The 137906-nt window shown below is 51.9% G+C and overlaps 8 protein-coding genes, 1 long non-coding RNA gene and 1 pseudogene across 21 annotated transcripts in view; 2 read left to right on the forward strand and 8 right to left on the reverse strand.

The window, feature by feature from the left end:
- The first annotated feature begins 976 nt into the window (after nt 1-976).
- LOC141560037 (large ribosomal subunit protein eL6-like) lies at nt 977-5061 on the forward strand (annotated as a pseudogene).
- Nucleotides 5062-22015: 16954 nt separating this feature from the next.
- Nucleotides 22016-42083, reverse strand: LOC141564585 (NACHT, LRR and PYD domains-containing protein 14-like). Its single transcript, XM_074307223.1, has 12 exons — nt 41585-42083; nt 40843-40980; nt 40024-40095; nt 31082-32765; nt 30722-30892; nt 29443-29610; nt 26878-27048; nt 24923-25093; nt 24100-24270; nt 23704-23874; nt 22742-22912; nt 22016-22351 (listed from the first exon to the last, which is right to left on the reverse strand). Exons 2-12 carry the CDS (start codon nt 40862-40864, stop codon nt 22210-22212), a joined length of 3114 nt encoding a protein of 1037 aa, XP_074163324.1. The 5' UTR covers nt 40865-40980; nt 41585-42083; the 3' UTR covers nt 22016-22209.
- Nucleotides 42084-58356: 16273 nt separating this feature from the next.
- On the reverse strand, nt 58357-64655 carry EPN1 (epsin 1). 4 transcript variants are annotated; one of them, XM_074307224.1, is made up of 12 exons: nt 64517-64655; nt 64246-64402; nt 63393-63713; nt 61552-61801; nt 60734-60858; nt 60542-60616; nt 60262-60345; nt 59882-60176; nt 59612-59731; nt 59442-59528; nt 59093-59350; nt 58357-58944 (listed from the first exon to the last, which is right to left on the reverse strand). In XM_074307224.1, exons 3-12 carry the CDS (start codon nt 63618-63620, stop codon nt 58730-58732), a joined length of 1737 nt encoding a protein of 578 aa, XP_074163325.1. In that variant the 5' UTR covers nt 63621-63713; nt 64246-64402; nt 64517-64655; the 3' UTR covers nt 58357-58729. The 4 variants fall into 4 exon arrangements, with proteins under 4 accessions (XP_074163325.1, XP_074163328.1, XP_074163329.1 ...); XM_074307227.1 differs by lacking the exon at nt 60542-60616; XM_074307228.1 differs by lacking the exon at nt 59612-59731.
- Nucleotides 64656-65009: 354 nt separating this feature from the next.
- U2AF2 (U2 small nuclear RNA auxiliary factor 2) lies at nt 65010-74495 on the reverse strand. 2 transcript variants are annotated; one of them, XM_074307230.1, is made up of 12 exons: nt 74310-74495; nt 71722-71857; nt 70054-70098; nt 69701-69804; nt 69439-69590; nt 68304-68420; nt 68028-68166; nt 66810-66889; nt 66577-66699; nt 66288-66374; nt 65753-66001; nt 65010-65648 (listed from the first exon to the last, which is right to left on the reverse strand). In XM_074307230.1, the coding sequence occupies exons 1-12, from the start codon at nt 74356-74358 to the stop codon at nt 65514-65516; spliced, it is 1416 nt and encodes a 471-aa protein (XP_074163331.1). In that variant the 5' UTR covers nt 74359-74495; the 3' UTR covers nt 65010-65513. The 2 variants fall into 2 exon arrangements, with proteins under 2 accessions (XP_074163331.1, XP_074163330.1); XM_074307229.1 differs by having other exon boundaries at nt 66276-66374.
- A 921-nt stretch (nt 74496-75416) lies between these two features.
- On the reverse strand, nt 75417-79240 carry CCDC106 (coiled-coil domain containing 106). Its single transcript, XM_074307231.1, has 6 exons — nt 79067-79240; nt 78531-78609; nt 78268-78378; nt 78009-78185; nt 77696-77905; nt 75417-76752 (listed from the first exon to the last, which is right to left on the reverse strand). The coding sequence occupies exons 2-6, from the start codon at nt 78559-78561 to the stop codon at nt 76436-76438; spliced, it is 846 nt and encodes a 281-aa protein (XP_074163332.1). The 5' UTR covers nt 78562-78609; nt 79067-79240; the 3' UTR covers nt 75417-76435.
- A 1221-nt stretch (nt 79241-80461) lies between these two features.
- Nucleotides 80462-81574, reverse strand: ZNF581 (zinc finger protein 581). Its single transcript, XM_074307232.1, has one exon. It carries the CDS (start codon nt 81572-81574, stop codon nt 81035-81037), a length of 540 nt encoding a protein of 179 aa, XP_074163333.1. The 3' UTR covers nt 80462-81034.
- A 14722-nt stretch (nt 81575-96296) lies between these two features.
- On the forward strand, nt 96297-106116 carry LOC141564592 (uncharacterized). 3 transcript variants are annotated; one of them, XR_012488660.1, is made up of 4 exons: nt 96297-97413; nt 97770-97851; nt 98791-99012; nt 104284-106116. It is a non-coding gene; the product is annotated as an uncharacterized LOC141564592 (long non-coding RNA). The 3 variants fall into 3 exon arrangements; XR_012488662.1 differs by having other exon boundaries at nt 96297-97241; XR_012488661.1 differs by lacking the exon at nt 97770-97851 and having other exon boundaries at nt 96303-97241.
- On the reverse strand, nt 98899-102753 carry LOC141564590 (zinc finger protein 580-like). 5 transcript variants are annotated; one of them, XM_074307234.1, is made up of 2 exons: nt 102057-102753; nt 98899-99763 (listed from the first exon to the last, which is right to left on the reverse strand). In XM_074307234.1, exon 2 carries the CDS (start codon nt 99710-99712, stop codon nt 99242-99244), a length of 471 nt encoding a protein of 156 aa, XP_074163335.1. In that variant the 5' UTR covers nt 99713-99763; nt 102057-102753; the 3' UTR covers nt 98899-99241. The 5 variants fall into 5 exon arrangements, with proteins under 5 accessions (XP_074163335.1, XP_074163337.1, XP_074163338.1 ...); XM_074307236.1 differs by having other exon boundaries at nt 102045-102753; XM_074307237.1 differs by lacking the exon at nt 102057-102753 and adding an exon at nt 101045-101143.
- Nucleotides 106117-119298: 13182 nt separating the features above from the next.
- ZNF865 (zinc finger protein 865) lies at nt 119299-126007 on the reverse strand. Its single transcript, XM_074307239.1, is given in 7 exon segments — nt 119299-122261; nt 122264-122409; nt 122412-122507; nt 122510-122560; nt 122563-122878; nt 123023-123132; nt 125501-126007. Coding segments are annotated over 6 exon segments (3177 nt in total). The 5' UTR covers nt 123104-123132; nt 125501-126007; the 3' UTR covers nt 119299-119774.
- An 8006-nt stretch (nt 126008-134013) lies between these two features.
- LOC141564596 (uncharacterized) overlaps nt 134014-137906 on the reverse strand; it is a 4677-nt gene continuing 784 nt past the window's right edge. Inside the window, exons 1-2 of one of the 3 annotated variants that reach the window (XM_074307242.1) lie at nt 137864-137906; nt 134014-135365 (exon numbers count right to left, since the gene is read on the reverse strand). The exon at nt 137864-137906 is cut by the window's right edge and continues 784 nt beyond it. In XM_074307242.1, the coding sequence (XP_074163343.1) occupies nt 134421-135365; nt 137864-137906 (988 nt within the window). In that variant the 3' untranslated portion in view covers nt 134014-134420. Of the gene's footprint in view, nt 135366-136395; nt 137657-137863 lie in introns of those variants that run through there. The other 2 variants (XM_074307244.1, XM_074307243.1) reach the window with 2 other exon arrangements.

Below are 137906 nucleotides of genomic sequence, written 5' to 3' on the forward strand. Positions count from 1 at the left end.
ATTTCTCTCTCCAAAATCACCAATGATCTGAATACCAAATATAACAGCCCATTTTACCTCCTTTTACACCCATGAAGTTTTTGGCATGACTGTCTCTTCTCTCCTTCTGAATAATATCTTCTTTTTCTTGGTACTTATTCTGTCTTTAATTCTTCCTTCTTTGTCTCCTTTGTTGGCTACCTGAGTTTTCCCAAATCCTTGAGGTATCAGATGTTTCCCAGAGTTCAAACCATGGCTAAATTTTCTTTTGGTATTTTTCTTTTCTTATAAAGTGTGCAATGGAAACCAATATTAAAAAAAAAAAAAAAAGCTTTGGAAGAGAATGGTAGAAACCACAAGAATATTACCAACAGCAACAATAACAGCTATTTATATACCACTTTTTGTTATAGGCCAGAACTCTGAACTTGAAACAAGGATTATTACAAGGTGCTAAATCAGTGGAATTGATAAAGAAAATAGTTGTCTAGTTTAGCATGGTGCTTAATAATTCTCTAACTTCAATACAATTGATTTAATGTTACAACAAATAATAGTTTCCTAGTGATATAATGATTGGTTTATACTCAGTGTAGAGCATATAAACAGGGAGCCTCAGCCAGATTCAGATTTAGGGAAGACAAGCGGATTGGAGGCTGAAGTACAGGCTTTGGATTCAGATTCAGTCATTCCATCTTCATCAGCATTTGTGGTGGCTGGTTTGGCCTCCTGCACTTCTCTACTGAAACCAAGATTCCAAAAGGCCTGTAAGAAAGCTAGCCTCGCCCCAAGCAAGGAGGCAATAAAGAATTTAGACTTTGGTCTTTAACTTCTGGCTATTCTTGTGGTGATTAATCTGCTGAAAGAAAGGGTGCCCAGAGACCTCCAGAAAACCAAATGAGAACATTACAACTTTTAGGCTTACAAAATGTGTTCCAAACTAGCTCACACCATGCTTGTAAAGTTAAATGACTTGGCTCTTTCCCTTCCTCTCAAGATGGCTGACAAAAAACCCCAAAAGGTACCAAAGGAAAAGAAAAGAAAAAAGGAAAAAAAGGAAAAGGAAAACAAAAAGGAAGATGCAGCTGAAAAGGTCGTGAAAAAGCCTCAAAAGCATTGCAATAGGAAACTAGTTCTGGCCCAAGGAATCGGTAAATACTCCAGGTCTGCCATGTATTCCCAGCGAGCTATGTACAAGTGAAAATACGCTGCGCCAAAAACCCTGAATGAAAGGAAAAAGAGAAAGAGGGTGCCGGCCACTATCTCCAAACCAGTTGTCTGCAATAAGAATGGAGGAACCCAGGTGTTAAAGATTTGCAAAATGCCTAGGTATTACCCTACTGAGGATGTGCCCAGAAAGCTGCTAAGTCATGGCAAAAAACCCTTCAGTTCTGGCCAAGATGGCGGCGTGGAGGCAGACAGCTGCTTGAGCTCCTCGTTTTCTCTCAGAACTTACTTCATGACAAGCCTCTGACAATTTTCAGATGATGAAATTAAAACTATTTCCACTCATATGAAAGAGTGTTCCAAATCACTATTGATCAGAGAAATGCAAATTAAGACAACTCTGAGGTATCATTACACACCTGTCAGATTGGCTAAGATGACAGGAACAAATAACGATGAATGTTGGAGGGGCTGTGGGAAAACTGGGACACTGATGCATTGTTGGTGGAGTTGTGAAAGAATCCAACCATTCTGGAGAGCAATCTGGAATTATGCCCAAAAAGTTATCAAAATGTGCATACCCTTTGACCCAGCCATACTACTACTGGGCTTATACCCCAAGGAACTACTAGAGAAGGGAAAGGGTCCTGTATGTGCCAAAATGTTTGTGGCAGCCCTTTTCATAGTGGCTAGAAGCTGGAAGATGATACTGTATGAGGATGTATGCTGATGGAAGTGGATTTCTTCAACATAGAGAAGAGCTAATCCAATTCCAATTGATTAATGATGGACAGAACCAGCTACATCCAGAAAAGGAACACTGGGAAATGAATGTAAACTGTTATTTTTACCTTCTGAATCCAATTCTTCCTGTGCAACAAAAAATTCGGTTCTACACACATATATTGTATCTAGAATATACTGTAATATATTTAACATATATAAGACTGCTTGCCATCTGGGGGAGGGGGTTGGGGGAGGAAGGGAAAAAAATCTGAACAGAAGTAAGTGCAAGGGATAATGTTGTAAAAAATTACCCATGCATATGTAATGTCAAAATATGTTATAATTATAAAATAAAATAAAAAATTAAAAAAAAATAATAATAATAAGGAGCATATATTTAAAACCTTCAGTAAACATCATATGTAATGGTGATAAACTAGAACCTTTCCCTGTAAGATCAGGAGTGAAACAAGGTTGCCCACTATCACCATTACTATTCAATATAGTACTAGAAACTCTAGCCTTGGCAATAAGAGCCGAGAAAGAGATCCAAGGAATTAGAGTAGGAAATGAAGAAATCAAATTGTCACTTTTCGCAGATGACATGATGGTATACTTAGAGAACCCCAAAGACTCTGCTAAAAAGCTATTAGAAATAATTCAGAATTTTAGCAAAGTCGCAGGATACAAAATAAATCCACATAAATCCTCAGGATTTTTATACATTACCAACACAATCCAACAGCAAGAGATACAAAGAGAAATTCCATTCAAAATAACAGTCGATAGTATCAAATATTTGGGAATATATCTACCAAAGGAGAGTCAGGAATTATATGAGCAAAATTACAAAACACTTGCCACAAAAATAAAGCCAGATTTAAATAATTGGAAAGACATTCAATGTTCTTGGATAGGCCGAGCGAATATAATAAAGATGACAATACTCCCCAAACTAATCTATTTATTTAGTGCTATACCAATCAGACTCCCAAGAAACTATTTTAATGACCTAGAAAAAATAACAACAAAATTCATATGGAAGAATAAAAGGTCGAGAATTGCAAGGGAACTAATGAAAAAAAAGTCAGAGGAAGGTGGTCTAAGTGTACCTGATTTAAAGCTATATTATAAAGCAACAGTCACCAAAACCATTTGGTATTGGCTAAGAAATAGACTAGTTGATCAGTGGCATAGGTTAGGTTCACAGGACAAGATAGTGAATAAAAATAGCAATCTAATCTTTGACAAACCCAAAGATCCCAAATATTGGGATAAGAATTCATTATTTGACAAAAACTGCTGGGAAAACTGGAAATTAGTATGGCAGAAACTAGGCATGGACCCACATTTAACACCACATACTAAGATTAGATCAAAATGGGTCCAAGATTTAGGCATAAAGAACGAAATCATAAATAAATTGGAGGAACATGGGATGGTTTACCTCTCAGACTTGTGGAGGAGGAAGGAGTTTGTGTCCAAGGGAGAACTAGAGACCATTATTGATCACAAAATAGAACATTTTGATTACACCAAATTAAAAAGTTTCTGCACAAACAAAACTAATGCAAACAAGATTAGAAGGGAAGTAACAAATTGGGAAAAAAATTTTACAGTTAAAGGTTCTGATAAAGGCCTCATCTCCAAAATATACAGAGAATTGACTTTAATTTATAAGAAATCAAGCCATTCTCCAATTGATAAATGGTCAAAGGATATGAACAGACAATTTTCAGATGATGAAATTAAAACTATTTCCACTCATATGAAAGAGTGTTCCAAATCACTATTGATCACAGAAATGCAAATTAAGACAACTCTGAGGTATCATTACACACCTGTCAGATTGGCTAAGATGACAGGAACAAATAACGATGAATGTTGGAGGGGCTGTGGGAAAACTGGGACACTGATGCATTGTTGGTGGAGTTGTGAAAGAATCCAACCATTCTGGAGAGCAATCTGGAATTATGCCCAAAAAGTTATCAAAATGTGCATACCCTTTGACTCAGCCATACTACTACTGGGCTTATACCTCAAGGAACTACTAGAGAAGGGAAAGGGTCCTGTATGTGCCAAAATGTTTGTGGCAGCCCTTTTCATAGTGGCTAGAAGCTGGAAGATGAATGGATGTCCATCAATTGGAGAATGGTTGGGTAAACTATGGTATATGAATGTTATGGAATATTATTGTTCTATAAGAAATGACCAACAGGAGAAATACAGAGAGGCTTGGAGAGACTTACATCAACTGATGCTGAGTGAAACGAGCAGAACCAGAAGATCTTTATACACTTCAACAATGATACTGTACGAGGATGTATGCTGATGGAAGTGGATTTCTTCAACATAGAGAAGAACTAATCCAATTCCAATTGATTAATGATGGACAGAACCAGCTACATCCAGAAAAGGAACACTGGGAATTGAATGTAAACTGTTATTTTTACCTTCTGAATCCAATTCTTCCTGTGCCACAAAAATTTCGGTTCTACACACATATATTGTATCTAGACTATATTGTAATATATTTAACATATATAAGACTGCTTGCCATCTGGGGGAGGGGGTTGGGGGAGGAAGGGAAAAAATCTGAATAGAAGTAAGTGCAAGGGATAATGTTGTAAAAAATTACCCATGCATATGTACTGTCAAAAAATGTTATAATTATAAAATAAAATAAAAAATTAAAAAAAAAAAAACAAAAAAAAAAACCTTCAGCCAGCACGTGAGGAGACTTCACTCTAGCATCACCCCAGGCACCGTCTGATCATGCTCACTGGCTGCCACAGGGGCAAGCGAGGGGTTTTCCTGAAGCAGTTGGCTAGTGGCTTGCTACTCATGACTGGATCTCTGACCATCAACTATGTTCCTTTGCAAAGGACCCATCAGAAATTTGTCATTGCCACCTCCACCAGGGTTAAGCTTTCTGGTGTGAAGATTTCAAATCATCTTACTGATGCCTACATCAAGAAGAAGAGGCTGTGCAAACCTTGACACCAAGAAGGAGAGATTTTTGACACAGAAAAAGAGAAATACGAGATTACAGAGCAGCGCAAGGCTGAGCAGAAAGCAGGAGACTCTCAGATCCTGCCCCAAATCAAGAAAATTCCTCAGCTCCATGGCTACCTGCGATCTGTATTTTCACTCTCCAAAGGAGTTTATCCTCACAAACTGGTGTTTTAAATGCCTTGCAGAGAACTCTTATTAAAATATTTGGAATAACTAAAAAAAAAAAAAAAAAAGAAAAAAAAAGTTAAATGACTTGTTCAGAATCCTACAGCTAACACATTTCTGATGGGAGATATAAACACAGATCTATTTGTTTACAAGTCCAGCTTTCTCGTCACTAAATACTGCCTTCGGGATCTGGAAGAAGTTGTGGAGAGAAATGAGCAGCAGCTGGGTAACTCTCTGTAATTTTAACGAAAACCTTCATAGCTCCATATCTTTTTTATTTTATTGATGAATTAAGTCATTTTTTGACATAATCTATCATGCCACACAACCTCCCTTTGTAATAGGGATGAATAATTTTTAAAGGACAAAACAATCACCTTTGAGGTACTGAACATTCTGTACTTCTAGTTTTCCACTTCTCTATGGAATGGAAGGAGTGTTTTATTATCTGTTTTATAGGACAAGGATTGGTCATTCTTCAGTTTTGTCTTTAGGTATACTTGTTTGTTTTACATATGTCTTATCACAAGAAATACAGGAGAAGATAGGGTGGGAAACCTTACAGTGATGGTTCTCATCTATTTCATCTGAAATCATCAGAAGACCATAAGAATACTAAATGAACAGAGAGAAAAATCAGGATAATCAGAAGGTGATCGAGAGTACATAGATGGATATAGATGTAAACATTCCTTTCTAGGAATTTGACTATAAAATGAAGAAGAGTTTAAGGGAATATCAGGATTAAGTGAAGAGAAAGGTATAGAGGGAAAGAGAGGGAGGAAGAGAGAGATGGATGGAGGAAGATAGAGGGATGAAGGGAGAGGAAGAGACAGAGGGAAAGAGAAAGAGAGTTCTGTGTGAAGACCGAGTTAGTAACCTGGATACCTTAGAATCAGCCAGAGTCAGGATAAGCAAAAGTCCTTGGTCTTTATTCTTTGTCTTAGAGGTAGAAGTGAATTGGATTGATGCAGGAGCTGCACCACTTCTCTCTTTTTTTCTACCACCCAAGGTGATTCTGTCTTGTCTTACTCCACCCCCTAATCCTCCCCACAATTCTCTGTATACACCAAAAGATTGAACCAGCACAAAATAGTGGGAAAGACCATTTTCCAAGCATATATTGTCCAATCAGTAATTAGCCTTAAGTGCTCGGTTGTCCGACCTCAGTGCATCAACTCAGAGTTTCAGCCCTTTACATCTCCCACTTTCTTTTGTTTTAGAACACAGGTGATCATGTCCCTCCTGACATCTCAGGAAGGGAGATGAAAAGAACAAAAGGAAGTGGGGATTGCTAGTGGGTTTCTGGGCTGAAGGGTCTTATTAGAAACAGGTATGTACAAACCCATCAGCATGGGAGGTATTACACAAACACATAGCAATAATGCATAGGCTATTAGTGCTAACTTTCCCCACAATCAGTGCAGGCTCGATGTGGTGTAACAAACATGAATTGTACATGCAAGTAGTGACATAACAAACAATATAAATCAATATGATGTTGTAAAGGATTTCCAGAAGTCCTAGAAGGAGGGTATGCAAACATCCATCACACAATCACCTTCTTCAGCAGCCAAGAGATAGTCCAAAACCAATCTATTGTCCATTGCTTCACGTGTCAGGGAATCCAATGAACCCGCAAGTTTTTGAAGTCCTGCAACAGTCTTATCACGTCTCAGAGAATCCAATGATTTCTGAGGGTTTTGAAGTCCAACAATTTTTGATGTCCATGTGTCAAACACCATAACTGCCATGCTCTTTCAGTGGTGGGCACAGTCAGTGACAGAACCACCTGATGTTTCTTGGGTCTTCTCCTTCATTTCAAGGGTCTGCTCCATCTCTCTCAAATGGACAAGGCGAATATGGCTCATTGGCACCCATCTAATTCCTTCTCCATCTATAGAAATACAAGCAAACCCTCTCCCCCAAGTAGTTAACCTATCTGGTCCTTTCCATTCACCACTTTCTGGATCTCTCCACATCACCTGATGATTATCTAAAGATAGTGGAGCTGCTCCCACTGGACATTGCCCTTCTAGTGGGTTATAAAACCTGTCTGGGGGAGCCAGTGCATCTTTCTCAAAAATCATGAAGTTAATAGTATAAAGGGATAGATTTAGAAGTTCTGTAGGGTTATCTGTGGCTTCCCCTTTCTTTTGTTTTTGGAGCAGTGTCTTAATGTCTCTGTTTCTCTTCTCTATTATTGCCTATCCTTGAGGATTAAAGGGTATGCCAGTAGTGTTTAAAATCTTATACTGTGCAGTCTGAATATGCTTCCTGTAGACTCCTTTGGGGTGGGGTTGGGGATGGGGGAGAATCTTTTCCTAATATCTGCCCCATTTCAGCTAGAAAAGGTTTAGCTCTTTAAAAAGTAAGTTCCCTGTTTGTCTATTAAAATACTCATCCAATTTTCTGGTCACCGGGGAACTTCTTCAGTGAAAGTAGGGTCCTTGGTACACACATTGGGCACCAAATTTAAAGCCCAAGTTAACACCCTGGATAACTTATAATCAGCCACAAAAGTTCTTGGTCTTTATTCTTGGTCTTAGGGGTAGAAGGGAATTGGATCGATGCAGGAGCTGCATGACCTCTCCTCTCTTTTTTCTACTGCCCAAGGTTCTTATACCTCTGTAGACTATTCTAACCTGGTAGCTCCCCTTTGAGCTACTCTTAATGCCCATCCATTGACAGCACAGCTAGGCCACACTTACCTGTCTTTGGGCACCGACCCGGATCCCACAGAGACAGACCACCAGGAGGTAGGGGTGAAGTGAGAGAGAACTTTATTCTTAGATACCACATATTTATACCCCTCTGAGGATCTGGGGGAAGGTGGAGATCTTCTAGGAACCTGGCATAATGGGATTGACCTGATAAGAGGGAGGGAGGCATGCTACTTTGAGAGCACTAAGGAGGGAGACATGGTACCTGGGGTCAGACACTCCACATAGGACTCGCCTGCGCCTCAGAACCTCTCATCCCTCAGGTCCTCCCCACATTCTTTGAACTGCATGCCTTGCTTCTAGAGGCTTTTTATCCCTTACATCTCCTCCCTCTTTTATTAAAAAGACTGAATGTTTTTAAGTTGACAAATGAGAAGCTCTTCCATAAGCACTTCTAAAGAATTTTTTTAAGAATATGTATATGCATCCTAGCAAAATAGGCAAAAGCAAAAAAAAAAAAAAAAAAAAAAGCAACAATATAACAATAAAAAAATGGCTATATAGAGCCCATGGGATACAATAGAAGGGGTTGGGAAAGGGAAAGTATGTTGGATCCAATCACTAAGGCGGTCTGGCAAGGGTAGTCATCTCTCTGCTATGGCACTGTTTTGAGCATCTCCTGGGTCATCTCCTTCTCTTCTTTTTCACCCCCTGTTTTAATAGGGGGAACTTTCTTTGTCTTTCTTTCTGGAATCCAGCAGCCTTTCCCATTAGGATCTGCAAGACATAAATATCCCAGCCCTCTCCAAAGTACTAAGGATGGACTTTGCCAATGTCCTTCCTTGTCCTTCCAAAGGACCTTTTGAATGTTCTCTGGTGCTTGAAGCGCTGTTTTTATAGAGCTTAGTTTTCTTTTCTGTCTATAAGATTGTGCCAAATATGTCATTCCTGGATAGAGGCTGGTATCCCTATCCAGGCACAAAATATTGTAATTATATAAGGTCTTATCCACATCCACCTGTATGGGCCATTGGGGGTTCTGTCTACTTCTTCCCCCTTTCTGTTTAACAAGGGTGACCTTCAGAGTATGATAGGCCCATTCCACTAGGGCCTGACCCTGTGGATTATAGGGAATCCCTGTAACGAATTTAATGGTGAATGTGGCAAAGAAGATGGCCATCTGCTTAGAGGTATAAGCTAGCCCATTATTGGTCTTTATGGTATTAGGAACTCTGTGAGAGGAGAAGCAAATATACAAATGTTTAATGACCGAAGAAGTGTTCTCATGGGAGTGGCCCACAAGAATCTAGAAAAGGTGTCAATACAGATGTGGATGGCCACATGGCCCACATGTGTCATGTCCATTTGCCACAAATAATTGGAGATTAAACCCTGGGGATTGACTCCTTTACTAGGGGAGAAACTGAGCACCCTGCTTCCCTATCTGTTGGGCTTGTTCCCAGGTGAGGCCATAAAGGCAATGTAGAGAATTAGCAAGTAAGTGGAGAAAATAATGGGCACATTCAAGGGGTGTGGGGATCGTGAGAAGGGAGCATTGTAAAGCACGGTCCACCACCTCATTGCCAGCAAATATGTCTCCTGCACAGCATTGGTGAGAGTATCCATGCAGGATGTAAATGGGATGTTTCCTAGTCTGTAAAATCAGCTGCAATTCAGCAAGGAGGTTAGCAATTAAAGAATTCTGAGGCTGTAGGACAGCATCCTCGATGCCTCTAAGCACTTGGACAGCATATAAGTTGTTCTGCTATGATGTTAATGAGTTCTTATATCCTTTCAAGATGTCATATAAAGGCTGCATCAAAGAAATAGGAATAGGGGGACAAGCCCTTAACTATTGAATTTGTCAAACTAGTTTCTGAAATATGTTTAGAGTATTCACCTTGTCTAATTGTAAGTTAGGTATCTGATTAGTAACTGTAGAAGTCCCCCTGCTGAGTCCCAGGTAAATGATGGAATACTTATGTTGGATCTTTTCTGGGGCTACCACCAGTCCATGTAGATCAAGAATGCTCATGGTCTCTTTAAGCAGGGCAGAGAGATCTTTCCTGCTGCTCATTGATAACAGTATATCATCCATATAAGGCAGTATCATGGCATGAAGCCACACCTTCTTAATTGGTTCTAGCACTTATGCTATGTACACCTTCTGGGAGTGAGTTGAGACAGCGGACTGGAAGGATAACCCAGAGACAACAGGACCTTTACAATTTGGCGCCCAACGTGGGGCAAGGACTTTTGCTTATCCTGACAAGGACTTATTCTGAGCTCTTCAGAAGAGCTAGCCCGGACCTTGACATTTTGGCGCCAGAACAGGGACAAACAAGATCCTGATTCCAGTGGAAAAGCCTCTGATCCAGATCTCAGTGGAAAAGTCTCTCTGACCCAGAAGCCTGAGTAACAAGGAAACTTTGTTAAAGAGCTAAAGTAGAATTTCAGTGAAATGGGGCAAGTGCCTTCTGTTCAAGGAAAATGTTTAGAGAGCATTATCAAGGTTATGAAAAGCCAAAGATTGATTATAATTTTGTAGGAGATTACTGAACTTTTAAAAACTGTGCAGGTCATATGTCCTTGTTTTTCTCTGGAAAAAAGAATTGGATCCAGATGAGTGGAAATTAGAGAGCAATTAGGTGAACACTACAATTCCAAAGATACACTTCATACCTACAATTTAATCCAAGTGGCTTTAAAAATTGTTATTCTAAAGGAAAAGAAGAAAGAGCAAAATGGGGAGGTGTCAACTAAACTAGGTGAAAAGGATGAATCAGATAACAATGAAGTTAAGTACAATTCTGAGCAACAGGAGCATTTCCCATCTCCTCCCTTGTTAGGTTCTTACTAAGTGCTAATGAGATAATGAGATATTAGGTTCTTACTAAGTGCTAAGTCGGTACTTGACAATTCTCTAGTTCTGGCCATGACTGGGAGTTTTACTTGTGAATTTCTGGGGAAGAGTTTGCATGCTTAGGAGGAGCAAGTTCATTGGTTGAAGTAATTTTTCCTAGAAGCCCTTGCATTATCCCATGCCCATTCTCTGGGAGGATAAAAGAGGGAAGTCACTACTCTGGACCAGAGTTAACGGCAACTGTCTCGAGACAACAATTCTCTACAGAAAGAAGAATCTGTCCGAGAGATTTGAGTTGACACAGCAGATCTCCTCCCAGAGAGCAATTGGCAGCTTCTAGAGACAACAGCACGTTACACTCCCTCAATTAACCCTTCAGGGGTGGAGCAAGGAGGAGGAGGGGAAGAGGCAGAAATACAAACAGAATCACCTGTTAAGCAGCCTATGACAAGATTAGAAAAAGCATTGGTTAAAGTTAAGAGAGAAGGACAGAATATAAGTGATTTTATACATGCATATCCTGTGATTGAAGAGATTGACTCTGTAGGTCAAAAAAGGAGAAGATATACACCTTTAAATTTGAATAATATTAAAGATTTGAAAAAAGCTTGTACCCTTTATGGGGCTACATCAATTTATGTTAAAATGTTACTAGATGGTTTGTCTTATGAAGTCCTAACCCTGAATGATTGGAAATCCATAGCAAAGACATATTTAGAACCTGGACAAAATCTGTTGTGGCTTGCAGAGTTTCATGAATTATGTAAGGACCAAGTCAGATGTAATTTGGAAACAGGAGTTAACACACAATTCCACTTTTGAGCAATTAGCTGGTGAAGGTCGGTATGGAGAGAATTCAGAACAGATTAATTATACCATGACAGTGTATGTATTTCTAAGGCTCCAATAAAAGCTTGGGGTTCCCTCCCCGGACAGAAAGATCGGGGGGAGGCTTTCACTAAAATAGAGCAAGGTCCCAATGAACCTTTTGTGGATTTTGTGGGACGTTTGCAAACTGCTGACAGAAGAACTATTGGAGAAAATGCAGCTACAGAAATAATGATCGGTCATCTGGCTAAGGAAAATGAGATTTGCAATAGAAATATATGGGGATTAGACAAAAGATGCTCCTTTAGAGGAGATCATAAGACGCTGTGCTACAGTGGGAATAAATACTTTTTACACCCAGACTATGATAAACATGGAAAGACAGGGTCCCTCTTGGCAAAGGACTTCTAGAGAAATTCATTGATGTTTCCAATGTGGAAAAATTGGACATCTAAAAGCTCAATGTAGATATGGAGATAGAATGAGAAGACAGGATGAGGGAAGACCTAAAACCCCATGTCCAAAATGTCACAAGGGCTTCCACTGGACCTCCGAATGTAGATTGTTCCAGGGAAATGAGAGGCGAAGCCCAGCTCCAATCAAAAGATAGGTGGGGCATGATGGCAGCTGAAGTTACATCCAAAGAGCCTTTAGAAGGTCAGGACTCTGATTTGATCAACCAGCAGAAAAGCAATCACATGGCAGAAAGGGATTACCTGATAAGTCAGCCAAAAAAGTAATCAGATAGCAGAAATGGATTACACTTGGAAAGAATACAGGCCTTTTAAACCAACAGGGCAGTGTCCAGTGCAAACAGCTCTAATGTAATTGCCAGAAGACTGTTAAAGAACTTTAAAACCAGCAAGAATTCATTGGATTTCCTAACACAAGATGAGACTAATGGACAATGGACTTATGGACATTTATAAATTCTCAATTTATGATTATTTGATCATGTTATTTTTTACATACTTCTAGCATGTGTTATGTTACTATGTTACTATGTGTTTATGTAAATTTATGTAATTATGTGTAATACCTCCCATACTGATGGATTTATGTTTCAAGGTCATGACCACCCTATGTTCTAAATCAAAAGAAAGGGGGAGATGTTAGGATTACAAGGTGAGAACTCATGTTGTCTGGACAGTTCTCTGGCTCAGAATTCACACCTTTGGTTCGGGCCTTTAAAGGGAGTTTACACGTTTGGAATTCTGAGGGAGCAAGTTCATTGGTTGAAGTGTTTCTCACAAGCCCCGTTAAGTTCTCACTACAATCTCTGTGAGGATAAAAGAAGACAACATTGGGCCTATGGAAGTAGTCTACTCTGGGACAGAGTTGGGGAGAAAGTTAGTCGAGTCTGAGATTGAGTTGAGACGGCAGCCCCCAAGGATAACTTAGAGACGACTGGACCTTTACAATTCAGGACCTTTACAGATGACTATTTTAAAAAATATAGTTTGCCTAGATTAACAGAGGAAGAAGTAAATTGGTTGAACTGTTCCATTTTAGAAAAAGAAATAGAACAAGCTATTAATAAACTCCCTAAGAAAAAATTCCCAGGACCAGATGGATTTACATGTGAATTCTACCAAACATTTAAAGAACAATTAATTCCAATGCTATTATAAACTATTTGAAAAAAATAGAGATTGAAGAAGTCCTACCAAATTTCTTTTATAACATAGATATGGTACTGATACTTAAACCAGGTAGGATGAAAACAGAGAAAGAAACATAGACCAATCTCCCTAATGAACATTTATGCAAAAATATTAAATAAAATTCTAGAAAAAATATTAAAGAAAATTATCCCCAGAATAATACACCATGACCAGGTAGGATTTATACCAGGAATATGCAGGACTGGTTCAACATTAGGAAAACTATTAACATAATTGACTGTAAAGGGCTAGAACTGAGCAATGCACTTGGATAATGAAGCACGTGAGACTAATTGCCAATTGGACGGTTCCCTATTAACTTATTTGAAGGTTGACCCTCCCCAGCTCTTCTGTGCTGACTCGATTGGTGGGACAAAGAGGGGGAAGTGACTTGTGTGGGAGGAGTAAGAGAAACTTGGGTGGTGGAACTCACGATCACTCGCACTCGTGACCTGGCGTTGGAAGCGATGGTAAAGATCTAGAATAAAGACATTTAGTGATCCTGACTGTAACGTGCTCTCCTGGCAGTTACAATTACTAGTCTGTCCTAGACCCACCAGAGCACCTTTGACCACTGTCCTTTGCAGTGTGAGCTCTACCCGGCTCGCCTCCTCTGAGGCCTTCAAAGGTCTCTGGCCACAATCTCTTGAATCTATAGCTTAATAACCGGTAGCACACTCAAGAACAACCACGTGTAATCTTAAAAGCCTTTATTATACCTACTCACATAATGCCCTAACTGATGCCCTGACTTGTTGGTTCCCGAGTGAACACCTGGTCAGAAGACCCATGTGTTCACTACCAAAACCCTTACCTCTTTCGGCTACCCATCTTGGCTTGGCCACCCAGGCTGGGGAGCCAGGGTGAACAGCACGAGGTTAAAGAGGGCGGTTGCTGCCTGCAGTGGGCTTACATAGGGCCTGTGAGGTCACACACACAGCCAATCAGCGAGAGAGTCACCCATTACAAAACTATCTCAATATGGCCAGGATCCCGCCCAAGGGCAGTCCTAATATCCACAGAAATTACTTCCAGGCCTCAATCTCCTGATGCACTGTGTCCGCCCATTTAAAGGGCCCTTACACCTGACTCCTGCTGATTTCTGGGAAGATAGAGTTCCAGCATTTGGCGTCCAACGTGTGGCTGGCACCCTACTTCCACCGAAGTCCCCCTGTGACCCGGAGATTAGATGAGTATTCTAATAGAAATAAGGAACTTACCTTGTTAAGGACTAAATCAGCAATCTCTAGTAACTGAGATGGGGCAGATGTTAGGTAAATCCTGGGCCTCAGCTGACCCTGCTCCAACCCCAGCCCCTGCCTCATCTAGCAATGCTATAGAGGATATAATTAAGATAATTGATGAGAAAAGTTTACTTATTACCATCCTACAAATGAATAATCTCTTACACTCATTGAGTCCCACGTCCCCTTGGTTCTTAAATGAAGAAAAACTACGTATAGATAAATGGAAGCTAGTGGGACTTGAAATGAAAGAATTTTACTCAAAAAATGGGCTTTGTCCAATTTTCCCAGAGGTATTTTATCTATACAACGTGATTCTATTAAACTTAAGCTATCGAGCAGAGTTTTAGGAGAAGGAAGAGTTCTAAAAAGGCACAGAGAAGGAAGTGTGAGGAACAAAAGATAGAAGATAAGCAAACTCAGGACATTGCCAGAGGGCAAGGGGATTTGAATGAGGAATCTGAGTGTGTTGACTCTGATTGTTGGGAAGAAATTTCAACCTCACCTAGAGAGCAGATTATTGATCAGCCCACATCAACTCCACCTTCAGGGACGGAGGGAGGAGGAGTAGTGGGAGGGGCGGTGACATCATCAGCACCCCCCCCAACAACTGCCTACTCCTGTAACTAGATTAGAAAGAGGGCTTATTGAAGCAATTGAAAATGGAAAAGTAGATAATGATTTCAAACTTCAAATTTTTCCCATGATTCAACAGTATAATTCTGCAGGTCAAGAGAGTAGAAGATATGCTACTTTTAATATGGATGTCCTTAAAAACCTGAAAAAATCTTGCACTGTCTTTGGGGCTACATCAAATTATGTTAAGATGTTAATACACAATTTGGCTTATGAAACCTTAACCCCTAGTGACTGGAAAGTCATTGCAAAGGTGTGCTTAGAACCTGGACAAAATTTGTTGTGGTTTTCTGAATTTAGTGAGCTCTGTAGGATTCAAGCCCAACAAAATATTCAAAGTGCAGTTAATACTTCCATCACCTATGACCTACTAACAGGTGTAGGTTCTTATGCAGACGCTTCAGTACAGATTAATTACTCCATAACAGCATTTGAGCAAATTTAAAAGATATGAATGGACAGTTTTGCCACAGGGAATGAAAAACAGCCCTACTATGTGTCAAATGTATGTTGCTGCTGCTCTTAGTCAAGTAAGAAAAGCATTTCCAAAAGTAATGTTATTACATTACATGGATGATATATTGGGATGTGCACCTGAGGAACAAATGTTAGAAGCATGTCTACAAAAAACCATAGAAACACTAAGGAATTATAAATTGCACATAGCTTCAGAAAAGATTCAATGACATACTCCTTTTCAATATTTAGGATATGAAGTATATCCTAAGGTGCTTACAGTACAAAAACTCTCCTTAAGAACAGAGAAGCTAAACACCTTAAATGACTTCCAGAAATTGATAGGAGATATCCAATGGATGCGTCCCGTGCTAGGCTTGACTACCTGTCAATTGCAACCATTATATGACATTTTAAGGGGAGACAGTGCTTTAAATTCACCATGCCAGCTTACAAAAGAAGCTCAAGAGGCTTTGAGACAAGTTGAACTGGCTTTATCCAATGTGGTTGAAAGAGTCACTCAAAAACCCTTGGAAATATCAGTTTTTGCTACACAAGAGGCACCCACAGCAGTCCTTCATCAAGGAGATAAGTGTGATAGAGTGGGTGAACCTCCCAGCACAACCAGAACAAAGCCTTATTCCTTACCCAGTGCTTGTGGCTAGAATTTTATTAAAGGCCATTAAACGAGCAGTACAGTTATCTGGGACAAGACCTGACAAGATATACACCTTTTATACTAATGCACAAGTTAATGTGTGCTGCAAAACCATCCCAGAGTGGCAAATTTTATTAACCATGGCTCCAAATTTTGCACACGGGTCTCCATTAAAGATAACCAGACTGTTACATAATTGGCAATGGATTCTTGAAGAAAAGGTTTCTAAAGTTCCTCTTAAAGGACCAACTATCTTTACAGATGCATCCAAACATAATATATCAAAACTCCTTTTCAGTCCACTCAGCAGAATGAATTGTATGCAATCATTCTAGCTCTTGCTTATTATCCGGGAGACATAAATATCATATCTGATTCGGCCTAGTAAGTAGGTGTGGTACAAAGAATTGCCACAGCCCAAATAAAATTTGTAGCCTCCAATATATATCAGCTCTTTAAAGAGCTTCAAGAGCAAGTGAGAAAGCATCCAGGTAAGATTTATATTTTTTCATGTCCACTCCCATAGTGGACTTCCAGGTCCTATTTTTGATGGTAATTCAAAGGCAGATAGCCTTCTAACCATGCTGGCCAGTACTCCTTTATTTCAAGAAGCACAAGAGTCTCATTCTAAATATCATCAGGCTGCCCGAGCTTTAAGTTTGCAGTTTGGAATAACAAGAGAAGAAGCTAGGAGCATAGTAAAAGCCTGTACAGCTTGCCTTCCTTTCCATGCTCCTACACTCCCTCCAGGGAAGAACCCTCATGGTTTGAGACCTAATGAAATTTGGCAAATGGATGTGACCCATTATAAATCTTTTGATCATCTATCTTTTATCCAAGTGGTGGTAGACACCTTTTCAGGATTCACATTTGCAATGCCAGCAGCAAAAGAGACAGCCCGAGTGGTAACTGAATTCCTTATACAAGCATTTGCAATTATGGGTGTGCCACAAGCAATAAAAACAGATAATGGACCTGCATATACTTCTAAACATTTTACACACTTTTGTGCACAGTATAAGATTTTACATACCACGGGCATACCCTTTAATCCTCAAGGGCAGGCAATAGTAGAGAGAAGAAACAGAGATATTAAGACACTCCTCCAAAAACAAAAGAAAGGGGGAGCCACGGGTAACCCTAGAGAACTTCTAAATTTAGTTCTCTATACCATTAATTTTTAAATTTTTGACAAAGATGCACTGGCTCCAGCAGACAGGTTTTATAACCCACCGGAAGGGCAGTGTCCAGTGAGAGCAGCTCCACTGTCTTTAGATAATCGCCAAGTGATGTGAAGAGACCCAGAAAGTGGTGAATGGAAGGGACCAGATAGGTTAACTGCTTGGGGGAAAGGGTTTGCTTGTATCTCTACAGATGGAGAAGGAATCAGATGGGTACCAACGAGCCGTATTCGCCTTGTCCATCAGAGAGAGACAGAGCAGACCCTTGAAACGAAGGAGAAGGCCCAAGAAACATCGGGTGGTTCCATTGCTGATTGTGCCCACCACTGAAAGAACCTGGCAGTTATGGCGTTTGACCCATGGACATCAAAAACTGTTGGACTGTAACGTGCTCTCCTGGCAGTTACAATTACTAGTCTGTCCTAGACCCACCAGAGTACCTTTGACCACTGTGCTTAGCAGTGTGAACTCTACCTGGCTCGCCTCCTCTGAGGCCTTCAAAGGTCTCTGGTCACAATCTCCTGAATCTATAGCTTAATAACCGGTAGCACACTCAAGAACAACCACGTGTAATCTTAAAAGCCTTTATTATACCTACTCACATAATGCCCTAACTGATGCCCTGACTTGTTGGTTCCCGAGTGAACACCTGGTCAGAAGACCCATGTGTTCACTACCAAAACCCTTACCTCTTTTGGCTATCCATCTTGGCTTGGCCACCCAGGCTGGGGAGCCAGGGTGAAGAGCACGAGGTTAAAGAGGGCAATTGCTGCCTGCAGTGGGCTTACATAGGGCCTGTGAGGTCACACACACAGCCAATCAGCGAGAGTGTCACCCATTACGAAGCTATCTCAATATGGCCAGGATCCCGCCCAAGGGCAGTCCTAATATCCACAGAAATTACTTCCGGGCCTCAATCTCCTGATGCGCTCTGGAGCCCATTTAAAGGCCCCTTACATTGGACTTGAAAATCCTCAGGAATCATTGGATTCTCTGAGACATCATAAGACTATTGTAGGACTGAAAGTCCTCAGGAATCATTGGATTCTCTGAGGCATCATAAGACTATTGTAGGACTTGAAAATCCTCAGGAATCATTGGATTCTCTGAGGCATCATAAGACTGTTGCTGGACTTCAAAACCTGTTGGGATCATTGGATTCCCTAACTGATGTGGGACTTCAAAAACTCGTGGGGATCATTGGATTCCCTAACAGTGAAGCAATGGACAATAGATTGGTTTTGGACTATGTCTTGGTTGCTGAAGAAGGTATGTATGTGTGACTGATGTTTACATACCCTCCTTCTAGGACTTCTGGAAATCTCTTACAATACCATGTTGATTTATATTGTTTGTTATATCACTACTTGCATGTACAATTCCTGTTTGTTACACCACATTGAGTCTGCACTGACTGTGGGGAGAGTCACCACTAATAGCCTCTGCGTTATTGCTATGTGCTTGTGTAATAACTCCCATGCTGATGGGTTTGTGCATACTTGTCTCTAATAAGGCCCTTCAATCCAGAAACCCGCTAGCAAATCCCCACTTCTCTTTGGTGCTTTTCATCTCCCTTCCTGAGAAGTCAGGGGGGCGTGATCACCTCCTTTTTGGGGTTCTCACCTCCCTGAAAAGTCAGGGATGGCGCGACCACCTGTGGTCTAAAACAAAAGAAAGCGGGAGATGTAAAGGGCTAGAACTGAGCAATGCACTTGGATAATGAAGCACGTGAGACTAATTGCCAATTGGACGGTTCCCTATTAATTTGTTTGAAGATTGACCCTCCCCAGCTGTTCTGTGCTGACTTGATTGGTGGGACAAAGAGGGGGAAGTGATGTGTGGGAGGAGTAAGAGAAACTTGGGTGGTGGAACTCACGATCACTCGCACTCGTGACCTGGCATTGGAGGTGACGGTAAAGATCTAGAATAAAGACATTTAGTGATCCTGACTCCTTCTGATTTCTGGGAAGATAGAGTTCCAGCAATTGACTGTATCAGTAACCAAGCTACAAAAATCATATGATTACCTCAATAGAAGCAGAAAAAGCATTTGAAAAAATCCAACACCCATCCTATTAAAAACTAGAGAGTATAGGAATAAATGGACTTTTTCTTAAAATAGTCAGTAGCATCTATTTAAAACCATCAGTAAGCATCATGTAATGGTGATAAACTGGAACCATTCCCAATAAAATCAGGAGTGAAACAAGGTTTCGCATTATCACCATTACAATTCAATATTGTATTAGAAATGATAGCTTTGGCAATAAGAGAAGGAAAAGAGATTAAAGTAATTACAGTAGGTAATGAGGAAACAAGATTATCACTCTTTGCAGATGATATGATTGTATTCTTAGAGAACCCCAGAGTCTCTACTAAAAAGCTGTTAGAAATAATCCACAACTTTAGCAAAGTTGCAGGATACAAAATAAATCCACATAAATTAACAGCATTTTTATAAATGACCAACATTCTGGAGAGCACTTTGGAAATAAGCCTATGGGTCCTAACACTTTGACTCAGGCTTACTGTTCCTATATCCCTAACCCAGAGAGATCAAAGAAAAGGAAAAGGCCTGAGGAAGGCATGGAACTCTGAAGGCCACGAGCACCAGGAGGAGACAAAGACTTTTGGACTTTAAACCCTGACTATTCTTGTGGTGCTTACTCTGCTGAAAGACTGTGAAGGGCTGAAACTGTTGAATCAATGCACTGGGGTCGGACAATGGAGCACGAGGCTAATTACCGATTGGCCAATATTAGCTTACGCTTGGAAAACGGCCCTTCCCACTATCCTGTGCTGGCCCAATCATTTGGTGTATACAAAGAATTGTAGAAGGGACTGGGGGTGCAGGGAGACTAGCCAGGGTCACTTCTGCAAGAGAGACTAGGAGGTGAGATTGCAGAGATCCTACGTGTCCACTCTCTCTTCACTTCTACCACTAAAGACCAAGAACAAAGACTTTTGCTTATCCTGACGCCTGCTGATTCTAAGGTAACCAGGGTGCTAGCATGGTTGCCACAAGAGACCAAGAAAATCCAAAAAATACATTACATAATATATATTGATACATAACTTTTTGCTTTAGGTTTTTTCTACAATGTGGCTAATGTGGGTTTTTTTTCCACAACATTGCTAATATCCCCACCAGCAGCCACTAACAGGTGATTCCCATAACAGTATTTTTAATATAAACACATTTTAATATAGAATATATCAATAAGCAGGGAAATGTTTCGTGTGACTGCCCGTGTATAGTCCGTGTATTATTTCCCCAGTTACACAAAAAGTCGATGTTTAACATTCGCTGAAAATTCTGTCTTCCAGATTGCCTCCCTCAGCTTGCACCTCTCCTCTCTAAGAGGGCAGGCAGTTTGATGTGGGTTACACGGGCACAATTGTGTAAAACCTATTTCCATATTTAGTGATCTTGTGAAAGATCAGAAAAGGAGGAAAAAACGACCAAAAAAAAGTTTGCTTTCATCCCTATTCTGATTCCACGAGAATCTCAAAATTGTTCTAAGAAAAAATAGCACATAAACAAATACTTGACCAAGGGCCTGGACTTGCTTTGCTGGCGGGGCCACAGGCTCACCACAAAATCACTCTTTGCTCCTAAATGATGGGTCCTGGTGCCCTCTGCAGACCCATGAAGCTGCCCTTAGCAATCGTGTATGTATGGGACGGTGGGGGAGGTGGGCCCATTGGGTATGCTCCCTCCTGCAGTGGCCAGTGGCCGCCCTGCACTGGGGGGGGGTAGTTCGCCTCATCTCTGGACCCCTCCTTGTGCTGGTGGACAACAAGCTCTTAGATCCCCCTTCGGCTCGATCTGACGACCCTTTGCCTTTTTCCCAGAGATCCTTGGGATGGGAGAATGGGGGCAGAGGAGCTTGGGGGAGATCCTGAGAGCTGTTGGGCCAGAAGCTGCTTATGGACCCTGGGGCCCAAGGGGAGAGGCTCCTGGACCCCCCTCCCCCTTCTTACTGTGGGAAGCCCCTGATACAGCAGCCACAAAAAGGGTGCCACAGGCTCCAGAACCTGCCCCTTTGGTACTGGCCCAAAAAGGGTGCCACAGGCTCCAGAACCTGCCCCTTTGGTACTGGCCCAATCCACCTTCCAGAGAGAGTATCAATCCCCTTTTGGGAGGGGAGATAGTGTCAAGGAAGTCAGAGAACAAAAGCCATGGCCCGGGGGCCTCAAGGCCATGAGTTATCCAGATAGTTACCTGCTTGGGCCCAAACTCTTTCACTTTCAGCCAGATATGGCTCCCAGGGGCTCCCACCACGCCACTCCTGGTGGGATTATCCCCCTTACAAAGGGGTTCACACACAGGGGACGAGCAGCCAGGGGGGCCCCCTATGGGCCCAACAGAGGTCGGCTGCTTCCCTGGAGGCCCAAACTGGTTCCCCTCAAGGGGGACTGCCCGCTGACCCTGTAGGACGGTCCTCACTCCCAAGGACAATCATTCTGGTATTTAGAGGCTCCCGGGAGCCCCTGAATCTTCAGGAGAGGAGGCGGGCCACCCCTCTCTCCCCCAGCTATTTGTGTGGGACCCAGGACCTATCATCAACATATGGGAAAAGCAAGACCCCAACTCTCCCAATCTGAGGTCCCCCCGGAGCAGCTCTGGGGGGTGACTCATGGGAATGATGCCAACAAAGGAGAGGGGAACTTCGCGGGGATCCGCAAGGCTGAGCCCTACCAGGGGAGCCGGAGCCCAGCCCAGACCCACAGGAGCCCACCACAACTCAACACAAGCACACCGAATGCAGAGAAAAACAATCAGTCTGTATTTGATTCACCCTTGAAGATGTCCAAGGGAAGAAGGGTGTGGGCACCACGTGACCGCTGAGGGCTGAAGGGGGTCTTGCAGAGCACGTGTGCAGCGCCGGGGACCTGCTGCTCCTATGGGTCCCTGGGACAGACTGAGGATGGGGGCGGGGGCAGGGAAGGGGAGCGGGTCAGGTCTCCAGCCACCAGGAAAAGCCGAACTCCTCGGGCTCGTGACTGTACCAGTCGCCGGTGATGACCAGCTGCGGCCGGTTCTCCTCGGCCGCCTTCAGCATCCGCTGCGCATCCTCGCTGAATGCCTCCTTCCACAGCCTGGGTGGGGAGGAGCTGTCAGTGCCGGGGAGGGGTCCGGCAAGGAGCACTAATTAAGACACCTCCAAGTACACTGGGACCAGCCAGGGAACATTAATTACAAAAATTGCTTGGAGGTGCAAATGCATTGAGGCTGGCCAGGGAACCTTAGACATCTGCAAGGTGGGCATTGGGGTCAGCTGGAGAACATCAGACACCTCCGAGGTGCACCGGGACCATCCAGGAACATTCGACACCTCTGGGGTACACATTGGGGGCTGGCCAGGGAACATTAATTAGACATCCCTGGGGTGCACAAAAATGGCCAGGGAACATTAGACTGGGGCAGGAAGACAAAGTTCAAGCAGGGTCTGCCCCCCAGCCACCACCGCGCTTTCGCTGGGCACTTACGCCAGGAGCTGCAGTCCGCATTCAGGCCGCTCCAGGGCCTCGCACAGCAGTCTCACCCCTTCGTCCCACAAGGCGTTCTGGGCCAGGTTCAGACTCTTCAGCCTCGAATTGCAGAGGATGACCGAGGAGAGGTCCTGGCAGCCGGCGGTGTTGATCTGGCACCTCTCCAGTCTGCCCGAGGGACACAAGGGAAGCCGTGAGTGTGGCCGGCGTGAGTAGAGGGCGTGGACTGGCCAGAGGCCCGGGGTAGAGGGCGCAGACCAGCTGGGAGCTCCGGGGAAAAGGGGTGGACCAGCCAGAGGCCCTGCTCCATGTGCTCACAAGGTTTCCTCATCCAAGGTCACAGATGGTTTTGTGGCCCTCATCCTCCCCCCTTCACCCCGTGCTTGGCCCCTTCTCCTCTCGCCACCCTGGGAGGGCTCACCCACTCCACTCCCAAGTGCAGATCACAGCCCTCTGTGCACTGCCTAGAGCCTCCCTCTAGCCAGCTGTCTCCACAGCCCCTTGAGTTAACATGGCCCCCACTGAACACGCGCAGCTAGTGGGGCTGCCCATCGCTTCTGCCCTCTTGCCATCTCGTGATCTTGGATGCCCTTCGGCCTTCCCCCTCCTTACCAGAGGCCCATGGTTCCCCCTTTCCCTTAAGGCTCCAGCCCCATAGCATTCATAGGGAGCTTATGTGTCCAAGCTTGTGACCCAAGCTTCCAAAGCCCGTGTTGGCCCAATTGGCCACGCTGGACACACGGTAACCCGACTCACAGAGTGACACCATGTTGGCCCTCTTGAGGAATGGAGGATGGCTGCTAGCCAACACAAAGGCCTGTGCCAAGTATGAGCCCTGCCCCAAGTATGAGCCCTGCCCCCCAGGAGTTAACAGTCTTAGTGGCCCCGGAAACATGGTACAATCCTATCAGTCCCCCCCCAAAGACACACACCACGGTCCCCCCAGTCCCCTGGTGTACCCGAGCCTCTGGAGCTGACAATCGGGGTGTCTCAGGGCCTTGCAGAGCAGCTTGACCCCCTCATCTTTGAGGGCATTGTGACCCAGGTTCAGGCTGTGCAGGTTCCGGTTGAGGATGAGGGCATCCGCGAGGTCCTGACAACAGGCCTCGGTGAGGAAGCAGACCAAGACGCTGTGGGAGAGGCCGGAGTGAGGGGGAGCCCAAGGCCGAGCCCCCGAGCCCTTCCCCTCTGCCTCGGACCCCCCCCCCCCCGGAAGGTCTTGGCCGGAGCTCCCTCACCAGACGGCAAGCCTGGTGAGGACAGGGGTGCATGACCAGGCCACTGTACCCCCCCCCCTGCCCCCAGCCCCTGCATGTAGTGGTGCTACGTAAGTGCTGAAGATGGTAAGGGCTTACTCCAAGGCTTGAAGGCTGCACTGCGGCTGCGCCAAGGCGGAGCACAACAGCTTCATGCCGTCATCCCCAAGGTCGTTCTCCCCCAGGTCCAGGTGAGTCAAGTTCTTGTTGTTGAGGAGCACAGTGGCGAGATCCTGGCACCCCGCGGCGGTGAGCCCGCAGCTCCACAATCTGCAGGCCAGGCCAGGACACACACACACCCCCACTGAGCCCAGCGTCCCTTGCAGTCCCCAGCCCCCTCCCATCCCAGGGGGACTGAGCAGTCCCACTCAGGCCCACCCCCAACAATCAAACCTACACTGCCCCCCCAACCCAATCCTCAGCAACCCCCCTTAGGCTGAAACAGGGGAGCCAAGGGAGGGGGGCCTGTCCCAGGGAGGGAGCCAAAGACAGAACCTGAACTGCCCCCTCTGCAGCACTAGAACAAAGGCATGTCCACGGGGCCCTGGGGCCCCCCAACATGGCAGGGAGGGCGGGTCATGCTGCCGAGGGGCCCCCCAGCCAGCAAAGGGAGGCGGGCTCCTTCCTAAGGTGCTCTGGACAGCCAGAGTTGGGGGGCCCCACGAGGGCCAGAATGTGCTGAGGAGATGGAGAATCCTGTCCGCCCCCACCTACTCCCACCAAGCTGAGAAACACCACAGGCCGGGCAAGGGCAGGCTGTGCTCGACCTCAGGATGCCCACCCCTGCTGCCTACCCAGAAGCACTCGCCCCATCGCCAGAGATGAGTCCAAACAACTAAAGGCACAAGCCCATGCTCCCTTCCCTGAGGCCCTTCCTGAAGGACCCCCCCCAGGACCCCAGAGGACAGCCCTGATGCCTTACGTCAGTTTTTGGAGGGGGCAATCGGGGCATTTCAAAGCTGTGCTCAGAATCTTTAGGCCTTCGTCCCGAAGGCTGTTGTGGGCCAGACACAGGTGGGTGAGTTTCCGGCTGGCGGTGAGGGTGGCAGAGAGATCCTGGCAGCCACTGTCGGTCAAGCCACATCCTGCCAACCTGCAAGGGGTACACACAGAGGTGGGAAATGACCCTGGGCTTCCACGGGGGAGGGCAAGGAGACAGGAATGGAAGGGAACATAAGGGGCTGGTTGGAGACAAGGAGCAAAGGGGGGAAGTGACATCTCCAGTGAAGTACCCTCAAAGCAGCCACCTTTCCTCCACACAGGATCCCTCAGATGCTACCATCAGCCACTTCCTGCGGCCCCGACCCCGACCTCCCCCCATCCCCCATCCGGGCCGTCCTCCTCTGGACTCACTCTTCAGCTAGCTTCCGAGGAGGGCCCTCCCCTCCCTAGGGCTGAGCCCCTCAATGTGGCCCAAGATCTCAGCAGTCAGAAACTGACTGGTTCCTGGATGGCCCTTCTCTAGGCCTCAGTTTCTCCATCTGTAAGACTAGAGGCTCAGACTCAACCCAGAGAGTCCATGACACCTTGTGAGCCCTTCCATCCAGCCACCAATGAGCAGGGACGGCATCCAGCGCACACGGCACCATCCCCTCCACGAGAAGAGCGCCAGCCAGCTTATGGAGAATGCAGCCCGGCTCCAGAAGGCGGAGAGTCCGCGGCCCGATCCGCCCGGCTCCCTGCCATCCCTGCTTCCTGGCCTCGAGTTAGCCAAGTTTGCGGGCCAACGTTTGTGGCTCTGAGCTTTTCCCTTTCTCAGGACATTTTTATTCTGCAATCCTGGGCCCAGCCATCCTGGTTTGTTTCTTAAGTTTTTTTTTAATTGGCAAAAAAGCTCCCTTCTCTTCTCCCTCACCTCCCACGCCCCCGCAAAAACAGGGAGCAAAACTAGAGGCCTGATCCAAACCTGACTGTGAGCTGCAGCACCCGTCCACATGGGCCACACCCAGAAAAGGCTTCATCATCAGTCTCCTGGCATCGTGATCGGGATGCAAAAGCCTCTTTCCAAAACCACAGGGACTTTGTCCCCTGGGTTTTGGGCACAGTCTGCCCAGATTTCCCTGCAACCATTCCCTTCCTGATTGCTCACAGCACCACTGTGCCCCACAACATTCCTAGGCTCTTGTTCGGTCATTTCCCAATTGATGGCCAGCCCCCTTCTCGAGCTCTCTGCCACCAAAACCAGGCGCGTTCTAAAGGTTTTGCTCCTCAGAGTCTGTTCTGCTTAGGGCTCACCCTCCCCAATCCTCCTCTTCCTTCCCATTTCTCTGCTGAGGGAAATGCATTTCTGCTCAGGGTCTCCTTTAACCGGTCCGATGCGGGTCAGGCTTCCCTGCACCCGTTCCCTCCGTCTGTAGCGACGCCTACTCGCTCATCCCAAGTACGCGAGACGACGCTGCCCCAACCTTCCTCCCCCTTCCTCTGCTGCCCTCCCCCGGTGCATTCTTCTCTCCCTATTTCCATGCATGTTCAAGACCATCAAGACATAACGGGGCCCATGTCGTTCGGCTCCCTCTACAACCTCACAGGGTGAACCACTCCCCTACTCAGTGTCTACGAGTGTCGGACCCAAAGCCACCATTCACCCTCCCCGTCTGCCATCGCCGCCCCCTCCAGCCATCGTCGCCTCTGTCTGCCATCAGCGCCCCTGGAGCTGGGCAACAAGGCTGGCCCCTCTTCCGTGTGCTAGCCCTCCAAGTCTGACCACAGCTCTCACTGCCCTGCCCCCAGCCTTATCCTATCCTTCCGGGATGCCCGCCCCAGTGCTCTGAGCGCCCAGCCCGCGGGAGCCACGACGTCATTTCCAGACGGAATCACAGTCACCCCGAGTGACCCCCAGCCTGCCCGCCCCCCCGGTACGGGCGAGCGGCTACTTACACCAGTTTCTGGAGGTGGCACTCGGGCCGGTTCAGGGCCTCACACAGCACCTGCACGCCGCTGTCCAGCAGCTGATTCCCCTCCAGGTTCAGATGGCTCAGGCTCTGGTTGCAGGTGAGGGCCAGGGCCAGGTCAGGGCAGCAAGCTTTGGTGAGGGCACAGCTCTTCAACCTGGGGGAGTGAGGCAGCGAGCGTCATGGGGGCCGCCTGCCTCCCCCGCCCCTCCCCTCCCTCTCCCGGTCCCCTCCCCCCTTCCCTTCTGCTGCGTCTCTCCCGTCTCACTGTCTGAGGTGGTCCTCTATGTCTCTGTCCCGCCTGTCCCTGTAAGCTCCTCCGTATCTCCTCTCCCTCTCTGCCCTTGGTCTGTCTCCTATCTGTCCTTGTCCCGCCCCCTCCTACCTTCCTTACCCCACCTCCCCCACTCCGTCTTTCTATTTCTTTTCTGAAAGGAGACACAACTGTCCTGGGCAGGAGAGCAGGAGGAAAGGGCAGCACTGGCCAGGACCACACCAGTGGGGGACTAATGAGACACACTGGCGAGGGCTTGGGAAGCTGAAAGAGAAGGCTGGCAGAGGGAGGAGGCAGCCGAGAGCCCCGGGGTGGGCCGAGCGGGACACACACAGTCCTCAGCTCGGGTCCACCCAGGGGGGATGGGCTCCCAGTCACTGAGCCACCGTCATAGCTGGAATCTGAAGGCAGACTTCAGCATCAGCTCCCTGCCCCCGACACGTCCTGCTGCCCCCTCCTCACCACCTCTGCGGCCGAGAAGCCCCGGGACCCAGGGTGCCCTGAGCCCTGCATCTCCCGCCGGGCACAGCTGACCCTTGCTGGGAGGCAGCCAGGGGCACGAGCGGAGCTGGGCATCTTCCACCTGTGCAGCCAGGGCATCTCCTGCCTCCTGCTCCAACCCACGCTCCCCGGGGGCTCCCAGGGGTTCCCTCTGCCAATGGGGAGCATTTTCCCACTTGGTCACACCCTTCCCATCCCTGTGACTCTCAACCTTGCAGATCATGACCTAAACATACCCCCCGCCCATCCAACTTCCCATAACCCCCCACTCCCCTTCCCCAAAGTTCCCAGGCCTTGTGCCCTCTGGGATGCCTGTTCCACCTTCAGCTTAAATCTATTCCTCTCCTCCTCCTTCCATCTGCTCACTCTTCCTGAAACCTGGCCCTCCCCTGAAGACGTCACCTCCCCGGCTGGCCCTTCCCTCATTCTCCTCGGCTCATTGGTGCAGCCCCCCTGCTGCTTCCCGAGTCCCCCTTCCTCCATCGCCCAGGAGCCTCTCCTCCTCTGAGGTTCATCGAAATCCTGGAGCCGTGTCTCCCCTCCCTTCCTCCACGTGTGTGGTCCCTAGTTCCCAATATTTCTCTTCTCCCCAATTCCTGCCCTCATCCTAGGGGACTTCTCTCCCTCAAAGACCCTAACCAATGAGCTACGCTGCCGCACATATGGACCGTCTCCATGCTCACAGTTGCTGAATCCCCTTCAGGCAACCCCCCCATCTATGGTCACTTTGCTGCGCCTAGACCTCCCCGACCTGCATCCCCATAACTGGTCCCTGTGGCTTCTCCGCCCTTGGGACCACCAGCCACTGAAACTGCCCTATCCCATTGTCTGGCTCCTCCCCAAGGTCAGGCCCTCTGACCCTGGGCGTCCCTCAGGGCTCTTCCTCTATCCCATCAGTCCCATGGATTGGACGATCCCCTCTCAGCTGAGAACTCTCAGGTCCCACTCCTGCAGACCTCCTCTTGCCCCTCTCCAACTGCCTCCATACACCCAAAACTGACCGCTCTCCTTCCTCCTGATGGCGAGGGCACCCCCCACTGAGGCGCACTGGGCACTCTCACCCCCACAACCCTATGATGATCTCGCCTCCGCAGCACCCCTTCTCTTCCTCTGACTCCCTTCCCCAGGCCTTCCTACTTCCCCCTCCAGACCACCATAACAGCTCCAGCAGGTGGGGGTCTACCTGCTTCTAGTCTCCTGGCCACCCAAGGTCCTGTTCCTGTCACACGTGAGCTCCGCCCCCTCAATAAAGCCTGCAGCCCTGGGGCCGAGGACAGGGAGGCCTGAGAAGGCCTTTGCCTTCTGGAAGATGGACTGAGCAAGGACAGGTTTTTCCCCCCTGAGGCAACTGGGGTTAAGTGACTTGCCCAGGGTCACACAGCCAGGAAGTGATAAGTGTCTGAGGCTGGACTTGACCTCAGGTCCTCCTGACCTCAGGGCTGGTGCTCTATCCACTATCCACTGCGCCAGCTGGCTGCCCTGGGCAATCATTTCTAAGCACCCACTCTGTGCCAGCCACCGAGATCATCCTCAGCCCCAGGGGACGACCAGGGTCCCTGCAAGAGCACTGGGGAGAACACTGCAGGGTGGCTTCCAGCCCTGGGGTGCTGTGCGTCCTGAGGCAGGATCATCCTTCCGTAATTTTACCATCCCCCACTGTTCGTTCATCATCGGTCTCATTAAGAAGCCACAGCTGGCAAATCATGGGGGCTTCCCCACCCAAAAGAGGGCACGAGAAGGCACAAGGCGGGGGGCAGGGTCTCGAGGAAGACTCACCTCAGATACTGGAGGTTACACTGGGGGTGTCTCAAGGCCTCACACAGCAGCTTCATCCCATCATCCCCCAGCTGAAGGTCCAGGTCAAGGCATATGAGATGCTGGTGCCCGATGAGAGCCAGCGGGAAGTCTCCACAGGCAAAGGGGACAAAGGCGGTCTGCCTGATCCTGCGGGGAGGGAGGCCCGAGGAGGCCCTTTGTTCCTTTCGGCCTCCACCAGGGCCCTACCCAGAGTGGCCGGTTGTTCCCCGACACTGCCCACCCCCGCCTCCAGGAGCCCCACTCATCTCTTGTTTGGGGCTCCGCCCAAAGCTACTGGTAGATCAGGTAACAGCTAGAAGAGAGAGAAGGAAGATGGAAAAAAGGAAGAAAGGAGGAAGGAAGGGAGGGAGAGGAGGAGGAAGGGAAGAGAGGGAGGGGAGAGAAGAAAGAAAAGAGGAAGGAAGAGGAGAAAGAGGGGAGGAAGGGATAAGGGAGGGAGGACTAACGGCCACCTAAAGTTCTCAAAGCCCTGCACGTCCCCCGCCCTTCCTCGCACCCACACTGGGTGGTGGACACTGCTGGGATCCCCGTTTGATGGAGGAATGGAGGCAGCCAGATTGGGAGGTTTCCACAGAAACCTCTGACTAAAATCTTGCAGACTCACCCCCGGAGGGATGGGAAATTCCGAAGGCAGCAATTCCAGAGAGAAAGAAAAAGGGACCCCCCAAAATGGCTGGTGTGGACGCCCAGGGAATTCACCAATCAATCTTTAAAGCCCCCCCTCAAGCTATGGCACCGTGCACCCCGCCAGCACCTCGGAAAGCACGGGCTGGCTCCATCCTCGGCTCCCTCGCTCACCGGGTGGGCTCTCCCCCAGGGTCCCACACATCTCTTGGAATGCTGCTTTTCCCACCCTCTCTCCACTGCCTGCTTTGCAGCTGTGCCCCCCTGCCCCGGGCCCCCCGCCTCCTCCTGGTTCTTCCACTGCCTGGCTAGTCAGCAGCTGTCCCCGTTCGTCAGCACCCCCTTTTCCTCCTCCCTCCCTCCCCCCTCCCTCACTGAGTGACCTTGGCACCTGACGAATTCAAGGATCATCACTACAGCAGACTATCGGGCCCCTCGGCTTTCCCCGAACTCAGGCACGGGCCACGTGCAAGGGCCAGGCCCCAGTCAAGCCCCGCTTTGGGCCTCGTCCTCCCCGGGTCCCCCTCGGTCCTCCCCGGGTCCCCCTCGGTCCTCCCCGGGTCCCCCTCGGTCCTCCCCGGGTCCCCCCTCGGTCCTCCCCAGCCCCCCCCACCTCAGGGTGTGCAGGCGGCAGTCGGGATGGCTCAGTTGGTCACTCAGGCACTTCATGCAGAGGTCATTCATGGAAGAGAAGCTCAGCTCCATCTCCCGCAGGGTGGCGTTGGTGCTCAGCACGGTGTACAGGGCCTTCCAGCGCGAGGCGATGAGGTCCAAAGCTTGGGGCCTGGGCGAAGGAGAAAGGGACAGTTGGAAAGCGGCTGAGGGAGGCCCCGGCCACTGTGGGGAGGACGGCCCACTCTACGGGAGAACCCCATCACTCAAGAGGGAGGAGCCCACCATCCTGGGGGGAGGAGCCCCACCTCTCTAGGGGGAGGAGCCCCAGTCTAGGAAGGCCTCCCGCCCCGGCGCTCACCCAGCCTCGGCCTCCGCGGGTGACTCGGGATCGTCGGGGTCCTGCTCGTGGAAGACCTCCCTCTGCAGGTGGAGCACCAGCTTCTCGAGCCGGCGGCAGTGGCAGAGGCAGAAGGACGACACCAGCAGGTCCACCTTGCTCCAGAGCACCAGCTGCAGGTCCCGGAAGTGGTCCATGGCCTCCTCCACGAAGGCCGCGTCCTGCGTCTCGTAGAGGCTGAAGAAGAAGTGGTGCAGCGAGAGGGCGCGCAGCGAGGGGGCGGCCGAGCCGCTGAACACGGCGGCCCACAGCAGCAGGTCCCTCCGCAGCTGGGGCGACAGGCGGCAGCCCAGCTCGGCGTCCAGCAGCCGGGCGCACTCGGGGTTCAGGAGGCCGAAGAGGAAGTGCACGGCCAGGCTCAGGAAGCTCGTGTCCACGCCCGAGTACTTCTCCAGCTCGGTGGTCAGGTCTTGCACCGAGTGCGCCGCCGAGGGGCTGCGGGTCACCTCCATGGCGCTGTACAGGGCCGCGAAGAACTCCTGCAGGGTCAGGTGGAGGAAGGCGTAGCCGCCGGCCCGGCCCAGGATGATGTGGGTGTTCAGGAAGGGCTCGAGGTCGGCCGGGGTCAGCATGTGCCTCTGCAGGTCGCTGGTGTCGAAGCCCGTGGCGTGGGCCAGCACGCCGTCGGCCGCCAGGCGGCACAGGGCCCGCAGCTGGCCCTCCTGGGGGGCGGCGCGCCCGCGGAACAGCCCGGTCACGTAGGACACGTAGAGGCGCGTGGCGGTCAGGGGGCCCTGGCTCAGGTCCTGCCCGTCATCCAGCCGCTGCTTCAGGCCCGTGCAGATCAGCCAGCAGACCAGCGGCGAGCGGCACAGGGTGGCCAGCGTCTCGTTGTCCCGCACGGTGGCTAGGGCGGCGCGCGCGCTGGCCCTGTCCCCGAAGAAGCGGTGGAAGTACTCCTCCCGGTCGGCCTTGGACAGCCCCAGGACTTCAACCAGCTGGGGGCAGCCCAGCCAGCGCGCCAGGCGGGCCCAGCCCGAGGGCCGCACCACCAGCAGCAGGCAGGCCTCGGGCAGCAGGGTTCTCCGCAGCAGCCCCTGCAGCAGGCTGGCCAGCGGCCGGGGCTCGTTCCAGTCGCGACACAGCTCGGCTTCGGGCCCATCCAGGAAGGGCTTCAGCTCTTCCAAGCCGTCCAGGACGAACAGCAGGTTCTGGGGCTGTGATAGGATGTCGGAGACCGGGACGGGCGGGCTGGGCCACTCTCCGGAGATCAGCTCGGCCATGCTCTTCTCGGCCGTCCCGTCCATGTCGCCGAGGTTGAAGTAGAAGACGTACTGGAACACGTCCCGGCAGAGGTGCCCGTGGGCCCAGTCCAGCATCAGCTTCCTGGCCAGCACGGTCTTGCCGATGCCCATGGGCCCCTGCAGGACCACGGTGTTGGGTCGCCGGTCAGTCCTCTCGTAGGGTTGGAACAGTGCGGCCAGCTGCCCGGCCTGGCCGGGGATCTCGCTGAAGGGTGGCCCTTCGCCAGGGGGGAGCTCGGAACCCTCTTCTCCGATGACCACTCGAACCTTGGCGCAGGTACGGGAGAACAGCAGTGTGGTGGGCCCGTACAGGAAGTTCTCCCTCTCTCCGGGCCAAGAGTCTCCGGCCCTCAAGGAACTAAATTTCTCCGCCATCCAGGCTCTATACCTCCTCCTGTCATCTATGTCAGGAAAAAAAGCCAGAGAAACAGAGGTTATGGGTGGGGGCAGGGCTTTCCTGAAGTAGCCTTCATATGTTCCACTCAAGTTCCTGAGAGCAGAGGGCCAGGACCGCAAAATTGAGATCTAGAGGCCTCCATGGGGATGAATTCTACAATTCACAGGCCAGGAACTAGGGAATGTGAGGAAATACAAAGTGGATAATTCTTGATTCTATTAAATTAAACAAAACCAATGCAGCCAAAATTAGAAGGAAAGCAGAAAACTGGGGAAAATTTTTTTACATCCAGTGTTGCTGATAAAGGCCTCATTTTCCAAAATATACAGAGAACTGACTTAAATTTATAAGAATTCAAGCCATTCTCCAACTGATAGTCAAAAGATATGAACAGACAATTTTCAGATGAAGAAATTAAAACTATTTCTAATTATATGAAAAAATGTTCCAAATCACTATTGATCAGAGAAATGCAAATTTTAAGACAACTCTGAGATACCCCTACACACCTGTCAGATTGGCTAAGATGACAAGAACAAATAATGATGAATGTTGGAGGGGATGTGGGAAAACCGGACACTGATGCATTGTTGGTGGAGTTGTGAAAGAATCCAACCATTCTGGAGAGCAATTTGGAACTATTCAAAAAGTTATCGAACTGTGCATACCCTTTGATCCATCAGTGTTTCTACTGGGCCTCTAACCCAAAGAGATCTTAAAGAAGGGAAAGGGACCCATGTGTGCAAAAATATTTGTGGCAGCCCTTTTTGTAGTGGCCAGAAGCTAGAAAGTGAATGGATGCTCATCAGTTGAAGAATGGCTGAATAAGTTCTGGTATATGAATGTTATGGAATATTATTGTTCCACAAAAAATGACCAGCAGGAGGATTTCAGAAAGGCCTGGGGAGACTTCCATGAACTGATGCTGAGTGAAATGAGCAGAACCAGGAGATCATTGTCCATGGCAACAAGGCTGTACCATGATCAAGTCTGATGGACGTGGCTCTTTTCAACAATGACATGATTCAGACCAGTTCCAATAGATATGAAGTGAAGAGAACCATCCACACCCAGAGATAAAATTTATGAAGACAATGTGGATCACAGCATCATATTTTCACCTTTTTTGTTAGCTTTTTTTTTTTCTTTTTCATTTTTCTCCCCTTTTGATTTGATTTTTCTTGGGCAGCATAAATATGGAAGTATATTAGAAGAATTGCACATGTTTTAGCTATTTTGGATTACCTGCTGTTTAGGGGAGGAGGTGGGGGGCAGAGAGGGGGAAAAAAATTGAATCACAAGGTTTTGCAAGGGTGAATGTTGAAAACTATCTTTGCATGTACTTTGTGGGGGGGAAGCTAATTTTTTTTAATCACTTGCAGAACAGGGAGACATGTTACCAGCAGTTTACATAAAAATCTAGAGAGTTTTGTTGCTATTGTTTTGTATTTGGTTACCTACAAGGTTCTTATAGGCTTTAAGCTATATCGTATGGTGGCTACCTAAAATGCTCACAGATTTGCAGAAGTGCATGTCTAGAACGTGATCACGGAACACTGACATTATATTTTAGAGAGAATAAAATCGAAGTGATGGAATTATATTCTTACTTGATCAGATATCATTTAGAATAGGCTGGAGGCAAGAGCAATAAAGTCCTCTCAAAGCTTCACATTACAGAAGGACCACCATTTTCCAACTCACTTAATTTTGCCATCAGTTGCTTTGCTTAGTTTTAAACTCCATAAATATCAGCCTCTTTACTTTCATCACCGCAACTCTTTTCAGCTTCCCTTAATAAACTGTATTATATTATAATTCTTGAGGGCACAGACTGGTTTTTGTTTTTAGTTTTTTTTTTTTAACACTTATTTTATCTCCATGGCTTAGTACACCACCTAGAAAATAATAGGTGCTCAATAAATGTTTATTGACTAAGTGAAAACAAAAACCCACAGTTCTTAACTAGGGTCAACAGATCCTGCCTGGGATCTATGGACAGAAGTCAAAAAGGCCCATGATTACAGACATAAGACCACCAGCTGGCACGTGAGCTTTGTTCCACAAAGGCCATGATGCCCCACAGGACAGCCCTCCTTCATGGCACTGGTAAAAGCAAGGGGACTTTAAAAGCTCGAGTACTGTCAATATTCACTCAGGCAGGAGGTGGCTAAGGAGCCCCGCACACTGGGAGGCTGCCATCTGTAGCAGCCGGCGTTTATGCTTTGCATAGCACTTTGTTACTGTTCTCATGCCCGTTACAGGTGGTAAAACTGAGGCAGGCAAGGGCTAGTCAATGAGTAAGGCTGGACTTGAATTTGGGTCTTACTGACTCTGAGCCGTGCACTCTATGCATTGTGGTACCTCCTTGCTGCCTCCAGGTCAAAGACCCGAGTTCAAATTCCATCTCTGTCATTTGATTACTTTGGATATGGTAGCATTAGGTGCTACCTGAGACATGGAACGAGTCCCTTCCCCAACTGTAAGAAATCTCACTAAGTCTTGACCATATCTCCTTGGGGTATGTTCTGATTTGTAAGGGATCTCCATGAAGGTCAGATCCCTTTGTATAACCTCATACAGAGAACAAGAGAAGGTGCTTGCAATTATTTGATAAGACACCAGGAATCACAGGAAGAGCCCGCCACGTCTCCTCGTGCTCGATTTAAGACCTTCCTTTGAGGGCATGCGAGGGCACCCTGAAACCTGGTCAGTTCCCTGAGGGAAACCAGCTGGGATAAGGGAATGAAGAAAGCACTCTCCTTGATGGAAGAGCCCATATCTGGGGAGCTGTTCTGTCCAGGAGGTTGTATGTCAAAAAATAAACTGGCTTTAGTGCCTTCTTTGTTCTCAGTGTATAAACCCCGCAGAAAAAGGGAGCTGTTCACCCAAGGAGGGGACACCTTTGTAAAGGGCTAGAACTGAGCAAATGCACTTGGATAATGGAGCACATGAGACTAATTGCCAATTGGACAATTCTCTATTAACATGTTTGGAGGATAACCCTCCCCAACTTTTCAGTTCTGGCTGGATCGGTGGGTGTGGACAAAGGAGAAGAAGTGACATGAGTGGGTGGAGTAGGAGGAGGAAATTGAGGCATTCTCCTGGAGGTGGAGAGAGGGGAAGGAGGTGTAGAGATTGCTAGATCTAATCCCCTGACCTTGACCGCAAAAGACCAAAAATAAAGACTTTAGATTATCCTGACTCCGGCTGATTTCTGGAAAAACAGAGTTCCAATACACTTTGCCTGGGATTTTTCCCAATTTGGGGTATACTTTGACCAGTAGCCTGATTGGGGACTGCCCCAGCCTGAAGGGTCCAGAATTGATGTTTCCCAAATTAGTGACGATGTATGTTACATGTTTGTCTGTTCTCTGTCTTTGTTATATGTGATAATGGTTGTCTATTAAGTTGTGTATTATTTTTTCACTACAAGTCTTTTTTACTATTTCTTGTTTATATCAGCAATAAACTTCTGGCCCTCCCTTCCTAGTCTATGCCTGCTGAATGTGAAATCCGAACCTGGATTAACCTGACACCCCTCTAGCTGACAGTTTGTTCTTTTGTAAAGTGCTGATAAAATTGATCCCCAGGATCCCAATTATTACATGTCCACCCTCTGGTTCCTGCCAGAGCTCATCCCAGGGATGCTAGAGAAAGGCTCGGCCATCCCTGTGAGGGGCTGGCCAGAAAGGACAATGAGTAGAGCTCAAGGCTGGAGGCAGCAGGAACTACTATTCCTAGTCTGTAGACAATAGATAATGCTATAGTTAGTACTAGTGGTCCAAGGGAGTGGAAGTGAATAGAAGCATCAGTCAGAGTAGTCAGTGGCAGTACTAAGTAAGAGCAATAGTAGTTATGTAGTTAGTAAGAATGTTGCTGTTAGTAGGAGCTACTAATGATGTTACTAGTGATAGGCGCTAGGAACAGCAGGTAAGAGTTGCTACTAACTACTAATGACTGAGTGACTACTCAGCAACATGGAGTAGTGGGAGAGAGTAGTTAAAAGTAGTAACAGAATGGGGGCAGCTAGGTGGCGCAGTGGATAGAGCACCAGCCCTGAATTCAGGAGGACCTGAGTTCAAATCTGGTCTCAGACACTTAACACTTCCTAGCTGTGTGACCCTGGCCAAGTCACTTAACCCCAGCCTCAAGGAAAAAAGAAAAAAAAAAAAGTACTAACAGTTAGTAGTGGTTGTGAAGGTGACAGCAAGAATGGCAGTTAGTAGTAAGTAGTAATGGTGTTACTAGTGATAGGAATTAGGGGCAGCAATTAAGAGTTGCCACTAACTACTAACAGTAGTTTGGTATGAAGTGGTAGTCACTCAGCAGTATGGAGAGAAGAGTAGTTAAAAATAACAGAAGTAGTAGTTGTCCTAAATGACAATAAGAATGGCAGTTAGTATGCTCAAAAAGTTATTAAACTGTGCACATACCCTTTGATCCAGCAGTGCTACTACTGGGCTTATATCCCAAGAAAGTACTAAAGGAGGGAAAGGGACCTGTATGTGCCAAAATGTTTGTGGCAGCCCTTTTTGTAGTGGCCAGAAACTAGAAACTGAGTGGATGCCCATCAACTGGAAAATGGTTGGATAAATTAGGGTATATGAATGTTATGGAATATTATTGTTCTGTAAGAAATGATCAGCAGGATGATTTCAGAAAGTGCCTGGAGAGACTGACATGAACTGATGCTGAGTGAAATGAGTAGGACCAGGAGATCATTATATACTTCAACAACAATATTGTGTGATGATCAATTCTAATATATGTGGCCATTTTTAACAATGAGATGAACCAAATCAGTTCCAATAGAGCAGTAATGAACTGAACCAGCTACACCCAGCGAAAGAACTCTGGGAAATGACTATGAACCACTACATAGAATTCCCAATCCCTCTAATTTTGTTCACCTGCATTTTGGATTCCCTTCACAGGCTAATTGTACACTATTTCAAAATCCGATTCTTTTTGTTCAGCAAAACAACTGTTTGGACATGTATACATAGATTGTATTTAATTTAATGAACATGTATTAATCAACCTGCCATCTTGGGAGGGAGGGAAAGGAGGGAAAAAATTAGAACAAAAGGTTTGGCAATTGTCAATGTTATGAAATTACCCATGCATATATCTGGTAAATAAAAATTATTAAATAAAAAATAATAATTTAATTAACTGATTAATTGATATGTGATGTTCATTTTGAATGAAACAACTCCAGAGTAAATCTTTAAATCAATTAAAGTCATATTGTATGTTTGTTTTAACAGACTCCAAATCTGTGGAGCAGTTCCATGAGTACAAATTAAATGTCTATAATTTATTATTTTTGATTCTTTAAAGGGACAATAATCCGTGGTGCCTGAAAAGATGTATTTTTGCACAAATAGACTAATAACAAATTCATAGCTCTAAAAAAAAAAATTAATGGCGGTTAGTAGGTAGTAGTAATGGTATTACTAGTGATTAAAGAGTTAGGAGCAGCAGGTAAGAGTTGCTACTATTATTAGTACTGGTATGAAAGTGGTAGTCACTCAGTAGTATGGAGCAGTATGGAAAGAAGAATAGTTAAAAGTAGTAACAATAGTAGTAGTTGTGCTAAGTAACAATAAGAATGGCGGTTAGTAGTAAGTAATAATGGTTTTACTAGTGGTGATAGGAGTTAGGAGTTGCTACTAACTACTATTAGTACTGGTATGAAGTGGTAACAGCAGTATGAAGTAGTGGGAGAGAAGAGTAGTTAAAAGTAATAGTAGTTATTAAGTGACAGTAAGAATGGGGGTTAGGAAGCAGTAATGGTGTTACTAGTGGTAGGAGCTAGGAGCAGCAGGTTGCTACTAACTACTAACAAGTTAGTACTGGTATGAAGTGGTAGTCACTCAGCAGCATTGAGTAGTGGGAGAGAAGAATAGTTCAAAGTAGTAACAATAGTGGTCGTACTTTTCGAGGTGACAGTTAAGTGACAGTGGCAGTAAGGAACAATAAGAATGGCAGTTAGTAGTGGGCAGTAATGATGTTATTAGTGATAGGAGCTAGGAGCAGCAGTTAAGAGTTGCTCCTAACTACTAACAGAAGTTAGTACTGGCATGGAGTAGTGGGAGAAAGAGTAGTTAAAAGTAGTAAGAGTAGTTGTGCTACTAAATACTAACAGTAGTAGTTAGTACTAGTATAAAGTGGTGGTCACTCAGTAACATGGAGTAGTGGGAAAAAGAGTAGTTAAAAGTAGTAAGAGTAGTTGTGCTAGATGACAGTTAAGTGACAGTGACAGTAAGTGACAATAAGAATGGCAGTTAGTAGTGGGTAGTAATGGTGTTACCAGTGATAGGAGCTAGGAGCAGCAGGTAAGAGTTGCTACTAACTACTATTAATACTAGTATAAAGTGGTGGTCACTCAGCATCATGAAGTAGTGGGAGAGAAGAATAAAAAGTAGTAACAGTAGTGGTTGTACTTTGCGAGGTGACAGTTAAGTGACAGTGGCAGTTCGGGACAATAAGAATGGCAGTAGTAAGTAGTGGTATGGCGCAGTATGGCGCTATGGGAGAGGAGAGTCGTTAAAAGCAGTAACAGTAGTTGGTCATGGTTCTAGGTAATAGAATACAATAGGTGGTCATCATAATTAGTAGTAATGGTGGTTGCAGCAGTAATCAGTGGTGGTAATGGCATTCCTAGTGATACTAAGTAGGTGGGACAGTTAAGAGTTAGTAATATTACTACTAATAGTAGTCATGGTACTAAATAGTAGTAATGGTAGTTATAGCAGTTAGTTCTAATGGTATTAGGTGGTAGTAAGTGGCAGTTAGTAGCTGGCTAGTGGGATGGCGGTTACTAAAGGTACTAGGGTAGGAAGTGGAAGTGAAGAGTCCTCAGGAGGAGTAACGCTTGTAGTGAGCAGTGAGAAGTGGCGGTGATAGCACTGAGTAGTTGGGGCAGTAGCGGGCAGTAAGGGTGGCAATATTATCAGAAGTGCTCATGGTGGTGGCTAAGGGCAGCAGGGGTAGCTACTCATGGAATGAGGTGGTGGTATAGGCAGTGAGTAGTCATGGCAATTCATGGTCATAATGGCCATAGTATTACTGGAGGTAGTGAGGACAAAGGCACTAAGAGAATTAAGTTAGCATTCGCATTCACGTTGGACAATTAGTACTAATAGGGGTAATGAGGAACGGTTGTTAATGGAAGGAGGAGCAGCACAACACTGCCCACTTGCGGCCTGCCCCCCGCTGCTGCGCTCCCCATCCTGCCAAGGGGCCCCACTCACCTGAGTCCTCCTCTGGCTCAATGACTTTCTCTACCGGGCTGGCTCCAATCCGTCCCCGCATCTCAGCGGCCTCTGTAGACCAAACAAAGGTCACTGTCAGCCCTGGTCTCGCCCCACCTTACCCATCCCCGGGGGCCCCTCCACTCCACCCACTGCACGTCAGCGAGCTCCATCGTGGTCAGTGAGGCAGGAGGAGGTACAAAGTGATCAGGGCATCCAGACCCAAAGCCAGAGAGGCCAGGGTTCAGATCCCACCAACACATGGGAGGGAGAAGGGGGAGCCACATGAAAGCAAGCTCTGAATCACCAAGAATAAGGTGAAAATGGCAGGACATACACATACATTGTTGGTGGAGCTGCATGGGGGCCTACTGCTCTGGAGCCCCATGGGGAATTATGGAAAGTCAGTCACTGCAGTGCCCACTCCTAGCCACCACCCCCCTGGGGCATGACCCAGCCCATGGAGGGCAAGGGGGTTCACTCTGTGCCCGCAGAGAGCCGGACCCAAGGTGCCGCCCCGGGAGAGCCTCTAAGCTATGGTCACACCATACAGAAGAGCAAAGCTGGACCCCAAGCCAGAGAAGGGAGCCCCCCAGAGACTAGGGAGAAGGGGTACAGGCCCCCAGACTGGGGGGTACGGGGCAGAGGAGGCCCCCAGAGATTGGGGAGAGCAGGTATACAAGGCAGAGAGTAGGGAGAGAAGGGGATACAGGGTGGAGACAACCTCCCCAGTCTGGGGGGGAAAGGGCACAAGGCAGAGGAGGCCCCCAGAGACTGGGGACAAGAGGGGGTGCAGGTCCTGGGGGCCGAGCCACTCACCGCTCTCTGGGGGCTGCTCCATGTTCTCGCAGATTCTGGGGGTCCCGTCTCACCAAAGGGGGGCCAGGGGACCAGAGGACCTTCGTCCCTGTGGCCAGCACCAAGTTGTCACCTGCCTCACACAAGGCCAACCGGACCCTGAAAGGACAGTGGCCAGGTCAGGCCCAGGATCAGGCCCACCCCGTGCCCTCTCTGTAGAAGGAAGGGAGGAGGGGGAGAAAAGGAGAGGGAGGAGGGAGAGGGAAGAGAAAAAGAGAGGGAGGAGAGGAAGGAGGGAAAGAAAGAGAGGGAGGAAGGAGAGAAGAGAAGGAGGGAAGAAGAGAGAGAGAGGAGGGAGAGAAGAGGAGAGTGAGAGAGAGTGAGGGAGAGCGAGGGGGAGAGAGTGGGAGAGAGTGAGGGGGAGGGAGAGTGAAAGTGAGAGTGAGTGAGGGGAGGGGCGTCGAGGGGAGGTAGGGCAGCTGGGGGGTGGGGCGGGGCGGGGCAGGGCGGGACAGACGCACCCCGTGACAAGGTGCTGAACCAATAGAGAGCGCATTGCTTAGACACTGGCGGTATCCCAGGGCCCCGCCCCCTCCGGGGAGGGTCGCGGCCCCCAGAGGCCTCATGAGGCAGGACTGTCCCCTGGGCTCGAGGCCAAGTCCTCCCCCTCTTATTTGGGGGGAGGGAAAGCTGGGGGAGGGGGGAGCCGGTGTACCCAGATCCCATCGGTCGAGAAAAGAAACTGAGGCAGAGGCTCGCTCACCGAGGCTGTTGCGGGTCCGGGAGCGCGCCCGCCGAGTTCGACGCCCTACTTCCCTCTAGGAGGGAAAACTTTCGCTCGCGAATCTACCCCCTAGCGCCCGGAGCGCGACTCCATTGGCTCCCACAGCCGCCCGTCTCCCTCAGCCCCGCCCCCTCCCCTTGGAGGTGTGGGGCCGGGCCTCGGAGCAGAACAGATTCAAAAAGGCTGCAGGCACATGCGCATGGCGCCTCTAGGCCTCCCGCGGAAAACTACATTTCCCAAAGGCCCCGAGCACGCCGGCTTCGTCCACCGGCAGCGAGGCGAGGGTGGAGAACGCTGGCCATGGGCCCTGGGAGGAACACGGATTTTATTTGGTGGTTTATTAGGAATTACTCGCTACTGTAAAGCGATCGGAATAATAAAGAGTTTGCGGTAACTTTGTCATTTAGTCATTTCGTGGGTTGGCTGGATAACGGGAGCGCCCCCTCCTCCCACCGGTGTCGGCCCCTCCTCCACCCCCGGCAGGAGCTAATCCCGATAAGTGCGATAACTGTGACATCACTACTTTCCTCTAAAATCAAAGCGCTTTATTCTCGGTTTAATTAAGGCCTGGAGTCTGAGTGCGGCCTGCGATGTTTGTTTTGGGGGACCGGGCTATTCACTGCGTTTGTTCGCCTCAGTCTCCTATCAGTAAAATAGGAATCATTACGCCCCGCCCCCCAGGGCGTGCTGCGGCTCGCCGGAGACCTAAAGTGTAAAGCGCTCCCCCCAGTGGCGGGTGCCCGGTGGTCCCCCGGAGGCCTAAGCCGTCATTATCCGCTATTAACAGTGCGAATGGGGAAGGGAGACGCCCTGGCCGTCCGGATCCTGCCAGCCGGGGCAGCCAGGGGTCCCCTAACACTGCCCCCTGAGCGCCCCCGCTGCTCAGAGGTGCCCGCTGTGGCCGTGGGCTCCCCGGCGAGACGGCTTCGGCCATCCTGGGGTCCATCGGTGGGGGCAGCCGGGCCGACTAGGGGAAAGCGCTCGGTGGACCCGGCCCGTGCCCCCGAGATGGTGGCCTTGACTTGGGCAACTTTCTAGATGATTAATTCAAGTGCCCACAGGGAGGGCCCGGGTGACTCCGAGTTCAAACAAAATTCAAAATTCTGTGCCCTGACATTTTTAAAAATTCACTTGTTTTATTATTCTGAATTTCAAACATGGATCTTGTACAGAGGAAAAAACAAAAGTCTCCGAGCACCTCAAAATCTGCAACCTGGGCCACTGTTGTGGGTTTTGGGACCCCACTTGGGATTGTCCTGGCAAAGATGTTGTTGACCATTGGCTTCCCTGGCTCTTTCTACAGAGGACGAAGGGAGACAAATGTGGGGAGGAGACTGGCCCGGGCCCTCGCTGCTGGTGGGCATCGCGTGATGGAAGGAGCCCAGCCTGTCCCTCGGTCAGCTCCCCGCAGGTCAGTTCTCCAAACTCTCCTGCTTGTGTAAAAGGAGAAGTCCCGGGTCATCTGGCTTGTTAGTGTCAGTGCTTCAGCCTTGGTGGGAAACCAGCCCTCTCAGTATCCCCGAATGTTGGAGCGGGGCACCCAAAGTTGGGTCTGGCCATGTGCTGAACCCACAATGGCCTTTCTCTTTGACAAGAAGTCAGTGTATTCACTGGGACTGCCTGCCATCTAGGGGAGGGGGTGGGGAGGAAGGAGGGAAAATTCGGAATAGAAGCGAGTGCAAGGGATCATGTTGTAAAAAATTACCCAGGAATATGTACTGTCGGAAAAAATGTATGATTATAAAATTAATAAAAAAATGTAAAAAAAAAGTCCATGTATTTACAACTTGGGTATCCCAGATTATCTGTAAGGCAGTCTCAATATGGCCAGATGTTGGGGTGGGGCACCCAAAGTTGGGTCTGGTCATGTGCTGAACTCACAATGGCCTTTCTCTTTGACAAGAAGTCAGTGTATTCACTGGGACTGCCTGCCATCTGGGGGGTGGGGGGGAAGGAGGGAAAATTCGGAATAGAAGTGAGTGCAAGGGATCATGTAAAAAATTACCCAGGAATATGTACTGTCAAAAAAAAAAAAAGTTATAATTACAAAATTAATTTTAAAATGTTAAAAAAAAAAAAAAGTCCATGTATTTACAACTTGGGTATCCCAGATTATCTGTAAGGCAGTCTCAATATGGCCAGATGTTGGGGTGGGGCACCCAAAGTTGGGTCTGGCCATGTGCTGAACTCACAATGGCCTTTCTCTTTGACAAGAAGTAGCTTTAGGAGAACTGGGGTTTCCCAGATTGTCTTTAAGACAGTCTGTACCTCCATATGTTGGCGTTGGGCACAAATGTTGGCCCCGTAATGAATTCACAATGGCCTTTCTCTTTGGCAAGAGGTAGGTTTATGTAGGAGAAGAGGTTACGGAGAAAATGGACATATAAAATAGGCCCCCAAGGTGGTCAATATGAAATAGATTTGGGGGAGCACATAAGTTAGCAAGGAAAGGGATTTTCACAATTAACAAGGGAAAAGACAGGTCACAATTAACCAGTAGAAAGGGCATACTCCATGAAATGGGAGTACACCATTGACTGGCAGGCTAAATCCTAAAAGAGTTCACTGTAACAAGAAAAAAGACACTCTGAGGCAGGAGGAAACCATGAAGCAGACTGCCAGGGCTGGCTAATCTAAAAGGAATACACCAAAGATGGCACAGGCCATAAGCAGATTTGTAGCGGAAATTGAAATTTGACATTATAACTTGATTTTCTATTGGATACAGTAAAGTGGGTTTTCCCAAGACTTCTACAGGGGGGTGGGACTATAAGGTGGAACTGATCTCCATCAGTGCCCTTCCCTGCTTGCCTCAGGAAGTAACCTTATCATAACTTCGGGCTTTCTCTGGCCACCCTACCTAGTGACCCAGGACCTCATCAAATACATGTTCTTGTTACTCCCTAAATTCCATTACACAGAATGCTCCCCCGAATCTTTAAAAGTCTGTCCTCTCAAAAACAAATTGCTCATTCACATGACTACTTTATCTGGTTATATGAGTTTGAAGTGGTAAAGCTATTTTCTTGTAAATGAAATAGCAAACTTTTATAATCGGTGATGGATGTCTGACTTGATTTCTCCAGGTTGATCTCCATGGTACTATTTTTCTATCATATTCCTTTCCAATTATGCTCTCACAAATCTGTTTCATATTACCACTCTGGGGCCCTTTATTACCACTTCCTCTGAGGCCACAATTGAATGCAGGTCTTCCCTGAAGATCCTTTGTCATTCAGGTGCCCCACATGTGATATAAGAAAACATTTCCTCTTGCTCTTTTGGGGATCCAATGTTAAGTAACACATTGAATATAATATCAGATATTTTGATTTTTCTCTTATTCCTCTTTTTAAAAAATTGTAAGGAATGGCTTTCTCTGGGACAAAAAAAAGGGGGGAAATTTATATAAGAACAACAGATAAAAATCAAATTATTATTAAATAAAGAAAAGACATTGAGGTCTTAATTATAGGCAAGGTATTTAAAGGTGGGGAAGATGCTAAATACACGGAATAAGACTTTGGAGTTCATGAACACTGGAAATACCAGTGAATACCAATGGGGTCGACCAATCTATCTGCTTTCCCAACTTTACAGAATCTTAATGAAAATCATCTACAAGTACAAAGGGCATCCTTAATGAAAGTCTGATTAGTGACGTGCGGCCCTTGAGAAGCATGTAACCATAACTCCATGCCCACTTGGCCTTGGGAAGGATGCAATTAGAAAGGGTGTGTTTCTTCCCTTGGGCTATCCTCCCACAGTGAGCCCACAAATATTGCTGGCTGTCAGTGATAACGGGGTATCTGAGACAGAGTTCCAGCAAATGAGCAACAATAACACGGTGTTTAAGTTAATACAGGCATAGAACAAAACCGAGTGCCCACCACCTGACCTAGTGATATTTCAGGCCTAAAAACACATCTCCAGAAAGTTTGTGCTCTACCTCCAGCCCCAGCTCTGCCCGGGAACTCTGGTTACTGCATCAGCCCACCAAGGCAGAACCAGACCACTCCTCAACTCTACCTCTGCACCACAACATTAGCACATCAGTGACAAGAAACATCTGGCCTTGCTCACTTTCTTGCACTCGACTCTTTGGAATTTAGCCTGCGTTCATTGGTGTTACAATTATAATAATCTTTGCCCCTTGACTTGGGAGATGATCTAAGCTGCAAGTTCTTTTTTTTTTTTTTTTTTTAATAATTTAATTTTTATTTTATAATTATAACTTTTTTTTTTTGACGGTACATATGCATGGGTAATTTTTTACAACATTATCCCTTGCACTTACTTCTATTCAGATTTTTTCCCTTCCTCCCCCAGATGGCAGGCAGTCTTATACATGTTAAATATATTACAGTATATTCTAGATACAATATATGTGTGTAGAACCGAATTTTTTGTGGCACAGGAAGAATTGGATTCAGAAGGTAAAAATAACAGTTTACACTCATTTCCCAGTGAGCTGCAAGTTCTTTTGAGATTCCTCACAATACTGATCTAGAACCCCAACATTTTGAGGTCCCCCTTGGATCCAACAGTACTGAATATTGCCCGGGTCCAGAGAGGGGTTCCAATTTATCTCACACAGGTTGGGTTTATTCCTAGGGAAACCCAGATCCCCAAAGAGGGAATTCAAGGCTTTTGGTCACATTTTCTTTGGCTAATTATGCTCAGCTCCCAGAATGGGGGAAATTTTTTATGTGAAGTGTAGGTTTAGAGACTCCTCCTCTAACGATTAACAGAGCTGCTTCCAGAACGGTACCCACTGGACCGAATAATCTATATTAGCTATGGGCCAGTTATTTATTAAGCTGCAAAAAAATTACTTAAAACCCAGACGACTTAAAAGTGCAGGAAAAAATACATAAAATCAAATTTATCCCATTTTATGTCTATTATTCTCCTCTGGAAGAAAACTTTCAGAAGCCTTGGAAGAGTGAGGGGCAGGCTGCAAGATATGATCAAAAGGACATAGCAGAGGAGCAAGAGGAAGGGATGTCATCAGATCTGTGATGCTAAGAGAAGCTGCCCTGGTCACTTGACGAGGGCTCAAGAAGGATGGCCGACTCCAGAGGCATCCAGGGACCTGAGAACATCAGGGAGACCTCGTCCCTTTTGGCGTCTCTCTGGTGGCAAATTGAATGGGCTGGCACAGGTGGGCTGTGACTGGCAGAGTTGAAAGGGACTCCTTAAATCATGGAAAATCCCACCTCTTTGGCGATCAGTGTATAGTTGAAACCTTAGTGACCGTACCAAGCTTTTGTCAAGGACTTGTGCCAGACACTGGGCTCGTGAAACCTTAGTGACCGTACCAAGCTTTTATTAAGGACTTGTGCCAGATACTCGACTCCAGACAGGGGATGCAAAGAACTGAAATGGTCCTGGCCCCCAAAAAGCGAGGGGAACACCACAGAAGTACCTTCAAAATACCCACCCAGGAAATGCAAAATAATGCTGAGAGGGTCAAGATTACAAACTAGGCTGATTCAAAAGCTGCTGATTCCTTCAACAAGAATAATGTTAGAAAGAGGAGAATGTTAGATAATGAGTTCTGCTTTGGTCACTCAATTGGAAATACCCATTAGACAGGAAGTTGTTTGGTCACCTTTGGGACCCCATTTGGAGTTTTCTTGGCAAAGATGCTGGAGCCTTTGCCATTTCCTTCTGCAGCAAGGTCTCTCTTAAGAACTTTAGGATTATGTTATGGGAAACCCTGGCACAGGACTACCTGCCATGGCAGGCCCTCCTTAGAGAAGGAATTGAATTAACCCAGAAGAAACACAAGATTTGGGTCCGGCCTGGGGGACAGCACCCTGAGCTCATACTGGTCAGACCCCGGTAACTTCAGAGTGATGTCATTTTGGTCCTCTTGGAGAACAAAGGCCAACGGCCATCCACTGGGCAGTTAGTGAAGTAGTGATGGAACTCAGAAGGGAGACTGCAGCAAGAGACTTGTGGAGATGAAAGGGGAACCTACGGGAGTGATGACGTCCCAGCACGAAGACAAGGAAGAGAAGGGGTCCCCCAAAGGCCTCGGACACTCACACAACAGCCAGAACAGCAAAAGAGGAGAGAGAGATTGTCAAAGGGAGGAGTGTTATGATTCTTACAAGGTACTAAGACAGTGGAATTGATAGAGACAATAATTATCTAATTCAGCAAGGTTCAGTATGATTGATCTGATCCTACAAGGAGATGTTATGGGCCAGAACTTGAAACAAGGTACTAAGTGGAATTGAGGAGACAATGATTAAATCTAATTTAGCATTGATTTAATCCTACAACAAATAATGGTTAAAACCAAGGAGAGAGATAGGCCTCTAAGAAAGCTAACCAGGCTATTTTGAAAGAGACAATAAAAATCTGGGTTTTAACTTCTGGCTGCATTTGAGGTGATTATTGAACTGAACTGAAATGAAGGCTGCCTCCAGAAGCCCCCCAAGAAACCTGCTCCCAGAGAACATTATACTTTAGAGAACATTACAGAGGAGAACAAGGAGACCTGTCACACAGAGAGAGAGAAAAAAAAAAAATCCCAGCGGAGGTCAAGGTCAGATTTACAGAGGGGCCAGATGCTCCCAAAGGAAGGAGGGGTGTTTTAATGGATAATGGGAGATTCTTGGAAGATGGCTGAGGAAGGTAGTAAATTTCAAGTTCTCTGATTTTCCCCACAAATAGACTGGGGAAAAACCAAGAAAACTTGGGGCAGAACAGGGGTCCTCCTGGTAGGACTCCAGAAAATCTGAAGAAAAACCCCAGAGATAATTTATCAAAGAACTTTAAAAAGAATTTAGAAGTCTAATGAGAGACATTAAGGAAAAATTAAACTAAATAAATAAAGACCATCCAAGAAAAACAAACAAGATTATGAAAAAAAAAAAAACAAAGTTAACCAACAGAAAAGGAGATACAGAGTCTCAAAATGAAAATAACTCTTTGAAAATTAGAATTGGTCAAGGGGAACTCTATAAAGCTCTGAGAGATGAAGAAATAACAATACAGATTATAAAGAATGAAAAAATAGAACAGAATGTGAAACATAAGAAAAACAACAGATCTGGAGAACAGATCAACAAGAGAAAAATATAATAATTGGACTGCCTGAAAGTTGTGACCAAAAAAAGGACTTTGATCCAATAATGCAAGAAATAATCCAAGAAAATTTTGTCCTGGAGTAAAAGAACATGAATGGAAAGTAGAAATAGAAAAAATCCACTGATCACCATCTCAACAAAATTCTTTGTGGAAAACACATAGGAACATTATTGCCAAATTTTGAAACTCACAAATCAAAGAGAAAATTTTGCAAAAAAACAAGGAAAAAAAAATTAAAATCCTCTGGAGCTACAATTAGAATTATATAGGACTTTGCAGCCACAATAAAGGACTAGAGGTCCTGGCAATGATTAAAAGAACTAGGCCAATGGCCAAAAATATCACATCCAGCAAAATTATCCATTATAATGAATGAGAAAAAAAAATTATTCGATGAACTTGCAGATTTTCAGAACTTTCTATCAAGCAAAACTGAACTCAATAGAAAATTTAACATATAAGAACCAGTACCAAAGATCAATTTCAAGGAACTTAACATGGACAAATTGTTTGGTTTTTTTTACATGGGAAATATACATCATATATTTAAAATTGACATCAACAATAGGGCAGTTTAAAAAAAGATTGGGGCAGAGTTAAGGTAAAAAAAAAAATTAAACAAATGAGGTACACAGGAAGAATACACAGAGGTATTAGAAGGGGAGGAGGGCTTCTATTTCTGAAAACCTACTCACATTGTGAATGGGTTAAATAGGCAATACTACATATATACCACGAAGAGTCTAGCACCCTCCAAAATCTATAAAGAAATAAGGGGAGAGGTAACTAGGTGCTGGATAGAGCACCAGCCCTGAAGTCAGGAGGACCTGAGTGCAAATGTGCCTTTAGACACTTAACACTCCCTAGCTTTGTGATCCTAGACAAGTCACTTAACCCCAATTGGCTTAGTAAAAAGAGAAAAAAAAAGAAAGAAAGAGAGAGAAAAGGAAGGAAGGAAGGAAGGAAGAAAAGAAAGAAAGAAAGAAAGAAAGAAAGAAAGAAAGAAAGAAAGAAAGAAAGAAAGAAAGAAAGAAAGAAAGAAAGAAAGAAAGAAAGAAAGAAAGAAAGAAAGAAAGAAAGAAAGAAAGAAAGAAAGAAAGAAAGAAAAAAGAAAGAAAGAAAAAGAAAGAAAAGAAGGAAGGAAGGAAGGAAGAAAGAAAGAAAGAAAGAAAGAAAGAAAGAAAGAAAGAAAGAAAGGAAAGAAGAAAGAAAAGAAAGAAAGAAAGAAAGAAAGAAAGAAAGAAAGAAAGAAAGAAAGAAAGAAAAGAAGGAAGGAAGGAAGGAAGAAAAGAAGGAAGGAAGGAAGGAAGGAAGGAAGGAAGGAAGAAAGAAAGAAAGGAAGGAAGAAAAAGAAAGAAAGAAAGAAAGGAAGGAAGAAAAAGAAAGGAAGGAAGGAAGGAAGAAAGAAAGAAAGAAAGAAAGAAAGAAAGAAAGAAAGAAAGAAAGAAAGAAAGAAAGAAAGAAAGAAAGAAAGAAAGAAAGAAAGAAAGAAAGAAAGAAAAGAAAGAAAGAAAGAAGAAAGAAAAGAAACAAGAGAGGGATCAAAGAAAGAAAGGAAGGAAGGAAGGAAAAGAAAGAAAGAAAGAAAGAAAGAAACAAAGAAACAAAGAAAGAAAAGAAAAGAAACAAGAGAGGGATCAAAGAAAGAAAGGAAGGAAGGAAGGAAGAGAGAAAGAAAAAAGAAAAGAAAAGAAACAAGAGAGGGATCAAAGAAAGAAAGGAAGGAAGGAAGGAAGAGAGAAAGAAAAAAGAAAAGAAAAGAAACAAGAGAGGGATCAAAGAAAGAAAGGAAGGAAGGAAGGAAGAAAGGAAAGAAGGAAGAAAGAAACAAGGGAGGGATCCATGAGTGGGGGAAGTTAAATAACAGCAAGGCAAGTTAGGAGCAGAATTAAAATAAAGGGTCAGAAGGCATAAAAAAGATTTGTCTGTTTATGTGTATGTATATATCTACATATGTATACATGTATTTTCTTAACTATAGGGGATAAAAGCAGGGGAAAGAATAAAGTAAAAAAAAAGTATGGCCGCAGAGATAAGATGGATACTCATGAATATAATTTCTTCTACATACATACATACATATATATATATATATATATATATACTTTCTTGAACTAGTAATTTATTTTTACATAATTTGAATCCTCTTGATAGTCTGCTGGGCACTTAACAATGTCCTCCTCTGTTGTTTTGTTTTGTTTTGTGTTCCTTCAGTTTTTCTTTTTTCTTATTCTGTTTTTTTAAGTAAAATAAATTTTAAAAAGAAAGAAAAATAAGGGCAGATAATGTGGTTCAGGACTGAGCAATAAGGGTGGATTATGCAGAAGCTTCGGGCTGTGCACCATAAATACTATCTTCCAAGAAGAGTCAGAAGGCACAGGACACAGCAAGGACATAGTAACAGCACAGAAGATGGAACTACCTTAATAGACAGGAGAAAGAATGGGGTGGGGTAGGAGCAGTCCGACAGGGTCAGTGTTCATGGATGGCCCAAGTGGCGTCATCTCTTTACCTGCTACTAGTTCACTTCCCTTCATCATCCTGCTTGTAAGGGAATCGAAGAGCTAGGTTTTGGATATTTCCTTATTAATTACTGAAATTGCAATATCTCTTCCAATCTGCTAGGTGGAGCTGCGTTTCATAGAGCTCCGGGCCTGAGTTCACAATAGACTTCAAACACTTACTAGCTGGTGGGACTTTGGGCAAGTCACTTACTCTGTTTCCTCATCTGTAAAATGGAACTTCCCTCCCAGGGTCGTGGTGAAAATCAAATGAGATAATAATTGTAAAGTCCTTGGCTCAGTGCCAGCTATACAAAGTTAGCTTTTATCGCTGTTACCATCAGTTGATTTCCCATCCATTTTATTAAAATTATCATTTGTAAACAATAAATTGGGAGAATCTCTTTTCCTATAAGTTTTTGCTCCTCTCCCCATCCCTCCCTTCCTCCTTCCCTCCTTCTCTGTCTCTTTCTCTGTCTTTTCTTTCTCTCTTTCTTTTTTCTGTTTGTCTCTTTTGTCTCTTAGCTTTCTCTTTTTCCTCTGTTTTGTCTCTCTCGTCTCTTCCCTTTCTCTGTCTTTTCCCTTCTCTCCCTCCTTCTCTATGTATCTCTCAGTCTGTGTCTGTCTGTCTCCCTTTGTCTCTTTCCCTGCTCTTCCCTTTCTCTTTCTCCTCTTGTCTGTCTTTTCCCTTCTCTCTCTCACCTTCTCTATATCTCTGTCTGTCTCCCTTTGCCTGTATCTCTCTTTCTTGTCTCTTTCCTTTCTCTCTCTCCTTCTCTGTCTCTTCCCTTCTCTCTGTCTCTCTCCATCTTTTCTCTTCTCTCTCCCTCCTGTTTTTCTGTATCTGTCTCTCTTGTCTCTTCCCTTTCTCTTTGTCTTTTCCTCCCTTCTCTCTCCTCCCTCCTTCTCTGTTTCTGTCTCTCCCTTTGTCTCTCTCTGCCTCTGTGTGTGTCTCCTTCTCCCCGTCTCCAGCAATCCCCTCACTACTATCCTACTTATTAACAGTTTACCGAACAATAAAACACATGTGGCTAATTAAACAGCTGAGTAGCACAGTGGATACAAAGTCAAGAACACCTGAATTCAAATCTGACTTTAGACTCTTACTAGGTATGTGACTTTGGACAAGTCATTTAACCCTGTTTGCCTCAGTTTACTCATCTATAAAATGTGCATCAGGAAGTGGCAAACGATTCCAGTATCTTTGCCAAGAAAACCTCAAATGAGTTCATAAAGAATTGGATACAACTAACAAGTGATTGAACAACAACGAGAAAATAAGATGACTTAGGATCTATCAGTTGTGAGAAGGATCACTGCCAAAGTCACCTGTGACCAAGACTACAACTATTGACTTTTAAATTCTGGAAGTACAATCCTACCATTCAGTTCTCTCAAGATACTAATTAAAGCCTATTTCCTATTTTACACAGACATTATATATATATATATATATATATATATATATATATATATATATATATATATATATATATATGATGGTTAAACTCAGTTCTCTTAGAAACAGTTCTTTAGCTCATTTTAACTCTGTGAAGTCATTACAATTAGCAGTCTTTCCTAGAATGCCATTTAAACTCTGACTTCTCACAGATTATTCCAAGGACCGTTAAACTGTCATTATCTAAAATTCCAATTCTCTTAAAAATACAGTAACTGTATAATTTCTGGAGGAGGGGCTATTGAGACAATTCCCCCCCATAATGAGAAATGGATAAAAGAACAGATATCCACACAGTCGACAATGTTTCTGAAGTAAACTTAACAAATGTGAATCGTTGCCAGGAGGAGGTCAAAAGAACTTAGAAATCAATTCATGCAGATAAAGAAAAATCAGTCAACGAGCATTTATTAAGTGTTTACTGGGTACCAGGAGAGGGCCAAATTCTGGGAACACGAGGCAAAAACATTGACCCTGCCTTCAATTTGAGGAGATATTAATCTGTATCTGTCCACATGGTATCGAGGGACAGGGGAGATGGTGACTTGGGTGGGGGGAGGAAGGCCTCCTGCAGAAGGTGAAATTCTGGAAAGAAGCCAGAGATAGCTCCAGATGGGAGGAAAGGCATCCCAGGCCCTGGGTGGGCGAGGGAGCGAGCCCAAGGCTTTCGTGGAGGGGAGAAAGGCCGGAGCAAGGAGCCACGAGGAACCTCACCTCCGCTACCTTGCCACTGGCTTCCAGTTTTAGGGAGCCAGTGCTAGCACCTCGTTTCCAATAAGGATCATGTCTATCTCCCTCAGCAGTGGGGGCCATAGTTCCTCCCAGGCCGCCTTGTTCTGGGGCTTCCCATGATCGCTCCTTGCTCCTCGGAGCTTCAGGGCTGCGGGATGGCTCTCAGTTCTGATCAAGGCTGGAGACTCCACTCCTTGCATCGAGAGCGGAAAGAGCCAATGAAAAGGAAACGCGGGCCTGAGCCTTGGCCACCAGCGCAGCAGAGAAAGCTGGGCCCGAGGCCCCTGGGAAGGCCTCGGCCGTCTCAGCCTTCTCCCGGAAGCAGACCCTTACGGCCCTCCACACGGAACGGGGCCGTCCGACCACGGACCCTCTCCAACATTAAGGTTGGCTAGTGACACGGCGGACACCCATTCCCAGCTGGGCAAGTCCCGCTCTCCCCTTCAGTTTCTCCATCCGAAAATGGGGCGACGATGGCTCTGCCGAGTTCAAAGTTTGCTTGCATTTTGTGTTCTTATATTTTTTTTTCTGGTTTGACTTGATTTTTCTTGTGCAGCAAGATATTTATATACCGAGGTCTGCATCTATTGGATTTAACATCTATTTCCACCGTGTTTAACATATATTGGATTACTTGTCATCTAGGGGAGAGGGTGGGGGGAAGGGGGAAATTGGAACATAACAAGGGCTGATGCTGGAGAATTGTCCACGCATGTGTTTTGAAAAATAAAAAGTTTTAATAAAGAAAAATAAAACATAATAATCATAATGAGAAAAAGAAAAAAGAAACCCCTGGAGCACGGGACGGCCACATCTCCCTTTTAGGAAAGTGTAATGGCAGCAGTGCCAGTCGAAGGAATGAGGCAACGAGAGAAGGGGTGCATTCACATGCTGAGGGGCAAAATGGCAAGCTCCGGCAACTGCCTAGACTGCAGGGTGACTGTGGACCCCAAGGCCCCGTCCCTGGGGGTCCTGGATAACCATGGAGATGCATGGAAGGAGGGAGGGCTTGGCAGAAAGGGAACAAAGTCAGTCTGGACATGCTGGGGTGGAGATGCTCAGCAGGAGCTGGAGGAGCAGGATTAGAGCTCAGGAGAGAGGCGGGGTTGGAGAGATCCCACCATGGGAGAAATACGAGCAGATAGAGCCTGGCTGGGGATTGGGATGAGTCTGGGACCCCTGTGGGGTGGGGATAAGGAGTCTGGGGGCCCTGCAGGTAGAGGAACATGGGAAGTAGCGCACTTGCTGGGAGTGGGCGGCGAGATCCAGACTCTGCCCTGTGCTGGTCCATGGACGAGCTCAGGTTGTTGGAAATGAGCCCCCTGAAGAGCCTGGAAGCTGCGGGGAGACTCGGACCCGTGTCTAGTGAAACGGCAGAGATGGGCCGGAGCCAGAGCCAGCCATTCATTGAACTGAGAAGGAGAGGGGGAAGCAGAAAGTCCTGGAGGATGCTAGAGACGGCAGCCAGCCTCCGGAGCCGGGGGGGGGGGCGGGGGGGGGCGGCCCCCAAGGGCGGGGAGCAAGGGGCTCAGACTCCAGGCGGAAGTGCAAGGTTGGTAGAAAGTATAGACAGAGCCCAGAGAAGCAAGGTCATCAAGGCGAAGGGCAGCAGAGTAAGAAACAAAGATTTAAGAGAAGTCAGTCCCTGAATCGGGGCCGGCTGCTCCAGAATGCAGTGCGGGGGATCGAGGACGTCACAGAGAGGCGGGAGACCTTCGCCGCCGGGCCCTGGGGACGCTGCCTCCCTCGAGGCACCCGTTTTATCACCGGAGACTCAACGGTTCCTGGAAGGACTCTGCCCACAGCCGGTCCCCACTGTCCGAGAGATGGCGGGCCGGGGAAAGCCCGGGGGCGGGGGGGGCGGGATGTCGGGAGGGAGTCCTCCCAGCAGGGAGTCACAGCCTCTGCCCGGCAGTGAGCGCGAAGGCAGGCGAGCGGGCGCCAGGCCTTGGGCCAGAGAAGCGCCTGCCCCGGAGCTGACGGGGAGACCAGTCCCGGTGCGAGAATGTGGACAAGGGGCAGGCCCGTGGGGAGCTGCCACTGAGCCAGTCTCCGAGCCCAGGTGGGGAAGGGGGCCGGGCCTGGGGCAGAGGAGAGTGAGGGGGCCTGGGCCCGGGGCGCGTCCGAGACGGAGAGGGGACCGTGGGCCGGAGCTGGAGGGCGGAACTCTGGTCCTTGACCTGGCAGCCGCCATCACCTCTTGGCCACATGTACCAAGTAAAGCGTTTCACACTCGGGCTTTGGTTGAGTTTTCCCCCTTTACAGATGAATAAACTGAGTCTCAGCAGGGAATTGTCCCGTGTCACATCTCAAAGCAGTTTTGAGGTAGGATTTGAAGCCAGATCTTACTCCTAAGACCTCTTTCTGCTCCCAGGGAGGAAATGGAGCTGAGGAGGGGCTTAGAGCCCAGCCCTATTTCCCTCTGGAAAACGGAAGCCGGGGGCAAGGCATGGGGCGGGCACCGGGCACCTCGTAGGTGCTTTACAAGCATCGCCCCATTCCATCATCCCTGACGTGGTAAGCCCCGTTTTCCAGCTGAAGCCATCAAGGCAGGACTGAAGGGCCCTGAGACCGGCCTTCCATCTTCTCCCTGACTCGCAGGCTGGCTCTCGGGGCCCAGGATCCTCTGCCAGCCTCAGGGAGCACCAGCGCCAGCCAGAGCTGAGGAGAGCGGCGTGGGGAGCCGTGCTCAGGCCCACCACTAGGTGGTGCTCCAGGCCAAGGGATGGAGCGCATGGGCACTCAGGGCTGTGCAGTGGTTAGAATTGGCCAGGGGGCTTGCCGTGCCCCCCCTCCTCTAGGAGGCTGAAACGGATGAGCCTCCTCCTGGCCCCCCCCCCCAGCCCCAGCCTGCGCCTGCAGGAGCTGACCTGGCTATCCCCCAACACCTGAGCTGAAGCTCCCGGCCTCCTACTGCCAAGGCTTCCTATGAGTGGAGCCGAGCCCCTCAGTCCCCCCGCGGGGGCTCCGGGGAGCCGAGCCCCTCAGTCCCCCCGCGGGGGCTCCGGGGAGCCGAGCCCCTCAGCCCCCCCGCGGGGGCTCCGGGGAGCCGAGCCCCTCAGTCCCCCCGCGGGGGCTCCGGGGAGCCGAGCCCCTCAGGGACCCCCATGAGGGCTCCGGGGAGCCGAGCCCCTCAGTCCCCCCGCGAGGGCTCCGGGGAGCCGAGCCCCTCAGCCCCCCCGCGGGGGCTCCGGGGAGCCGAGCCCCTCAGCCCCCCCGCGCGGGCTCCGGGGAGCCGAGCCCCTCAGTCCCCCCCGCGAGGGCTCCGGGGAGCCGAGCCCCTCTGTCCCCCCGCGGGGGCTCCGGGGAGCCGAGCCCCTCAGTCCCCCCGCGGGGGCTCCGGGGAGCCGAGCCCCTCAGGGACCCCCACGAGGGCTCCGGGGAGCCGAGCCCCTCAGTCCCCCCACGCGGGCTCCGGGGAGCCGAGCCCCTCAGTCCCCCCGCGCGGGCTCCGGGGAGCCGAGCCCCTCAGTCCCCCCCGCGAGGGCTCCGGGGAGCCGAGCCCCTCAGTCCCCCCCGCGAGGGCTCCGGGGAGCCGAGCCCCTCTGTCCCCCCGCGGGGGCTCCGGGGAGCCGAGCCCCTCAGTCCCCCCGCGAGGGCTCCGGGGAGCCGAGCCCCTCAGGGACCCCCACGAGGGCTCCTGCAGCGTTCTGGAGACGGCCCGGAGAAGGCTGTGGTCAGGCGGGCGCCCCTCTCCCTTTGGCTGGGTCTGCCATTAGGACGCCCTGGGTTCAGATTCGACACTTATCAGCTGTGTCAGCCTGGGCAACAAAAGCTTCCCGTTTGCCTCAGTTTCCTCATCTGTAAAATGAGTTGGAGCAGACGCCCAACCCCTCTGGTTCCTTTGCCCAGAAAACCCCCAAACCGTCCTGAAGAGTCAGAGACAAGGGTCCCCAGGCATCGGGGCAGGTGGGGGGAGGGGCGTTCCCATGCTTAAACTCTGGCATCTGGCCCACCAGAGGCGTCTGACCATCGTCGGGCCGGGAGACAAATGGAAGGGGGCGCACTTGGGGGCAGACTGTGGGGCTAGGGCCGCCTCCCATCCCGACACCAGCCCTCCACCTCCTCTGGGGGTTCCACCGTGCGCTCCGAGGAGGGGGGCGCACCCAACAGTTGTCCAAAGACCCTGGCCAGCCCACCTTCCCCCACCCGTGGTGGAGCCGTGGCCCTCACACCTGGGGCGCCCCCTCCGAGTCCGCCTGCCCTCTCTGGGGTCTCGCTGAGGAGCTAAAGGCTCCGGCCTTACTAGTACCGGCCATGTGTGCCTCGGGTTACCTTAATGTCAAGCACGACCGGATCCAGGCAAAGTCCGTGGATCAGGCTAGGTTTGGGGTCGCCCTGAGAAGGGGGGGCTCCGAGGGCCAGGTGTGGGAACATGGGGGACAGGGGCCACTGACGGGGAGACGGATGTGGGAGCCCTGCCCGAAGCAGGGCCGGGCCGGGACCAGGGGACACACAGACAAGTGCAGAACGTCTTCCCCACAGCCTGGAGGGTGGCAGTGTCCTGCAAGGGCTGCCCCGAGCCCCCACTTGGGCCGGGGGGGGGGGGGGGGGGGGGGCCCAGGGTCAGGAGGCAGCGCAGACATTGGTGGGCCCCACCTCCAAGAGCCCAAGGCCCGGCAGACGCTGCCCTCGGGCACCAGCCCTCTCCTGGGAGGAGCCAGTCTCCTCACGGCTCAGAGCCCCCGGGAGGGGGGGGTCGGGGGTGGCCCTTCCTGCCCGCAGCCCCCAGCCTCCAGGTGGCTGCTTTAGGGCGGCCCTCCGGCCCCAGGCCAAAGACACAGGCCAAGGCCCACAAAGGCGGGGCTGCTTGCTGGGTGTGGGTGCCCCATGCCCTCCCCCTCCCCCTGCCCCACTCCAAAGTCCCCAAGGAAGAAGAGAAAGGCGGCCTGGCAGCCGCGCCCAGGGCAGGGGGCAGGGCTCGGGCAGAGAACAGAGCGGGCACCGGGGGCCTGTGCCCATCAGAAATGTCATTTATTACAGAGGTCAGAAGAGTGATCACCAGGGACAGTCACTGGGGGGAGGGGAGATCAGGGCTCCAACACTGATTGGAGGGGAGGGATTCGAGGCTGGAGGAAGTCGGGGAGGGGTGCCCGAGTGCCCCGGCCCCATCTGATGCCTCCGGAGAGAGGGGTCCCCCTGCCCGCCGAGCCCCGCTCCCGTCTCCAGCTCTAGGAGGGGGCTGGGGAGAGGGTGTAGTGTGACCGGGTCAGGGTGGGGCTGAGGCTGGGGGGAGGGGAAGGGAGGGTACCCCCCTTTCACATGCACTCACAATACTGATCTCCTGGAGGGCGAGAGGAGGTGGGCGTCCCCCTCCCCCCCACCCGGTTATAGGAGGAAGGGGTTAGTGTTGGGGGGCGGGGGTCCCGGGGGCATCATGGGAGGCAGGCCGGGCCCCCCACCCAGGGGCGAGATGAAGGCCGCTGGGGCCCCAGGACCGGGGGGCACGGGGCTGAGACGTAGCTGGTTCAGAGTGAGTGTGGCTGGAGGTGGAGGCTGGAAAGGGTTGGTGAGGGATGGGCCAGTGGTGGTGCCGGGGGCTCCTGAGGAGACAGCAGGGCGAGGGGTCACGGAGGGCAGAGGCGGGGCGGGGGGGGGGGAGGCCGGGACCCGCACGCCCCCAGGAGCCACTGGGGTGGGGGAGGGGGGCTGGAGGCCCCGCCCCCAGAGCCGCCCCCCTCCCTCACTCACCAGTGGGCAGGAAGGGGTTGGAGGCCTTGGGCCCCGGGGGGGCCGGCCCCGGCCGCGTCACCAGAGAGTCCAGGTCCACCAGGGCGGCATTGGGCCCCAGGAACGACTCTGGCGTCTTCCGAGTAGGGGGCGTGGGGGCCGGCGGCACCGTTGGGGGGGGGCTCCCCACGGCTTCCGCCAGGGAGCCCCCCACCCCGCTGAGGTCAAACGCACCGGGGCTCCGCACAGGGACCTCTCCAGCCAGAAGCTCCAGCTCCCCTGGGGGCAGAATCAGACGTAGAGAAGGGGGGTCAGGCCCGGCCCGCGGCGCCCTCCCCGCCACCAGCCCAGGGCCGGGCCGGGACCTCACCCGTGCTGCTGCCCGAGGCGGGCAGCGCGGTCCGGAGCCGGTCAAAGTCGGAGAACTCGTCGGGCTCTGCCTCGAAGGCCGCGGTCACTGCAGGGGCAGAGGGCACGCTGGAGCCGCTGGCCCGGGCCCAGCCCCCACCCCCCCCCGGGGACGTTCGGCCGGGCGGATACCTGGGGTGCCGTTGGTGCTGGGCTTGGCCGGGGAGCCCCCCCAGGGGTCTGAGAAGGCCGGCGCTGGTGCCCACGGGTCAGTGGTGGCGGCCGGGCCGCCGCCGGGGGCCCCGCCTGGGCCTGAGAACAAGACCAGGGGAGTGTGCCGGGGGGCAGCACGGGGGTGGGGGTGCGGGGAAGGGAAGGCCCCCTGCTCCCACGCCCTCCTCCCCCAAGGGGAAACTCTTTAACTAGAAGAGGGGAACGGGGGCTCAAGGAGCCAGAACTTACCGTCAGCTCCCCCCCAGGGGTCTGGGGTTCCCCCCTCTCCAGCAGGGGGAGCCGGGGGGCCCCCCCAGGGGTCGGCTGCAGGGCCAGGGGGTGGGGCAGGTCTCCAGGGGTCCCCAGATGCAGGGGTGGGAGCCGGACCCCCCCAGGGGTCAGCTGAGGGAGGGATGGGGGGTACTGGGGGCCCCCCCCAAGGGTCTGAGGGAGGGACAGCTGCGAGGACGGGGCCACCCCAGGGATCAGAGGAGGGTGGGGGGGCGGGGGCCGTGAAGACGTCGGCCAGATCCATGAGCGACGACTGGGGAGAGAAGAGACGGGAGTTGAGAGACAGGGGGAGGGGGGGCGTGCCCTTCACAGGCCCCTCCCTCCCCAGGCCCCCTCACCTCCTCCTGGCCCCCGGTCTCCCTCTTGCTCTCCTCGATCGCCATCTGCAGCCTCAGGTCGTCGCCCCGGCGGATCCGCTCCTCCTGGGGGGCGGCGTGGGGGGGAGAGGGAGGGGAGAGGTCAGGAGCCGGCGGGTGGGGGCTCCCGAGCGGCCCCCAAGCACACGCTCGCCCCCCGCTGCCCAAGATCCCTCTGCCCCTAAAGGGGACCGGCAAACCAAGATGAGAGGGAGGTGGAATGAACCAGGGGCCGGGGGCGGGGGAGGGACGCGGCTCTGACCTTGTCATGCTCCTCCCGGCTCAAACTAAGGGCCAGCTGGAGCTGGACGTCATCCTCGGGGCCACAGGGTGGGGGCTGGCAGGGTGGGGAGAGACAACGTGAGGGGGGGCCGGGGGGAGGGCCGGGAGGCGAGATGGAGGACAGGCGGCCGAGCCCCGTGCAGCACCCCCCGGCGGGCGCCCGCCCCGCTACCTGGTCGGCCTCCTCCTTGCTCATGGCCAGCGCCAGCTGCAGCTGCAGCTCCTCCTCACCGCTGCTCTGCGGCCAGGCCTGCTCTGCCTCAGGGGGCGCCCCAGAGCCCACCGCCGCCGAGGACGCTGAGGAGACAGGGGCAGGGGGGCTCGTCTGCGCCCGTCGCGGGGCCTCCGAGAGCCGGGGCGCGAGGGGGCGGAGCCCGGCCAGCGCCCCGGGACCTGCAGCGGGCTCTGCCTGAGACCCCGAGGCCCTCGGAGGGAACCCCTCCCACCCTGAGGGGCAGAGAACCCCCACAGAGGGGACCCCCACCCTGAGGGGCAGAGAACCCCCACAGAGGGGACCCCCACCCTGAGGGGCAGAGAACCCCCACAGAGGGGACCCCCCCACCCTGAGGAGCAGAGAACCCCCACAGAGGGGACCCCCCCACCCTGAGGGGCAGAGAACCCCCACAGAGGGGACGCCCCACCCTGAGGAGCAGAGAACCCCCGCAGAGGGGACCCCCCCACCCTGAGGGGCAGAGAACCCCACAGAGGGGACGCCCCACCCTGAGGAGCAGAGAACCCCCGCAGAGGGGACCCCCCCACCCTGAGGGGCAGAGAACCCCACAGAGGGGACGCCCCACCCTGAGGAGCAGAGAACCCCCGCAGAGGGGACCCCCCCACCCTGAGGAGCAGAGAACCCCCGCAGAGGGGACCCCCCACCCTGAGGGGCAGAGAACCCCCGCAGAGGGGACCCCCCCACCCTGAGGGGCAGAGAACCCCACAGAGGGGACGCCCCACCCCCACCCCCGACCCCGAGGGGCAGAGCTGCCTCACCAGTGGCCGTCTGGGCCAGCTTCTCCTTGGTCTTGAGTGCGTGGGCGCGCTCCTCGCGCAGGCGGTCCTCGTCCCGCAGCAGGGCCACCAGCTGCTTGGCCTTCTCGCGCACGTTGACGCCCTGGTCTTTGCCGTCCCTGTCCACGTACTGGAAGTCCTTCAGCGTCTGCACAGCGTACATGTTCTCCTTGCACTGCTGGGACACGCGCTCCGAGCCGGTCTTGATCAGGTACTCCATGAGTGTCATGGCCTGTGGGAGGAGACCGACAGTGGGGAGGAGGCCGCAGCGGGGAAGGAGGCCGAGGGGACGAGGAGGACGCAGGGGTGAGGAGGCCGAGGGGACGAGGAGGACGCAGGGGTGAGGAGGCCGAGGGGACGAGGAGGACACAGGGGTGAGGAGGACACAGGGGTGAGGAGGCCGAGGGGACGAGGAGGACACAGGGGTGAGGAGGACACAGGGGTGAGGAGGCCGAGGGGACGAGGAGGCCGAGGGGACGAGGAGGACACGGGGGTGGAGGCCGAGGGGACGAGGAGGACGCAGGGGTGAGGAGGCCGAGGGGACGAGGAGGACGCAGGGGTGAGGAGGCCGAGGGGACGAGGAGGCCGAGGGGACGAGGAGGACGCAGGGGTGAGGAGGCCGAGGGGACGAGGAGGACAGGGGTGAGGAGGCCGAGGGGACGAGGAGGCCGAGGGGACGAGGAGGCCGAGGGGACGAGGAGGACGCAGGGGTGAGGAGGCCGAGGGGACGAGGAGGACAGGGGTGAGGAGGCCGAGGGGACGAGGAGGCCGAGGGGACGAGGAGGCCGTAGGGGTGAGGAGGCCGAGGGGACGAGGAGGACACAGGGGTGAGGAGGACGCAGGGGTGAGGAGGCCGAGGGGACGAGGAGGACAGAGGGGACGAGGAGGCCGAGGAGGACACAGGGGTGAGGAGGACGAGGGGACGAGGAGGACGCAGGGGTGAGGAGGACACAGGGGTGAGGAGGCCGAGGGGACGAGGAGGCCGAGGGGACGAGGAGGACACGGGGGTGGAGGCCGAGGGGACGAGGAGGACGCAGGGGTGAGGAGGCCGAGGGGACGAGGAGGACGCAGGGGTGAGGAGGCCGAGGGGACGAGGAGGCCGAGGGGACGAGGAGGACGCAGGGGTGAGGAGGCCGAGGGGACGAGGAGGACAGGGGTGAGGAGGCCGAGGGGACGAGGAGGCCGAGGGGACGAGGAGGCCGAGGGGACGAGGAGGACGCAGGGGTGAGGAGGCCGAGGGGACGAGGAGGACAGGGGTGAGGAGGCCGAGGGGACGAGGAGGCCGAGGGGACGAGGAGGCCGTAGGGGTGAGGAGGCCGAGGGGACGAGGAGGACACAGGGGTGAGGAGGACGCAGGGGTGAGGAGGCCGAGGGGACGAGGAGGACAGAGGGGACGAGGAGGCTGAGGAGGACACAGGGGTGAGGAGGACGAGGGGACGAGGAGGACGCAGGGGTGAGGAGGCCGAGGGGACGAGGAGGACGCAGGGGTGAGGAGGCCGAGGGGACGAGGAGGACAGAGGGGACGAGGAGGCCGAGGAGGACACAGGGGTGAGGAGGACGAGGGGACGAGGAGGACACAGGGGTGAGGAGGACGAGGGGACGAGGAGGACGCAGGGGTGAGGAGGCCGAGGGGACGAGGAGGACGCAGGGGCGAGGAGGCCGAGGGGACGAGGAGGACGCAGGGGTGAGGAGGCCGAGGGGACGAGGAGGCCGAGGGGACGAGGAGGCCGAGGGGACGAGGAGGCCGCAGGGGATGAGGAGGACAGGGGTGAGGAGGCCGGGCTGGTGGCTCCCCCCGCCCGCGCCCCCGGACGGCCCCTGACCTTGTAGACGTGCCTCCAGTTCTTGCCGTGGTCGTTGAGCCGCTTCCAGATCATGCTCATGATCTCCGAGAAGGCCACCACGTTGTAGGTGAGGTCGGCGATCTCGGACATGAGGGAGCTCGAGGGCCCCCAGGGGTCGTTGCTGGTGGCCTCCCGCACCTTGATCTCGGCCTCAGAGTAGTTGTGCACGATGTTCTTCATCTGCCGCCGCAGCGAGGAAGTCGACATGGCGGCGGCCGCTCCGGGCCCCCCAGGGCCGAGGGGGGCGAGGGGGGCCAGGGAAGGGGGGCAGGTCCGACCAGGGGGAGCCGGTCACCGCATCTGGGGGGCAGAGAAGCGCTGAGGCCGAGTCCTGGGGGCCCGGCCCCTTCCCAGCGCTGGGGGGGGGGGGAGGAGAAGCCAAAGGAAAACTGCCTGGGGCCGCGCCCCGCCCCCACCCCGCATACAGCAGGTGCCTAACGGAGCTCCGCAGCCCAGCCAGACCTCTCTGCTGAGCCCCTGCTGCGTGCGGGGCGGACCCACCGGCAGGGCTGAGGAAAGCCCCCACGTCTCCAAACGAGAGGGAGTTCCCCAGGGGTCCTTCCCACTCCCGACCCTCCTCCCTTCCCCCACCCCGCCCGGCCCCAGCCGCTACAGCCCCTCCCTTCCCCCACCGCGGCCCGGCCCCAGCCCCCTCCCCCGGGCCTCCAAGCTTCGCCGCTGGAGGCTGCCCGCGGCCCACAGAGGTCCGGGGGCTGAGAGCGCGGCCAACAGGGAAGCTCGAGAAACAAAGAGACACGGGGGGCTCGTCAGAGACACCTGGGGGGGAGACGAGACCCTGGGGAGAGACAGGGAAGAGCCGCGGGGAACAGACCTGCCGCGGGCCAGGAGAGGAGCCTGAGGGAGGGAGGCCAACAGAGGGACGCGGGGCGGGGACACGGGGCGGAGACGCGCGGGAGCCACGCACGGGGAGAGACGCCGGGCGGAGGGAGAGCCGGGGGGACACGAGACACCGAGAGAGCCGGAGGAGCCTGGGGGAGGCCCGGGCACGGGCGAAGCGGGGCCGTGAGGGCCGGCCGAGGGCCCGGCCAGGCCCGGGGAAGGGCAGCCCCGCCCGCCCCACCCCGCCCCCTGCGCTCGCTCACCCCGGGGATCGTCGGGCTCCGGCTCCCGGGAGGGGGCGGGGGGCCGCCGCCGAGCTCAAGGGAAGCGGCCGGGAAGAGGAGGCCGGAAGCGGAAGTCGCGCCCCGTCCGCTTCCGGCTTCCCTCAGCTGGCCGCCCGCCGGGGCGGCCCTTCTCCGTCACTTCCTGTCCACGCCCCAGCCGCCGAGAGGAGAGAAGCTAGAGCGGCCCGCGCTAGGGGCGGGGGCCGAGGCTTCCGCCCAAAACGCCAAGCGGGAAAGCGCGCGGGGAACTGCGCACGGCCGGAAATGGCCAGGACCGCGTCCCTCGGAGAGACGGCCCCTCTCCTCCTCCCCCCCGCCCCCCGCCGCGAAATCGTGCCCCGACCCCTACCCCAAACATCCCCCCGGATCGGGCCCCAGCTGTAACCGCCCGGGGCCACCCCATTTTCCCACTCAAGTCCGCCCCTCCCCCCCGCGCTCCTGGACCCGAGTCAAGAGCAGACGCGCAGTAAAGTAAAATACAACAAAATGTTTAATGAGCAAATTCGTCTTTAGCAAATATGAAACTGCCGGGGCGGGGGCGGGGCGGCGGGGAGGGGGCGGGGCGGAGAGAAACAACATCTCTACTACATAAGAAACCATCACGGGGAGGGGCGGGTCCCGGGAAGGGCGGGGGCGGGGAGGGCTTCGTGGTCCTGGGGGGGCGGAGGGCAAGGGTCAGGAGAACAAAATTGAAAAAAGTTTTGGCCGTAAAATATAAACACGCTATGTTGCTACCGCGAGGGGAGGAGGGGGGCCCACCCCCCCCCAGTGCCCTCCCCCCTCCCCCATCCCCCTGTGTGTGTGTGTGTGTCTGTGTGTCCGCACCCCAGCCCCTCCCCTGCCCGAGCTTCGGCCCCTCTGCCTTCTGCTGCCTCTGAGGGGCCTCTTCCTCCTCCTAGCGGGCCGAGGGAGGGGGAAGGGAGGGGGGGCCCCCAGCCGGCTCCGGCCCCCGACCCGGCCCCCTCCCCAGCTGCTTCTACCAGAAGTCCCGGCGGTGGTAGGAGTCGGGGTCACAGTACTTTGTGACAACCACTCTGTTGGCGAACTTGCGGCCCGTCAGGCCCTGCATCGCCTTCTGACAGTCGAACACCGAGGTGAACTCCACGAAGATCTGGGGGGAGTGAGCAGAGGGGCTGGGCCCGGGCCACCCTCCCCCACGGGGCCAGCGCCCCCATCCAGCACCCCCAAACGCCCCCCACCCCCCCGCCTCCTGACCTTGCCACAGCCGGGGACCTCCACTCCGTCCACGGGCCGGGGGATCTCGATGGACTTGACCACCCCGTACTTGCTGCACTCATCCCGGACGTCCTCCACAATCTCCTCGTACTCCTCGTCGTCCAGCAGCTCCTCGGGGAGCACCATGTTCATGAGGCACAGGACCTCTGTGGGGTGGCCGCCCATCTGCACCTGCGAGCTCATCAGGCCCGGGACTTGCAGGGTCACCGGCGTCTGGTTTATCGTGCTCTGTGGGTGGGGGGGGGGGGGGAAGGCGACGTCAGGCGGTGGCCCCGGAGCCTCCGGCCCCTGCCCGCCACGGCTGCTCTAGCTGTGACCCCGTCCTCCTCCCCGCCACGCTCCTAGACTGCGCGCTCCAGTGGACGTGCCCGCCACCCGCCCCCGCCCCCCAGGCCGCTGCCCGTCCCTCTGGCTGGCCTGCCTGTCCGCTCGGCTCCTCCCGGCCCAATCCCACCCCCCCTGCCGCCCCCCAGGGCCCCCTAGCCAATGGAAGATGACGTGCCGAAGGGCTCACCAGCGTGGCGTTCTTGGCTCCCACACTAGCCCTCTGTACCAGTAGCTTCTTATCCCCCAGTTGCATCCCGTTCAGCCCCGCGATGGCCTGCAGGGGGTGGGGTGGGGGTGGGGCGGGCGTGGGGGGAGCGTGGGTCAGGGGCCAAATTCCCCCACCTCCCCCTACCCCAGACCGTGGGGAGGACTGACCGGAGCAGGGACAGGGGCAGAAGGGCCGTTCCCCACCCATCCCGGGGGCTGGTCGACCCTCCCCGACGCCCGTGGCCCAGAGGTCCCCCGGGGAGACTCACCTGGTCAGTGACGTTGATGTCCACGTACTCACAGAAGGCGTAGCCCTTGGAGAGACCTGTGGCGCTGTCCTTGACCAGGTTAAAGGCTTTGAGGGGCCCGAATGAAGTCAGCAGTTCCTTCACCTGTGGTGGAGAAGTGGGGGGTGGCGGGCGGGCGGGGCCGAAATGGAGCGAGTCAGGGGAGGGAAAGCGAGAGGACAAGCGGGTGACAGGGGAAGGCGGCAGGCGGTTACCTGATCATCGTTCAGATAGTTGGGGAGTCCCCCAATGAACAGCTTGTGAGCAGAATCGGGGACCACAGTGGACACGACACCTGCGGGAACGGAGACAGGCAGCCCTTCAGCCGGAGGGGCGTGCCCCCCCATCCCCAGACCCGGCCAAATCCCACTTTCCGCTCCCAACGGTCCCGGGCCTGAGACCCAGAACCACCGAGTAGCCTCGATCGGCGGCCAGCAGCAAGCTGCTGGCTGACCGCCCCGCCCTACTTCAGACGCCTCTGATGGTGAGGGAAACAGGTCCCAAGTCCCAAGGCAGGCAGAGGGCCGGGGTCTGATCCAAGTGTGGGCACTGCCCACGTGACCCTGGGCTAGAAAAAGGCCACTGTGGATTGCCCAAAGGGTGGCCACACCGCTGAGATGGGCTCCGGGAGGGAGGCAGGTCCAACCGGGGACCACAAGTTCGGGGCCGGCCACGAGCAACCCAGAAGCGCTTCCTCCAGCTGCGCGGCCTTAGGAGTGGGGGGAGTGTCCAAGGAAGCCGAGTGGAGTTTGGAAGATTTTCTAGGTTTTAAGGAAAGGGGAAACTCCTTCCTGAGTGGGAAGAGCCACTCCAAGGGACGAGCCGCTTTTGAACTGACTTTTTCCGACTTTCTGGTGGGAGGGCAGAGCTCACTCTGGCAGAATTAGGCTCATACCAGTGGTCAGCAAAACTCAGGGGAAAACTGAGGCCCAGTGAGGAGAGGCCAGAACGCAGAATGAACCCCAATCCCAGAATCCATTGAGCAGCTTCCCCACACCCTTCAGTCTCATGCTCACTGAAGGCCTGGACTGGCTATCAGGGAGATCTCATTAGAGGAGGAATATCCCTGAGGGTGTCTGAACCCAGGCCCTGACCTACCTATAACTCCAGCAGGAGCCCCCCCCCCCCCCCAGCCAAACCCCGAAGACACAAAAGACAGCATTGTTCTGCCTTCTCCCCCCCCCACCCATGATCAGCCCTTTCTCATGATTCCCATCTCTGGCTAAGTTCCCAGCTCAGCTCTACACGCCTCCAGAAGCGGACAGGGCTCCTGACAGATGCAAAGTGGCCGAAGCGGGACTCCAGCCCTGGGCTCTGGACCACAAAGCGCGTCCAGATCTCCCGCCCCAGCCAGACTCCCAAGGCCCTCCTCCAGAGGAGCGCTAACTGGGAATTCACACAGCGGGAAGGGCTAAGACTCAGGGCTCCCTCACCGGGCACGTAGACGGAGGGATTTTCGGACATGCCGGGCAGCGGCTGGTAGTCGTGGGGCCTTCGGATCTTGAGAGATTGGCCCTGGAAGATGATGCCGTCAAAGGCCATGGCCTGAGTTGTCTCATCCACTGATCGGAACTGAAGGAAAGAAGAAACAAAAAATGTCACCCTGGACTATTGGGAGCTGGGTGCGAGAACCCCCAGCGAAGGCCCTTCAGTTTGGGTGGAGGGAGGGGATGGGCTCGGCGGCCCCTCGGCTCCCCATTGCGGCTCACCTCTAGGAAGGCAAAGTTCTTATCCTGGTTAATCTGCACGGCCAAGACAGGGTTGCCGGGGGCCTGGGTGAGCCCCCCGAGGCGCATCTGGGCGTTGAAGAAATCCATCATGGCTTCCTGCAGGGGAAGAGGAGAGAAGGGGGGGGCGGGGGAGGTGGAGAGAGGAGGGGTGGGGTGAGAGAGGGAGACACGGAGTGGGGGGTGGGGTGGGAAGGGGCAGGAGGGCAGAATGGGGAGATGGGAGATTTGGGATTTGAAGGGGAAGATAGGAAACCGTAAGAGAAGGATACGAGGCAAAAAGAGAAGGGGAGAGGGTTACAGAGACAAGAAATGCTCAAGGCCCCAAAGGAGGGAAAGAAATGAGAGGTAAGGAAGTGGGAGAAACAAGAGGGAGAGGAGGAACGAGGGCCGGAAGCGCCACGAGGGCCAGGGGAGACGAGGGGTGGAGCAGGGCCGCCGCCGTCCAGAGGCCGGGAGGGGCCCCGGGTCAGAGGCGGCGCGGAGGGCACGGAGGGAGAGGCAGAGCCAGGAGGCGAGCACGAGAGCGGACAGGGACAGAGGAGGGAGAGGAGGGGGGGGAGGGAGAGAAGAGTGATGTGGAGGGGCCTGGCCCTGGATTCCGGGGGCTGGTTTATCAAATGTAGCAAAAAGCGCAGGTTTGAGAAAAGCCAGAATGGCCCTTACTTGCCTTGGACGACGGTAGCAAAATTGCTACGAGGGATCTCAGCCCCACAATTTTCACTTTAAAGAGAAATGGAAACAACTCTTTGATCTGGGGATTCTGGGGGCGGAGGGAAAGGGGGGGGAGAGGGATGCGGGATGGGGAGCGGGGCCAAAAAAAACTGCAACGACGGGAGGGAACGCAGGGCGAGAGACGGCGCCGGAGAACGAGAGAAAAAATCGGGGTCGGGGAGACGGCGTGCGTGAGCCTCTGTCCCTCGCTCCAGTAGGTGCGCGCGTGTACTCCCTGGGGTGAGGGGGGAGGGGAGGGAAGGAAGGGGGGGCCACCCCCCGGCCCCTGGAACAGCGCCATCATCCGTCTGCAGTGCAAGGGGGCCGGGGGGCGAGGGTCCGACCCGCAGGGGGTGCAGGGAGTGGGGGGAGAAGGGGAGGGGGGAGGAGGCGGGGGCAGTACCTCTGTGATGCCAAAAGGGATGTTGCCGACGTAGAGGCGGCGGGCCTGCCGGGTCATCTGGCTCCCCACCACGGGCACGGGGGTGGGGGTCACGGCCAGGCCATCAGGGGTCATGGTTGGAAGGAGGGCGGTGGCTGGAATCTGACCGGCAGCTGGTAGCAGACAAGAGCTGGTTTACCACCCAAAAACCTCTGCGTACCCCATCTCCAACACCCCCACCCGTGGGCCTATGGTGCAACTCAAACAGCCCGCCACCACCCACCTTGCATCGCTTTGTATTGCATGGGGGTGATGTGCTCGAAGCCCGGTGGCGGGACGTCCCAGTATTTGCGGATCTTCTTTTTCTTCTCATGGCGAGGGGAACGACTAGGGAGAGGGAGGCAAGGGCAAGGTGGGGTGCGGAGAAGGAGCAACCCATTCCCCCACCCGACCCTTCCCATCTCAGGCAACTGGGGTATCCCCAAGAGGAAAGGGGGAGATGGGCCATGGGGACCCAGCCCTGGATGACCCTCCCCCCAGGTCTCATGAAAATAGGGGGTGGAGAAGGAAAAGCTGGGGCGGGGGGGGGGGGGGGGATGGATCCTGGGGCAAAGGGCAGGGAGGGGGAAGGCTCACATTACTCCACCGTGTTCCTCCTTAGCGGCTCTGGTCAAAGGTTTGCTGGGGGGGGAAGAGATGTGGGAGAACAGCAGTTTAGTTTCCTCTCCTCAGCCCCGCCTCCCAGCCCCAAACAGGAAAGGGGGAAAGAGGGCAGCCCCCTCCCCAAAACACCCCCCAGGCTGGAGGGAGGAAATTTGGGGGTGGGACCAAGAGGAGATCAAGTCACAAAGAAGGTCTCCCACAATGAGCCTTCTCTTTGGCCCAGAGGCCAACCAGGGCCTCAGCAAAGTACCTGAAGTACAACAGGTGCTTCCCGAAGGCCTGCACATGATCTGACCCACAACCCCAGCCTCCGAGGGAAAGGCCCAGCCGGCCCCGTGGGCCTCCGAGTTGGGGCGTCCCCCCCAGTGCAGGCCTCGGACCTGCCACCCTGTACCCGGAGCCTCCCCGCGTCTTGGGGACTGGCTGGCCTGACTCCCTTCACACTCTACCTTCTAAGGGGATCTTTCCCCGCCCTCCCCAGGAACAGCCCAGCAGCGCTTCCAAGCAAAGCCCTTCTCTCCCCAGAGACCACCTGCAGGGCCTGATCCACAGGGGCCCTAAGAAACCCTCGAAGCTTGCCGGAAGTCCGAGCAGGGGCCGGCCGGCTCCTCTGCGCTCGCCCCGGGCCGCTGGCCACCTTGCCACAGAGGCGGAGCCTCCACCAGACAGCGGCGACGGCCCGGGCCCACGTCTGTCTCTGCGACCAGGAGCCCAGAGCCCCATACAGCCAGTGTGGAGCATTTGTGGCCTCACGGGGGCTTTTTCGGCAGCCAGACTAGGCCGGTCGGACACTTTGTTCATCGTGTCTCTCGACAGACGAGGAAACAGAGGCAGACTAGGTCAGCCAGCTAAGAAGCGCCCGAGGCCCTTTCTAACTGGGGCATCCCTTTCCCGACTTGGTAACCCCTAGCTGCCTCCTCCCCCCAATCTTCCCCCAGAGCCCCAAGAGTTGGGTCAGAGCGGACCGTAGGGGCCACCACGCTCATCCCACGGGCCGGGAGAAGTTAGATGATGTGCTCACGGCCTCGTAACCAGAGGCAGGACCCGAAAGCGGCCCTGCTGCCTCCTCTGTGCCCCTCATTGGGTGACCACGGGTACACACGCACCGGGTGCAGCCTGAGGCCAGGAGCACCCAGGACAGCTGAGAACCCCCCATTCACAACAGGGGGCAGAGGTTTATTGCAGGCAAAGAGACGCACAAGCGGCTGCACCTGGAAAAACCAGGCTTTGGCCCCAAAGGGCAGAATTTGGCACAATGGGGCCGTGTGCCAACTTTGAATCAGGGACAAAGACAAGTTTCTCTGGAGCTGCCCAGAAGGAGCCTGGGGCTGCCCTGACAGGATGTACTTTGGAACTTAGGGATTCCCAACTTGACCTCAAATCACTCTCGCCATGCTGGTCACCAGGTGCTATGGCTCCCTTATCCTGAACAGCGCCCCCCCAATTTTCTTTCCGTACTCCACCATCTCCTGCTGGTCAGACCCACATGTCTCAACTCCCTCCCTCGGCTCTCTTCAAACTCTTACAGGACCCCCTTTAGGTGCGAGGACAGAGGTGAAGTCCCACAGGAACCCCGGCCACTCCCAGGGCCGCCCAGCACACACAGAAACAAAGCCCCCCCCACTAGGGAGCCCCCAATACCTGCGCCGCCTCCGGTCCCGAGAAGCGCTTCGCTGGTCTCGATTGCGGCGATCTCGGCTGCGACTCCGACGCTTCCGGTCTCGGCTGCGGCTCCGGCTGTGGCTGCGTTTCCGGTGACGGTTCTCCTTGTCTCGTTCTGAGGAGGGGAAGTCCAAGTCAGGATGGGCCAGGAGATGGGGGCTGGGCAACCCCCCCCCAGGGTCGCCAGGTGGCCGCACCACCAAGACCAAGATGAGCAGCAAAACGGGCCCACGGGCACCCGAGGGAGGGAAGGAGGCCCAGGAGGCTGCTGGGAGCAAGGGAGAGAACTCCGGATTGCGGCAGCCTGTCCCCCTCTTCCCCGGCCCCACTTTCCCTGGTCCAAGGCAGGATCGGATACAGCAGAGGGGAAGAAACTCGACCTCTGGGCCAGCCGCTAGCCGAGCCGCGTGAATAATACAGGAGCTGCTCGGCTTTCCTCGGCCTGAGGCTGGAAAGAGTCTGAAGCCCAACTACCCCCCCCAAAGGGGGGAGGGACCTGCCCCTTCCCAGAGGAGCTCCTGGGCCGCTCTTCAGAACGTCCACCGAGGGGCCATCAGAGAACGGGGCCTTCGGCCACTCTACCCAACGAGGGCAGGGACTTGTGGACGGCAACACCACCAGACCCCAAGCAGAAGCGGGAGCCCAGCCCCCTGACCAGGCCCGCTTTTCAGAAGGAACCACCACAGGGGCAGTCTGGGGTGCCCCCGCCCTCTCTCCCTGACATCTGACTGCCCCAAGGTCTCCGGGCACCTCCCCCCAAGTACCCCAAGGGGATATCGCCCCTGGTCCCTGGCAGGGAGATTGGGGGCAGCGCCCACGTGGCCAGGCGTTCACCAGTCGCCAGAGCCAGGATGCATTCGTGGCAGCCCCGAAACTCCCCTCCCTGGCTTCCCCGCCGCCCAGCCTCCCAATTGTCTCACAGCCGTCCTGAAAGGACTCCCTTCCCAGAGCTTAAGGGCGGCCCCCAAGGGAGAGACCCCTGCCCTCCAGGTGCTGACCCTGACCGAGGCCTTCAAGGACCCCACAGCATCTAAATGGAGGGCCCGCTGCCAACCCAGACGTCGTGGCACCCCTCCCGGGACACCCGTGGGCCCGAGAGCCTTCCAGAGAGCCGGCTGGGCGGCATTTCTCGCCTGGTTCCTCCCCTAGCTTTCATCCCTTCCCAAAGACCCCCCCCAGGTCCCGACGCGAACTCCAGCCCGGGGAGGGGGACGCTGTGGGGGCCAGTCCTGGGTGACCTTGGCCAAGTCCTCGCCTCTCTGCTGGCAGAACCTCGCGCTGTCATCACAACCAGGGATGAGGGGCAGTAAGAGGCCAAAGCGCCGCAGCTGGGGCCGGGCCTGCCCTCGGGGAGGGGGGCCCCCAGGCTGACAGGTTCTCCAGCCCCTGCTAGCGCCGAGGGGAGCCGGCCCAGAAGGTGGGGGTGGGAAAGCAGAACTGAGCGTGGCGGGGCCCCAGGGGACACGGGACTCAGCGCTGAACTGGGTCAGGCGGCTGCAGAACCAGGAGCTTCCCAGGCCTTCCTGTGTGGGGGGGGGGGGGTTGGCTCCCGGGTGGTCTCGGGCTCCGGACACAAGTCTCACAGACCGAGGGACCGGAGCCCGAAGGTGCCGGGGGCAAAGGAGAGCCTGGTGGGGAGCGTGGGGGCCTCAGGTCCGGCAGGAGAGCGCACACTCCCGGAGGGAGGGACCCGCAGAGGAGGGGGAGGCGCCACAAGCCCGGACAAAGGGAAACGTGCCCTTCCCCGGTGCTCCAGGAGGGGAGAAGCCCCGGAGAAAAGGCCCCAGAGCCTCCCGCGGGCCGCTCTTCAGCCACGTGCCCGGGAGTGTTTGTGTGGAGAAGGGGGAAAGATTAAGACCGGAGACCCCCCCACACACACCTGGGCCCCGGCGACATCCTCCCGGAGACGGACCCCGGGGGTGCTGGAAGGGCTTCGGGAACGCCGGGGGCCGACGGGTGGTCCCCCAGGGCCCGGGAAAAAACTCCAGCCACAGCCCGGGAGCGGGGGGAAGTCTCCGGACCTTTGCCCCGAGGGGTCTGTCTGCGGCCCCGACCCGGGAGCACAAGCAGCAAGGGAGTCCGGTTCGGAGCCGGGGCTGGGGGCCGGCGGGGGCGATGAGGCGGAGCCCGGGGCAGGCCCCCAAGTAGCCACTCCACGTGGGGGGGAAGCCCCCGCCGCGGCCATTTTGGGAACAAAGGGGGCGTGGAGGAGGAACGGACCTCCACCGGAAGCGGAAGTGGGCAGCAGAGACCAAAGAGGACGTAGGAGGGGGCAAAAGGGGTTATGGGGGGGTCGGCGGTGGGACCCAAGACGGTCCCGGCCCGGCCAAAGCCCCCATCCCGGCCGTGGTCCCCACGAGCCGCGTGGGCCTGAGGCGGGAGCGCGCGTGGGGGGTCACGTGGAAGGCGCGGTCACGTGGCGCGGCAGGAGGCGCGCGCGGGTCACGTGGGGCGCCGGACCAAGAGGGGGAGGGGGAAGTAGTCGCGCGGGCTGAGGGGAGAAGGGACCGGAGGGAAGGAAGAAGGGAGCGCCGGGGGCCGGTAGGGCCGCCGAAGCCAGTACTCACCCTGCTTATTCTCGTTGAGCTGCCGCTCGAACTCGTCGAAGTCGGACATGCTGAGGGGCGGCCGGCCGCGGCCCGCGCTCGCGCCTTCTCCCCCGTCCCGTCCCCCCCGCCTGGCCCGGCCTGGCCTGCCTCGCCTGCCCTCGGCGCCGCCTCGCCCACTTCCGGCGCCTGCCTCGCCCGCTTCCGGCCCCCGCTCAGGCTCCGCCCCCGGCCCCGCCTCCTGCTCGCTCGAGGAGGAGCCCGACTCCCTTCGGCTTTTTCCGGAACGCTTCGGCCGCTTCCGCCCCCCGCCCCGCTTCGCCCGGCCGAACGGGGCGCGCGGCTTCTGCCTCAGCGGCTCCTGGGATCTGGGTGAGAAGAGCCTTGTCCTGTCGCGGCCCGCGAGGCCGCACAGGCCCTGCCGGAAGAGGCTCGAGTTTGCTCTGGAGATCGAACGCGGACGAGCGCGTCGTATTCTCCTGCCGGCCCCTGCGACCGCGCGGCCCCCTCCGGCTTTCGGCTCTTTCCGGAGGCACTCGGGCCCGGTTTCGGCTCTTTCCGGAGGCGCTCCTCTGACTCCCGCCTCCCCGCTCCCAGCGTTTCGACTGCTTCCGGCTTGGGGCGCGGCTCTCGAGAGGAACCGAGGGCGCCGACTGGTAGGCCGCGGAGCGCCGCGCCGCCGTGGAGCCTGCCCGGGGGCGGGGCTTTTGTGCGCCTGTGCGAGCCGCCCCGCGAGGTCGAGCCGTACCTAAGTTACGTCTGCGCTGCTCGATGAACTGGGAACTCGGGCTACTGCGCTGGCGCAACGCCGTGCTAGCCAATGGGGAGAGAGGGCGAAGGCTACCCCTCCTTCCTCTCCGCCCTCACTCACCAGTACGCACGCGCACTTTATTCCTCTAAAGCCGACTGGTCCCGAGCCAGTTAAGACTGTTACCGCGTTTTCCTTCCCTTTGCGGTTACCTTAGAAACGAAGGCCCCACAGGAGCGGCGCCTGCGCCATAGCCTCGCGGCGGGCTAGGCGCTACCTGGAGTGGGGATGGCCTGAGAACTCGGCTTCCCGCTGCCCACTCCCCACCCCCCCCACACTCTCCCAGCCCCTCTCCCCGAGAGCCAGAAGCGAGGCCAAGGTTATTCCAAATCTGCTGGTTAACTTTTAATTTAAACTCTGTGAATAATTAATTTCTGTTGATCCCGGGCGCCCCAGGGAGCTGCGGGGAGGGAGCCCCCCCTCGGTCCCCGCCCCCTCCCGGGAAGGGGGGGAGGACCGGCTCCCCCCGACGCTGGCAGCGGGAGGCCAAGCCCCCGAGACCCAGCGTGGAAAGGACTTATCCAGGGTCTCGCAGAAGGAAACAGGCCTAAGGAAGGGAAGGGAAGGGAGTGGAGTCCTAGCCAGAGCAGTGAGGAGAAGCCGGGACTCTAAATGCACCCGAGCCCGGCCCCTGCAGAGACGCCTGGCATCTCGGTTTGCATTTGGGACAAGGAGATCCAATTCAGAATCAAGAAAACCAGGGCCGCGGGGTTGGGAAACTGAGGCTGATAGCATGGAGGATAATATATACATACAGATACACCGGCTCCCTCGCCCCCTGGAACAGCATGTAAACACATCGCTCATGCAGACACACATATACACACACACACACACACATCCTTGCTGGGGGGGAGGGGGTGTTGAAGGGAGGAAGGGGAGGGGCAGAACCCCACCCAAGATCTGGGCCTTTGTGGGGCCTGCTCGGGCAAGGTACAGTGGTAAGTGAACTCTCGGTCCTGTGACATTAGAACCATTGGGCCATAAGGGCTTCCCCCATGAGAGCATAGGGCCCGAGCCAGCTGCTGTCTCTGGAGGACACCGCAAGAGCACAGGGAACAGGATTGTCGCTCGAAAAACTTGCTTCCAGGGGAAGCAGAGTCATGGAGAGGGACATTGGGAAGAGGAGGCAGCACCTGAAGGCTAACAGCTGGGGGATGGGGGTGGATCCAGGCAGGAGCAATGTGCTGATCTCTCCACGAAGGGATAGGGATAGGCCCCGGCTGCCTTGGGCATCCAGGCCCAAGAGCCTCCAGGCTGATGATGCGGGACGGTAGGGACAAAAGGCAGGTGACAGGTGGCAGCTGGCTCTGGGACAATTTGGGGACAGGAATCGGGATCACCGCTTGAAGCGGTACGTGATGGGCAGCAGCAACTTGCTTTTCTTGAGAGCCTGCACCTTCTTCAGAGTCTCGTCATCCAGCGCCAGGAAACAGCGGCGGGAGTATTCCAGCAGCCGCTCCTTGGATGGGTCAAACTCGCCGACCTCGGCCAGCTTCTCGGGCGCCACGATGAGCAGCTCGGCAATAGGCGTGGTCAAGGCCACGGTGTTCCGGTCCACCCGGTGGTGCTCAAAGGCCCTGGACATGCTCTTCAGCTTCTGAAAAGTGCCCAAGATCTTCTTGTAGCGGCACAGCACCCCGTCAGCATCCTTCACTGTGAGGCAGGGAAAGAGAGCAGCTGAGAGCCCCAGAGATGAGGGAGCAGAGCTCCTTACCTGGAGCCCCCCCAAAGGAGGTTAGGGTCAACAGCCAGAACTGTGATTTCACCCCTCCCTCATCTAGTATAAATTGGTCCCTCACTGCTCCCTCCCCCAGGACCCCGGGAGGATGGCTAGGCTCTCTCCGCCACCCCATCCTGGGGTCTCCTCCCCAACATGCTGCCGGAATTCTGGGGAAGGATTCTTGTCCCCATTTACAGATGACAACTGAGTTTATGGGGCTTAGCCCTAAAATCCTGAAGTCCCCGAGATGAGATCTGAACCCTGGTATCTAGGCTCCCTTCTCACAAGTCAGCCATAGGTACTGAACCCAGGTGCCCTGACTTCCACAAAGCCTTCCAATTCATCATGAGGTCTCCCAGATGGAGGAAGGCAGAATCTGGGAGCGCAAGGAGGATTAGGGCTGGCTGTGCCCTCGCCAACATGATCCTGGCCGCCTGAGGCGGTGAACAAAGCGGGAACTGCCCTGATCTGGGATCCCTGACAATTCTGGGGGAAGCTGTTAAGCTAGGATCCAGGTACTGGTGGAACATGGCAGGTCCCGCCACCTAGAGGGCGAAGGGAACCTGCACCGGGCCCTCTGCCGAGGGCTTCACCAATAGGGGCTTATCTGAATCTCTCAGCCCTTTAGTCCCCATTGTGCAGGGGAGCAACGGAGCTGACCTGGTTTGCCCACAGTTTTGAAGCTGGACATGAATTCAGGACTGTCCAGCCCTAGGCCCAGCACTGTTCCCTGTGCCAACTGGTTGTCCAAGGTTCAGAAAAGAGAGAGCTGGACACTCAGACACCAGGATGTCAGGGAGGGCAGATACATGCACCTGCCAGAAAGCCCAATCCATTGCCCCCCCCATCATCCCTCTTTTGTCCTCCCACACTCACCCCTCTGCCTCTCCCGGGCCTTGGGCTTCCCAAACCTCCTGCGGCCAGCACCTCCCTTCTGCTTCTGGCGCTTCCTCTCAGCAGAGCCTCCCTCCTCTGAGCAGCCGCTGAGGGAAGAGGCTGCCGACTCTGGGTCCGAGGCCTCCCCTCCGCCTCGGCCGTCTGTGCCCTCTGCCCGCCGGGGGCCGGGTTTGCCCCTGCAATGGTCCTCTGGAGATGGGAGAGAGACAAGGAGACATGGCTGTCTCCCGCAGGCCAGTGGGGGGGGGGGGAGCGAGCCTCGGCCCTGCCGGAGCCCCTGCCTGCCCACTACCTGCATCCAAGCGGGCTGAGGAGATGAACTTGTCCAGCTGGCAGCGCAGGAAGTCCCGCTCTTCCTCCAGGTCCTCGATGCGCTTCTGGAGCCACGAGTTGCGCTCCAAGGCCATGTGCAGCTGGGTTTTCACGCTATTCATCAGCGCCAGGGTGGGGGATGTGGGCTCCGAGGGCTCTGGGGGGAAGGGCCCGGAGAGGGTGAGAAGGGCAAGGCTCTCCTGGTGGGACCCGCCCCCTCCCCTAACCCTCAGGCTCACCCTCGAAGCCGCCCTGGGGAGGACTCAAGCCGTAGAAGATCTGGGGGGGCTCAAGGGGAGGGGTCTCGTTGAATGGGAGCGAGATCTCAAAGCTCTCCTCATCCTTCTTCACTGGAAGGGAAGAGAATCGGGAGAGGAGGCTTCCTTACTCCAGACATCTCAGGTGCTGCCTCCTCCCCCTCCCCAGCCTCGGCCCGGGATGGCACCCCAAAACCTCCCCGCGCCTCGGGGTGGGGGCCCCCAGGGAGGAAGGGGCCGCTCACTTGTCCGCCTCCGGCCGTTTCGCTCGTTCATGACGCAGCCTCAGCCGTCCAGACCCCGGGTCCCGGCGCCTCAGGGGCCCTGCATGAGAGCAGCCACAGGTGAGCTGGGGGAAGGGGAGGGGCGGGGACTCGGACTCGGGAGCCCCCCGCGGGGGCACGGAGAGCGGCCCCGTCCGGACTGCACCACTCGGGACAGGGGGGAGCGATGGACAGTTCCCACGCCAGTGCGGGCATCCCAACTCCCCCGCAGCCTCGATGCTCCACGCGACCCGTCCACACACGCGTGGACCTCCGGACCCCATTGTCCGATGGTACTGGAGCCGCCTGCGCATGCGCCGTGGTAGGGGAGGGAGAAGGGGTGCGTCTCGCGTGGGGGGCTCCCTCCGCCCCCGCCCTTTGTCCCAAGGGGCCCCCCTGGCTCGCTTGGAGGTCGGGGACTCAGGATTGGACTAGGGGTCCGGCCGATCTCCCCTCCTCCTTACACCTTCCCCCCCCACACACACACACACCCCGCCCACGGTCCCACGCTCACCCACCCGCGCAACGCGGACTCCGGCCCCGGGAGCAGTGGCGGCGCCCATTCCCAGCTCCGGGGATCGTCTGCAAAGTGCCACCGGCGCGGGGGGCGGAGGAAAGCTCCCCCCACCCAGCCCACGCCACGCCGCCCTCTCCCCCCGCGCGGGATCGGAGCGTGAGCACGCCCCCGCACCGGGCGGAGCCAGCCACGCGCGCCAGAGGCTAGCGCCCTCCTTGGGCCCTGGGGGGCGGGTCTCGTGGGTCGCCACGGGAGGGACCCAGGGAGAGAGGAGAGGGACTTGCGCCACGGAACGAGTTGAGCACTTGTGTGACGGGCCCTAGCGGCCTCCGCTCCAAAGCGCCTCCCTCCATCCAACCCAGGGGCTGCGGCGACTGCCCCGGGCAGGCAGGGAACTTCGGCAAATTCCTGAAGCCGTGACCTCCCGAAAGGACGGGGGGAAGGGGAAGGGGGGGAGGAGCCGGAGCCAGGGGCCGCAGAAAAATTCCGGGACTCCATGAAACGTCCAGGTACTGCGCAGCCCCTCCCAACTTCCCTCCAAATGGGCTTTAGGGTTCTGGTGGTTGGGACCCAACCTCGGAGCTTTATGTCCGTCTCCCTCATTTTACAGAGGAGAAACTGAGGCCCAGAAAAGGGAGGAGACTCGTTTCAAGGTCACAGGGCATACTGTGGCCTTACTGGTGACATGGGAACCCCCTCCAGAGGTGGTGCCTTTCACTGCCCCATCCTACCTCCAGACCCGCAGATGGGTCATCTAAGAGCCGGAAGAAGTTGCCCCTTGTCCCCGGGCTGCGACGCTGCCCGACCTCCCAAGTAGAGATGGCTCTCTCTCCCTCCCCCGGGGCCACTGACCCACTTTGGGGTCCCCCCCAGCGCTGGACCCACGAGCCATTCAGCGGCACATCATTTCTAGAAGGATCTCGTTCAAATGTTCCCCTTCACCCGTTGTGTCTCTAGATCCAGAGCACCCAGTGTGCCGCCCAGAGGGAGCACCTAATAAATGCACCTTTACTTGTTCTTTTATTCCAAACAGATGTGACTCTCTGGGGGATGGAGCTTTGAACCCCAATTCCGACTCCAAATCCCTTGGTCTCAGGTCCCCCAGGGCAGAGCTCATGAAAACTATTAAGGAGATTAAAGCCAGACCCCAAACCCGGTACCAAACTTCCACCGAAGATGCTGTTACCCACACAGAAGGATGGAACTCTAGATCCAGCCCAACCCCCTCCCCAATTTTCCGATCAGTAGAATAGTGGATAGCCACCGGAAGCCCTTTGGTTAAAGCCCGGGGGAAAGGGGAGCCCTTCCCAAGGCGCAGGGCTGCTGAGGGGTCCCACCCTTCCTCCACAGAAGGGACCACCCAGCTGGAAAAGATTTTGGCAAACACCAATCCTGAGTCTCCTCACTGAAAACTCTTTGCATTTATTCTGCTCATTGGTTTGCAGCCCTTAGGGATGGGGTGGGGGCTTTGAAGAGACAGAGGAGACATCCCCATCTGCCCCCAGGGCAGTTCTAGGGGATCCCTGGCAGCCCAGGGCTTTCCTAGGTGGGGTGGGATTGATGCTCCCCTAGCTCTTAAGACCCTCCACAAATAGCCACCAGAAGACCTACAGCCAAGTGGGGCGACTGCTCAGATTCTTTCCACACCGAAGGCTTCCTCTAAGAAAAGAAGGGCCGGCCGTCCCCTCGAAGAGGCGCCTTGGAGGCCGGAGGCGCGCCTGTGTCCAGCAAGCTGGAGCTGGAAGGGACTTTAGAGGTCCATCTTAGTTCAACCCCCTCATGGCAGAAGGGAGGAACGTGGCCAGAGACATGACGGGTCCAGAGCCAGGATTCCAGGCTCGGGGCTCTTGCTTGGTGTATGTGCAGAGGTCCCGCCCTCGGCCCTGAACTTGAAGGAGATTATCCACGACCCAGCTCTCTGGTCCTTTCCCCTGGTGGGGGCCCACTAGGGGACACAGCCAGGCCCCCGTCAGGGATGCTTCCTCCGAGTGTGTCTCTGCAGGGTATTTCTCTCACTGAAGCGCCGAGGGCAGTGAGGGCACTGGAAGGGTCGCTCGCCCGAGTGGACTCGGCTGTGCTGGGCCAGCTCCCCCGCGTCACGGAATCTTCGGGGACACAGGGGACAGGCGTGCGGCCGGCCGCCCCCAACCCTGTGTGTGGACCGGTGGCGGGCCAGGTGGCTGGCGCGCTTGAAGGCTTTCCCACAGACGGCGCAGACGAAGGGCTTGAGCTCCGAGTGGGAGACGCTGTGTCTCTGGAGATAGGATAAGTACTCGAAGACTCGGGAGCACACCGGGCAGCTGTAGCACTTTCGGGAGGTGGAGCCCGCCGGCACCTCCCCAGGGGGGGTCTCGGCCTCCTCTTCCACCAGCACTGTATAGGGAACACCCTGCGTGTCAATGAGGAGGTATCGGCCAAGCCTGGGCGGTTGTCCGGGAGCCTCGGGGGTGGCCGAGGGGCCCGGTTCTGGGGAGGGAGACGCCTGGGGGGGAGGAGGTTCCATGGCCATCGCCCAGGAGGAGGGCAAGGGCTATAGCAGGAGGCAGCAGCTACATCCGCAGAAGGAGGGCCTGCAGAGAGAGAAGGGCCATCCGTCTCAGTCCTCGGACCCTGCCTCGAGGCGCCACTCTTAGGACCCCTCGGACTCCTCATGCCTTCTGGACCCTTCCTTTTGCAGAGGACTTGAGTCAGCCTGGTTCTGGCCCCCCCCTCTTTCCCTGTGCTGTGGACTGCCCCTCCCCGGGCCTTCCTGGCTTAGGACCGGAAGCTCATCTGGCTCAGTCCCGGGACCCAGAGACCTTAAGGATTCTCTCCAAGGTCCCACAGCTTTTAGCCCAGGGGCAATGTGAACCGACCTAGGGAACCCGAACTCCCCAGAGGCCAATTTTACCCCTCTCTACCCGAGTACTTTCCTAGGTCCTCTCACCTAGGGTCCCCTCCCCCACAGCTCTTAGCCCCGCCCCTTCACCCCAGGGTTCCCCTCCCCCAGATCTCCCTAGCCCCACCCCCTCTTTCCCCAGGGCTCCCCTTTTAGCCCCGCCCCTCACCCCAGGGCTCCCCTTTTAGCCCCTCCCCGTTTGTCCCCCAGGGTTCCCCTGCCCCTGCCCTCCCTAACCCCGCCCCCTTCCTCCCCCAGGGCTCTCCTCCTTTGTCCCGCCTTCTCAATCCCTGAATGCCCCCCTCCCCCAGGGCTCCTCGGCCCCGCCCCTCTCTACCCCACCCGGCTCCTTCCCTCCCCCATTGGCCCCTCTAGGCCCGCCCGCCTTTCTCAATGCCCGACGCCCTACTCGGTGCAGCGGCTCTAGGCCGGGGTCCGAGGTCCAGACCTGGTCGCCCCCCCCGGGTCTGGCGGCGTCAGGGGGATGGGAGGGGGCGCGGATGAACGAGGGGGGCGGCGGGAGGGAGAGAGCGAGGGGGCGGGGCGCGGGCTACCGGAAGAGCTCCGGCCGGAAGCCGCGTCCGGGGGAGGAAGGTTCCGAGGACGCGGGAGGGTCTCCCCACCACCCGCACCCCGCGCCGTGCGCCTGCGCGCTTTAGTCCCGCCCGCAAACCGGTGACGTCAAACCCAGGAGCCTTAGTTGAAAGGAGACAAACTCTGGAACTAGGTCCCCCCTCGTGAGGATTGGGGGGAGGGGGGTCTGAGAGGTCCTGCGTCCAAACTCCTCAGCCGACCGAAAGTCCTCCCCAGACGCGGGGCTCCCCCAGCCCCTGACTAAGGCTGGCCGGGGGCTTCCACGAGCCCCGCCCCGGGCCGCCGCCGCAGGGCAGAACACGGAGGCGGAGGTCCGGACTTCCAGCCTGGGCCCGGCCAGTTCCGCCGGCACGGAGGTGGCGCAGGGGCTCCCCGAGGCCGCCCCGCAGCTGGCACCTGGAGCTCCGAGTGGGACACCCTGCGGTCCCTCGGCTCCGCCCCTGCCCGGACGGCGGGCCCTCCGCCAACCCGGGAGCCCCTTGGCACCCGCCCCGCCCGGGGGAGTGACTGCGGGCCGAAGGGTCTGACGGGGGCCTTGGGCGCAGAACTGGCCCGGGGAGGCCTGGCGGGCAGACGCCAGACAAACGGCCCGCGGAGCTCTGCGCAGGCGGATTGCGGGGCTCCCCGTGAGCCGGAAGGCCCCCAAGATGCGAGCATGAGCCTTTCTCCGCGCTGTCAGCCAGAGCTCCCCCCGGTCCCGGTCCCGAAGGCGGCCTCTCCCTCCATGAGCACCCGCCCGCCCTGTTCTTTCTGCTGCGTCCCTTCCAAGCTCCGCCTGCCCCTCAAATCTTACTCCTCATGTCTCTCTGCAGGCCAGGGGTGTGGCCCGGGGCGTGGGGATCTCTCTTGCTAAGGGCCGGTGGGGAGCCGGGCCCCCGGGCACCCGACTCTGCTCCCGCGCAGCCCCGCGCTGCTCTTCCCAAGCCCGGCCTCCCTCAGCTCCCCTGCTGCTCGGGCCCTACCACCGAGCCATTCTCTATGTGAGGGGCCGGCCTCTCCCTTGGGGGCTCCCCACCCTATGTCCCTCTAAATGCATTGTCTCGCAACTAAACAGCCCGCCCAAGATGGACCCCTGTCGGTCTAAACTGCCTGCCCAACATGGATCCCTTTCTGTCTAAACAGCCTGCCCAACTTGGACCCCTTTCTGTCTAAACTGCCTGCCCAACATGGATCCCTTTCTGTCTAAACAGCCTGCCCAACTTGGACCCCTTTCTGTCTAAACAGCCTGTCCAACGTGGATCCCTTTCTATTCCCCCAATGGCCACTCAGCTCCTACAAGAAAGACCTTTGTGGTTAAATCCTTCCCACCCCCAGGGTTTCCTCCCCTTTGTGGGGCTCAGGTAGTGTCTCCCCAGGTCCCTGTCTGGGGTCTTCCTATCCTCTCTTCTCTCTGCCCACTTCTAGGTTCCCCCACTCTCCTTGTTTTATCCTGGTCTCTCCATCCTTGCCAGAGCCAAGAGCCTGAGGGGCACTCCCAACATTCCTGTCTCCCCCACCGGCCTCTCTCCTGATTGCCCGCCTGCCCCCTCGCCCACAATAGCAGCTGGAGGGGAATCCATTGGTTGGCAGCCCTCGCTTCCTTTCCAGGAGCCCAAAGGGTTCCTGGGCCTGTCACTGGGCAGAACGTGGAGTCTCTCCCAGTTAGAATGTGAACTCTGGAAGAACCCGGGAAACTCTGGGTAACTTACTTTTAAAAGTGTAATAGGATTTTATTTTTCCTAATACATGCAAAGATAGTTTTCAACATTCACCTTTGCCGAACCTTGTGTTTCTCCTCCTCCCTCTGCTTCCCCAAGGCAGCAAGCAGTCCCTATAGGTTAAACCCGTGCAGTTCTTCCAAACGCTTCTATGTTCGTCACGGGGAGCTTCCAGTGCTTAACTGGGAATCAGTAACCAGTATTTATCAAATACGAGGCATTTTGCTTGACCATAGTGAACATTTCAAAGCTTTTCCATCCAACTCCACACTCTGAATCATCTTAGAAGAACACATAACTTAAAGATGGAAGGCCTTAGAGAGCTAGCCCTAGCCTTTCATTTTCCAGAAGCAGAAGGTAGAAAGCAGCCCTGTAAAAGGCTCAGCAGGCTTTACACCAGAAGTACTAGTTTTCCCTACATGCACTTCATCCCAGTGCCAGGTTAGGTTTGCTCAGTGTTTTGGACGCTCTTCTGGAAAGCGGCAGGACAAGTTAATACTGATTCCTAAATGGAAGTCTACGGAGTCCTTGGGCTGACCACATTGTTGTATGACTGGGAAACCTGCACAGTTCACCAGCACCACATCAGGAAACTGAATCCAAGCCATTGAACTGCCTTAGGAAGACTCTGAAGGTCACCTGGCAGCCTAAGGTCCCAGATACTGAGGTCCTTTCTTGAACTAAACTGCCAAGTGTTCCAACTCAATGCAGAGAGCATACCTCTGTCGGGCTGGCCACAGTGTTCTGTTGCCAAGTGTAGATTTGCCAAACAAATTTATTTCATGGAGAACTCTCACAGGGCAAGTGCTCACAAGATGGGCAGAAAAAACAATACAAGGACACTGTGAAGAACTTTAGAATCAATTGTATGACATGGGAGACCCTGGCGCAGAACCACCCAGCATGGCGCACGCTTACCAGGGAAGGTACTGTGCTCCATGTGCAAAGTAGAATTCATTTAGCTTCGAAGAAATGTGAGATACACAAAGAGAAGCTCCCTCCCCAAATGTTCATAGGGACTACTTGTGTCCACCCTGTGGCCAAGCATTCCAAGCTTGTCTGATCGGTCACAGTTGGACAACAGTAATTCGGTTCTAACAGAGTCGAGGTCATTTTGGTCCTCTTCGAGAACAAAGGACCACAAGCAATCAGAAGTGGAAACTGAGGCACAGAATATGGTTGGGGGAGGTCCCACAAAGCCCGAGGTCCCACAGCAAAGGCAGGCCTTAGATTCTGAATTAGGTGCTCTTTTCATTTGTACATAAGCTCTTTGAGGGCAGAAAGTGTCTTTGCTTTTGTATTTGCATCCTTGTACCTAGTAAGTGCTGGATAAATGCTCTTTCAGCCATTCTTTCTGAATGTGGCACTATGGTCACATCATTTCTCTATTCACAAATGTTTCAGTGGGATTCCATGACTTACAGGATAAAATGTAAATCCCTGTTCCTGACATTTGAGGCTCCCTACAATCATTAGTTCTCCAGCTTTATTTCAATGTGGCTCTCCTCACATCTTGTAGACTCCAGTCAAATTAGGCAGCTAGCGTTTTCTGCCATTGTCCATTATGTCTAGTCTTATTTCCATGCTTCGATTTCATGTCATCCCTCAATTAAAATCTTTTTTTTTTCTGAGGCTGGGGTTAAGTGACTTGCCCAAGGTCACACAGCTAGGAAGTATTAAGTGTCTGAGACCAGATTTGAACTCGGGTCCTCCTGAATTCAGGGCTGGTGCTCTATCCACTGCGCCCCCTAGATGCCCCACCTCAATTAAAATCAATCCATTGAGTATTAAGTACTCATGGTACCTAGGTACCATGCAGTTTGCTATATGCTGGAGCTGGGTATGTATAGCCAAAAACAATGAATCCTTGCTTTCAAGGAACTTACTTTTTGCCATTATCTGTTTATGGACTCGGTAAAGGGAAAGAAAATTTTGATTCAGTCAGATGCTCTGAGTCCTGAAGCTATTACTTATTATCGGTGTCTTCAAAGAAGTCATGTAACCTCTCTGAAATGCAATTTGCTCATCTGCAAAATGAGTGTCGTAGCAGACGACCTCTGAAAGCCCCTTCTAGCTCTACATCCATGATCCTTGATCCCAAAATTGTCCTTCCGTTCTTCCTTTAGAACTCAGAACACAGCCCACCTCCCCAAGAAATCTTCCTTGCTCCCATCAACTTAAAGAGCCTCCTCCCACCTCAGCTGGACTGAGTTCTCTGACTTTTCTTCCCTTCTGGTCTCTTTTTACCCAATTTATCTGGCTCCGCTCCAAGTTTCTTTGCTCTCCCCCTCTATTCAACCCTGAGTTTTTTGAGGGCGTGAACGATGTTCCTCCAGGGTCCTTTAAGCCCCTCCTAACCACCCCGAAGTCTCCTTCCTCTTCCCTCCTTTCCCCCATCCCCTAGCTAAATTAACCTTAAAAGCCTCTCCTCCTTGCCCTATGCTAGGACAGCAGCCGCTTCTCCCATTTACTTGGAAGCCAGGATCTTTTTGCCTCATGCTCTCTGTTCTCTACCCACCCCCCCTCCCATCCTCTGTCCTCCTTCTCTCCTCTCTATGATCCCTAGCTGGAGTGTGGCTCAGCCTTCAGCCTAAGCTGTTCCGGGACTCCTTGTCCCATACCATGTAGATATGGCTGCTTCTGGAGGATCCGCAGAAAGAGACCACATAGATCTACCTGAGAGTAGTTTGGATCTTTTTTTTTTTTTTTTTTTTTTTTTCCACTTTGAATAGTCACAAACAATTTATTCCATACTCAATCGTCTGCAGTAGCCAAAGAAGCAGGGCATCCCGAGGAAGTTAAGGTTAGGAAGTGTCACACTCCAGCCATGACAGACTTCAACCACAACCTTGACCATCATGTCCTCTCAGACCATGACTCGGTGGCAGGACACTCCTGGGCACTCCCAGAAAGTGCTTGTGGGGAGCCAATATCCTCGGGAGCAAGATTCCGGGCTTTCTTTGGGTTTAGAGATCAGGATTTGACCTGTCTCACCTCATAGCAGATTAACTTGAGAGCAAAGACCTGGACAGGGTGCTGAGATTAGCCCAATTTCCTCTCCCTTATCATTTTACAAATAAGGAAACTGAGGCATCAATAGAATGGATTTTCCCAGAGGGAAGGAGCTACCTCACTTTTATGCACCAGTGTCTGGTTTATAGTGACATTTAATAAAGGCTTGTTTGATGAATTTGCAAATAAATGAGCAGATGAATGAATGAGCTGATGCTCGCAGTCACATAAGTAGAAAATGACAGCTGAGATCTAAGCCTGGTTCATCTTTTGTTCAACTCTTGGAGCAAAGCAGCTTCCACTATGATGTTTCTAGAAGAACGGGTTTTATAGACCTCAGATAGCAGGATGAGTCCAGGCATCCCATCCCACTTTAGAGCAGCAGCTCTCATGGTTTGGTTGTCCTTGACATCAAGCAGCCATTGCTCCTGATTCTGCTCTGTGTGCCCAGAGAGAACCCTAGGACCTCACCATGGAAAACCAGCTTTGAAATTATCAAGGTCCAATAAATTCTTCTTCACATTAGAACAGGGAAAGCCAGGCTAGCTGAAGCTGGAGAGCACACTAAAAGAAAGACAGGAAACAGCATGTACCAGACAAGTCAAAATCCTTGACCACCATCTTCCCTCAGACCCTGATGAGCCAAAAGTCTCAGGAAGAGGGATGCCCAAACTGCCTGCATCCAGCAGAAAGGAAGCCACGGTCCTCATCAACCCAATCAATAACTACTAACCAACTCTCATCAAGTCATGTGGACACGGGCAGCTAGGTGGCAAAGTGGATATAACACCAGCCTTGAATTCAGGAGGACCCGAGTTCAAATCTGGTCTCAGACACTTAACACTTCCTAGCTGTGTGACCCTGGGCAAGTCACTTAACCCCAGCCTCAAAAAAAAAAAAAAAAAAAAAAAAAAAAGTCATGTGGACACAGGAGCCCTGAACATAGCAGTATCCTATATACTCTTTCCAGTCTTCATCTGGGAAAGTAATGCTTATGAAAGGACCAGCCATCTCCACAATGGCCAACCAGCTGCCAAATATAAGATAGGCAAGTCCTGGCCTTGGTCATATCTCACAGTGAGAGAAGCAACAGATAAATCAATGTTTATAGACTACCTCTGATTCTTAGAATATTCTGCCTCCTTTCCCATTAGCAAAATCTGAAATAGCAGAAAGAGACCACATAGATCTACCTGAGAGTAGTTTGGATCTTTTTTTTTTTTTTTTTTTCCACTTCGAATAGTCACAAACAATTTATTCCATACTCAATCGTCTACAGTAGCCAAAGAAGCAGGGCATCCCGAGGAAGTTAAGGTTAGGAAGTGTCACACTCCAGCCATGACAGACTTCAACCACAACCTTGACCATCATGTCCTCTCAGACCATGACTCGGGAATCTGAAGTCAAGAGCCTTGGGAATGGCAATGCTTCCAGCCCAGTGACCTCAGCCATTATCTTGGGAAACACGGCTCGGGGAGATGTAACCTGCCTATGGCTACTTCGGTGGTACTATAGCCACATCTACTAAAGATGCAGAAAAGGAAGTTCTCACCAAAGTCCTTGGCCCTCTCCAATGCATTAATGGCAAAAACTGATGGGATCTTATCAGTGGGAATGACTTTAAAGAAGAAACAAGACCATCTGCTTTGCCACTGCCCCCTAAGGCCATGAGACTTTTCCATTCATCTTGCATGAAATCTCTGTGTTGTCTCTCCAATCAAAATGTGAGCTTTAGACTAAGTGTAAAAGTCCTTGGAACTTCTATTCCTCCAAGGGAAATCACCTTTGGTTTGTCTGAAACTTAGTCCTGCCTTATGAGTCATGTATAATGTGTCAAGCTAGTTTATATAACTGGAACTATTCGAAAGAATAGAACCAATTTAATATAAAGGCGAAGAGATTACAGCACTGGCCTCAACCTGGGTTTCTTTCCTCCCCTTTTGGCTAGAGAAGAATCTTGTGAGCTTTGAAAGATCTGGAGGATTTAGGACTTTTCATCATTGTCTTAATGGCATCTCTGAATCAGCTAAAGTTAGGAGTCAAGGGCAAATGAGTTGAAGGTTCCTGTCTCCACAAGGAGGCCAGTAAAGAAGCTACATGATACAAAGAGAGGATTATTGAGGAAAGAAGTTCCAACTTCAAATTCTCCCGGTTTCCCTCAAGAACCACATGAAAACATGACTTCAAGAAAAGTCAGTCTCACTGGGGTGAAGAAAACGAGCAAGAAACCGAAAAGAACTTTAGCCACAGAAAGCTTCTGTGGTGACAGGGAAGACCAAAACACCAACCCAGAAAAGGATTGAATTGGTATCAAGACCAAAGAGACTTCTTGGAAGTGTCCATAAAGGATTTTAAAAGGCAAATAAGAGAGGGAGAAGAAAAATTGGGAAAAGAATGGGAGGTATGCAAGAGAGATTCAACAGACTAAAGAAAACAGTTCCTTAAAAAATACAATTGACAGCATTAACCCTGAAATCAGGAGGATCTGAGTTCAAATCTGGTCTCAGATACTTAACACTTCCTAGCTGTGTGACCCTGGGCAAGTCATTTAACCCTAATTTCCTCAGCAAAAATAAAAATAAAAATAAAAAATACAACTAACCAAATGTGAAAATAAAAATAAAAATCCATTCACTGAAAAATCAATTTCTTTAAAAAAAACTCAATTAGCCAAATGTTAAAAAAAAAAAAATCCACTAGAGAAAATACCTTGAAAAGTAGAATTAATCAAGTGGGAAAAGAGATACAAAAGCTAAAGAAAATAATAAAATAAAAACTAGAATTGGGTAAATGAAAACTAGAGACATCAAAAATCAATCAAACTAACAAGAATAGAAAAAATGGGAAAAAATGTAAAATACCTCATTGGAAAACCAGCTAAATCTAGAAAATAGATTCAAAAGAGACAATTTAAAAATTGTTGGTTGGCCTGACCAAAAATAAAAAAAAAAGAAAGGAAAAAACCTGCATATAATTCTTCAACAGATCTACCCCAATATATTAGAACAAGAGGGTAAAATAATCATTGAAAGAATCCATTGATCACCTTCAGAAAAAGGAACCACAAGGAAAACTTCAAGAAACATTGCTGCAAAACTCCAGAACTATGAACTCAAAGAAAAAAAATACTGCAAGCTGCTAGAAAATAAAAACAATTCAAGTAGCGAGGAACCACAGTCAAGATTACCCAAGATCTGGCAGCTTCCACCAGAGCTAAACAGAAATTTTAATCTTCAAACTCAGGACACAAAAGCATTGAAAGGTAAATGGAAAAAATATATATATTCTTTAAAAGTTAAACTGTTTACAATCCCTAGATGGGAAAATGTCACTTGTAACTCTTGAGAATTGTGTATCTTTTATGAGGGCAGTTAGAGGGGGCATACATAGACAGAGCATTTAGACATAGACATACATAGCTCAATTAGATCACATGAAGAGGTACAAAAGACCTATTTACAATAAAGAGGAAAAAAAAAGAGGCCAGCATTGCCTGAAGTCTAATCTCATCAGTTTTGGCTCAAAAAACAAAGAACATATTCACTTAGTTGGGTATACAAATTTAACCTACAAATAGGAGAAAGGGGAAAGAAAATGAGGAGGGGCTGGATAAAAGACAGGGCAGAAACACTAGGAGAAAAGAGAGCAAGGATGATTCAAGAAGAGGGTCAGAAACAAAACACTTTTAAGGAGAGACAGGATAAAAAGAACAAAATTATAGACAGGGTAGAAACCTAGGATGGAGGGAAATACAAAGTTGTAATAATTATGAAGGGGATAAACTCTCCCATAAAATGTGGAGTAAATACCAGAATCCTAAAAAAGTTTCAGCAATCAAGAGTTGTGAGTAACCTCTTTGCTTTATGTGCTTTCTAAGTTTGAGCATGCTTTCTCTGGTTGTACTTGTAGGAAAGATGTCACACATTTTTGGGGGGATGGATTTTTGTACCAATTGTTTTGAATATATTACCATCATTCATAACCGTTTCTAAAAGCTACTTAAGGCTTGTTGACTTGAGTGTTTCTCAAATGCTAATCTTGATGAGGTAACAGGGAACCAAATGATGAGGTAAATACCTAATGACGAGGTATGTACTTCAATAGGATTAAGTGAGGTTTAGTGGCAGGATTCGGGGTACAGGGAGTCACATGGAGCTCCCCTGCTACCCCTTAGGATTTGGCGCAAGGATACAAAGTTAAATCAGGTCTAGTGGCGGCGAGAGTCCCCTGTAAATGAATTTACAGGCCCGAAAACCTAGATTGATAAAAAGATGTTTATTGCAAGGTTTGGAAGCAAGATTAAAATCTGGTTAGTAAAAGGCATTAGATAGAGGAAGAAATACACCAAAACCGGCGGGACAGAGAGTCTCTGATGCAAAGCATCTTTGCTGGCATCTTTCAACTCTCTGACAAGGGATGACTCCACCTAGACTGTTTTTGTCTGCTTCAAGGAGCCTAGGGAAGTGGGCAAATTCTTGGTGGGCTTTTCAGATAAGGAAGAAACTGTTTTGGGGAAACCTGAGCAGATAATGGGGGCTGAAAACCCAAGCCAGCTCAGATCCGGTGGGGGCTGGGTACAAGCCCAAACTGGCTCAGATACTGATCTTCCCCTTGAGGTTTTGACCAGATCTTGTAAATCAAAGGTCAGTCCCAAAGGAAGTTGGAGATCAAACTCAAAGGGACTACCTCCCTCATCAATCTCATGGGAAGCACACTAGTGGGGGCTCATTATCTGTTAGAATAGATCTCCCTAGAACCTCACAACTTTCCCCAGAACTCTGAGTATCATAGAAGTTGTGTTCTGAGTACCCAACTCATCAATATAGATGAGATGGTCATCTTAGAGCATATACTGCACTAAAAGACCAGGAAAAAATAACTTCCCCTTCAGCACCTAACATCTGATGCAGAAGTTAGAAAACTATGAATATTCTCTGAAGAATTCAATAAAACCTTCCAAATTAAAGCAACCTGTTCTGATACATAGTGACTTCAGTGGGGATAAGTGAGAATGGTAGAAAAAATTATCAAGAATAGTGAATTAGTTGGAAGGGCTGTGGGAAACTTGGACACTGATGCATTGTTGGTGGAGTTGTGAAAGAATCCGGCCATTCTGGAAAGCAATTTGGAACTATGCCCAAAAAGTTATCAAACTGTGCATACCCTTTGACCCAGCAGTGCTACTACTGGGCTTATATCCCAAAGGAATACTGAGGAGGGGAAAGGGACCTGTATGTGCCAAAATGTTTGTGGCAGCCCTTTTTGTTGTAGCTAGAAACTGGAAGATGAATGGATGCCCATCAATTGGAGAATGGTTGGGTAAATTATGGTATATGAAGGTTATGGAATATTATTGCTCTGTAAGAAATAACCAGCAGGACGAATACAGAGAGGCCTGGAGAGACTTACATCAACTGATGCTGAGTGAAATGTGCAGAACCAGAAGATCGCTGTACACTTCAACAACAATGCTGTAGGAGGATGTATTCTGATGGAAGTGGAAATCTTCAACATAAAGAAGATCCAACTCACTTCCAGTTGATCAATGATGGACAGAGGTAGCTACACCCAGAGAAGAAACACTGGGAAGTGAATGTAAATTGTTAGCACTAATATCTGTCTGCCCAGGTTACATGTACCTTTGGAATCTAATGCTTATTGTGCAACAAGAAAATGGTATTTACACACATGTATTGTATCTAGGTTATATTGTAACACATGTAAAATGTATGGGATTGCCTGTCATGGGGGGGGAGTAGAGGGAGGGGGGGATAATTTGGAAAAATGAATACAAGGGATAATATAAAAAAATATATAATAAAAATAATAAATAAAAATAAATAAAAATAAAAAATACAACTGACCAAATGTGAAAATAAAAATAAAAACCCCTTCACTGAAAAATCAATTTCTTAAAAAAACTCAATTAGCCAAATGTTAAAAAAAAAAAAATCCACTAGAGAAAATACCTTGAAAAGTAGAATTAATCAAGTGGGAAAAGAGATACAAAAGCTAACTAAAGAAAATAATAAAATAAAAACTAGAACTGGGTAAATGAAAACTAGAGACATCAAGAATCAATCAAACTAACAAGAATAGAAAAAATGGGAAAAAATGTAAAATACCTCATTGGAAAACCAGCTAAATCTAGAAAATAGATTCAAAAGAGACAATTTAAAAATTGTTGGTTGGCCTGACCAAAAATAAAAAAAAAAGAAAGGAAAAAACCTGCATATAATTCTTCAACAGATCTACCCCAATATATTAGAACAAGAGGGTAAAATAATCATTGAAAGAATCCATTGATCACCTTCAGAAAAAGGAACCACAAGGAAAACTTCAAGAAACATTGCTGCAAAACTCCAGAACTATGATCTCAAAGAAAAAAATACTGCAAGCTGCTAGAAAATAAAAACAATTCAAGTAGGGAGGAACCACAGTCAAGATTACCCAAGATCTGGCAACTTCCACCAGAGCTAAACAGAAATTTTAATCTTCAAACTCAGGACACAAAAGCATTGAAAGGTAAATGAAAAAAAAAAAATATTCTTTAAAAGTTAAACTGTTTACAATCCCTAGATGGGAAAATGTCACTTGTAACTCTTGAGAATTGTGTATCTTTTATGAGGGCAGTTGGAGGGGAACTTCTGATAAGGTCCGGCCCAGCAGCATGTCAAGCAGCCTTGGGCGGGAAGGAAGCTGCACACATCTGATAAGTGCAGAAACAGCACAGCAGAGATGCTCCAGGCTGTGAGCATTTACAGAAAGGTGATCAGTGGTTTGGGGTTCCAGAACAAAGGGGAGAACTGAGGGAGACCTGAGGCCAGAGGCACCATCCCCCATCCTAGAGTGATTACATAACCCCCCCAAAAAAAAAACAAAAAACTGCCAAAAGAGAAGGAACCCAATCATAGAAAGTTACTGTGGGAATAACGAAGACTGGAGTTCATCTTCAGAAGAGGATACTGAAATAAAAAAGCCTCTCCTATCCCAAGGAGTAATGTTAAATAATCACCTGCCCCAGAAGAATTCATGGAAGAACGCAAAAAAAGACCTTAAAAATCAAATGAGAGAGATAGAAGGGGGAAAACTAAAAAAAAAAAAAAAAAAAAAGAAAAAAGAATCCAAGAAAAAAAAAAAAAAGATTTTGAAAAGAAAGTCAACTAACTAGAAGAGAAGAACCAGAATCTTAAGGAAGAAAATGACTTCTTGAAAACTAGAATAAGGCAAGAGAAAGCCAGTGAAGTTATAAGAGATCAGGAAGTAATAAAACAAAATATAAAGAATGAAAAAATAAAAGAGAATGTGAAATCTCATAAGAAAAACAATTGCTCTGAAGAACAGTGAACAGATCACAAAGAAAAACAAAATAATCAAACTACTTAAAAGCTACTATCAAAAAAAAGAATCTTCATAAAAATACTACAAGAAAAAATTAAACAAAATTGTCCTGAAGTGTTAGAACGGTAGGGAAAAGGAGAAATTTTTTTTAAAATCCATCAATCACTACTATGAGGAAATCCTACAGGAACAAACTGGTCACATTTTGAAACCCCCAGATTAAGGAGAAAATATTACAAGCCACCAAAAGAAAAAAAGCAGTTCAATTAGAGTGGAGCCACAATTGGACTCACACAAGACCTTGCAGTGACTACATTAAAAGGTTGCAGGTCTTGGAACCTATATTGGGGGAAAAAAAAAAAAAAGAACTAGGGTTGTGGCTGAAAACATCATATCCACCAAAGTTAAGATAATGCTGAATTAAATATATATATATATTCAATGAATTGCTAGACTTTGAGGATTTTGTTGCAAATACAAGGGATAATATTATAAAAAAATACTCATGCATATATACTGTGGAAAAAAATTCTAAATAAATAAAAAACAACAACAACAACTAACTAGATAGTATAAGGTTGAAATATTGCTGTGGTATACAAATTAATGAGTTGGTGGATTTTGAAAAATTTTGAAAGACTTGGACTTATGAAGGATGATATCAACCTTCAGAGAAACAGAGGACAAAGTATACTACCGCCTTACATAGATGTATATGAAAGTATATGTGTATAATTGTAGATCTTTGTGTATATGTATGTGTCCATATGCATATATATATATATAATATATATATAAAAACATATCCATGCTTAATACTTGTAGCCTTCTTGGGGGAGGTAGAGAGGGAAGAAAGGGGGAAAAAAGAATAAAGAAAATAAAAAGTTCTTAGCATAGAACAAAAAGTTTACAAGGAAAAAAAAAAGATGAATAGCTCTTAAGGCTTTCTTAAAATGAAAATTAGTTGTTTCATATTTTGAATTCTCTCAGATGTTCAGCTGTGCACATGACAAAGTTTTTTTTTTTCTTCTATTTTGTATTTAAGTTTGACATAAATAAATAAATTAAATTTTTAAAAAATTAGTTAAGGACTTGGAAAAAATTAAACCAGCTTTGAGATCAGTAAGGCCCAAATTATAAATATTAGGAGACTGAAAACCAGATGGTGATTGTTATCTTTTGACCTTCCAAAATGACATTATATTGGAATCAAGATACAGCTGTGGCTGATTAGACCAGCAGAAACTTGTCTGAACACATTTAGCCTGTGAGAGCATTTGGAGAGGCAGTGTCACTATAGGGGCGCATTGCGTGGATCTTTTAGGTTATGACTATTCTGTCTTGTTCAGAGAACTGAGCATCTCTTCTGATGTGGGCCTGTCTCCATAAAATAGTCTTTTAGGGGAACACGACTGGAGTTCAAACGACTGGTCCCTCAGAGTTGCAATGTCTGCAGCAGGGTCTGGATGCTTGGTGATTAAACTCAAAAAAGGGAGGACTCCCTGGGGACAGTGATCTCCAGATTTTCCTGTTGACCACTTATGTTGTGGCGGTTGCACTGGGCCCTGGAAGATCAGTTTGCTAGACACCATCCAAAACCTTTAAACAAGAGCTGGCTGCAGATTGGTATATGCCAGTGGAGGGTCAGTCAACAAGTATTGTTGCTGTTACAAAGTCTTATCCCGACTCTCTCCCATTTCATTTGAGGTTTTCTTGACAAACAGTAAAGTGAATTGCCCAGGATCCTTCCTGACTCCAAGCATGGCACTCTATTCATGGTCCATCTAGTAAGTGCCTACTATGTGCATTAACTACTGAAGACACAAAGAGAAAAGACTGTTTCTGCACTCAAAGAACTCAAAATCTAATGAGGGAAAGAACATGCAAACAACCACATCCAAGATAACTTGGACATCATCTCAGAGAAAGCTTGAACTCAGTGGGATGGCAAACAGCTTTTTGGAAAAGGCAGAATTTCAGTGGAGCTTGAAAGCAGAGATTGAGTTCATCCCTCTCCACATACATATACACAGCAAATTGGGGCCAGAAGCAAACGAGAAGAATAGAGCACGTTGAATCATAGCCAGGAAACTGAAAAGGCCCTGGAATGACTAGAAAATGTCTCCCTAAAGCAAAAAGACCATCCTTTCTCTGTCTCTGACATTCATTCTTAAGAGAGCATTATTCCATTTCTGTTGTGTTGTATAGCTAGACAAGTCATGGAAATCTCCCCAAAACTAAAAATGAGTATCCTGCAAAAAGCAATGAAGATGTACTTATTGGACGAAGTGGGCTGCAATACATGACAAATGAGGAACCTCGGTGAAGGATCTCATGGTAAGAAAAGACCATGAACTCGTCATGTGACAAGAGGGGAAGACCCACAAATGGAACAGATGTTCCTCTAATCTTGAGATAACAAGAGGAAGTAAAGATAACTTATCCAGTAAATTTGGTGCATCCTTGCCATGATATTGAGGAAGGATGTGGACAAAAGAGCTCCAGAGGAAGGGCAGGCTTAGATAAGTAAGGAGCAGCATTACTAGAGGGAATATCCACTTGGACTAGGTTATGGACCCATCAGAAGATGTACTGGAGAGGGGGGGACTGGAAGCAATATAAGAGGAAAAAGGTGTAAGGGCTCGAAGGTGAAGGTGAGTAGAGAAGGAAACAGGACCCCGAGATGTTGTTACATAACAGCTACAGTATGTACGAGGCATGATGAGTCAAGAATGACTACCCGGGTCAGAGGGAAGTTCCTTGAAAGTCTTTGGGACTTTCTTTGGGAGCTGGGAGCATCCCCATCTCTTGGCACAGCACCTGAGAGTAAGCAGACGATTCCTTTTGATCATTAATTTGAGAGGGAGGCGAGATCAAGTGCAGGTTTATAAGGATGGGGAGCCCTGGGCATGTTTGTAGGTAGCCCAAAAGGAGACAGGTAGATAGGGAGAGGGGATAACTGAACGGACAAGAAGGGAGGGGAGAGCCTGGCCTGTGCCCCATATAAGAGACTAAGGAGCTAGAGGTAGGGCAGAGCTCTTCAACTTTTCCCACTCGGAATCCATTTTCACTAAAGACATTTTTAAACGATCCTGGGCAGATAGAAAAGTAAACTAAGCAGACAATCAAACATTTACTGATAATAAAGCAGAAACTTCCCACATTGTTATGTGACTCCGCAGGGTCCAATATAGTTTAAGAAGCTGGGATATACTTGTGATGAAGAGAGCCATCTACACTGGGAGAGAGGACTGTGGGAACTGAGTGAGTGTGGATCACAATATAACCCTCTCACTCCTTTTGTTGTTGTTTGCTTACATTTTGTTTTCTTCCTCATTTACTTATTCTAGATCTGATTTTTGTCGTGCAGCAAGAGAATTGTACAAATATATTTATATATAACATATATTGGATTGCTTGCCATCTAGGGGAGGGGGTGGGGGAAGGAGGGGAAAATCTGAAACACAAGGCTCTGCAAAGGTCGTGTTGCCAAATTATTTGTGCATATGGTGTGAAAATAAAAAGCTTTAAAAATTAAAAAAAATGTATTTCCTGAAAAAAAAAACACACACACATATATATATATATATATATATATATATATATATATATATATATATATATATATATATATATGTGTAGCTGGGATGTAGGACTCCGAGGTACAGAATGAGGAAAAGGAGGAGAGCTTTAGAGACAGCTCTCGTGGGAACCCCCATTGGGGAAGAACAGAAGGGTTGCTAGGCGGCAGTGAGGAGCCAGCGTATGAATTTATACTGGACCGATCTCCTGTGGTTAAATGCATCCCGAGCCCCGTGCTGGGCGGGGGATAGGGGCACAAGTAAGACCGTCCTGCCTGAGAGGTTTTCGAGCCACATTCGCCCACAGGCAAGGGCGCAGGAGAGTGGGCTTGGGGCTTGGGGAGCCATGGAAGCCGTTAGACAGCAGGCAAGGGGTTCGAGGGCAGATGGAGGCACTTGGGCAAAAAGGTGCAGATTGCAATGGGAGGCAAGAGCAGGGGGCTCTGGGCTCAGCAGGCCTGAAGACCAAGAACGGGGGGCATCCTGACACAAGGACCCTGGGGAGAGTGTCTCGTGAAGTCCAAGGTCTCTATTTTGCTGAAGAGGGAACTGAAACCCAGACAAGCCGGGGACTTAGCTGGGCATCCTTAGGCTCACCTAATGCAATTCCTTTATTTTCCAGATGGGAAAAGCAAGGTGGAGGGGGCTTGGCTGAGATCATATGGAAGCCAGCTGCCTGGCTCAGATCCCAAGAACCCTTGGGAGACGCAGTCCCAGGAAGGAGCCACAGTCAATTCAACAAGTCTTTATTCAGCCCCTGCATGGCGCAGACGCAGCGGAGGCGCAAGGCCCTGGGAAGGAGAGGCCAGGCCACAGCTCCATCCGCTTGGTCGGTCCTTCCAAGGTACCTCTATCTGTTACTTGACCTTCATGGTCCTGGGGCAAGGGGAGGTCTGGAGTCAGGCACCCCCATTCTCCGCAGGAGATCTGCGGGCCCCAAGGCAGACACTGATTTGTCCAAAGTCTCAAGCCGAGGCCCAGCTGGGTCAGAGGCTCGGAGGGTGGGCTGGCGGGAGCCGCCCAGGAGCCCCCTCTCTCCCTCTCCGTGGGCCGGAGGGGACAGGGCGTCTGCTTCAGTGTCCGCGGATGTGCTGAGCCAGCTCTCCGGCGTCCAGAAAGCGGCGTGGGCAGAGGGGGCAGGCGTGGGCACGGCCGCCCCTGGCACGGTGGGTAAGGCGGTGCTGGCACAGGCTGCTGGACCTCTTGAAGGTCTTGGCGCAGATGCCACAGACATAGGGCCGGAGGTCCGAGTGCGAGATTCCATGGCGCTTCAAATAAAGGGGGCTCTTAAAGACCTGGAAGCATTCTGGGCAGCTGTAACCCTGGGCGGGGGTGCCCCTGCCCCCTGCAGGCTCCCCTTGGGGGGCCTTCAGCTCCCGGCGAGGCTGCTCCTCATCCAGACGAACTGTATACAGATAGGGGACCCCGTTTCCGTCAATCAGCAGGTGGCGGCCTAGCTTTGGGGGAGGCTGGGGGGCCAGGGATTCGGGGGAGCCCGGGCACCCCTCGGGGGAGGCCGGTGCCCGAGGCGGGCAGGGATCCATGGTGTCCCCGGAGGAGGTTCACAGGCAGAGGCCAGGAGGCGCGGCTGGAGACTGTTGGAAAGGGGGGAGAATCTCAGGCGGTCACCCCGAAACGCTCTGTGCAGGCCCCTCGGCTGGGCCTTCCCAAAGCACTCCCCACCCCTGGTTCTTGGGCTGGGAATCTCCTCCTCTCCCCCCAGGGTCCCCGGCCGGGTCCGTGGCACCCCCGCCTCGGGGACCGCCCTTAGGAGTGGAATCTCCATCCAGCAACACAATATACCAGCACCCAGTAGGTGCTTTATAAATGCGTGCCACCCCAGCCCCCCCACGCCTCTCCCAGAATGGTCCGGACCCTCCTTACCCCCGCCCATCTCTCCCCCCCCCCTCCCGCGTGCACGCCCATGGCCACAATCACAATCACCCGCGCCCACTCACACGCGCGCACGCCCCCAAGGCTTGCACCCGCGCGTGCACGCACACGCTCGCTCCCGCGCCGTCTCTCCAGGCGCAGGCGCAGGAGCTGGCACAAGCGCAACCGAGCCTCGGGAGCCTCTCCCGCTCTCCGGGTCTTCTCCCTCCCTCCAGCCCCGCCTGGCCCCTCCCATCTCCGTGCTCGGCGGCCGGGAGGAGGGGCAGGCCGCGCGCTCATCGTGCGCTCCCCTAAGAGGCTCCGGTTGGAAAAGAGGCCCCGAAAGGCCAGGGCCGTCTCGCGTTCGGCCCCCCCTGTCCCCCAAACCGGCCCAGCGCAAAGCCGCCGCGGACGTGTGGGGGCCAGGTCTTGGCCGGAACCCCGAGATTCCCGATTCACGCTGGTCCAAAGGGTGCTTGGAGAGCCCCGCCCTGAGCCCTTTGCTGAGCGGCGGGGCGGGGCCGCGAGGCCCATCCACGGGAGGGGGCGGCCCCGAGGACCTGGGGAGCCGGGCCTAGGGAGGGATCGCCCCCCCCCCCCCCCCCCGCCGTTCCTCTGGCTCCCCATCCGCCAGGGGCTTGCTGTTCCCCCTTACCCCCTGGGGCGCGCCCAGCCTCGGGTCCCCCCTCCCCGTCCTCTACATCTTCGACAGCCCCTCGCGGCTTCTCCCGGCTCGGTCATCTTGGCCGTGGCCCATTTCCCAGCGTCCCTTCTCCCAGCCCAGCGCCCTCCCGAAGGTCCCCCTTTTTCTTTATCGCTCCCGTTTCCCAGACCCTCCGGATCTCTCCAGCCGTCCCGCCCCTCTTGCCCTCTCTGTGTCCTGACCGTCCCTTCTCGCTCTCACTTTCCCTCTGCCCCTCAGAAGGGCTTCTCATTGCCATCCCCATGTCAGGACCCACCCACTCAGTGTCTCCCCTTCCCAGTACTGCCTAGAACCCACTCACCCTCCAAAAGGCCTCCCCCCAAAAAAGGCAGCTCGGTGACGCAGCGGACGGAGCACAGCTCTGAAGTCAGGAGGACCTGAGTTCACACCTGGCCTCAGACACAACGCACTGGCTGTGTGACCCGGGACAAGTCACTTAACCCCATTGCCTCAGCAATTTAAAAAAAAAGGGCCTCATCCCCTCCCAACTCTACTCCTCCCTCTCCCCCATCCAGGGCCTCCATCCACTACCCTGCCCGGCCCGGGGGCTCGTCCTTCCCTCTAACGCCCCCCATGTTCATCATGCCCCTTCTCCGGCAGCCCCAGGCAGACTGCTCAGCGGCGCCGCCCCCATTCACTCGAGTGGCAATCCCGGCTGCCCCGCCACGGGCTCATTTACAAGCCCCTACACGCACACAATCACACCCCACGTCCTTGGATCCGCAGCTGCAAGCAGCCCTCCCTGCCCCCCCTTCTTGTATGGGGAGCTTCAGATCAGCCTCTGGGGGGCGGCTGGGCTGAGAGCTCCCCGTCCTGTGCCCCATAACTGATGCCCACATGGGGCAGGGGCAGAGGGGGAGGAAGAGAAGACTGCTCCGTCTGACTCGGACAGACTTCCCCCACTCCTCATAGTCCCGTCCCTAGAATCACTCTCCCGAAGGGGAAACTGAGGCCTGGACTGGGTTCTAGTGTTCTCATCCCCCTCCCCCCCAAGTCTAGAATCCGCTTCGCATCCAAGAGGCGCGCTGGAAGGTGCCTAGAGGTGGCCAACTCTCACTTTACTGCTGGGGAGACTGAGGCCTGGGAATGTGGGGCCCGCTGGGGATCGTGTAAAGCATTTCCCCGCCCCTCCCCCGCCTCCAGCACAGTGCGCCGGGTAGTGCCGCAGCCCTCAGAGAGAAGAGGGCGCCAGGGGGCGCCAGCACACCCTAACAACGCGTGCCCTCCGGAGGCGGGATTCCCTTCGGTCCTCCCTCGCGAGGCGGGGTTGGGGGGGAGGGGAAATGGGAGGAGGGTCTCACCCGCCAACATACCGCAGGCTCTCTAGCCCGCAGGCGGGGAGGACGTTCTCTATGTTCCTCGTGGCCCCTCCCGGCCACGAAAGGACGGATCGCTCTAGCCCAAACCTCCAAGGGACTCTCTATGGTTGGGTAGGGGGGAGGGAATGATGGATCCTCTCTAGCCAGCCTCCACCTCGTCTCGATGCTCCTCCTTCAAGTCCCTCTATCCTGTACCTCCCCAACCGCTCTAAGTGTGTCGCCCCCTCCGGTCCGGGCGGGGACACAGGCGCGCCGCCGTTCCCCTCAGGATCCCCGATGAAGGGTCAGGCCGGAAACTCGACCCCCACGCTGATCCATGCCCAGGGTTCTTGTGTCTCTGACCTTTGTCCAGAAGCCTTTGGCTGCCTACTGGAAGTCCAAGAACTTCAAGCGCTTACCTCGATCATTCAACCCATTTTCGAGATGTGGAGCTTGAGGCTTGGCCCGGAGCTCACCACTGTGGCCTCCTGCTTCCGGTGGTGAAGTCGGGGGCTGGTTCCATGGCACGGAAGGGCCAACTTCCCCAGCCCCGTTCTACAAGTGGGGAGACTGGGACCCCACGTCGGGCCTCTTGCCTCCGCTCAGCCAGTGCCCATGGACCCCTCGTTAAGGGGCGCTGGGAGGAGAGACCCCGGCTGCCCGCCCAGGCCACCGAAGCAGTCTGGCCTGGAGGCTGAGCCTCACCTCTAGTCACGGGGGCCACGAGACCCTTTACAGGAGGCAGCCACGTGCGCTGGCGCCCTCCTCCCCCCCCCCCCCCGCCCCCCGGGAGCCTCAACTTTCTGCCGCTGCAGCAGAGGAGTGCCCCGTGTAGCAGAGAGCCACCAGCCTCCGGGCCCGAAGGAGGCAGATGTCAGAGCTGGAGGGGCCATGGTGGGCAAGCATTTACTAAGAGCCCACTGGGGGTGGGGGCCGCGGGATGGACAAAGCCGCTGGGCCAGCAGCCCACCTCCGTCTTGGGGGGGAGCAAGTAGAGGCACGCTGGTACATAGAGGATAAAGACCAGGTAATTTGGGGAGGAGGAGCTGCTGGGGGGGGGGGGGGCAAGACCTCCCGTGAAGGATGGAGAGGCTCAGCCGGAAAGGGGCCGCTGAGTGAGCCGGCTGCTGGAAGACTCTGCAGCTGGCCCACCTCGGACCCCCAGCCTGAGCCCGACGCAGTTCAGGACCCGGCGTTCTGCTCCTGCTCTCCCCGGCCTGAGGCCCTCCTCCGGGTTCTCCATGCTAGAAGTGCCCCTGATGCGTTAGTCCTCCCAGGGAGGACTCCTCGGTGCCCTCCCATGCCCTCTGGCTGAGGTCATTGGGGCAGCTTAGAAATTACCTAGCGCCACCATTTCATTTTAAAGAGGAGGAAACGAGCCTCAAGTGCCAGTTTAACGACCTCGTACTGCAATTCCGAAATTCAAGGCAATTCCAATAGGCTTCCAATGGAAAAGTCCATCTGAATCTAGGAAGACTGAACGGCAATTGAAGCTTTTTTTGGTTTGTTTTCTTTTTCATGTTTTTTTCCCCCATTTGGTCTGATTTATCTTGCACAACAGGACAAATATGGACATAAATTTAAAAGAATATTTAATCTATATCAGATTGCTTCCTGTGTTGGGGATGATCCGGAGTAAGGGAGGGAGAACAATTTGGAACTCAGAAGTCTTCTAAAAAGGAAGGTTAAAAACTATCTTGACATGTATTAGGGGAAATATTATTGGAAAAAAAAATGTGTCAAAGACCTTAGATTGTAAAATGCTTAGTCTGCCACACATTCCCTCCACTGTCCTTTGAATCCTTTATTTTGTGTATGAAAGCATGAATCTTACTGAGCAAAACTGTTCAGATTACTTAAATTTATCATCTTCATAAAAAGACAATCCTAAAAAAGGGCAAGTTAGATGGTACAGTAAATAGAGCCAAGCTCTAGCTTTAGGAGGACCTGAGTTCAAATTTTACCTCACACATTTCCTTGTGTGACTCTGGCCACCTAACCCCTACTGCCTTATTTAAAAAAAAAAAAAAAAAAAAAAAAAGGTATACTGGGGCAAGGTCAGGAGCAGTCCAGCTTTCTGCTTCCAGATTGCCTCCTCTAAAGACCTACTTATTGGAGGTGCAAACAAAAGGGATAAAATGAGGGCTCCGAGTCCCGATGGACATACTCCTGAACCTCCAGAATTCTCCACTGTCTTGTTTGTAGGCTTCAATTGTTTTCTCTGTTCTTATCCCTTCCATAGCCAACCATCTGCTCTTCTGGTGACTATCCTTCAGCCATCACCCCAGATTCCCAACTTGGAGTTAGAGGTTCATGACCCAGTTCTCACGTTTATGAGCAAGATGAAGTTGAGCAATTCCAACAAACTCTAGGCGGTTTAATGGACAGAATCCTAGACTTGGATCAGGAACAGGCTCATGGGATAGTCAACTTCTTTTAGCCTCAGTTTACTCATCTGTATATTGAGGGTAATAATTGCATTTATACTGTAGGATTGTTAGGAGGGTCAAGTTAGATAATAAATGGGAAGTGCCTCACAAACCAGAAAGCATAGCAGTGATGATGATGATGGTGTTGATGACATCGATGACAAAATGTTTTTATTAGACATAAAATTTGACTACCTCACAAGTGAAGAACGAACTTTGGAGTTTGTCTGGGTCTGGCAACTCAAACAAATAGAGGACACCTAAATTGCCATCTCTTCACCTATCTGGGGATTTCAAGTCCCTGTTTACCACATTTAGTCTAGCCTTCAAACAAAGATAAAATCAGAATTGAGAAATCACTTTTTTGGGTATCTAATTTGGAAGTGAACAAATGGTTCGTTGGAATCTGATTTAAATATGATCCCTTTCAGGCCAACAGCCTGATGTGGGCTGCTGAAAATATATTTGCTAGATCTATGGAGAAGAGAGGAAGTTATGGCCAAAGAAGAACTAGAAAACACTATGAATTGCAAAGTGGATAATTTTGATTATATTCAATTAAAATATTTTTGCACAAACAAAACCAATGCAACCAAGATTAGGAGGGAAGCAAAAAGCTGGGAAACAATTTTAATAGCTAGTATTTCTGATAAAGGCCTCTTTTCTAAAATATATAGAGAACGGACTCAAATTTATAAGAATATAAGCCATTCTCTGATAGATAAATGGCCAGAAGATACAGATAATTTTCAGATGAAGAAATTATAGAGAAATGTAAATTAAGAATTCTGAGGTACCACTTCACATTTCTCAGATTGTCTCAAATGACAGAAAAACAATGATAAATGTTGGAGAAAATATGGAAAAACTGGGACACGAATGCATTGTTGGTGGAGCTGTAAAACTATCCAACCATTCTGGAGAGCAATTTGGAACTATATCCAAAGGACTATCAAACTGCATACCTTTTGATCCAGCAGTGTCTACTGAGTCTGTATCACAAATAAATCATAAAAAGCAGAAAAGGACCCACATGTGCGAAAATATTTGTGGCAGCCCTTTTTGTAGTAGCAAGGAACTGGAAACTGAGTGGATGCCCATCATTTGGAGAATGACTGAATAAGTTATGGTATATTAAGGTGATGGAATATTATTGTTCTGTAAAAAATGATGAGACAGTTAATTTCAAAAAAGACCTACATGAACTGATGCAAACTGAAGTGAGCAGAACCAAGAAAACATAGTACAGAGCAACAAGAAGATTATAGAATGACCAACTGTGATGGAATTGGCTCTTTTGACAATGCAGTGATTCAAGGCAATTCCAATAGACTTGGGATGGAAAATGTCATCCACATCCTGAGAGATGGATATTAAATGTGGATCAAAGCATAAAATTTTCATCTTTTTTGTTGTTATTATTTGCTTGTTTCGTTTCTTCATATTTTTCCCTTTTGATCTGATTTTTTCTTGTGCAGCACAACAAATATGGAAATATGTTTAGAAGAACTGAATATGTTTAATCTATTTAGGATTGACTGCTATCTTGGGGAGAGGGAAAAAATTTGGAACACAAAGTTTTGCAAAGGTGAATGTTGAAAATTATCTTTGCATGTATTTGGAAAAATAAAATATTTTTAAAAGAATGTATTTGCTGGTAAAATGGCCAGTGTAATAAAAAAGGCTTCAAAGGGAAAGACCCTGAGGGACAAAATACCTTTAAAGTGTATCTACCAAAGGAGATGCAATAACAATGAAAGAGGCAGCAAATATTTTTTACTTTGAACTCACCTCATCTTCTGGTTGGTCTTGGGGAAACCATATTGGGAGGGGCTTGTGAGCTATGGTTTGAGTACTGGGTAGCCAACAGTTTTCCTTAAAGCTAAGATAGTTTTTCAGGGGGACCATCTAATAACATCTGACAAAACTTGAACATTTTTACTTCCTTAGATCTATTTCATCGCCCCAAGACCTACTTGTCCACCATCCTCTCTATGATCTTGCCAATTTATCTTACTTCTCTTTTGGGGGTAGCTAGGTATTGTAGTGGATAAGAAACTGGGCTTAGAGTCAGGAAGAGGAGTTTCAAATTCAGCCTTAAACACTTTCCAGTTATATGGCTCTGGGCATGTCATTTAATGGGAATAATACTAAAACCTATGTTCCAGGATTGTGAACTCAAGTCTGATATGAAGCAAAAAGTACTTAGCACAATACCTGGTCCAGAGGAGCCTCTTAATAATTGATCATTTATAGTCTCCCTTCCCCCAGACCTTTATGATCCCCTTGGTCCTCTTGAGCTTCCTAGGCTCACTCTTCCTCCCTTTCTTCTAGTGAAACAATCACTCAGATGGAGGATCCTTCCAAAGTAAAGGATGAGATGAGGATTTCTTTGGTCCCAATGATTGCTTAAGTTTGGATCTGTTTCCATGAAAGAGCAGGTATTGAGAAAAGAGTTCCAAGATGGAATTAATTTTTCTATTGTAAGAGGATGTGTGTGTGTGTGTTTATGTATGTCCACATGGGTTTGTCTAGGGAGGTTCACATGGAGACAAGAATAGATACCTCTTGTGTCTCCTCCCCACCCTTCTCCAAGAAAGATTCAGATTCCTGTCAGAATGGGGAGTAAGAAATTGGGGCCAGAAGCTGGCAACTGTTCTCTTCAGATGGGGTGGGTTTTAGGCTAGAGTTATATCTGTGTGCTCCCTTAAATATTACTCCTCAAGGGAAATGCATTTCGGGTTCGAGCTAAACTACTGATTGCTACTCATTAATGAGAAAAGGAAAGCAGCAAGCTTTGATCCACTTTCTACCAAATGCTATTTCCATAATGGATACATAGCAAATAATAGAGATCCATTTTCCCAATCTCATAGCAAACAGAAATAAAAGAAAGTACATATATAAACACACACACACACACACACACACACACACACACACACACACACATATATATTAGAGAAGAATCTAATGCAAGAAAAAAATCTCCAAAGTAATTAGCTAGGAATGGGGACATGACCAAAGTTCTACATGTTGGCTTCTTCCTAATCTTCCTCATCCTCTCAAAACTGTAAACCAAAAGAACCAAGGTCTCTTCCTCCCTCCACCCCAAACTCTGCCCCACACATAGTTTTAAAACACTGAGTAATTAATATTCATCAATGGGAAATTTCATGCAAATAGCCCTTTGAGCCAAGAGTAATACTATAAGGAGCAACCTCTGGATTTATCTTCTAACCCTCCAACTGGGATTCAGGACACTTGACTTCTGTATACCACATGTCCCACTCCTAATTGGATTGTTTGATCTCAGGCAATTCTCCATCCTTTTCCAGAATTCAATGATCTCATTTACAAAATGACTCCCATGTTGTTTCTTTTTCGAGTTAGCTCTTCAACTGTATTTAAGAATGGCAAGTATCCTTTGGGTCAAATCTGTCCAGGTCTTCACCAACCAATAATGGCAGTAGAAATGCCAATGACAAACTTTATAATGCATTCCCACAACTAAGGGCTACTGTGTGTGTGTCCATATAATGTATATATATATATATATATATATATATATATATATATATATATATATATATATATATATATATATATATATATATATATACACCCACACACACACACAGTTCTATCTGTAACATGGGGCTGACAATCTCATCAGACACTGTGATATCTCTAACATGGGGCTGATAATCCCATCAGACACTGTGATATCTGTAACATGGGGCTGACAATCCCATCAGACACTGTGATATCTCTAACATGGGGCTGATAATCCCATCAGACACTGTGATATCTGTAACATGGGGCTGATAATCCCATCAGACACTGTGATATCTGTAACATGGGGCTGATAATCCCATCAGACATTGTGATATCTGTAACATGGGGCTGATAATCCCATCAGACACTGTGATATCTCTAACATGGGGCTGATAATCCCATCAGACATTGTGATATCTGTAACATGGGGCTGACAATCCCATCAGACACTATGATATCTGTAACATGGGGCTGACAATCTCATCAAACACTGTGATATCTGTAACATGGGGCTGACAATACCATCAGACACTGTGATATCTGTAACATGGGGCTGATAATCCCATCAGACATTGTGATATCTGTAACATGGGGCTGACAATCCCATCAGACACTATGATATCTGTAACATGGGGCTGACAATCTCATCAAACACTGTGATATCTGTAACATGGGGCTGACAATACCATCAGACACTGTGATATCTGTAACATGGGGCTGATAATCCCATCAGACATTGTGATATCTGTAACATGGGGCTGACAATCCCATCAGACACTATGATATCTGTAACATGGGGCTGACAATCTCATCAAACACAGGGATATATGTAACATGGGGCTGATAATCCCATCAGACACTGTGATATCTGTAACATGGGGCTGATAATCCCATCAGACATTGTGATATCTGTAACATGGGGCTGACAATCCCATCAGACACTATGATATCTGTAACATGGGGCTGACAATCTCATCAAACACAGGGATATCTGTAACATGGGGCTGATAATCCCATCAGACACTGTGATATCTCTAACATGGGGCTGACAATCCCATCAGACACTGTGATATCTGTAACATGGGGCTGATAATCCCATCAGACACAGGGATATCTGTAACATGGGGCTGACAATCTCATCAAACACAGGGATATCTGTAACATGGGGCTGACAATCTCATCAAACACAGGGATATCTGTAACATGGGGCTGACAATCCCATCAGACATTGTGATATCTGTAACATGGGGCTGACAATCCCATCAGACACTATGATATCTGTAACATGGGGCTGACAATCTCATCAAACACAGGGATATCTGTAACATGGGGCTGATAATCCCATCAGACATTGTGATATCTGTAACATGGGGCTGACAATCCCATCAGACACTATGATATCTGTAACATGGGGCTGACAATCTCATCAAACACAGGGATATATGTAACATGGGGCTGATAATCCCATCAGACACTGTGATATCTGTAACATGGGGCTGATAATCCCATCAGACATTGTGATATCTGTAACATGGGGCTGATAATCCCATCAGACACTGTGATATCTGTAACATGGGGCTGATAATCCCATCAGACACTGTGATATCTGTAACATGGGGCTGACAATCTCATCAAACACAGGGATATCTGTAACATGGGGCTGACAATCCCATCAGACACTATGATATCTGTAACATGGGGCTGACAATCCCATCAGACACTGTGATATCTGTAACATGGGGCTGATAATCCCATCAGACACTATGATATCTGTAACATGGGGCTGACAATCTCATCAAACACAGGGATATATGTAACATGGGGCTGATAATCCCATCAGACACTGTGATATCTGTAACATGGGGCTGATAATCCCATCAGACACTGTGATATCTGTAACATGGGGCTGATAATCCCATCAGACACTGTGATATCTGTAACATGGGGCTGATAATCCCATCAGACATTGTGATATCTGTAACATGGGGCTGATAATCCCATCAGACACTGTGATATCTGTAACATGGGGCTGACAATCTCATCAGACACAGGGATATCTGTAACATGGGGCTGACAATCTCATCAAACACAGGGATATCTGTAACATGGGGCTGACAATCCCATCAGACACTGTGATATCTGTAACATGGGGCTGACAATCCCATCAGACACTGTGATATCTGTAACATGGGGCTGACAATCCCATCAGACACTGTGATATCTGTAACATGGAGCTGACAATCCCATCAGACACTGTGATATCTGTAACATGGGGCTGATAATCCCATCAGACACTGTGATATCTCTAACATGGGGCTGACAATCCCATCAGACACTGTGATATCTGTAACATGGGGCTGACAATCCCATCAGACATTGTGATATCTGTAACATGGGGCTGATAATCCCATCAGACATTGTGATATCTGTAACATGGGGCTGACAATCCCATCAGACATTGTGATATCTGTAACATGGGGCTGACAATCCCATCAGACAATGTGATATCTGTAACATGGGGCTGACAATCCCATCAGACACTGTGATATCTGTAACATGGGGCTGACAATCCCATCAGACACTGTGATATCTCTAACATGGGGCTGATAATCCCATCAGACACTGTGATATCGGTAACATGGGGCTGATAATCCCATCAGACACTGTGATATCTCTAACATGGGGCTGATAATGCCATCAGAAACTGTGATATCTGCAACATGGGGCTGATAATCCCATCAGACACAAGGATATCTGTAACACGGGGCTGCCAATCCCATCAGACACTGTGATATCTGTAACATGGGGCTGCCAATCCCATCAGACACTGTGATATCTGTAACATGGGGCTGACAATCCCATCAGACACTGTGATATCTCTAACATGGGGCTGATAATCCCATCAGACACTGTGATATCTGTAACATGGGACTGACAATCCCATCAGACACTGTGTTATCTCTAACATGGTGCTGATAATCCCATCAGACATTGTGATATCTGTAACATGGGGCTGACAATCCCATCAGACAATGTGTTATCTCTAACATGGGGCTGATAATCCCATCAGACACTGTGATATCTGTAGCATGGGGCTGACAATCCCATCAGACACAGGGATGCCTGTAACATGGGGCTGACAATCCCATCAGACACTGTGATATCTGTAACATGGGGCTGATAATCCCATCAGACACTGTGATATCTGTAACATGGGGCTGACAATCCCATCAGACACTGTGATATCTGTAACATGGGGCTGATAATCCCATCAGACACAAGGATATCTGTAACACGGGGCTGACAATCTCATCAGACACTGTGATATCTGTAACATGGGGCTGACAATCCCATCAGACACTGTGATATCTGTAACATGGAGCTGATAATCCCATCAGACACTGTGATATCTGTAACATGGGGCTGACAATCCCATCAGACACTGTGATATCTGTAACATGGAGCTGACAATCCCATCAGACACTGTGATATCTGTAACATGGGGCTGATAATCCCATCAGACACTGTGATATCTGTAACATGGGGCTGACAATCCCATCAGACACTGTGATATCTGTAACATGGGGCTGATAATCCCATCCTTCAAGATGCCCCTTCTCTAAAGACTCATAAGATCAAGGAAGTAGCAACCATTCTGGGCTATTGTTTGCCTTTACAGACTCATGGTTTTATGATCCTATGAGAAAGACTTCATGCTCCTAAGGTGGGAGTGGAACTTGGGCCCTCATTGGCCTGAGCTCTCCAGCCAAACTTTGTATGTGTGTGTGTGTGTGTATGTGTATGTGCACACCCTACAGAGGGGACCTTCTGTCCTGATCTCACTGAACTTGCCTTATTTTGGCTTTCTTTTCCCAACCACGGCCCTGCCTAGCATCCTGTAGGAGGAGGATGGTAATTCAGCGTAGGATATGATCCAGCAGAGCCTGCTTGATTTAAGCAGGGAGATAAATCATTCCCAGATATGGGATACTTGTGGAAGCCTGGCGGCCTGTGGGACCACATCACCCATCATTTTGGGATCAGAGATGGAACATCCCCTGGACCCAGGAAGACCTCAGGTCAGAAAGAAGTGACAGAGCACTGGGGGCTTAGGGTAGGAGTTTCAGAGTTTCAACAAAAGCTCTGGTTGGCCTAATGGTTGGGAATGAAATGGGGATATCACAGCAGGAAAATCCAGGGTACCTAGCCCTCTTCCAAGGGAGAAAAGGTAGAAGGGCTGAGCCCTTGGGCAGTAGACTGTGCCCAATTTAAGCTAACATGCTGAAGGTTAAAGGTATCTTCTCTCTTTCCAAAGTGATCCATGGAAATCCTTGGACCATTAGCAAGAGTTCTGTGGCCAAGCATGGTCATGGAAAAAATATTCAAGTTGGAGACAGACGACCTGGCTTCAGATCCACCTCTGCGACTAGCTGTGGGACTTCCCTGGGACTCCTTTCCTTAATCTCTCGGAGAGGCTTTGACCAGATGATCTCTCTCTATGGCCCTGCTCAACTCTAGATCCTGACCAAGGTTAAGTATTGGTTCTAATACTTACTCAGGATTTAGAAGGAGAGAAGTAAGGTAATTGAAGGAGAAAGGTAGCATGGCACTGTGGGGGGAGGAAAAAAAAAAAATCACTGGACTTGGAATTAGAGGGCCTAGATCCAAAGTCCAGTTCTCTGAGAGACAGAAAGTACTAAACAGAGAATTAGAAATAGAGAGAGACAAAAAGACAGGAATATGAATGAGTGACTCACAACATTTCTTCAGGTTGCACAAGGGATGCATATTGTCTCAACTAGGTCTGGTATGCTGCAAATCATACCAAATGAGATCCAGAGTTTGATCAAACTATCCACATAGGCAAAATCAAGTGGATGAATTTGTCCAGAACTGAATCTGCAATAGTGTAGACAATCTAATGAGTTGGACCATCGATGCTTCTAACAAGTAGCAGCCACAACTGAACAAGAGGGGAGAGATCTGGATTGCCTTAGGAAATAATCTATTATTTTCAATGACCAAGGTTCTCCCTTGTTTAAAAAAATTAAAAATTACCTTTGAACACTTTAATATTCTTCCTGATTCCTCAAGTCATGGAATACCATAATTTCCAAAGAATCACAACTGCGGCCTACTTGAAAAGGGCAACAGAACGCAGGTGGATGTTTTAGCATGTTACCAACAACAAACGACAAGCAAAGATGTCATCAGACATGAATGAGGAGGAAAAGAGCTCAGAGATTCATGCATTGAAAGTGGGGATGGCCATATGCCATTCTTGGGCAATGTTAAACTACGCCAAGGAAAAACTCCACTTTGTAGGGTGGACTCCTTACAGTTTATGGAAAGGCAAGGAGAAGGGTCCACCAGCATAAAGGGGCATGAATGGTGGCGATCTGCATCATCTGTGAGATCACAGATCCACTGCTGAGGATTCTATAGAGATGAGGGTAGCAAAGGTAGGAAAACGAGTGGACGTCCATCAGCTGGGGAATGGCTGAACAAGCTGTGGTACACGGAGGCCATGGAATATTACGGCTCTATAAAAAATGAGGAACAAGCGGATTAGACAAAGGACTGGAAAGATTTACATGAACTGATGCTGAGCGAAACAAGCAGAAGCAGAAATACATTGTACACAATAATAGCAACAATGTGCAATGATCAACTAGGAAAGGCCTGGTTCTTCTCAGCGGTGCAGTGATCCAAGGCTATCCCAATAGGCTTTGCATAGAAAATGTCATCTGCATCCAGAAAAAGATCTAAGGAGACTCTAAATATAAATCAACACACGCTTTGTTCACTTCTTTTTTCTGTTTTTTGTTTTTTAATCTCTCCCATGGTTTTTCCCATTTGCTCTGATTTTTCTCTCCCCACATATAAAAGTGTGTACTAAAAATAAATAAAACTTAAAAAAAAAAAAAAAAAAAAGATGAGGGAGGGGAGAGGAGGCTGCTAACTTTCTGAAGTCCTCTAACTTCCCTCTGGAGGATAACGCTCTTCAGCCTCTAGGGAGGTATACGCCACCCTTCTCCCCCCATGCTTCCCCCAAACCATAACAAAACAACACAAGTATATTCCTTTAAGAACACAAAGAGTCAAGATTTGGAGTTGATAGGGAACTTAGAGTCAGTCCACCAAACCCCAACCATCCTTTTAATTTAAAAAAAGTTTCATTTGCAAAACAGTTAAGCAAAACTACTCAACAAAATTAGTACATCTGTCAGAGCCATGACATCCCACACCCCCATTCTCCATCACGCTACTCATGGCTTATAGGATTTAGAGATGATACGGTCCAAACCCCTCATTTTACAAATAAAAATGTCCCATATCACTTCTTCCATCCTGAAAAAAAAAATAAAATTGAGGATTGAGTGACTTATAAATATGGGGTATTTTAAAGTATTCTAAAATATGTTCAGGGGGCATCGAGATGGTAAAGTGGTTAGAGAATTAACTGTGGAGTCAAGAGGAGCCAAGTTCAAATAGGGCCTCAGACACTTAGTAGCTGTGTGACCCTGAACAAGTCACTTAACCCAGATTCCCTCCCTATTGCTCAAAGTGTTCAAGATGAACCCTTCCCTAAAGTTCTCCCCTTATGCTTCATTTTAGCGTTGAGGTGAGCTCAGATTTTTTTTTTTTTTCTGGGATAGCAGAACTTCTTGTAGATTCCAGATAGAAAGACTCTGAGTTGCCTCGTAGTGGCCAAAGTGTCTATTATCCCAGACATTCATCCTGAGAAAGTTGGGAAGCAGGTGATAAAGTGGAACGAGGAGAGGGGCTTGGGGCTATTTAGTGAGGAAGCAGTCAAACCGGCTGCAGAGAGAGAAATGAGATGAGAGTGTCTGGGAGCAGATTGCTCAGCCCTAGAGGCTCCAGGGAGGTCAAAAAGGTTGAGGGCTGGGGGAAAAGGTCATTAGATTTGGCAATTAGATGCTTGGTGATGGGGGAGGAGCCGTTTCCATGAATGCTAAGGCTTCAAGCCAAAGCATAGAGGGTTTAGAAGAGAGAGGGAGAGATGGCAAGGGCAGACTTTTCCCAGAAGTTGGGCTGTGAAGTATATGGGGAAGGGGAGGAGATTTAGGATCATGATAGTGAATACTGGGGAGTTTCTCAGGGAAGACTTTGGCATGTTTGTAGGCAGTAGGAGATTGGAGGGGGGGGGCTGATAGCGGCTCAATTTGAGAGAAAAGAAGCAGGGGCTGTAATCCAGGTTACATGTCAAGGGTTAACCTTGTTGAGAAGGATCACCTCCTCCTCGGAGACAAGAGAAGGGAACAGCAGACGATATAAGATGAGGAGAAAGGGGAGAGAGGAAGATCTCACTAAATGATCGCATTTATTCCCTAGTAAGTTACAAAGTGAGGTTCTCAGCTGAGAGCGAAGGGACAGCGGTTCTGCCGAAGTCTCAGGAAAGTCCGGGTTTAGGATGGCCAACGGGGAGAGGGGGGATAATGAAGCAACTAGGGGAAGCTAAAAGAATTGCTCTGCACTGTGAAAGGCACAGCTGAAATTAGGTACAAATGTATAGTGGACCCATTCAGCATGTGACTCTCACAGAAGCCAGAGGAAGTCACATCAGTGATTTCCTCTGCCTCATTCAGCAACGCGAGGAGGCGGCAAATGGAGGGAGTAAGTCAGAGTTGGGGTTTGGCAAGGCGTGGTGGGCAATAAGGCGGCGAAATCAGAGAGTCCAGAGTGGAGGGCACGGTCAAACTGATTCGCCGAGGAGTTGGGAAGAGAGCCTGGCAAAGTAGCCAAGGAGATCTGAGCTCGGGGAGCATAAAAAGCAGACAGGAGAATCAAGGTATAGGGAGGGACGGAATGGAGAGAGGGATCAGAGAAAGTAACAAGTCCTTCGTCACAGAAGTGGAACACTAAGGGTGATAACAGGTGACCAACTCTGTGTGCAGCTGAAGTGGGAGGTGAGCAAATTGAGGACTTGGGAGGTCAGGTATTTAGGGAAACATTGATAAGCATGCTGAGCTTTTCTAGTATAAGGGCAAGGGGTAGAGGGAAAAGGGAGATTGCTTTATCGAGAAAGAAGGGAAATTATCCAAGGGGAGATCAAGAGATGAGGGCCTTCAGGACCTGGATTGGGTGATGAATTTGGAGAGAATGAATGTCAAAGGAAGAGTGGTAACTGAGGCACGGAAGAGAGACGCTGGAAGTAGTCATGGAAAGGGAAGCGTCCTCTGACCTTCTTGTGTGGTCAACCACCACCCTAGCCCGAGCTCTGTTCACCTGCCCCCCGGCCCACTGCAGTAGCCCTCTGATAACTGCCCTCCTTTGTCTCTCTCCTCCCTCCTCCACCATGGACGTGTTCCCTGCTGTGCAGGCACATGTGCGTGCACACACAGCAAACGCACAAACTCCAGGAAGTATCTGCCACTTCTAGGATCCAACATAAAATCCTATATTCGGTCCATTGCCTTCCTCCTTCCTGCCCCCCCCACACTCTCTGACCTCCGGCCTCCTCGCTGTCCCCCATGCCTGGAGTCTTCTCCCTCCTCTATCTCCTTAACTTCCTTCAAGACTCAACCCAACTCCCCCGTCCCACAGGAAGCCTTCCCAAGATTCCTCAGGCACAAGTCTGGCCATGACGTGGCACCGAGGTGCCCTCGGGCCTTGAGGACCACATAAGTACTCCCGTTTGACATTCACAGCCCCATGGTCCAGCCTAATCGGACGCCTTGCTGTCACATGCACAACCCCACCTATGACCTCTGGGGTAGTCACTCTGCGTACCACATGTTTCTGCCTAGAATCACTCATCTGGATTTGGAAGGGCCCTCGGAAGTCCAGCCTAACCCCTTCATTTGGCAAATGGAGAGAGACCGAGAGAAGTGGTGGTGGAGACTGGAACTCTGGTCTCGGGACTCTGCACAGGCCCACACAGCCTCGGCTCAGATGCCAGCAGAGTCGCTTCCTGACCTCCCCCTGCTGCTACTAAGGCCTCTCTCTCCTTGCACGTGCCACGGGATCTGTGGCCAAGCGCGCCAGTATTTTTCTCCTGCCGACAAGCTGAGGTCGCCAAGTCAGACGCCACTGCACACGTATGCATGCGCTCCTGAGTTGCCCATCGTCGAGCACTCAGGATGAATGCGCTCCTGGGCGTCCACATCGAGTCTCCAGACAATGGAAGTCCCCTAGGGACAAGCGTTCCCCTCGTGTCCTGTTTCTAGAGCCCACAATTTCTTGCATAGTCATTAAGCAGTAAGTACAAAGGCCTTCCTAGGCTTTAGGCCATGATAAGCACGAGAGAGAAAGGACCTTGGGACCGGAGAGCTGGACTTGAAGGACCTCAAAGCACCTGGTCCGATGCCCTGCTTCTTCAGCTCAGGGGCCGGCGGCCCAGAGGAAGGATTTTCCCGATGGGACAGATTCGGACCGGGAGCTTGAGGAGGTGGCCACGACAGGGGAAAATTTGGGTCTCCTTTCCCCCCCAGGATGGGAAAGGTGAGGCCATCTTTGGAGGCAGCAAGGAAGAAGCCAATGGGTAAAAGCCATTGAAAGAAGCATAGAAGGAGGAAACATTCTCAAAAGGAAGAAGGAGGAAATGAAAAGAAGGCAAAGTGGGCTCCTCTTCCAGAGACTTCAGCAAAGCAGGCAATGGGGAACAGCATAGAGAAGGCTCTGGGGCGTGAAATGAGGAAGACTTCAGGCTGGATGGTCTCTATTTTCACAAATTATAAGGAGAGAGCCTCCACTGGAGGTGGGGCCTAGAAGAAGGAAGCGATTTTGAGCTAATTAGGGAGAAGCAAAGGGCTGCCGGCAACATCGAAGGCCAAGGCAAGATTGCCTAATGGACCTATTCAGGACAGCTGTGGGACAGTGGCCAGCGGTCGCTGGAAGGAACGGAGAAGGCCGATGGTGGTGATCCCTCGGGCTTGAGAGCTGGTACGAGCGGTGACAGAACATGGGATTCGAGGGTAGATGGTATCATTAAAAAACCGTCTATCATAGCCATCGGGCCACAGGCTCTCTGGCTCGAGACCAGTTGGCCTGCTCCACACGTGACAAAAAGCCTCCCGTCCATGCTGGCTTCCGAGCGGTCAGCAGCAAGAGCTCCACAAGAAGAGAAGGCAGCACTTCCTGTCTGACCAGCCAGCATTGGGAGACCATCAAACTGAGGTCACCTCCTTGTAGCTCCCAGCCTTTGTTGCTGGTTCTGCCCCAGGACCGGGCAGAAAGACGCGTCGAATGGCTGAGGGAGCCAAAAACGCGAGGCATTCCCGACCAGTCCCATCTTTTTTTCAGAGGAAGGTACGTGGGACTCCCAAAGTTGAAGGCGATGCTTTGCCCAAGGTCATCCACAGAGAAAGTAACTCTTTCCACTAGCCCCGAGCACAGATCTGGAGCCCAGCTGCGGCTACTGGGAAGCATATTCTGATCAGGAAGCACAGAATGGGAAAGTCCGCCCTCAGGTGCAAGGGAGTATGGGGGGGGGTGTCTCTCAGGGGTGGAGGAATGGTACAGAAACACAAGTCAAGTGCAAAGTAAGGACAAAGTAAAGAAGCACTAGAGATCGGCCTGGTACAGGATGCGACGGATGGCCGACGCAAGGCAGAGAGGTGGGCGACAGAACGGAGCGGCCGAGGAACCCACGGGTGGACAGGCAAGTCGACGACCTGGGAGGAAGCCAAGGGAAATCAAGCGTAAAGCGCTTTCAAAGGCAAAAAGGGCTCTGGGCTTCATTCCGGAGGCATCAGGAAGCCACTGGAGCTTCTTGAGCTGTGGAGGAACAGTTGGAGCTGAGCTTTTGGAAGACTGACTTGGAAGACTGAAGGAGAATAAGGAAGAGGAGGCCTGTGAGAGGGGCTGATGAAGGGTCCAGATAGAGAGGAGAGGCCAGGTCTGAGAGACTTCCACAGCACAAGGTGCTTTCCCAAAGTCACATGGGAGGTAGGGCCAGAGCTGGGTCACGTCAGGGTCAAGCGGGGCTCGAGGCGACTTCTCCCTATCGCCAGTTCCCCCAAATGCTGGCAAGACAAGAGCCGGGACCGACCCGTGGAGGTCGACGGGCCGAGCGGAACTCTGCCTCGGGATGCTGCTTCTGGCTCTAGCTGGGAGATTGGGGAGGGAGAGGAAGCGTGGAGTCAAGGGACCCCCTTCTCGGGCTTTTTCTTAAGGCTGGAAGTGCGGGGAGAAAACTAATAGAAAAGGGGCATCTTGGGACTGGAAAGACAGGAAGTTCTCAGGTCACTGAGCCCTCCCCCGAGTGCCCTGGGTCTCGTAGGCAGGGCAAAGGATGGAGTCGTGCCACAAGGATAATATTTATTCCCGACTTTGTCTGTACAAACTGCGTCTCCCCCCACCCCCACCCTCCCCACACATCCAAACGGCAATCAGCCCCCCTACCCCGTGTCTCTCCCGACCCACCTCCCCCTCCCCTATTCCAGCCAGATTCCAAGATGGTGGTGGTGGTGATCAGGGTGGGTGGGAACGAGCCTCATTTCCTACAGGTTCGGGCACGGGGTCGGGGGGCGGTATTACAAAGGGGCAGATGGAAAGGGAGTCTGGTGTTAGGGGGGTCCTAGAGTTCCCAGGATGTGGGGGAGGTGGGGGGGAGAGAGGTGAAGGATTAAGTCCATCCCTCACACTGGGAGTGGCCAGATCCCTATGGAGTGAAGCCCCCCTACCAGGCTTGGGGAGAAGGGTGGGGGGTCGGCAGGTGGAAAGCCCCCCTCCAAGCCGGTCAGCGATGCCCAGAAGCGGGAGAGCCGGGGGGCCGACCCCCTCAGGACTCCTTGGCCCCGGCGGCGGCGGCGGCTCCCAGCCTCTCAGCCTTGTGGATCAGACGGTGCTTCTTAAGGCCATACGTGTTGGAGAAGCCCTCCCCGCAGGCCGAGCAGCGGAAGGGCCGGCCGCCCTGGTGGGCGGCCAGGTGCTTGCGGAAGTAGCCGGGGTCCTTGAAGACCTTGAGGCAGGCTGGGCAGCGCAGCTCGGGCCGCGCGGGCTCGTGGGCCCGCTGGTGCCGCAGCACCGAGCTCAGGTAGAAGAAGGCCTTGCCACAGTGCTCGCAGCGGTAGGCTCGCTCGCCCAGGTGCAGCCGCTGGTGCTCCAGCAGGTTGGAGCGATAGCGGAAGGTCTTGCCACAGGCACCGCAGCGCTGGGGCCGGGCCACGGCGTGCAGGCGGCGGTGCTCGGCCAGACTGGAGGACTGGGCGAAACGTTTGGCGCACACGGCGCACTTGAAGGCGCGCTCGCCCGTGTGCACCACGCGGTGCTGCCGCAGATACCAGGAGCGCAGGAAGCCTCGCCCGCAGACGCCGCAGCGGTAGGGCCGCTGCTCCGTGTGGCAGCGCTGGTGGCGCATCAGCAGTGCCGCCTCCCAGAAGCGCTTGCCGCACACGGGGCAGCGGAAGCCACGCTTCTGGCGGTGGCTGCGGCGGTGCAGGAGCAGGTCGTAGGCGCCGGCGAAGCTCTGGCCACACAGGCCGCAGCCCAGCGTCCGCCGCACCAGGTGCACGTACTTGTGGGTCACCAGCCCCAGGAAGTGCTTGAAGCTCTGGCCGCAAGTGGCACAGCTGAAGCGCTCGGGGCCCCCGGGGCTGGGCCCGGCCCCCGCCCCGACGCCCGTCCCTGACTCTTCCCCCGCGGCCCCGGCGGCCAAGGCCGCCACGGCCGCCCCCACCTCCCCGGCCAGCCCGTTGTCCAGGCCGGCGGCCGGGGTGTCGGGGCCGGGCCCGTCAGGGGCCGGGGGTGGCAGGAGACGCTCCGGGGCCGCCTGGTGGACCAGCTTGTGCCACATGAGGTTCTCGATGAAGCCGAAAGCCTTGCCGCAGGCATCGCAACCGTAAGGCTTCTCGGCCATATGCGCCTCCTTGTGGCTCATGACGTGGAAGAGGTCGGGGAAGTGCTCGCCGCAGTCTGAACAAGCGTAGCTGAGGCCCTCAGGGGGGGCGGCGCCGGCGGCAGCAGAGGCCTGGCCGGCCCCAGGACCCGTGGCCGGGGCCAGGCCGGCGGGGGCGGCCAGCGCGCAGGGTAGCTGCAGGCGGTGCACCTGGCGGTGGCGCGTGAGGCTCTGCGGGTAGCCAAAGACCTTGCCGCAGAGCTCGCACTTGTAGGGCCGTTCTCTCGTGTGCACCACGTGGTGCTTGCTCAAGTGGAAGGACTCCCGGAAGCGCTTCCCGCACACAGGACACTGGTGGGGCTTCTCCCCCGTGTGGATCCGCTCGTGGCGCTTCAGCGTCTCCCGGCGCCCGAAGCCCCGGCCACAGATCCCGCAGCAGAAGGTTTTGCCTGGAGCGGGGCCCCCCGGCCCCACGGCACCCGCGCCCCCACCTCCCGCGGGGCCTCCCGCACCCCCCAACAGCAGCGGGTGGGCCCCCAGCAGCGGCACTGACACGGCCCCATATACCACAGCCGCAGCCGCCGCCGCTGCCGCGGCCGCCTTCTCTCCACTGTCGCCCGGCGGGTCTGGGGGCAGGAGATAGGGCCCAGGGGGAAAGGTGGGGGGCGGGGCCGGAGTTGTTCCGTCCTTGGGGACCTCGGGGGCCGCGGCGGCTGCAGCGCCGTGGGCCGCCTTGTGGCGCAGCAGGCTTTGTGGGGCAGAGTAGGACTTGCCACACAGGTCGCAGGGATACTCAGGCCGGGGCACTGGGGCGCCGGCGGCAGCCGCATGGGCCGCCTGGTGCTTGAGGAGGTAAGCGGCGTCACGGAAGGCCTTCCCGCACACGCCGCAGGGCAGCCGCAGCAGGTCCGCCGAGTGCGTCTTCACGTGGCGCTTGAGGCTCTCGCGGCGGTTAAAGCTCTTGTTGCACACGGTGCAGGAGAAGGGTTTCTCCCCTGTGTGGATGATCTGGTGCTGGTGGAGGTGGCTGGGCTTCTTGAAGACTTTCCAGCACAGGGGGCAGGTGAAAGGGCCCTCGCCACCAGCGCCCGGAGCCCCCGGGGCCACTCCGGGAGGAGGGGGCCCGCTGTCCACGCCGGTGGAGGAGGCGGGGGCCAGGGGGGGCAGCGGCGGCGGCGGCGGAGCCTGCGGGGTCCCAGGCAGCGGCGGCGCGTCCTTATGGCAGCGGCGGTGGCGGATGAGGCTGGAGACGTGGTTGTAAGTCCGCCCACAGACGCCGCACTCGTAGGGCCGCTCCCCGGAGTGCACGAGCATGTGCTGCACCAGGTGCGAGGACTGCTTGAAGGACTTCTGGCAGACCCCGCAAGGGAAGCGCCTCTCCATCAGGTACTTCAGCCGGCGGAAGTAGCCCTTGTCGTCCTTGGCGCCCGCGCCCAGCTCCCCGCTTCCGGGAGCCCCCGGGGCCCCGGGCTGGGGCTGGGCAGGGGCCCCGGCGTGGCTGGCCCAGCCCCGGGCCCACCCGCCGTCCCGGGCCGCTTAAGGTTCCCAAAAAGGTGCTGGTGCCCAGAGAGGTCCACGATCCCCATTGTGGAGCGGGAAAGGCAGCATCGAAAAGGGGTGGGGGCGGAGGCGGGGGCGCCCCGAAGCCTGGGGGCAGAGCCGGCTCGGGCTTCTTGGCTGGGACGTGGAGGATGAGGACGACGAAGAGGACGAGGAAGAGGAGGACGAGACGAAGACGAGGAGGACGACGAGGAGGGCGTCTCGGCTTTGGGCTTGAAGGCCGGTGGCGGTGGCGGGTAGTCGTACTGGGGTGGCGGGGGCTGGGGGGGGGCCTGGGGAGGCGGCCCTGGAGGGCAGGGCAGGGCCGCCACGGCTTTGGCGTGCTCACCGTACAGCTCCATGGGTTCGAAGCGCTGATGGTTGAGGAACTCCAGAAAGTCAAAGGGATAACTCTGGAAGTGGACGCCGTCCTCGCCCCCTACGCCGCTCCCGCCCCCGCCGCCGCCAGGGTTCGCCTCCATTGCGGGCAGCGGGGAGAGCAGTCCTCTCTGTGACAGGGAGAAGGGAGTCAAGTGAGGCCCCGGGACCCAGCCCCGACAAACCCTCCTGGCTGGCCTCTGGGGCCCCGCCCCAGCCCGCTCCTCTGGGCCTTACCCTCAGCCTCCTCCTCAGTCTCCCTTCCTCGGTCTTACCCTGTCAGTCTCACCCCAAGTCTGCTCCATTCCCCGCTCAGGCCCTCCCGAGTCTCTTCTCAGCTTCTCCCTTATCTCCATTGCTGGGGGGCAGCGAGGGGGGGCTCTCCCTGGAAGGGACACAGAGAAGCTAAGTAAAGACTCCTCCCTAATCCCACCATCCTCTGGGGCCTCAGGGCCCAGACACCCCCCTCCAGATCCCCGAGTCTCCCTTCAGTCCTTCTCTTCTGGCTCCCAGAAGAGGAGTAAAATGAGGGCAGCAAATGGCCCCTGATTTAGGCGGGGGGTAAATGGAGAAAACCAGTCTCAGGGACCACCCTCTGTCTGCTCCCTTCTCCTCATCCCCACCCCCAGGCCTCAACCATCCATCTGGGGAAGTCCCCCCCCCCAAGCCCCAACCCAGTAAAAGGCTTCAGGCTTCCCATGGTCTCCCCACCCTCCTGCTGGGAGCAGAAGGCCTGGGCTGCGGATCCTGGAGCTACTCAAGAGCCCGGAAGGGCTAGAACCCCTGGGTGGATCCAGACTTGCCTCAATTTTCCCATCTGTACAATGGGTTGAAAGTAAGGCTAGAGGGGCAGCTAGGTGGCGCAGTGGATAGAGCACCAGCCTTGAATTCAGGAGGACCTGAGTTCAAATCTGGTCTCAGACACTTAACACTTCCTAGCTGTGTGACCCTGGGCAAGTCACTTAACCCCAGCCTCAGAAAAAAGGAAAGAAAGGCTAGGGGGAAGATAAGGGATCTCCTGGAGACAATGGCCATTTCAAAGCAATCCCTACTTGAAAATGATCTCCAAGTCCCTTCTAAGCCTGGGATACTCTAGGGATGCTGTTAGTCTGGGGTGGATCTCCAAGCATGAAGACCTTCCTCCTCCTCTAGGGGAGCACTGAGATCTTCCTCTTCCTCTCTAAGGGAGGATCTCCAAGCACTGAGACCTTCCTCCTCCTCTAGGGGAGCACTGAGACCTTCCTCCTTCTCTGTAAGGGAGGATCTCCAAGCACTGAGACCTTCCTCCTCCTCTAGGGGAGCATTGAGACCTTCCTCCTCCTCTAGGGGAGCACTGAGACCTTCCTCCTCCTCTAGGGGAGCACTGAGACCTTCCTCCTCCTCTAGGGGAGCACTGAGACCTTCCTCCTCCTCTAGGGGAGCACTGAGACCTTCCTCCTCCTCTCTAGGGGAGCATAGAGACCTTCCTCTTCCTCTCTAAGGGAGGATCTCCAAGCACTGAGACCTTCCTCCTCCTCTCTAGGGGAGCATTGAGACCTTCCTCCTCCTCTGTAAGGGAGGATCTCCAAGCACTGAGACCTTCCTCCTCCTCTAGGGGAGGATCTCCAAGCGCTGAGACCTTCCTCCTCCTCTCTAGTGGAGCATTGAGACCTTCCTCCTCCTCTGTAAGGGAGGATCTCCAAGCGCCGAGACCTCCCTCCCCCTCCCCTCTAGGGGAGGATCTCCAAGCACTGAGACCTCCCTCCCCCTCCCCTCTAGGGGAGCACTGAGACCTTCTTCCTCTCTAAGGGAGGATCTCCAAGCGCCGAGACCTCCCTCCCCCTCCCCTCTAGGGGAGGATCTCCAAGCACTGAGACCTCCCTCCCCCTCCCCTCTAGGGGAGCACTGAGACCTTCTTCCTCTCTAAGGGAGGATCTCCAAGCACTGAGACCTCCCTCCCCCTCCCCTCTAGGGGAGCACTGAGACCTTCCTCCTCCTCTAGGGGAGGATCTCCAAGCACTGAGACCTCCCTCCCCCTCCCCTCTAGGGGAGCACTGAGACCTTCTTCCTCTCTAAGGGAGGATCTCCAAGCACTGAGACCTCCCTCCCCCTCCCCTCTAGGGGAGGATCTCCAAGCGCCGAGACCTCCCTCCCCCTCCCCTCTAGGGGAGGATCTCCAAGCATGGAGACCTTCCTCCTCCTCTCTAGGGGAGCACTGAGACCTTCCTCCTCCTCTAGGGGAGGATCTCCAAGCACTGAGACCTCCCTCCCCCTCCCCTCTAGGGGAGGATCTCCAAGCGCATTTCCCTGCAGGGGAGGATCTCTTCCCAGAGCCTCCCAGACAGTCCCACCCCCACCCCACCCCAGGACCCAGGGGCCGGTCTGCAGGGGAGAGTCCCGGAACACCCCTCCCCGCCCCACACCCTCGGCGCCCGGGGGACTCCGGGAGGGCTCTCCAAGCGCCCTCCGCTCCGGTCCCGGGGCAGCAGCGGCCGGCGGCTCTCTAAGCGCGCTCAAGGCAGAGCAAGGATCTCTAAGCGCCGTCCGAGCCTGGAGGGAGGGGCGGCGACCCTCTAGGAGCCCTCCCGGTACGGGGTGGACCTCCCCGTGCCCCCTACCCGAGTGCCCGTAGACCCTGGATCCTGGCGGGGATCTCCCAGCGCGCCCCCGCAGGCGGGAGGATCCCCCAGCCCTCTTCCGGCCGGGGGAACTGCAGGCGCCGGGCCGGACAGGGGGCGGCTCCCGGACACCCCCGGGCCTCGCATGTCACTCACCTGGGCCGGGGCCAGGGGCAGACCGGGGGGCGGGCGGGCGGAGGAGGTGCCGCAGCTCCGGGGAGACCCGAAGGCCCGACCGGAAGTGCCGCCCCCCGCCCCGCGGCCCCCGCCCCCTCCCGCGTCGATCGCCGGGCCGGCCACCGGAAGCGGAAGTAACGTAAGGACTCCGGCTGGAAGCGGGGAGAAGAGGAGGTCGCTGGCGTGGAGAGGGGAGGGAGGGTGAAGAGCGGAAGAGACCGAGCCTGCGCACTGCGAACGGAGCGAAGGGTCGTGTGCAAGGAGCCTCCGCCTGCGCACTGGGAGAGCAGAGGGAAGGCGGGGGGAGGAGCGGAAAAAGCTGCGCGTGCGCAAAGTGTAGAGCTTCCGAGCTTGGGGAGTGAAGGCAGGGGGAACCGGAGAGAAGAGGCGTGCCTTCTGCGCGGAGCCTCCACCTGCACCTGCGCACTAGGGCTAGCTTCTGCCTCTTCCCTTGGTCCCGCCCTCTAAGCCCCTCTCCTCGATCCCATCCCCTTGATCTGTCACCCTCACCCTTCTCTCTCCTCCCCCCGTGGCTTCCTTCTTATCTCAACTCCTCCTTTCAGGCCCCTGTCCTAGCTCCTTTGAATTCTGCCCCCTTATTTCCCACTCTTCCTTTCAACCCCAAACCTGCCCTCCCCTCCCCTAAGTCCCACCCCTTCTCTAAGCCACGCCTCCGTCCTTCCTCCTCAGACCAGCCCCGGCTTCATAGACTCCACCCCAGAACCGCCTCCTCTCTAATCCCGCCTCTCATGCCCCTCCCCGTGGTCCCGCCCTCTCAGTGACTCCCACTTTCTCAGCTCCTCATCTGCCTTTCTCCATCCCTCCCGGGGTGGAGGCCTCTAGGGGGCGCCATGAGCATAGAGCTTTGTGCCCGAAGTCTGAAGTTCCAGTGCATCCTGGGACACTTCTAGCAGCGTGATCTGGGGCGAGCTGTGTGCCTCAGTTTCCTCATCTGGGAAATGGAGCTCCTGAGTTGTGAGGATCACATGACATAATTTAGCATAGCCTTTAGCACAAAGCCGGCCTTCTGCTGAGCTGCGAATGGGTCAGGAAGATACCAGTGGAGCTCAAATGCTGTTCCAGACACTTCCTGTGTTCTCGGCTGGCTCCGGTTTCCTCATATATAAAATGTGCTAGAGAAGTAAATGGCCGATCTCTCCGTATCTGTGCCAAGAAAGCCCAAATGGGGTCACGTAGAGTCAGGCAGAGAGTGCCATGTTAATGCCCGCAGCTCTGCTTATAGGTTGTCTCCCAGGCCCAGCTCTGGGTTTGAAGAATGAACTCTCCCTTCCTCCCATGGGCGGGGGTGTGTGTGATAAGATAGGAGGCCTCTTGGGTACAGATAAGAAAGAAGCTTGTTCATTCTGTGCCTACCTGGTGCCAGGCACTGTGCTAAGCTCTGGAGAGACAGAGGACAGCTCCTATCCTCCACGAGCTCACAATATGATGGAGAAAACAAGTAAAGGTATACAATCAAGTTAAAAACAGAATACATAGAAAGGACTTAAGGGAGGAAGGCCCTGGATTTAAGGGAGAAGACTTCCCGTAGAAGATGAGATTTTAGTTGGGACTTAAAGGAAGCCAGGTAGATCAGTAGTCAGAGTAGAGGAAGGAGCGCATGCCAGGCCGGTGGAGTCAGAGATCATGCCCAGAGCTGAAATGGTGGTGGAGGAGGTACGGTGGTTCTTCATGGATCAGCCAAGAGGCCTGTGTCACTGGGATCCAAGGAAGAGACTAAAGTCTAAAGAGATCGGTAAAAGTGATTGAAGGTTATAGAGGGCTTTGAAGTCCAAACAGAGCATTAGGTATTTGGTAATGGAAGTAATAGGAACCCACTGGATTTTATTGAGTGGGAGACATGATCAGACGTGTCTGTGCTTTAGAAAAATCACTTTAATGACTAAATGAAGGATGGACTGGAATGGGGAGAGAATCAAGAAGGGAAGGTCTGCCAGTAGCTATTGCAGTTGTCCAGGTGAGGTGAAGAAGGTTTCTGCCAGGACGGAGGCAGTATCAGAGAAAAAAAGGGAACATGCTGGGAAATATTGCAGAGGTTAAACTGACAAGACTTTAGCCCCTTTTTGTGGGAGTTAAGGATGATGTCTAAGTTGGAAGCCAGAGAGACTGGGAGGATAGAGAGGTGGAGGATTAGAAGGAAAGATAATGAATTCTGTTTTGGACATGTTTAGTTTATGATGTCTGAAACTATTTCCACTCATATGAAAGAGTGTTCCAAATCACTACTGATCAGAGAAATGCAAATTAATACAACTCTGAGATACCACTACACACCTGTCAGATTGGCTAAGATGACTGGAACAAATAACGATGAATGTTGGAGGGGATGTGGGGAAACTGGGACACTGATGCATTGTTGGTGGAGTTGTGAAAGAATCCAACCATTCTGGAGAGCAATCTGGAATTATGCCCAAAAAGTTATCAAAATGTGCATACCCTTTGATCCAGCAGTGCTACTACTGGGCTTATATCCCAGAGAAATATTAAAGAGCTGAAAGGGACCTGTGTGTACCAAAATGTTTGTGGCAGCTCTTTTTGTAGTGGCTAGAAACTGGAAGATAAATGGATGTCCATCACTTGGAGATTGGTTGGGCAAATTGTGGTATATGAAGGGTATGGAATATTATTGCTCTGTAAGAAATGACCAGCAGGAGGAATACAGAGAGGCTTGGAGAGACTTACATCAACTGATACTAAGTGAAACATGCAGAACCTGAAGATCACTATACACTTCAACAACAATACTGTATGAGGATATATTCTGATGGAAGTGGATATCTTCAACATAGAGAAGATCTAATCTGTTAGGATTACTAGGTGAGAACTCAGGTTGTCTGGACAGTGACAAGGTGAGAATTCACCTAGTAATCCTAACATCTCAACCTGAATTCTCACCTTGTCACTGTCCAGACAACCTGAGTTCTCACCTAGTAATCCTAACATCAACACGGGAAACCTCACCCGGCCCAGACACGGAAAGGATTGACTGATTGATAGCTCTTTCTCGATTCTGTGGGTGGTGGTGCATGGCCGTTCTTAGTTGGTGGAGGGATTTGTCTGGTTAATTCCGATAACGAACGAGACTCTGGCATGCTAACTAGTTACGCGACCCCTGAGTGGTCGGGTCCCAACTTCTTAGAGGGACAAGTGGCGTTCAGCCACCAGAGATTGAGCAATAACAGGTCTGTGATGCCCTTAGATGTCCGGGGCTGCACGCGCGCTACACTGACTGGCTCAGCGTGTGCCTACCCTACGCCGGCAGGCGCGGGTAACCCGTTGAACCCCATTCGTGATGGGGATCGGGGATTGCAATTATTCCCCATGAATGAGGAATTCCCAGTAAGTGCGGGTCATAAGCTTGCGTTGATTAAGTCCCTGCCCTTTGTACACACCACGTCGCTACTACCGATTGGATGGTTTAGTGAGGTCCTCGGATCGGCCCCGCTGGGGTCGGCCCACGGCCCTGGCGGAGCGCTGAGAAGACGGTCGAACTTGACTATCTAGAGGAAGTAAAAGTCGTAACAAGGTTTCCGTAGGTGAACCTGCGGAAGGGATGTTAGGATTACTAGGTGAGAACTCAGGTTGTCCAGACAACCTGAGTTCTCACCTAGTAATCCTAACACTAATCCAATTCCAATCAATCAATGATGGACAGAATCAACTACACCCAGAGAAGGAACACTAGGAAATGAGTGTAAACTGTGAGCGTTTTTTGTTTTTCTTCCCTGGTTATTTTTACCTTCCAAATCCAATTCTTCCTTTGCAACAATAACAACAACAACAAAATTCAGTTCTGCACACATATATTGTAACAAGGATATACTATAACATATTTAACATGTATGGGACTGCCTGCCATCTAGGGGAAGGAGTGGAGGGAAGGAGGGGAAAATTCAGAACAGAAGAGAGTACAAGGGATAATGTTGTAAAAAATTACCCATGCATATGTATTGTCAAAAATGTTATAATTATAAAACTAATTTTAAAAATTAAAAAAAAAAGTTTATGATGTTTACTGGATACCCTGTTCTAGATGTCTGAAAGGTAATTGATGATTCAAGATTGGAAGTCAACAGACTGTTGGAGGCAGAAAAAGAAGATTTAAAAATCATCAGCACAGAGATGATAATGAAATTCATGGAAGCTGAGGAGATGCCAAGTAGGGAAGAGCCACAGAAGAGGATTCAGGACAGAGCCCTGAGGGACATCTACGGCTTAGAGGGTATGATTTGTAGGAGAACGCAGCAAAGCAATCAGAGGAGCACTTAGAGAGATAGGTGGAGAAGCAGAAGAGAGGACCCTAAAAACCTAGAGAAGAGAGTATTAAAAGGGAGAGAGTGATTAGTAGTGCTAAAGGTTACAGGGAGGTCAAGGAAAATGAGGCCATTGGATCTGGCAACTAAAAGGTCATTGGTAACTCTGGAGAGAGCACTTTCTGAGGAATTATAGGGTTGGAAACCAGATTGTAAAGGGTTAAGAAAGTGAGAGGGCAGAAAGTGGAAGCACCTAGTGTAGATAGCCTTATCCAGGAACTTAGCTACAAAGCCACAAAAGATATAAAGAGATATATGGCCATAGACAGCAGGGATACAGGAATCAAGTAAAAGTTTTTTTTTTAGGATGAAGAAGTCATGGGCATATTAAGGAATAAGCCAATAGAGAGGGAGATTGAAGATACATGATAGAGAAATGAGGTGCAATCTCTTGAAGAAAAGGGGATGAAATGTGCTATAGAGGTTAGCCTTGGTAAAGACTAAAGCCATTTTGTTATGTAACATTAGGAGAGAAGAAGGAAAGAGTGGCAGATGGCACCTTGAGTGATAGGAGATAAAAAAAAGTGGAAGGAATATGTGGGAGAATGGCCTAAATTTTTAAATAAAATTGGAGGCAGTGCCTCAGCTGAGAGGGAGGGGAAAGAGGGAATTTTCAGAGATGTCAGGAAAAATGAGGTTTAGAAGAGGCAAAATGTGAGATAAGGTACAAAGCATTTCAGGAAGATTTTGTGTGTGTATGTGTGTACGTGTACGTGTACGTGTATGTGAGAGAGAGAGAGGGGTGGGGGTGGGGAGGATACACTTTCTCCTGGAGGCAGCCCAGAAGGCTTCCTGGATAAGGCATCATCTGAGCTGACCCTAGGAAATTTCCCTGTCCCCCAATATGGATCAGGAGAGGTAAAAATTAGAAGCAAAACATTTTTGAGGATGGACAGGGTAGAAGAAGAGAGAGTGGGATAAAGGAGAGAGAAGAATAGAATGGAGGGAAATTCATAATAATCATAACGGTGAAAAAAAATTTACATCTCTGATAAAGACCTCATTTCTCAAACATATAGAAAACCGAGTCAAATTTGTAGAAATAAGAGATATTCCTTAATTGTTAAATGATCAAAGGATATGAATTGGTGCTGTCCAGATGTGGTAAACTATATAAAGTCCTGAAAAAATGTGCCAAGTCACTCTGGATTAGAGAAATGCAAATTAATAGAGCTCTGAGGTCCTACTTCACACCTGTCAGATTGGCTAATATGACAGAAAGGAAAATGATAAATGTCAGTGGAGGTGTGGGAAAATTGAGATGCACTATTGGTGAAGCACCATTCCACAATTATGTTGAGTAATTTGGAACAAAGAGCTATAAAATCATGTATACTTTTTGATCAAGCAATACCACTCTTAGGTCTGTATCCCAAAGAGATTTTTTTAAAAAAGGAAAAAGAGAAATATTTATTGCAACTCTTTTAGTGGTGGGTAAAGAATTAGAAATCGAGGGGATGCCCATCAATTGGAGAATCGCTGAACAAGTGATGCTATATGAATGGAATGGAATTATTATGGTATAAGAAATGATGAGCTAGATGCAGAAAAACCTGGAAAGACTTCCATGAACTGTTGCAAAGTGAAATAGGCAGAACATTAGCCCTAGTAATAGCAACATTGTAACAATCAGCAACTCTGAACTGTAGCATTGTAATTACCAGCATCTCTAACTGCGAACATTGTAACAATCAACAACTCTGAACAGTAGCATTATAGTTACCAGCATCTCTAACTAGGAACATTGTAACAATCAACAACTTTGAACAACAACTTTGTAACAGTCATCAACTCTAAATAATAACATTGTAACAATATCAATTTAAACAACTCTTCTCAGCAATGTAATGATCCAAAGGACTTATGATGAAAAATACTCTCTGTCCCCAGAGAAAGAAATGGTGGAGTCTGAATGCAAATTGAATGATATATATTCTTTGTTACTTTATTTTTCTTGTATTTTCTCTTACAGCATGACTAACATGGACATAGATTTTACATAATGGTACATTATAACTTGTATCAGTGTTTGCCTTCTCAATAAGGCAGCAGGGGATAAAGAGAATTTGGAATTCGAAACTTTTTAAATAGAAAATTAAACTTGTTTTTACATGTAATTGCGGGGAAATAAAATTTATTTGTTTATTTATTTTTCCTGAGGCTGGGGTTAAGTGACTTGCCCAGGGTCACACAGCTAGGAAGTGTTAAGTGTCTGAGAGCAGATTTGAACTCAGGGTCCTCCTGAATTCTCAAGACTGGTGCTCTATCCACTGTGCCACCTAGCTGCCCCCTGATTTTTTTTTTTTTTAAAGATTGTCCTCCTGTTCTCTCTAGCACCCCACTGGAGCCAGGCCCCTCCCCTCCCCCTACATGATATAATATCTCCATTTGTCCACCTGCTTCCAATCCATATCTAACACAAGATGTCTGCTTGAGCATGATACTCTTTAAGATCTGCAGTCTTGATGGGCATGAAATAAATCCCTTACTGATTTCATGTGGGGATTGTCTTCTGTCACCTCTCCATCCTCAGAGCCCCCTGCTCTCCTTCACACTGGGTCTTCTTAAGTTTCCCTGCCACATTCTGCTCTGTCTCCCCCCTTCCCAATCTGTTGCCTGTTCTCTGGCCCTTCCTCCAGGGTCTGACTTTCTAGGCCACTTTCCTTGATATCCATCCCCACCTCTTCTTATTTCTCAGTCCCTTTTGCCCTCTCCCGGCCTTTGTATCATCCCACTTCCAATCCCATTAACCCTCTCCCTTTGCAGGCAGAGTTGTCTACTTTATCTTTGAGTCCTGCTATAGTGGAGACAGGGATGTGGGGAGAGCTGGGTTCAAATCCCAGCTCTACCACTGACTGTGTGAAGTCTCGGGCAACTGGGCCGATGCTCTGGCCTGTCTCCATGTCTCCACAAGGAGCCATTTGGAGCTGATGAAATGCCTTCCAAAGTCCCCTTCATCTCTCTATCTCAGACCCTCGGATGCTCAGGGGAGAGCAGAGCACAGAACCCCGGCCATGGGGGACTCTGTGAAATTTGGCTAAACTCCAAAGGCTGAGATGAAATGAGAATGTGTGCCAGGCCCAGGATGGGTACCAAACAAGGAAAGGGTGAACCTGGGGGCTGGCCGACAGGTGGAGCAAGTGAAGCAGCACACAGAAATAGAGCCAGAAAGGGAGGCCAGCTTGAGCACTTTGAATGCCAAGCTCAGGAACATGGCTGCCTATAGGCTGGAGAAAGCTCCGAGGGAAGCGTTAGGGGCAGACCTGTAAGTTGCTATAGGGAAAGATGATTTGAATGGGCCAGCAAAGGATGAGTAGCAGAGGGTAGAGCCCAAAAGCAGCTGCCATACTTAATCCTCTGCCTCAGACTAGGCAAGTCCTCCCAAAGTACTTGGAGTCACCAACGGCTGAGGCTATGGCCCGGCTCTGAACTTCCTGCTCCCCCTTCAGTACCCAGCACAGGGGTCCGGTCTCCTTTGTTTCTCCATCTGCTCCAGCTCCAGAATCAGGCTTCTGGCCCCCTTGTCCAAATGAAATTGCTCTCCTTCAAGTTCTTAAGAACCTCTTCATGGCTAAAGCCGGTGGTGTCCATCCTCATCCTCCATGACCTCTCGGTGGTCTCTGCCGCTACAATCCCCTCCTTTCTGAGACTTCTTTCTTCCTGACCCCCCCTGGCTCCTGGCTCTGCTTGCTACCTGCTGGTGCCTCCTGCAGAGTCAAGGTCAGGAGCCCCAGCCCAGCTCAGGCCCTGGTGACCTCTCCAGGGGGCTCCCTGCACACAGCCTCCCCCATCCCCCTCTGCGGAAACCCAGGCCCAAGCTGAACAACGCCCAGAGGGACTCTCTTGGCTCTCTCCAGGATGACCCTTCCCACCCTGGCTCCCAGCTGCATTTCCCCGGCATCTTCTGCCAGCTTTCTTGTCCAGGAGAACTGACTTTGCCATGGTGCTCATGGCCAAGAACACAGGCAGGAACTGAGAGGTGCTCAGACAGCCACCTGACCTTCTGCCTCCCTCATTCTCAAGCCCTCTCTGCAAGGGTTGTTGAGCCTCCTTCGGAGCCCCAGCACCGCGTTTGAGGGCTGGCCCCCTCAGCCCGGCCTGCCCTCCCAGCCCTGCTGCCCCGCTCCTCCTGGCGCCCCGCAGTGAGCACACACTGACAGCCGGCAGACAGACACATTTATTTCCTTGGCCCCATATCCACCCCCAATCCAGTTCTGAGAACAGTCTCACCTCTCTGAGTCAGCCCTCCCACCCCCCCTCCCTGCCCAGACCCTGGGCTCCCAACATTCCAAGCCCTGGCTGAGCTAGAACCACTTCAGATCTAGGGACCCTTGGCCTCCTCTGGATCCTTAGCTCCCCGGCCTTCACTGGAGAGTGCCCAGGGTAAATCCAGCTCTGGTCTCCTCAGGGACAAAGGGGGGGCGTGGTCGGCCACACCGGCCCCTGCAGGCTCCCACCTGGGGGATCCCTCTCGGCCTCCTGTAGGCCCAACCCCATTCAGGTTCACACAAGGAACCTCTGGAGAGTTTCCTGCAGGGTCCACGTAGGGAAGGTCTGGGCCAGGACCATCATTCTGGCTTTTCTTCCAGATCCTCTGGGGCTGCCCAGGGAGCCTCTGGACTAGGGGGTCGCCCGGGCTCCTCCTCTGGGTCTCGAGGAGCAGGGTCCAAGCTCGGGGACTTCTCTAGGTCTTCCCCAGGACCCCCCTGAGCAGGGTCCGGGCTGGGAGACAGCTCTGGGACCATGGCCTCCAGCCAGGGTGGGTCCATGCCAGGGCCTGCGAGGGAGCTGGGAGAATCTGGGGGCGGTGGGTGTTTGCGACGGGCATGTCGCCGTAGGGTGTTGCCCTCAGTGAAGCGAAGCCTGCAGATGGGGCACTGGTAGGGCCGCTCGCCCGAATGCACACGGCCGTGGTGGGCCAACTCCCCGGCTTCACGGAAACGCCGTGGGCAGAGGGCACAGTGGAAGGGCCGCAGGCCGGCGTGGATGTTCCGGTGCCGCCGCAGGTGACTGGCCCGCTTGAAGGCCTTGCCACAGGCTGGGCAGGTGTGCGGCTTGAGTTCTGAGTGAGAGATGCGGTGCCGTTCCAGGTCTGAGAGGTAGGGGAAGGCACGAAGGCAGACAGGACAGAAGTGTGGGGCCCGCCGGGCCCGGGACCCCCCGCCCTCCTCACCTGCCTGGGGCACGGTGTATGGGACACCCTGGGCATCAATCAACAAGACACCCCCTCCATCCTCAGCCTCCACCCCATCGGGTGGCCCTGGGGCCTCCGGGGCTTCCCCTGCCGTAGAGCCTCGGGGCCCGCCCCGTTTGCGGGTGGCCGGGGAGAACGTCTGGCTCGAGGAGGCGTCAGCGGAGGAGCCGGCCCGCCCCACAGGGGGGCGGCGGCGACGGAGGCGCACCCCGGGGGTATCGGCCGGTGGGCTGGAGTGCTCTGCCTCCTTGGCTGCTGGCTCTGGGCTGGAAGGGTCCATCGGGTGCTGGGGATTTGGGGCCCGTCCACAGGACCTAGGCTGGCGGAGGGAGAAAGGAGGCAGTAGTCAGAGTCAGCCGGAGGGCAGCAGAGGCACGGATCTGGGAGAGGGATCCTCAATGCGGGGCTCAGACGAGACCTTGCCTCTGGAGGGGCTGCTAAGGGAGCAGCATTCTGAGGCAGGGAATCATAAGGGAGATTCTACAGATTGGAAACTGAGGCACACGGTAGCGGACAAGAGAGAAGGAACCAAAAGGCCAGAAAGCTGGGGGCCAGGCTGGGAAGGACGGAGTCCAAACAATTTGGAGAAAAGGTTCCAGAGTCCAGAGTAGCAAGGGAGGATGTGGGACTAGATTTGGAGAAAGAGCCAGAACCAGGCTGGAGGAGGAAAAGGAGAAGGACCCAATGGGGAGGCCAGAAGCCTCGATCGCTGGAGAAGTGACCTGACTGGGAGAAGGATGGGTGAGAAGGAGAGAAGGGACAGCTGGGGGACACAGAGGCTCCAGCACCAGCCCCGGAGGCAGAGCAGAGTTCTGACACCTGCTAAGCGTGACACTGGCCAAGTCATTTCATCGCAACTGCCCCCCCAAAATAAGAGGGAATAAGATTGGGGGCAAGGGAGGACAGAGGGTGCAAGAGGAGAAAGCAACCAGGTTTGGGAAGTAAAGACAAGATCAAGGGGAACAGATCAAACCTCCAGAGTCCGGGGGATGTGGGGCTGTTATTTGGAGGTGAGAAAAAAAACCAGGTAGACTTTGGGGAGAAGGAGCCAGACTGGGGGAGGGGGAACTGACAGGGCCTCACACACACACTCACACATTCGCATCTTCCACTCACACACACTCACACCCTCTCACACCTCATACTCATACACACTCACACACACTCTCTTACCTTACATTCACACATGCACACACATTCTCATCGGCACAATCACTCTTACCTCATACTCACACCCCACACTCATACACATTCATACACACTCACACTCACACACACATTTACACACACATACACTCTCACCCCCTCACACACACTCAGTACACACATCCTCACACCCACACCCATACCCACGATGCTCTCTGGAGAAGCAGGGCAGAGAGCCTCTAGCCAAGTCTCCCGTCTTCCACAAGTTGCTGAAAACCTGGGGAGGGGAGCCTGTGAATCGGGGACACAGAAAGCTAATGAAGAAGCAGCCTGGGAGCTTCCTGAAGCTCAGCTTGGAGAGATTCGGGGCAGGCCCCTGGGCAGGCAGGGGTGGAGAAGACACTACAGGAGAAATGAGCTTCTTAGTGAGCTCCTTTGCACAGTCTAAAGAAGTCAACTCAAGAGGGCAGCTCCCCTGAGTTAGGACTGGCAGTCCCCCCAGGCAGACAGCCAGAGAACCAGAGGCCCAGAAGGCTCTAGGGGCCAGGCAAGAGAGAGGAGGCCAAATGTGGGGGCCCAATGTCACTTCTTAGGGTTCTGCACAGCTACACCCACTTCAAAGGAGGCCAAGAGCCCTGGGTCTGCAGTCAGGAAGATTTGAGTTCAAATCTGGCCTGGTTGGGTGACTCAGCGCAAGTCACTTAATCACTGCCTGCCTCAGTTTCCACCCTTGGCAAGTGGGGATCCTAAAGGTACTTTCTCCTCAGAGATCAAAGGATCAAATAAGATGCTGTTTGTAAAGTGCTCAGTGCAGTATCTTTCAAGTGCTGGGGGTGCCTAATAAATGCTTCTTTCAGAAAAGAGATTCCCATGAGGCAATAGTCAGCAAGATAAGCCAGGGCGGGAGGGGGACACTCAGAGGCAGGATCTAGTGGGATTGGGCGGGCTCATTTGTATCTCTCTGCCAGAGGGAGAAGAGCTCACAACTTGCCTCAATGATCTTTCTCTCTTTCAAGAGGTATGAGAATCAATGAAGAAAAAAAAAGAGTTGATGTGGATGCACAGGGGGCTCACCCAGCAAACTGGATTTTAAACGGAACCTTAAGAAGGCAACCAAGGACAAAAACAACAGAGGGAAAGAAAATGGCCAAAACATTTTAAGAAAATCCGACAGAGCAGCGTTGTCACTCCCTCATAGCAGTTCACGTTTCAGCAAGATTCTCAGGTTCAGATACTGTCTCCGACCCTGTTCTTTGTATATGGATACATATGGATACGTGTCTCCCCGTGATTTAAAATTTCCTAATGGAAAATGTAACAGCTTGACTAGCTCCAGCCGGGACTAAGAATGGCAGACAGCTATGGACCAAAAACTTGGGGGTGACTGGGACAACACAGGCCCAGGGAAGGGGAAGCAAGACCTGGGTAGGGATGCTAAAGAGAAGGCCCGGCTGCACGCCCTTTAAAACCACCTTTTGTTTCCATTTTCTCCATAAAGGATAATGGCGGAGGCTCCGGAAAGACCAGAGCAGAAACCTGGAACCGAACGAAGTGGTGGCCAGGCGGCTCCTGTCCCAGACGACCACCACCCTGGAGCTCCCAAAAGGATTGGCAGTGACTACTGCAAGGCCACTAGGATGGCCAGGCCTTCCTTTTTAGGAAGACGCTCACTCTGCTTTCCACCGGGCCAGGAACGCCGGGAGTTCCGGTGGCC

This window comes from Sminthopsis crassicaudata, chromosome 3, assembly GCF_048593235.1.
Source record: "Sminthopsis crassicaudata isolate SCR6 chromosome 3, ASM4859323v1, whole genome shotgun sequence".
NCBI classification, from domain to species: Eukaryota; Metazoa; Chordata; class Mammalia; order Dasyuromorphia; family Dasyuridae; genus Sminthopsis; species Sminthopsis crassicaudata.

Bases quoted from the DNA above. Each gene is read 5' to 3' on its own strand.
- LOC141564585 (XM_074307223.1), bottom strand. From the start codon at position 40,864: ATGGAGCAGCCCCCAGAGAGCG. The intron at 32,766-40,023 runs GTGAGTGGGGCC...TTCCTGACATAG, and splicing joins TGAGCCAGAGGAGGACTCAG to ATGACAGGAGGAGGTATAGA. The intron at 30,893-31,081 runs GTGAGCGCCGGG...TCCTTCGCCCAG, and splicing joins CCCGCGGAGGCCGAGGCTGG to GCCCCAAGCTTTGGACCTCA.
- EPN1 (XM_074307224.1), bottom strand. From the start codon at position 63,620: ATGTCGACTTCCTCGCTGCGGCGGCAGATGAAGAACATCGTGCACAAC. The intron at 60,346-60,541 runs GTCAGAGCCGCG...GCCGCCCCCCAG, and splicing joins GCCGGGAGGAGCATGACAAG to GAGGAGCGGATCCGCCGGGG. The intron at 59,732-59,881 runs GTAAGTTCTGGC...TCTTGTTCTCAG, and splicing joins CCCCTGGGGGGGAGCTGACG to GCCCAGGCGGGGCCCCCGGC.
- U2AF2 (XM_074307229.1), bottom strand. From the start codon at position 74,358: ATGTCCGACTTCGACGAGTTCGAGCGGCAGCTCAACGAGAATAAGCAG. The intron at 69,805-70,053 runs GTGAGCCTTCCC...CCCTCTCCCTAG, and splicing joins GAGGAACACGGTGGAGTAAT to TCGTTCCCCTCGCCATGAGA. The intron at 66,890-68,027 runs GTGAGGGAGCCC...CCGTTCCCGCAG, and splicing joins TCCCTCCGTCTACGTGCCCG to GTGTCGTGTCCACTGTGGTC.
- CCDC106 (XM_074307231.1), bottom strand. From the start codon at position 78,561: ATGAACGAGCGAAACGGCCGGAGGCGGACAA. The intron at 78,379-78,530 runs GTGAGCGGCCCC...CTTCCCTTCCAG, and splicing joins AAACGGCCGGAGGCGGACAA to TGAAGAAGGATGAGGAGAGC. The intron at 76,753-77,695 runs GTGAGTGTGGGA...CCTGCCTCACAG, and splicing joins GGCCCGGGAGAGGCAGAGGG to TGAAGGATGCTGACGGGGTG.
- ZNF581 (XM_074307232.1), bottom strand. From the start codon at position 81,574: ATGGCCATGGAACCTCCTCCCCCCCAGGCGTCTCCCTCCCCAGAACCG.
- LOC141564590 (XM_074307234.1), bottom strand. From the start codon at position 99,712: ATGGATCCCTGCCCGCCTCGGGCACCGGCCTCCCCCGAGGGGTGCCCG.